The following is a 144179-nucleotide window of genomic DNA, read 5'->3' on the forward strand; positions in this document are numbered from 1 at the left end:
ATGAAGTAAGACATAAAGCAGGAATGTGTTTTAAGCAAGCAGAAATATGCCTCGTGTAAGGGAATAAATACGTTATGCAAGACAGTAGAAAACTTTAAAGTTTAACAATCAAATCTGTTATAGAGTTAGTAGAAAGATCAATGTAAGTTTCTGTAGTGTTATATGATTGGTGTCGTATGTATATATATATATATGTATGCATTTATTTATATATGTATATATATGTATGTTATATATATTAGTGTTATATGTGGTGTTATACGATTGGATGAGAAAAGATGCATTGTGGTAGAATTGTGTGAGATGAAGCAATTAATGATTGGTTTATGAAGATGCTGGTGAGCTTTGTTTGATTGGCTAAGAAATTTATAGAAGATATTGTAACTAGAATTAAGATGGCTTCTGATGTGATGGCACTGAATGTAACATCTTAAAAGTCTCACCCTTCCATGAGCCTGATTATGCAATAAAACACCTTTTATAACATCTCTCAGTTGACCCCATCTGTTCTGATCCCAGTACTTCAGTACACTCTTAAGTTCAAGTTTTTGAAGCCAGAACCTTGGAAAAGACATACCTAGTCTTTTCTCCATCATCTCTGCTGCTACACAGTCTGTGGCCCTTTTCCCACAGCTTCTTCATTTGGCAACATCATTTCTCAACACAGGCACACTTCCTGCAGAATGGAAAGCCTTTCCCCACTGCTCCACTCCTAAGGCAAGAGGCCTTAGGCTCTCCTGGAGGGCAGCATCCACCCACCAGTGCTCTGACTGGATAACAGCTCAAGTGCCACAGGGACAGGTACCCCAGCAGCTGTTGAGGGCTGCCCTGTGGTTTGCTGACACCACTGCTGAGGACACATGTGCCTTTCTAAGGCAAGCTGCTGAGCCCTGCTCTGCACAGCCTGCTCTGCAAACTGCTGCGTTTGCTGGCTGCCTCTGAGCTCTTCCTCTGTTAGCTGGTCCCTCTTACCGAAGTACCTCAACTAAAAAGCATCCTGGCAACCAGAAACTCTGTGAATTACATCCTTCATGCGCATACAAAATTTATGTCCACTGTGGACAATGCAATATGTAATGACATATTTGTAATATAACGTACAATGTAATGACACAGCATTAACAATAAAATTAAAAAGCAGTACAATTGCATTAAAAAAATTAGAAATACACAGCATTGAGAATCAGTTATAGCAGTGGCATAGAATCAACTAACAAGCAACATGTTTCAGAGTTAAAAATTAAGAAATGGCTTATGGACTAGAGTTTGGCATGAATGGGCTGTAAAATCTTCACATAGAATGAATTTCAAAGAGTAAACCTCATGATAGGTTCTCTGAACTGCCTTCCAGTAGATTTTAGTTTTCTGAGTAAAAGAGATTTAATGAACTTAATAGATTTAGTGGAATAGGGGATTGTGGCACTAAAATTGCCTAACCAAACATTTTAGCATGATTGACTTAGAGCTCTTTTTCATGTCTCCAAAAGAGCAGAAATTATTTTTCTGAAGACTATTTGGATAATAAAGACAAACTATCCTGGATAACCATAACAAAGTCTTCTTGTATCTTATGCCATTTATGGTTTTGAAGCCCCTGGGCAATACTCTACATTTTTGACCCCAAGAACACTGGGAGAAAGCACTTTTCTGCTATATTATTACTTGTTAAAGTTATTAGATTAGAATGCTCATTTATACAATGTCAGTCTTAGATCAGAGATGATTTTTTTCTTTTTGCTGACTGCTGTGATACAGGGAGAGATCACACATTAGGCAGTCAAAAATTCTGGTCACAAAACTGTTTTCATCTCTCCCCAGGGAAGTATGTGAAGACAAAACATCAAAGACATTTTTTAGTTACAGTTTACAGGAGGAAACCAGAAATTTGATGTGATTTGTGTCTTCCAGATGCCACCTGCTGGGTAGGCAGGGAAAGAGTGCGAATTCTCTGTAGCCAGTCCAATAGCTAACACCAGGAAAGAGCTGCCACTATGTACTGTTTCTCTCCAGATATGTCAGTGCACTTACTGCTTCTTCCAAAGCTTTTCTTCATTTGGCTTTCATATATCTGGCTTCTGTAGTTTCTCTTATTCTGCCTCTTTGCCCTTCTCAGAAGGGATAAAGAATCTTTGTCACCTTTTTCTCTCACTGTAGTCTTGTCTGTGGGGATTGCCATCAGTAATTAAAATCAAACAGCACTGCTATGTTGCCTTAAAATTAATGTCCTTCCACCAAGACAGTTTCCAGAATCACAATCTAAAGTGCTGCCATTTTCTCATTATTACCCCATTGTATATATTCTTTTTCTAAAAAAAACCAACATTTTACCTTCAGAAAATCAAGAAATATGTTTTAGATTAACAGATTGACCCTTTATGTTTATTAGGCAGAGATAATTGAGTTCCTTGTTTCACTTTACCTCAAAAACTGAGAACCCTTCTCTATGAAAAGCAGTCTTTGGGGGGTTTCCCTTCAGCTCTTTTAGACAGCATCTCTGGTTTTGTTTGTTACACAATGAGTGATTACTGTTGTTTGTTCCCAGAGGGCCATTGAGAAGAGCTTGAAAGTCCCTGAACTTTTCATTTGGTTAAGCTATTGACAGTAGCCAATATTTTTAAAGAATTTGGACCATTTTAGGTGCGATGCCTGCACGGTACGCTTGAAAGATTCGGCTCATGAGAAGAATCATTAGAAAAGTTAAGCAGAGAATACAGTACAACATAAAGGACAAAGGATAGCTTAAAGTGTTTTGCCTGCACCTTCTTAAAAAGTGTTTGCCTACATTTATATGCATATACCCTCAGAGATATATAAAAATGTATCTGGCTTTAAGGACACTCCTTTGGCTTTTAGTCTTTTTTTTCCCCTCTTTAATTTTTTGTATTGCCAAGTGAAAAGATGCATATTTGGACCTTCATGTTCCTTCTTCTCCTTCAACTAATAACACTATTTCTTACAAGGTAAAGTAAGTTAAATTGGCTGCAGCATTAAGCTTCAGCCATTCCAACTGATTAGTAATCATTCCTCTGATGATGCCATAAAATAATTCAGTTTTGACTATGAACCTAAGTCACCTTTCTGAAATTCTTATTTACCTACTGAGCTCTCACTAAAAGCAGGATACCAATATTCTGTCCAGACCTGACATATCACTGTATTCATCAAAAATCCTATGCAGCAGTCTTTTCAGTTATAGAGCAAATGTAATATCCTTCTCTTTTCACATGAGATAAATAAAAGATTGATAAAAGATATTTACTAAAATTTTGCTTGTCTTTCTTTCAAAATAAGTATCTTGATTTCCATGCAAAATGCAATCTGCTATAATCCAATGTGGTATTTCTACTTCTCTTACTTTAGGTCTGATAGTTGCCTATCTAATCCCTCCTTTTCAAATATATTACAGGATTCCACAGGATAAAGAATACTTATATCTTTCAAGAACATCTGCATCACAATATAGGTAAGATTGTACATACATTATATATACATTCAATTACCACTAGCAGCAATGAAAACTGACAAAGTGACCACAAAAATTTGTATTAATGGCATAAATACTCACATTATAAAACCAATGGAAGACAGATTAAAAAAAATATATTGAAAATATATTGTTGCAAACTATTAAAAAGGACCAAAAAATCCCTTACCACTCCTTACCACAAATCCACAAAAATCCCAAACACATTCTTCAGAGTTTCCATTGTATGTCTGTAAGTCATGGAGTCAGAAATCCATAACATCTTTCATATATACGTGGGTATGGTTCATGGTTCACCTTCAGCATGGAAAGGTCCTCATAGAAGTCAAAGACACAAAGACATGGGTGCTTTCAAATGTCCATAAAAAGGAATTCACTCTGCAAATGAGATCTGACATACTTGAATAGAAGGATGGTTACTAAAACCCTTCTGATTGTACAAAAGATTTGAGAAGCTGAAAAAAACTACTGATTTTTGTACAAGTAATCACCACAGATAACCACTTCTCATAAAAATAGTAATATGGATAGGTAGCCTCCTAAGCTGATTTTTGTTTTGGACAAAGCAGAACTCCTGAGAAGGATGTGTGCTCTGCATTGTATATTCAAACCATGGAAACAAAGCTAGGCAGGTTAGACTTCAATCCAAGCATCCCATGATTGTCTGTACAGCTGCTTGAGCTTCTGGTCCCAGCACTCAGTAAGGGAGACATTCCCAGTAAATTACAACTGCCTCCCTCAGTTTTTTAGGTTTCCACGGATTATCTTCAGTGTTAGAACTAACACAATTTGTTTGCTGCCATGTCAGCCAGATCTTCATGCAACCTATCAGTTTTTTCTGTTCCAAACCAGGTGTAAATTATCTGAAGAAAATAAAACTGTGGAAAAACTGTATAAAGTATATATAAGTAGCATAGTACCAAAATATCCTGAAGTCTACTAGTTCATATTCTTAAAATTAGAAATATAGCAACACACTTTTTAATATATTTATTTTTTTGTACCAAAACTTCATTCTTAAAATCCATACTTGATTTTTCCAGTGTGCTTACACCCTTATCTCAATTTTCAGTTTAGCTTTTCAGCTCATTAGAAGTTCCACCCCCATGTCTTTCAATATAGGCCACAATAGGCAATCAACTTATTCTAATTAGAACTAAATTGTTTTTCATGCCTCATTTTCTGTCAAATCACTCTCACATTGCAGCTGGAATATTTCAGTTATTGTTACCTCTTACCTCATACATATATATCCTTGCTTACTTGCATGCCAAATTAATTCTTCCTAACTGACTACCTCTACAATGAGATAGCATCTGGGACTAGGTAGAAAGAAATGCTTAAAAAGTCCTAAATTTCCACTTACAAGAAGTCAAACAAAACACAATAAAACCTTTGCTTATCAGAGAAGATAGAAACGTCTTTATGAAAGGTGTTTCTGAAACTTCTTATTACAAATAGTTAAGTGATCTGATCTTTTTAATGAAAATTATTAAGCTTAAATTTATTTTAATTCCTTAAATTCCTTTTCAGCATAACTGTTTTTTCCGAAATTCATTATTTAAAAGAAAATCGTTCAGGGCTGGAGTTTAATGTAAAACAAATGGTGTCAATGACAGATTCCTTTCCCCTTTGTTCCCTTGGAGCTGAATGATCAAAATGTTGCATGTAATTTACTCTCCCCTGGGACCTGCAAAGAGGCAAAGAGAGTAATTACTGCTCCCTGTTATTGGTATCTTACATGCATATCTGCTAACTCCTGAACTACCATGGGACCTCACTTGTCTATCCAAGAAATCTCACTGTAGGGGGAATAAACTAATTTTAACCATTACGATTAAGATGTTAACTGTGCCTTTGAAATCAGACTTTTTTAAAAAAGAGTATATATTAATGTTTTGTTACTTCTTTTGTTAGAAAGGGTTGAATGAGCTTATTGTGCAGCTCCACAAACAAGAAAGAAATGGCATATGTGTTAGAACAGTGTTGACTTATATATAAGTCAATATATACTCACAATAGTATGGCTTATAATAATAAATAAGAGTTGACAGGAAGCTGGGACATTTTCAGACAACACTGCTGCTGGAGAAGTTGCACTGTCAAATCCTTGCCATTGCTGCTACAAACACATTACTATTAACAACACCAAGGCATTAGCAACTTCCTCTGCTGAAAAAACAGATCAGCTACTTCTGTGACAAACAGATCAAACTTCCACTTATCACTTCATTTTCAGATTTTTTAGCAGGCCCCCTTAAATGTCACGAACTACAGTGATTATAGTGTTATATGTAGTTCAGGCATTCACAAGGGGAAACTTTGCTTTTTGACAGTCTGAGACCACAGCTGGACAAAACATTGTCATATTAATACAGGAAGGTGCAGTCATTTCATAATATGTGCTGAAAATAATTTTCCTGCTAAATTTAAAGGCACATGGAGGACCAGGATGTGATTTGTGACAGCCAGCACAGCTTCTCCAAGGGCATGTCCTTCCTGATCAACCTAGAGTGGCCCTTTATGATGGAGTGACCCCACCAGTGGACAAGGTTAGGATTATAGATGTCATTTATCTGAACATCTGCAAAGCCTTTGACACAGTCCCCAAAACATTCCTCTCTCTAAACAGCAGAGGGATGGATTTGATGAGTGGACTGAGAAATTGGTTGGACAATTGCATCCAGAGGGTAGCTGGTTAATGGCTTAGAGTTTTGATGAACATCAGTAATAAGTGGTGTCCCTCAGGGGTCCATACTGGGACCAGTGCTACCTAATATCTTCATTGGTGACACAGATGAAGGGGTTGAGTGCACACTCAATGAATTTGCAGATGGTACCAAGCAGAGTGATGCGGTTGACACTCCTGGAGGACAGGATGCCAACCAGAGGGATCTGGATGCTGCAACTAGATCAGCCTGATGCATTCTCTTCTCCAGGCTGAACAATCCCAACTTCCTTAGCCTTTCCTCACAGTGAGATGCTCCATGCTTCACCAGAGCAGAGCAGAGCAGAGCAGAGCAGAGCAGAGCAGAGCAGAGCAGAAGGGCAGAATCCCCTCCCTCCCCTGCTGCCCACGCTGCTCTGGATGCAGCCCAGGACACGTTTGGCTCTCTGGGCTGGGAGTGCCCATGGCTGGGTCATGTCCAGCTTCTTATCTGCCAGCACCCTCAAGTCCTTCTCAGCAGGGCTGCTCTCCATCTGCTCAGCCCCAGTCTGTGCTGATGCCCAGACACTGATGCAGCTCCCTGAATTTGGTCTTAGGAAGCCCTCATGAGATTTGCACTCACCCACTTCTCTTTAACTGGCAAATTCTCAATTTTCTTGTCTCAAAACTGTTCACTGGAAACGAGGAACACAAGCTTCATTGTTGTTTTGTTGTTTAATTTTGTGGAATCTCCGAAGTTTTCACTATGCAATAGGATATAGTGTTACACCAAAGGAACACCATCCTACAGATCAAGCCATGCTGCAGACACAGAGATAATAGTTTTATTCACATCCTTATGCTATGAAACTTAAGAAAAAAGCCTGCTTGGCCAGTAAAAAACCAACCAAACTAATCCCCCCACCCCCACCTGAACTCCCCTCCCCAAAAATCCTCAAACAAACAAACTAACAACCTCCAACAACAAAACCAAAACCAACCAAACAAAAAGTCCCCAACCAACCAACTGGGAAAAAATAAATAAATAAGTAAACAACACCAAAAAAATCAACCCCACAAAACCCACTAGGCAAGAAAACAGGATGAAAATAAGAGAAAGGGTAAATTAAGGACAGACAGGAAGAAAAAAAAAAAATGTTTTCATGGCATTTCATATAGAATTTCAAAGAGTAGCTAAGTACTTAAATCAGGTAAGTAATTTTTTAACCATCACTCTAAATCATAGATAGTCTCAAGATGACCAAATTTCCTCAGTATTTGTTATATTGTCTAGTTTAAGGTCTAAGTAAATCAAGGCAAGACATTTTACTATCCCAGAAATTTTAACTGTCTTCTATGATCTACCAATGACAAATAAATCACATTTCAAAAAGACATTTAACATTCAGGAAAGTCCAAAGTGGTTAAATTTTTAAAGGAAAATCAAAAAACATTAAAATAAATATGTAGCATTTCTTCACTGCTACAATTTAGTATTTTGCCATTAGGGTTGACAAAAGAGAAAAATTACGTGGGGTAAGAGGAATTGCCACATTTTGAGAAGCTCCTCAGTGAATATTTTTTATTAGTTCCATAAAGGCAGTTGGTGTGCACTGCCATTTCTTCTTAGATGTGTTCTTTGGGTTCCTCAAAATGTGATTTTTTTGTTTATTTTATAGCAACATGTTTTTATGGGTAGGTATTTGCTGTTTGGATTATGGAGAGAATTTACTTTGTGAGGAAAAGGATGGTTGTGTTGCATGCAGACAAAAATACTGATAATAAAAGCCAGTTTACAGCTCAGCAGAAGAGCCTGGTGTTGTTCAGTTGAACTGCCAGGGCTAAGCCTAGATGTGAATTAAATGTGGATAGGTTCTCTTTCTATCAGTGCTAGTAAGTTGCCTGAGTGGCAATAGACTACTAATACAATCTAAAATAAATTTTAATGCCAGACTATATGGGTGTGATTGAACATCACATTAGAAAAGATAATAGCAATGATTTTTAAAACTTTGTCATATAAAAAGCTACAAGGTAAAAAAATGGAACTATGAGACACCTCAGTTTTGTGCTCAGCTGTGAAACTTTAAGAACCACATTTGTTAAAAGCAAAGTCACTGTATTCCTTAATATATCATTAGAATCATAAAATATTTTAAGCCAAAAGAAATCCCCAGTATCTTGTATATCAGCCTCCTGTTCAAAGCAGGACTAATCAAATCAGCTCTCTTGTCCAGCAGGGCACTTGTCTCTACTTGTCCAGTAGAGTGTTGAGTATGTCCAAGTGTGAAAATTTAAAAATCTCTGTGAGTTAAATATTCCAGTATTTTCTTGACTCATGGGAAAAAAAAAAGAAAAAAGAAAAAAGGACAAAGCAAAAAAAACCCCAAACCCAAACAAGTTTATATCCTTAGAGTCTTCTCTAGGCAAATCAACAAACCCTGTTCTCTCAGCTTTTGTTAATATGTCAGGTGCTACAACCTCCTGACTACCTTGGTGGCTTTCCAGTGGAACTAACTCTAGGATATAAAAACCTGCAGCAGAAAGTATTACAAAATGCTGATATTCAAATAAATAATTAGGAAAATAATTACCTAAAATATATTTGTCTTTTCCAATTTGGATTCAATAATCTCTTGTGTACTTGATGTTGAGCAGAGATGTGTCTGAGCAAAGAAATTTAGATAAACTGGCACACAGCCTGCTTATCTTGTATTAGTTACAGAAAGAAAAAGAAACTAAAAGAAACTTTTAGTAACAACTATAGCATATTTCCAACTACAGGTACAGTATATCCAAAAGTATACTTGGATGCCTCCATTTTATGCTTAATTATGGAATATTGCACAGAGTTCTATGATGCAATTCAAAGCACTGGAAGATGTGAAACAGATACAAGCCCTTTATTCAATTTTCCAGTACACAGCAGCACAAACCAATGTACCCAGGCACAGTCATACCAGAGCACCTGGCATAGGATTGCAGCCGAGTGGTTCTTGAATATCTGCAATGAGGGAGCCTCTGCCCCTTCTCTGGGTCACCTGTTCCATGCACAGTCAACTGGATAGTAACCAAATTCTTCCTCAATTCAGGTGGAACTTCCTGTGCATCAGTTTCTGCCCATTGTTTCTTGCCCTGTTGCTGGACACCACTGAGAAGATGGTCTCATCCATGCTCCTAACACCCTCCCTTGAGACATTTATAGACATTGGTGAGGTTCCCCCTCAGTAATTTCTTCTCGAGGCTGAACAAGCCCAGCTCTCTCAGCCTTTCTTCTTTGGAGAGATGGTCCAGCCTCTTAATCATCTAACCTAGCAAGTACAGAAAAGTTCCCAGTAGGTGGCACCAGGTCATACTCAATCAGACCATGATAGAAAATATTCCTCAAGTGAGTCACTATCACAGTTTTGAACAAACCATTCAGACAGTTGCCCTAGATTTTTAAGTCTACAAATGAAGCAGATTCAACTGCAGATCTCTAAAGCATTATTAAATCTCTCAAAATTCAAGGGTTTCACATTTACAACTTGCTGTCCCTTCTTTGCTCTATCTTATAGTTCTGTGTTATGCACGAATCTCAAGGCACTCGGGTTTGTGTGTTTGGGAAATACGCAAACCAGACTTTCTCCTGGACTGCTGGTATTACCGACATCACTAAATAGCCTCTCATTTGAATATCTGTCAAATGTCCTGTTTGCTCTGACAGAAAGATGTCAGAGAGCTTCTTAGACATCATTACTTACAAATTAAATACATACTATCTGTTAAAGAACAAAACTTCGGCAACTTCAAATATAAAATTTTTAAATGTATGTGTAATATCTTCCTCCACAGTTGTACTGGGTTTTGCTCGATAATGTTAATTTTCTACATAGTAGCTTGTATGTTTTGGATTGGTGCTGAAAATGGAGTTGATGACTTCATGTGTTTCAGATACTTCTGAACAGTGCTTGAACAACTTAAGTCCTCTTCTGTTTCTCATGGTGCTTGGCCAGTGTGTAGGGGGCGGAGTGCACAAAAGGCTGGGAGGGGACACAGCTGGACAGCTGACCCCAGCTGACCAAAACAATATTCCATATTGTACTGCATCATGCTCAAAAAATATAGCTGAGGTAAAGAAAAGGTGCATGGGCATTTGGAGTCTGATCATTTGGAGTCTGAACATCTGCCTGCTGAAGATTTGTTTGCACACACGGTTTTTGCTTTACCTACCAAACTGTCTTTGTCTCAACCCACAAGTTTTGTCAGTTTTACCCTTCCAACTCTCTCCCCACGCCACTGCGGGGGACTGAGCAAGCGGCTGTCTGGCTCAGCTGCCTGCCAGGACAAACCCACAACAACAGTTCAAACACTCTTGCTGTCCAATTTTGCGGCAATTAAATGTCAAGTCTTCTATTTTCTCTCTTCAAACAGATGAAGTCTGTGCTGTAGATTTTTCTAATTCAGTCTAACTACAGAGAAGCTGCTCGCAGACCAGTCCAGAGAAAGAAAATGACAAAGTGAGATTTCTCTGTAAGGTCACAGATCCATGACAAATGGGTCACTGAGTTTATCTTGCTAAGGACCTCTTTCTGTGGGCAAGACGAATCAAAATAGTAAGCAGGAGGACATGCACTAGGTAGATATCTTTTGCTTGTTAATTGCCAGACATTCAGGCCTTGAGCATGTCTGACAGAGCACATGGATTTATCACCCAGACAGTCTGTGTCTGAAATGCTGTGTAACATTAAGAACCAAGATGCAGCAGCTCGATTCCATTGGGAGAATAACTGATATAAAAACCAAGAGTGATATAAATCCCAAAAAGAACAGCAGTAAAACCAAATTACCACAGATGGTACTTTTTGTTAGCACACAAGAAAGGAAGAGATTTTCTTCAAGAAAGGCAGTAGGACTGGAAGTGTCTTTCTCTCACAGGTAAAGAGGCAGAAATAGCACAGGGTCTCCTACAGCAAGGTGAAAGGTACACAACCAGCCTGAGGTTTACCTATGGTCACTGGATGGAATTCAGGGCTCCTGTGGTTTTATTTTCTGTGGAAGAGTCACGATTAAAGCACTTTGAAGGATTTGCATATGGCTAAGACTTCAAGGTATGCCTCAAAAGAACAAGAATAGTGGTCTGGCTGGAGTTCAGAGGAATTCAGAGGAATTGGCTGCCAGGACTGTATGTACACTGGCCATTAATTCCTCCAAATACACCTTAGAGAGCTTGAATATTTTGGGATAGGCTTCTCATCTTCAACACAGGTAATGACTCTAAAGGTTTTATCTCTAAGTGTACTCTACCCCACATAATTTTATCAGTCCCATTCAAGCACATATTTAAGAATGTAACACCCTATGTGAAGAGGAAGCACCTCTAGGCCCGTTCTTAAGAAAAGAGACAGCAAGCCCCAAACAGAACAAAACTACTAATCTCAAACAGATAAATGATGTTGGAAACCAAAAGACAAGAAACTTCTGCAGATACTGAAAGGTTCAGTCTGCAGCCTTAGAAAGAGCTTAGATTGATGTAGTGATGAAGATACACAGACATTGGAGTGAGAAATTATAAACTCATGTCTCTATAGTTATGAGTAAGAATATGCCTAGAGTAGGTAAGAAATTGTATTAGGTAAAATAGTTTGAGGTTTAAGCTGTAATAGTGTGACTTACAGAGTAGGTTAGAGATCTAGAAACTACAACAGAGGTGTGTATGAGTACGTGACCTGTCAGCTTATTGGCTAAGAGACAGATGCAGTGCAGCAAAATTAAGCAAAGGTGATAGGTTAATAAGTGAAAACAAGCTTTGTGTCAACTGTCTGTTGGACCAAAATGTTATATATTGCTCTGTGAAGAAGAAACTCTTGTCTTCCTTGAGCTATGGCTGACTTGTTGCTCCTCTGAATCTCACACCTTGAGACTGATATCTTATCTGGCTACTTGAGCAATAAATCATCTCAAAGCAAGGTGGTCCCATCCCTCATTCTCCATCTCGACAAAATGATGCCTGGATGAGCAGGGATCTGAACAGAGTACTCCAATCTTTCACTTCAGTGTTTTAACCACTTATGTTCTTTTGTTCAAGAGAAAACAAGATGACAAACAGAACAAGACTCAGAGCACAAAGATAGAAAACTGTGAGGATGTACTGGAGGCTTAGTAACAACTTTGCCACATCCACTTACAGTGTGCATGTTTCCACCCTGGGGTAGCACTGCTTCATACAGAGGTAAAAAAAAAAAAAAAAGGAAATTTTGAGAAGGCAGGTTAAGAGTTTCCTTTCAGATCACCATTCAGACAGGACTAGCCAGATATGAACAATAGTGAGAAGAATAAGAAGACATTACTACCACTTAGAATGAGGCAGAAATATATTTATACCGCTGACTGAAATAATTCTGAAATAGGAAGCCCATAGCTATGTACCTAGGGTAGTTTTTCTAAAGCCTTAAGCCTGCTTCCTTTTACATGATGAGTATCAGCTTCTGAAGTACATGGGCAACATCTAGTGTTAGCTGAGGCATACTGCATATTCTGGCATCTCCATGAACGGTTGAACATCTGGATTAAAGACAATCAATTACTGTGCATGAGTTTCCTTGAGAACTCTTGGTCAGGTCAAGAGCATGTATCCCAGAGATCAGAGAGGCATTACCACAAAGACATACATCATGTATTTGCTTCTGTTTTCTCAAAACTGACTGCTGTAAGTGGTCAATTCTGTTGGTGTCCATTTTAAACTTACTAACAAACAGTTTGGAACCTTGAGAAAGCAGGTTAAAGGTACACTATCAATTCAGAAGTGATGTGTTTTAGACTAACAAGTTTCTAATCCACATGGGTATCCCTGTATCTGCTCTGGGAGCATCTAGCAGCCATGCTTCCAGCAAGTTATAGATCATTCTATAACCTACAAGTAAGCTAGAAAAAGATGCTGACATTTGCTTCCACTGGGCTCAGTGCAAGGTGCTGGTGGTTACTGCTGCATTGTGAGGTCAGAAAAATGATTAGATCCAGGTGTCATGCTAGGCCTCTAAACTGCATCACCTGCAGTTTTTCCTTCCATGCTGGACTTTCAAAGACAGAAATACAGTTATGTTTCTTGGGTTACCAACATAGAGCTGGTTTCAGCAAAGGAAGCTTTAAGGCGAGTTTGATACTCTTTTTGCCCTTATCTGTACACTTCCTATGACTCAAATCCAAGTTGCTAACAATAAAAATCACTTGTCTTTTTGTCATTCTACTGGGAAAATGTCTTGTGCTCTAGGTATGTGAAGGTAGGAGCATCTGTCCAATTAATCTCAATCAAGGACTTATTCAGTGCAAAGGGGAAAACAAATGAAAGGGGAAGTGATAATCAAGAACATATAAAGACAAACCTGATAGACAACAGATAAGAGAGATGATGAAGGATTAAAAGCTTTTAGTTATTAACTGATGGATGATTGAAAGAAACTCCCAGGACCAGCTTTGGAAATGGCCACCTTCATAACTGATAAGAAAGGAGAAACATAAGAGGATTGTGAGGATTTGAAATGTTCAAGGGGAGAGGTGTAGTGAGTAAGAAAAATTTACACAAGAACTTTTAGTGAAAGGGGACTGGGGAGAAACAAGGAAAGGGAGAAGACAGGAAGTGGTATAAAAGGGACTGGTTTGCTGGTCAGTACACTTGTCTGAACACACCTTGTGCCTGATCATTGAAGTTGATCCTACTCTCTTTATTAAATCCTTCCTTCATATAGTGGGTGGTGGTCTTTGCCACCAGCCACCATGACACAAACACTGGCCATCCTGAAAAACAGTAACTGTGAGGGAGAACAAAGCAGGTGAGGGGCTCAGCTTCAGCTTGCTGGAGTGAGACCTCAAGTCTCAGGCACGTCTGCTTGGCATCATTTGCCATGGGGCAGAAGAGGGTCTGTATGTTCTGCCAACCCCTTGTGTGCAGCTGGGGGGTGTGCACTTCACTGGCAAACCTCAAGTTGTACCTGTCAGCAAGTAGAAGGTGCTGGGTCTGAGCAGAGGGACCAAGGAGGCAGAGGAGCAGTGCTGGTAACTGAGGGGACCTGTGATTGAATGGGACCTGTGAGATCACCATGTGAGTTCTGGATCTGCTGACTGTAGGAAACTTTGAGTAGGAGACTCGTGACACATGCAAAAGGATTCAGGATCCAGGTGGCAGTAGTGGATAGACAGAGGTGTGGGTCATGCCAGTAAAAGCTGATTGCATGCAGCAAGGCTACAGAGACCTCTAATGCATTAGGTTTTTCCATGCAGAGAACAGACATAAACACCTCATACAACCTCCAGTTGTACAGCACATTTAGTCTGCATTAACACAAAAACAAAACAACAACAAAAAAACCCAAAAACAAACAAAGAACTAATGCATTGAGAAATGCAGTTGCCAAACTGCAGGCATGAAGAACTTTTAAAACAAGTTTGATTGAAAAACGAATTTTAATGAAATTCAGGTGCAAGAAACTCCATGTAAAGCTTGAACACATTACTAGAGAAAACAGACTAGACAAAACAGATAAATTCTGTTTAGAATAAAGCACTGGGTATTTGAGGAATATTCAACTTCTTTTTAGCAGCTGCCATTGAAATTTTGGAAAGGGCTTTTTGTCAATTTTCAGTCTGTAAACCAATCTCTGTACGGTACTTCATCATTTACATCATAATTCCTGGGCAATTTATGGTGTATTCATTCACAGTGGTACACCTAAACACTTCATGGATCATCAGTTTCCATTCCTGTTGAGTAGGTGATGAACTGTTGATACAGTATTTGCCAGCTCTTCTGCAAACTGTTCTACTTGCCTAATTTCCTTTATAGCTATTCAGTTCTTGGGCTCAAAAAAAAAAAAAAAAAAAAAGGTGTTTTCAGAATTCTGAAACACAACTGATTTTCCTCAAATTTGAGTCTTACCATGGAAAACAACTCCAACACTACAGCTTTACCTCCCAAGCAGATAATGGACAAGTGTACCCACAATAAATAAATAAACAATGCAGTGAATTCTGCTGAGTATAGTACTTTTAGTGTGTGTAAGTTTCCATGCATCTAGGTAGTTTAGGTATCAAGCTTGAAAAAGCTTGAGCAAACTTGAAGAGGCTCTTCTGCCAGCCCATGATCCTTTGGCAAGACATGAATGCATCTTAGGCAATGTTTGGTGATCTCTGCTGCAAAGACTCCATATTTTCTTGTATTGCTGTTAATGCGAACAAACTTCACCAGAGTGACACTGGTCCCAAGCCACCTTCTAGAGAATAAGTTCCTCTGCCAAGCAGTATTTTGATTACTATATTCTAGTTCCACAGGTAGCAGTGCAAGCTAACACTGCAAAAAACTCAAGCAGCACTGTCATTTAAGAAGCTGGCACTCATGTTGCGGGGAAAGCAGGCTGTGTCCATGCACATCCCACAGGAGCGGGGGTATGGGATGCCTGCGTAGTGATGAAGTTCCCCAGCACGGCTGGGGTGTTTGCACAGCAGCAAAGTGCTTGGAAACATTAAGTCCCCAAGACAGACAGAGGGCTGCTGTACTTGTGTTACACGTTTTTGCCTTCCATTCCAGGGCAGGAAACTGATATTCAAGATTCTTTTTGCTTGTAGCATTTCTGCTCCAGTACTTTTGATGACCTTTTTCCATTTCTCTACTTAGGTGTGAGTTTATATCCTTGAAGCTATATTGGCAAATAATCTTGCTGCAAAAGTCCAGCACAAAACTTCTCATGCTTTCCACATGCAACTGAGGTCCAAACCCACCATTGGAAGGTATCAGAGAAGAGCCTTGCCTGCTACCAAGCTCCGGGAAGGGCCAAGTGCATTTACACTTATTCCACTACATTAAAATCAGACATACGAAATATATTTCTTGTGATGACCTAAAAAGCCCGGTGGAAAATCACAATAATATAAGGTGTGACTGCATGCAGCTGCATATCTACTGCAATGCAACTTGAAAAGAGGGCATCTTATTTTACACTACTGCTAATCTGAACATAATCAAAGTATCTGATTTCTACCATTTCTTTAAAAAGGCCACCTCCACAGAGAGCATGACTCCCGAGCCAACTTTTCAGAGGGGGTTAAGAGGCCACCAGGAGGAGCTATGGTTCCAAACGCCCTCTAGCAGAGAGCTGAAAACGTCAGCCAACACTTTAATCTCAGAGCTGTCTTTTGAGTAAAAAAGGCAGTAGCTCTGCTCCGTTTTTCTTGGGACTCCAGAAGCAGTTCCCACTGAGTGCCCACATGTAGAAAGCTGGTCCTCTGACCTCTTGCTGGTACTACCCAGCTGCTACTAGGTTGGGGGGAGCAGAGGGGACAATCAGCAGTGACTGATCTGGAAGGAAAAGTGAGGGATTGGAACCATTAGGTTAGTTCACAGGTATCAACCCAAGTCCGTGAGACCCTCAAAAACATCTTTATTCGATTACTTTGCAGAAAGACTCTCAGGATGCAGCCTCTGTAGGCACACAATCCATCACAGTTTAAGTACATTTCTATTTCTCTGACAGTCAGGTACTTGGAAACAGGCTACAAAATGAATTTCACCATCAGAACTGAATTATCCTCAGTGCTACTTCAAGTCTCTGCTATTTCAGAGCATTTTATAACCACTCTTTCCTCATGCCAACCTAAGAAAAACATTGATGGCTGTTTCATTCAACCCAGTTACCCCCACAGAGATGAAGCTCAGGAGCCACCATGGAGGAGAAAACAAAGAGAAAAGGCAGCCTGGCACTATTTTACACAGCAGCCTTGTAACGGAGAAAATAAATGAAAATTCTGCTTCAACCACTTTCTCCCAGTGCTTGCAGTGCTCTTTGGCCCTGTGCCACACTTCCATCATGCAGTTCTTCAGGACAGAGGACAGCGGGAAGAGAGGCAATACCAAGATTAGCATAGACTAGCAAATGCAGTACACACTCTGGTGTGACATTCATGTTGGCCAGATGTGCTGGTAAACAGGCAAATATGGATCGTGAGGATGATGAGGCACCAGAACAGGCTGCTCAGAGAAGCTGTAGATGACCCATCCCTGGAAGAGTTCAAGGAGGGGCTTTAAGCAACCTGGTCCAGCAGAAGGTGTCCCGATGTACAGCGATGAGGTTGGAATGAGATGAACTGTTAAGGTCTCTTCCAAGGTCTCTTCCAAACCAAACTGAACCAAACCAAACCAAACCAAACCAAACCAAACCAAACCATAATATTCTATCATCCTATCTGCCCAGTTTGTCAGGCCTGCAGTGCATTTTTGTAAGTAACCTACACCTCATAGAATCTGCTCCCTTCAGGTCACATTCAGGTCAAGGAAAAAAGCTCCAGCCCTGCCAGGTCTGTGACCAGTGAAAGATCAATGAGAGAGAGAGAGAGAGACAGAGGAGAAAACATAATCAGCCTGTGAAAGCCAAGGAAGCCAGAATGCATTCAGGTACTCAAAGTCTTGCAGTATTATGTGTAAGAATATACAATGAGATTGTACCGTCTTCTACTCTAGAACAGATACATTTATTTCCCCACAACGCTCCTGCTAACTGTGACACTTAGCCACTCCTTTCTCTGTTTTCCTCAGCAAACAGAGGCTGTGTTCATGTTCAGCCCTTCTGAAAGGTGGACAGAAATTTGAGATCAAGAGATGAAAAGCCTGTTAAGAAAGCTGGAACCATTTTTGTTCCTCCCCTAACGGGCTATGGGAAGCTATGAAAAACAACTACTGTTTATAGGCAATGGGAAAAGCAGTGAAGTATGTGTAAAGGCACAGGAAAGGAAACCTGAAGGTTTGTTGTCTCACTGGGGAAGGTGACTACTATATTTGCAAGTCACTAGTCAACATATTGGCTCTAAGTTCACCCATGGGTGAAATTTAAGATTATCATCCCAAGCAATGAAACCCTGCTAAGAGATGGGAAAATATTGCTCACAAATTGAATTAAGTGTGATCACAAGAGGATGTCCTGTACAAATACAGAAAATTCATCACCACTTCCAAGTTTCTTTACATTCAACAGTCAACAACACATCTACTTCACACAGACAGCAAAGGCCTTAAAAAAATTTGGAAAGTCTGAGCAATGAACTCAGTAGAAAACTTGAAAGGATTTTCTAGAATTAAGTCTTAACTGTGCAAATCACCTCTTGAGAACTGATTTTGGAAGACTCCAACATTATAATTTGTGAAGTTCCCATGGAATTAGTTTCTTCTTAAATGTACATTAATTTGTACTTTAGAGACTTGCCTGGCCACTAGAGGTTCAGGAGGGCCCATCTTAAATAGCACCAAACCAACAACAGAAACATCCTTTTCACAAGTCTTCACTGTTTTATTCTGTTGTAGGTGTTGTTGTGAACCTTTATATGTAATCTGGAGCCCTAAAGAGCAAGAATTACAAGCATTACCAGTAGAGACATAAAATACTCTCCTTCCTAGCTGTGCTTATATGATCAAAATATTCTGTTCTAATAAATAAGTCAGTGGTGTGTAAATATTTTCACAAGGCACTGAAGGTGAAAAATATGCACTTTAGTTGGGCTCAAACAGCTAAACAACAGCTATGTTATAGCGGCATTATAATCTCCCCAAAGCATTATGGGATAAAAGAAATCATTCTTCTGCAAGAGAAGGATAAATAACACTTTCATTAAAATATTTTCACCTGTACTGGGCAGGTCAAACCCGTCAACAGAATTAATGATCCGGACTCAGGAAAAGGAGGCAGTTTAAGAACACCCCAAAGAATAGGTATCCCACTCATAGTCTTCCATTTCTTTTTTTTTTTTTTCATAAGTTCCTTTTTTTTTCATTATTTTTAAGGCAAGTGTCTTGCAGCTTGGGTCCTCCTGCGTTTCAATGAATCATCATCTTATGCAAAGTCAAAGTCAGTAGTGGAAGGAAGAGAGAATGGGAAAGCTGTTGAGCACTGCTGGTGTCTGCAGGAGCGTGACTGGACCGTCCGTGGCCCCGGGGCTGGGGCTCAACCGTGATGTATCCATTAATGATGCGGATCCGGGGAGGAGGATCAGTAGCACTGCAAGGCAAGAGAAGAGCATCAGTCCTGACCCAGCCCACAACTGCCCTACAGCCACAGAGCAGGAGGAAGTCAGCCTCTGTGATCCACTGTCAGTTTTCTGGGTCCATGCAATGGCCTCTTGTACCAGTTACACACTGACCAAAAGTCTGTGCCTCCTAAATGGCAGAGTGCTGTCTTGTCCCTCCCTCACACATGTGGATATCTCCCACACCAGCCCACAAGGACAAGGTGTTACCCAACCAAACTGTGAAGTAGACTTGAGAGGGAACAGGGAAGAGACGGAGGAGGGTGATGACAGCACCAAAATACCTGCCCTGTCTCAAGCCTACCCAGCCTGCCCATTGCTCCCATACAGCCAGTCCAGTAGGTAAGATGGCCATACTCCTAGCCCCGGTCAGCTAAGCAAAAAATAGGTCAGAGCAAAACAAGTGTTGGTGCAGAGGACTGTCACTGCAAGGGTACTTGCTGAGCTGGAGTGAGGCATCTGTTTTCTGAGTGTATGTTCCTCAGCCATGCTCCATGCACCGTAGTGTGGACCCACTTTGTTTCTATACCGTATGATCTATTCCACAGGTCAGGAATTACAAAGATTTACATGACATACTTCAAGCAGAGGAACAACAGCTTCCAGAAACACATCCTAGATGACCACAGTCCAGAGTACTGGTAGAGAGTACTCTGACATCGTGATGAACAAGAACTGAATTACAGCATAAATGAGTTGAGCTCCCATAATGGCAACACATGATGCAGGAGAGAAATTGATGTGCTCCAGGCTGCTAACACCAACTGACCTGAACTGTGGAAGATCATACACCACAGCAGGCCAAAAGTCAGAAGGGTCAGATACTACACAGGATGTTGTTCTCTTTGGCAATGGACTGAAAGCAATGCCTGACACCACAGCTGTGCAACTGACATACCCTCCAGGACCACATGGTGCTGTGTAGAACCTGAAAACAAATCTGGACAAAACTAAAAGCAAGCCCACCTGGCAAATACGAAAACTAAGCAGTTTCTTCTGCACCCAATCCCCAGCTGCTGTGCACCATTCTTGTCTTATTTCAGTCCACTAAGCAAAAATGCTTTGGAAAATTGAAGGCAATTACTATCCTTTTAAAAAACACTTTACTCTTCCTTACCCAAAGGACTCCCCAGAAGATCTGAACAATAGCTGGAGAGAAGCCAGCTGGCAGCACATCAAGGAAATACAGCCAGCAGCTGATGCATACAGGGGCACGAACCAAGGCCATTCTGACAAGCCCACTACAGCACTGTTAAATCACTTGAGCTGCACCTTTCACATTTTCAAGCTCACAGGAGAAATCATAGAATTATGTAGGTTGGAAAAGACCTTTAAGGTCATCAAGCCCATCTGTAAACCTGAAAGCTGTGAATGGCCCATTTCATAGGAAACCCAGCTTTACCTGTGTCGGCACACCCTGAGGAATGTTTAGAGCGAAGGCTGAGACTGCCAGTCAGACATGCCAGGCACAGGCAAGCTGGAGCCCAGAGGCGCTGAATTTCCCTGGAAGGGATGCGCCGCGAGGTGGGGCTGTCAGCCCAGCCCAGCAGCAACAGGAGTGCTGTGGCAGAGCCCAGCAGAGAACCCGGACTTTACAGAAGCCCAGTTGGGGCTCCTGCCAGAGGGACAGCTGCTTTCCCTTGGCACTATGGGCACAGAGATCTTCCAGGCATCGTTTGTCCCTCCCAGCACCGCCATGCAACATCTCCTTCTCCAGACGTTTAAGCTCTTCTCTGCTGCTATGGAGTCACCCTGCAAAGCATGTGTCACCTAGCACTGGGGTAAGTTTCTAGCACAAAGGAGGATTTAAATAGTAGTGGAAGAAAGGAAACATCAAAAGAAGAAAAGAAGAACAGCAATTTCTGCTCCCATATTTATGCAGTAGTTTCCTAGGCTGCCATCCTTTGCTTTGCTTTGCTTTTGCCTCACTACTGCCTGGCAGTACTTGAAATGTAGTATGCAGCCCTAACGTGCCTTCAATTTCATCACAGTAGCACATCTTCCCATCTTCCCCCTTCTTCTGAAGGCTTGATACTCCAAGTGCACAAGGATCTAAGAGTCACTGCCCACTGACTTCCCCAAACTTTGTGGGAGCAACTGCATATGAAACACTGAACGTGGCACCGTGGAGGCAGGGTGGGAGATCAGATAGACATTCCTTAGCATCTCAGCTAAAGAGACTATCAACAGAAACTCCAAAAATCCATTCACTTTCAGCTAGTATCAACTACATTAGTAGAAAGTAAATGGTACACTAAGAGATGGAATCAAGCATGATCATATAGGATTTGTTACATTGGTGAATCTTGGACTGTGTGCAGATACATCAGAAAACATGTTACATGAGCATTTGTCTCCCTTTGTCTCCCAAATACTTATACTAAGGTTGAAGGAAGGAGCAAAAAAGGAAATGTGGTCTGAAAAATCTGACAATGGCTGAATGCTTCATACAGAACAGCTGCTGCAGCCACTTGTGGCCAGCCTGAGCCATGTATCACTCATAGCAGTGGTACAATCAGGATCCAGGGACCTGACAGGAAAGGAGAACTCTGCATTACTCAGTAACTTGAGGAGCAGGAATAAGCATTCTTCAGAGGGGAAAGAATCCAAATAATGTACAGACTTCTTTTCAGGAACTGTCAGACTTATCCCCATCACTTCAACCTGTCTGATTGTTTATGGTACCACAAAAATTTAATGCCTTCAGCCCAAGTATGGCAGAGATACAGACACAGAGAGTACAAAACAAAGCAGATTAGGGCATGTGTGCTATCTGACAGGAGGGAAACGTTCACCACACGCTGAAAAATTGCCTTTCTTATTTTATTTTTTTTATTAATTTTTTTTAGGTTGCTGTAGATAAGTAAGCCTTTTTGGATGAAAAGTATGGGATATGTATGATCCTCTGCCCCACAACATACTGATTTTTTTATATAAACTCTGCCATCCATTAGGCTACCATGCTTTTTCAGGCTGAAAGAGTACAGAGATTGAAAATACTGCATGAGTATTGCCCACGTGTAAGGAGAACATATGCCAGGAACGATAGTTTCTTCATATGCAACAGCTTTTGAATAACAGTCCAAGGCTTTGATCTGTATCATCTATCACTGGACCCAGCCTTCCATGAAAGAGGACTGCCATATGCTCACAATCCCTCAAACCCAAACACAGAATGATCTAGACAAGGCTTCCACTTGTTTTATGCCCAGTTTTCCACAAATCTAACTATGCAAAGAAAAAAACAAACACCAAAACAAACAAACAAACAACTTTTTTGCCACTAAAAGCACAAGAAACTTTGTGCAACTGCTTCAGAAATAATCACAGCAGTGAAGAAGGTCAGATCCTGTCCAGAGGATGTATCTATGGCTGAGGAAGTTTGAGGGTTGGTATTAAACCATCTAAGTTAAAGTCCAGTTTGCATGACAAGCCATCCTCCCTCTCCCCAGCCATTAGCTACCTTTCTTCAATGCGAACCCAGAGGTCGTTAAACTGTCGCAGTCCTTGCTTCTTCTGCTGCTTTTTCTTCTTCTTTTTGTACTTCCTGTCTACTTTCATGAGTACATCAATGCTGTCAGGGAATAGCAAGTGAGGCAGGAACTCTTCTTCCTCCTCTTCCTCCTCCTTCTGGGGGTGCAGTGGGAACTCATGGGACATGACAAAGGGACTGTGTGATGATGAAAAGGCTAACAAGGTTTTGGGAGATTTTCGGCTGGAGGAAAGAGAGAACACAGATAACATTTGAAAGAGCTTTGAGGCAAAATCCTGTAACGGATACTATCAAGGCACATACATATAAGATAGCTGTTTCTCCCTGGATGCTCATTTTTCTGCCTTGTATTCTGGCTCTCTCTTCATTACGTCAATATTGATTTTGTGATCGAAATAGTGCTCTTTAGCAAAAAAAAAATCATTGGAAAAGAGGCAGTCTGTATCAGAGCAAAGAATGCAGTCTGGATAAGGATGGAGTAACTCTTGGTAATAAGCTTGCGTATCTAGAAAGAGACAAAAATGGAATCACTTCTAAGTCAGAGTCAAACCACACTCCTCTAGTCTGATGTACTGCAGAACACAGACCAGATTATTCCTTTCAACATTCCTGCCCAGAGCAAACTAACTTGCGGGACAAGGGGAAGGGTCAAATAAAACAACTAAAGCACACCACCTGATGAAGCCAGATCTGGATCAGCAACTCTCACTGGTAGAGAAGGTAAGAAACAAACTAGCCCATGAACTGTGGTCATGGCTACAGAAACACATCTTGAAAATTGCCACCTTTGAAGGCCACCTTTGAATACCATTGACAGTAACCTGGTTGGATGCTGGACCCAGAGAAGGCTGAGGTTCTCAATGACCCCTATATCTCAGTGCTAAATGGCAAGTGTTCCAGCCAAGCTGCCTAAGTCAGGAAAGGCAAAGAGGAGTATGAAGATCCTAAGCACAATGTAGGAGAGAATTGGCTTTGAGACCATCTAAAAGGAGCCTGAATGTGCACAAGTGGGGCCTGATGAGATTCATCTGTGGGTTCTAAGGGAGTTGGCAGACAAGTTTCTAAGCCACTATTAATCATTTTTGAAAACTTGTGGCACTCAAGTAAACTTCCCAAAACCTGTAAAAAGGGAAATATAACCCTCATTTTTAAGAAGGAGAAAGTAAAAGTCCCACCTCTGTGTCAGGCAAGATCATGAAGCAGATTCTCCTGAAAACTATGAAAAACAAAGAGGTGATTGGTAGCAGCCAACATGGCTTTACCAACCAATGCCTGTTAAATTTGATTATCTTCTCTGATGGGGCTGCAGCATTGATGGACGTGGCAGAACAACTGCCACTGTCTGCCTGGACTGAGGCAAAGTGTTTGTCACTGTCCCACATGACATCCTTGTCTCCCAACAAGACAGACATAGGCTGGATGGATGGATTGCTTGGTGGATAAAGAACTGGCTGGATGGCTGCATGCAAACAATTGTGTCCAGCAGCTCCTTGTCCACATGAAAACCAGTGATGAGTGGTCTCTCTCAGGGGCCAGTACTAGCACCATCAATGCTCAAGATCTCTGTCAGTGACATCTGCCAGTGACACAGACAGTGGGATCAAAGGCACTCTCAGCAAGTTTGGCATGAACACCAAGCAGTGTGGGAAAGGATGCTGAAGGGACTTGGGGTGATGGCTAATGAAAAACACAACATGACCCAGAAATGTGCCCTCCCAGCCCAGAAAACCAATGGGATCCTGGTCTGCATCCAAAGCAGCGTGGGCAGCAGGGGAGGGAGGGGATTCTGCCCCTCTGCTCTGCTCTGGTGAGACCCCACCTGGAACCCTGCATCCAGCTCTGGGGTCCTCAGCATAAAAAGGGCATGGACTTGCTGGATTGAGTACAGAGGAGGCCACCACATTGCTAAGAGGTCTGGACCACCTCCAAATCAAGACAGAAGACAGACTGAGAAAGCTAGGTCAGTTAATTCTGGAGAAACCTGTGTAGAGAACTCATAGCAACTTCCCAGTACCTGAAGGATCCTACAGGGAAGCTGGAAAGGGACTCTTTGTGAGGAATTGTAGTGACAGAAGTAACAGATACAATCTGAAGAAGGGATGAATTTAGGCCAGGAAGAAATTCTTTTCTGTGAGGGGGGGTGAAATACTGCAACAGGTTGCCCAGGGAGGTTGTGACGCCCCAACCCTGGCAGTTTTCAAAGCCAGTTTGCATAAGACCTTGAGCAAACTGGTCTAGTGGGAGGTGTCCCTGCCCATGGCAGGGGGATTAGGATTAGATGATCTTTGAAGTCCTTTCCAATCCCTAACATTCTATGATTCCATGATTAAGGAATCCTTTGGGCCATCTAGTCTGCATCAACTGAAAGCAGACTGGTTTTGGCATCACCAAGTTCACTCTCTTCTCATTTTCTTTTTGATGAGGGCAGATGGATCAAAGCAGTGAACGCCTTTACAAAATACTGCATCAGAGGATGTCTCACACATGAGAGACCAGAGGTCAACACACTATTGTGTCACTGGTTCCCAGTGCTGATCTGCAAAAGGGTGTAATACTGTCTTGACACTCAGATAAAGCAAACCAAGGAACATGAGATGGTGGTCTTAGTGGGTTTTACAGACAAGTACGGAGGTCTATGTGAAGGGGAGGAAACTGAGAAATTGCATCTCTCTCATAAGCAGAACCAGGTTTTGCATACATTTATAGCAAGTAACAAGGAATGGAAGTCAGGCCTTAGCCTTCTAGATACACAGATCCGGTATTAGGCTGCCAGCATTATTGGGAATTTCAAAGGAGCTCCAGCAAGTGAGATATGTCACTGAGACTATGTGCATGTACAAACTGTCTTACAAGACAAATCTTGGAAACCCAAAGTTGAGCTTCCAGAAAAAAGCTCTCAGGGCTATGACTACTCAGCTTCCTGCAAAATTGAATAAAACAACAATCGGTTCCACTCTGATTACTGAAGCTCTGTTTCTTTATTCTTAGAGCAAGCAACATCTCATCTGTACTCTAAGGCAGGCAGTCTGAAGAGTCCTATTTACTCATGGCTTTGCTGGCCCACATTTCTCATTGTTTGGAGCAATTTTCCCTCTTTATTTGTTTATAAGCATCTTGGACAAAAACACAAACTCAAACCACTCTGTGTATACAGAGAACCTAGCAGGAATATCTGACTGATCTTTATGGCTACTTCATAAAAAGAAGAGATGCAACAGTCTTCTGTAATGAAAGTGCAGACTGGCTTGGGCTGAAATTCAGAAAAGTAACCAAAAACCACAGACCACCAAGCAGAAACCTGCCTTTAATCAATGTAACTTTCCCAGAACTGTGCTCCTGTTTCAGCTTCCAATGGCATGAAAAGGAGGTGGTTTGGAAGGAGACATATTTCAGCATGGGTGCAGTTTTCAAACTAGCCCATCACTGTATGCACACTTATTTGACAAGCAAATAGAGGGTAGTTCCTGGAGAAGGGGAACTGAAGTTGCGGACTAGAACATCGAGAGAGCAGATGGAAAACAAAGAAAATTTGTCTTATTTGCTGCAAGGAAAAACAGAATGATCACATGTTGAAGCTTATATGAAAGAGACTGCTGCAGAATGGACCTTGGGTTATCAACCTCATTCAAAATCATTGGTGGTTCACCAAAACCTTATTGGTACCTACAAACAGGTAGGAACATACTTCACAAGGGACTTTTTGTTTAGCCAGAGTACAGGAAGAGGCAGACTGTGCTGCTACAGTGAAACATTATGTTGCAGGGAAAGGAGATGACTGCAGACTTCCTCCTTTTTGTATTTTAGGACCTCTCAACTAATATTCCTACTATCTGACACTAGAGCAGTCATTTAAATCCTCCGTCTCAGTCCAACCACTTGCATTTTTATCCTGTCTCAATTATGAACAGTGCGATAGTCCACAGCTACTGACTGGACTGTATGCAGTCAGACTACCTATTAAGCTATCTTTCTTTAAGCTTTAAGAAGCTGCTGTAGCTGTTTTTGGGAATACCTACTGAAAGAAAAAAACAACATGAAAATTTCAGTTCAGGCTGTTTTGGGTTTGGTTTTATTTTATTCTTTTTTAATCATCCCTGTAAACACTGATACACTGGATTTTCTAGCACAACTCAAGTGTTACAGAACCATTAAGTCTTGTGCTTAAGCACAGGTGCTTATCATTGTCAGACTACCTGTCTACTGGCAGAAACAGGGTCAGGGGCTGGCATTCATATTATCATGGGCTATCAGTTTCTTCCAGTGCATGTAGAGTCAATGATACATGTCCATGTCAAGAATCACTGCAAAAACATGACATACCAGAATTTCAGTCTCATGTTTTCAGACAACAGCAAAGGTGGTATGAAGAGAAAGATGAACAATCAGAGCATGAGAAAAAGAGCTGTTACTAATTTGCACCACACTAGTAGAGCCCTTGGCACAGGCCAAGACTCAACACTGTGCTCTCTGCACAAATCCTATCAAAAGGTGGTAGTCCTGCCTGAGAGTCCAAGATCAGAAACACAGGGGAGAAGGGACAGAGATGTAAACAGGAACACTATGTCTGGTACAGAAGATAAAAGGGAAACAGTACCATAACAAGGATCAACCTCCAATTTTCTCCTTTGTGATTTTTTAGCAGTGAAGAGCAAACATATCTGACAGCTACATGTTTGGTAGGAGTCTGGAGAAGGGGAAAGCAAAGATTGCAGACCCTTCCAGACTCAGAATTCCAGGAAGAGGTAAGTCAAAGCTCAAGTAATTCTCGGTAGAGAGTGGAGGAGGAGATTATCTGGAATTCTGTAGTTACTGAAACCATGGAGGTGGATAAAAGAATCCAGCGAGAGATAAAAAGAGGCAGAAGGGGTATATCCCAACGGACAGCTGCAGGATGAACCAGGATAACAAGTACCTTAGCTTAAAAATGCAGAAGAAAGCAGGGGACATGAGAGCAATCAGTCATAGAGACAGCTTGCAAAGACTCTGGGCTATCAGATGCCAGGCTGGCAGAAAGTAAACAGAAAGAATAAAAAACTAGCAGTATGAAAGAAGGGGATTATTAAAAGGCCAGGAACTCAAACATATGAAAGAGAGGAAAGAGAAACCTGGAAGCCTGTGTGGTACAAGACAGCATCCAGAACTGATGAACCAAGTATGCATACTCTGTGTCTGTTCATTTAAGAGTTAAAAACTCTTAAGGGTGGAAATTTTACTAACAACAACAAGAACAGCAACAAAACAAAACAAAAATACCAAAAAACCCCAACCAAACAAAAACCAAACTGAAAACACCAAAAAAAACCCCAAATCCCAAAGCCACATAAAAACCACCGCAAAACCAAGAACAACAAACCAACAAACCGACCCCCCCAACCTCACAACAAAAGACAAAAAACCAAACAAAAAAAACCCAAACAGCCCCTCCAAACAAAACCAAATAAAACCCCCTTTCCAAACTAGCTCATGGAAGAGAAAAGTAAACTGCTGGGAGGCAGAGAAAAAGCCTAGCTCACTCTTAGTTACAGTTCCAGCTACCATTCCAAACTTCCCAATTGTTTAAAAATCCACCTCCCCAATGGCTGCTCAGCTAGGTAAAAGTATGCATTACTTGTTGATGGCTTGTCCAGCTGGAGTGTGTTCTACCTCGTACCCTTCTCTCCTCAAAACATCAATCACTGTGTTGTTGCCCATGAAGTGACCTGCAGTGAAAAGAAAAATGACATCAGAACTCACCAACCACATGGAAAGAGGGAGAAGAACAACCAAGGCCTTCCTCATCACAGGAGGTGTGCCACCCTCAAGGCAGGCAGGGCTTTATCCCTCCCCACCAACATGCACCAGAAACACAGGATCTCTTAACAAGTGATTGCTGAACTGTCCCATGGTCACTTCAATTACTACATCCTGCCTTTCTAAAATGCAGATGTAATTGCAATTACTCTGGCCCCACAGGTAGCTGCATAATGGGCCTGCCCAGGGAGGCGGAGGAGTCACCATCCCTGGAAGTGTTTAAGGAAAGACTGAATGTGTCACTTAGTGCCATGGTCTAGTTGGTATGGTGGTGATTGGTCAAAGGTTGCACTTATAATCTCAGAGGTCTTTTTCAACCTAACTGACTCTGTGATTATCAGGCCATTGTGGATTACTTGAGGAAATAAGAGATCAAGTTTGGACACCCCTGTTCAAGAGCAGCAGTGAGTCTACGACTGGTGGTGATGCAAAGAAGGTCAGAATCTGGTCACATTTTAACAAACTCATAATGACACGGAGCTGTTGCTCAATATCACTAACAATTTTTAAATTATTAAGACTAATCCAACTGCAAAGAAAAGAAAATCACCCTAAAAAAAAGCCAATGACTTAGACCAACCTCTTTCATTTCTTCATTATATGCCACTGGGGCAAGACTTGACTTCAGCCATGTTGATAAATGGACTTACTTTTAGACAGACTTATATAGTTCTACCCTAATTCTGTGATTTACATTTCTGTTCATTCTCAGACAGATGTGGTGGCTGGTAAGATTGTATTTTGGCATCACAGTGAATAAATGACTACTCAAAGGCTGTAGGAGCTTTCCTGACTGGATGCTCTGCTCAAAGAATGTCTTCCAACATCACTTTAACATATCATCAGACCAGGCTGCTGAGAAGCAGAAGAAAAAGAGAACAAAGAGAGAGCAAAGAGCTTGCACACTTCATCAGTTCCAGCTAGATCCAGCTTTCATAAAACATTTCTTAATTTAACAGCCCACATAAATTAAAATTGGCCTTTGGCAAATTACTCATTAGAGTGATCCCTTGCTTCTGTAGCTGTACACAGCTGTATACCATGCTAAAACTGTTAAATCCAGAAAAACAGTTTTATACTGTTCATACATGGCAATAGAACCAACAGAATAATTCTAGCAGCCAGGGAGAGCAAGAAGTTATAAAGAGAATTCTAACAGTGCTGAGAATATCAGGAGAATAAACATAAGGGATTCGTGACTTTTTATTCTAAAAGGGGCTGGATGAATTGGAGCACAAAAATTCTATTTTCTCATGCAAAGTGCTTATGATGTACCAGCTTAAGACATGAGTTGGATGGTACCATTTGAGCACATGAACTTTCCCCCAGAGCCTTAGAGCATAAACCAATCTAGGTCAAATCTTTTATCTGAATGCTGCAATACACACCCATTGGGTACCATATTTTCTCACACAGTAATTGGATTTTGCCCCACTTCCTCAGATTAAATTTTGTCTTCAGGAGTAAAGCTTATGTACCATTATGCTGACCTAACCTAATACTGTTGGTAACTGCTGCTTCGTAATGGCTCAGCTCCAGGTACAATTAACCAAGAATTCTCTCATGTCAGCAAAAAAGATCAGTTGCAACAGGGAACAGAAATTACTGCAATGAAATATTGCAATTGAGTAACATTAGCTACTGTAAAACAAACACCAGGTATATAAGATGCTAGACCTAGTTTCCACCTCTCACCTTTTAACACAGAGGAGAGAGAGGTATGTGCAAAGGGAAGGGGAGAGGGATCCATTTCTCCTTCCCCACCTCAACACAGCAGAGGAAGGGGTGCTTCCAATAGGTGATCCAATCCTTGTAAATGACAGGGAGGTAAGACAACTTGGACTTGTAGAGAAGCTCCTCTCAACTGACAAGAATAGAGGCAGTATATATTTCAAGTTCAGATGAGGCATTCACCTCATGCAGGCAATGACATGTGGGCCAAATCCCATCTTCAGAAGTGAAAACAGTGCCAAGTCTCCAAACTCGTATTTTCCTAATCTGAATCTTTCAGGAGGAAATGGACAAGGCATAAAGATAAGCAATCTATAGGGCAGTATATGGTCTTAAAATAATTTTCCTTAGGCAAGTTTAAGAGCTTACAGTTCTATGCATTTCAAGAGTGAGCTACTGAATAGCTGCTCACACCACACCATTAAACATACTACTACTCCATCAATCTTCAGTCATCCTTGCTCAGAGCAGTGATTTAGAGCAGAATGTAGGAAATCACTGTAGCACATGGATGAATCCCATTTCAGTCAGTCATCCTGCTTGAGTGATTTTCTGTAGCTGGGCTCTTTATTTTTAATTTAATTTAATGCAGTGATAAGAATATCTTTTTTATCACAGTTATCTGTACACAGTTTCATAGAGTGCCTTTGCTCATTGTTGCCAAGGCAATGAGTTATGTCTGCACATGAGAGAAAAATGATGTGCTAATACTGTGCCAAAGAGAACAGACTAAATGAATGTGTAAAACAGATGCATACAAATACAAAGAGGCACATGATATTAGATTGTTCATGAGACATGATCAATCAGGAGCCGCTCAGGCTAGGTATGTAAAGGGTGAAGTGATGCAGTATGCGCTATCCAAAAAGTGTGCCATTCACGCTCCGCAAGACAGAGCTTGTTTGTGGCCCAGAGGATCTACAGGTACAACTAAGTGAGATGCTAAATTTAAAAAGGCAGAAGGGTGAGGGTTTGAGGTACAGGATCCCACCAGGAACCTCTCTAGAGTCAGAACTTTTGACTAATTACTGGGGACAACCACAAAGAGTACTCGCTGGTACTCTTGCTGAGACATCAGATTGCCAAAAACGACGGTAAGAAACACAAGAAAGATTCACTCTCCAAGATTCACTGCTCCAAAATCAAGCAGCTATTGCTGCAAGGGGGACTTAGATGATAAGTCACGTGACAGGGTGCAGGCCTCTTTCACCTGTTTTCTGTTTCAGCCTAACACACTTGAATGCTCCCCAAAAGAAAGGCCCTGGGCCCTGTCCTATCAGAAAGCCTGCTCTTTTCTTTCTGTACATAGCCCTGCATTATCCTCACACCACTAGGTGAAGAGATGCATCCAAGAGGTCAATTTACTCTGGCAGGGGGTGGGGAGTCATGAATCTTTATTCTTCTGTGTTCAAGCTCAAAGAGAAACTAAGAAGCTGTTGTGTGGACCAGCTCAGCCATGCACTCTACTGGAGAGTAAATAAGACCCAGGCCTTTAATCTGCACTGAAAGGAGATGGCACGCAGGGACCACAACAGGCAATATGCTCAAAGAACAACGCAGTTTGACCAATGTGCACTTGCAGACTCGACCACGCATTGTGTGCTTCTGAGCTTCCCCAGCAGCCATACCCAATCCTGCAGAACACGGGCTGCTACTGCTGCCCTGAAACCTGTGTCTCCTGATTGCAGCTTTTACTGTCAGCACATGCAGAGCTGCCTCTAAAACCCCGTCAGATTAGGGAAGTTTTTATCTAGATGACTGTGGCTTTCAGAAGAGATTGCTGAACCCAAATTTGAGCCATTGTGAGTCTGAAATATTTCTGTGTCTAGCGAAAGGAACTAGGAAATATTGCAAAACAAAGGTTCTGTTTCCATTGCTAAATTTTAATTTTTCACAGAAACCAAATCTGCAAGACTCATGAAAACTATACTCCTCTCTGAATTTCAATAAAATTGACTATTCCAAGCAGATAAATAAAGTTCTTTGACCTCTTAGAGTTATGTAAAAGGAAACCCCCAAGTATACATAATTCAGTGCTTTCTTCAGTAGGAAAATGGCACTTCCCATCCACCCCAAAAACATGTCAAGACCTCACCATTTACAAACATCCCAAGACAATGAATCACTGGACATACATGTAAGGACACCAAACTGTTTGTTAGGAAACCTGATCTTGACTGCTGACTTCCAAGATGTTGTGGGAACAGCTAAAGCACGGAATTATAGCACTGCAATCACAAAACAGCACAAATTAGTCCAGCCACTGGGGACATCATAAAGCTGGATGTTTATTTGGACTGCAAGCACTCAAATGGACTTTTGGTGCCAGATACCCTATGGGTCATTAAAACAAATATTTTCAAGAAAGTTTTAGAGGTATGGATCTTACAATTATTAGAAACTTCCTGGAAATGCCTATGGCAATTATCAAATGCTTTCATTCTTCATAACTTTGCCTTTAACAGAAACACAGTTATACTTTTTAAGTACACACCAGCATGCAGAACTTGGAGTAATTTTAACCCAGCTAGTACAATTAGGGAGGAAACAAGCTAGACAAAATATTTATTATGCTCCAAAGCAAAAGAAGGAAAGCAGGTGATGTGATCAATTAAATTACAAATCAGTTTCCTTCATATATATTCTTTCTGCACACACTTTTCAAGAGTAAGACACTGTTTTCAAGCATGAGTACGATGTACCCAGGTGTAGTGAGCTCTCTCTTCACATCTCCCAGAATCAGGAGGAGGAAAATTTGCACAGTTACCTTAGATAATCCAAGCAACATATGGAAAAAAGGGATCAGTCGTAAGTGGCTGGAATTCCAAATTTGGCATTTAAGTGCATCAAATGCAAAACATGTAATACCAAATCCAGTAAATTCTTGTTTCTTACAGTATTTCCAAGTCCAGAAAAGTCCACATACCAGACAAAAAACAAAGGACAAAGAGCTTGGTACTCTCACGAATTTAATACTGCAGGAAGAGGGAAATGACAAAAATTGAAGGGAATGAGGTGCACCACTGATGCTGTAAGTCAGTCTGAAGAACCCCTGAATTCACAATAGGCGTAGGGGTATAAGGATGTTGCATTAAAATAATTCTGCAGGCTTGCAGGTCAAATCCCATACAAACAGGCCTCCCATGCCCTCCTGTATTTTTCAGACTGCAGACCTCCAAACAAAATTCTTTCTGTGATTACCTACAAGATGAAATATTAATGAAATATTACTCCATAAACTTTGAACCCAAGGTTTTATCCTACTGAGATAAGTGTTTGCACACAAAAACATAATTTTCTGGAAATCTTTTATTAGTACAAAACCTTAGTGCATCATACTTCACTACTCTCGAACCAAACAGGAGAATCTGCTGGGCACAACTGAAGAAAAGTGGTGTTCTCCATGCCCAAGAAAGTACTTTCTCTTGAAAAGACTTAAAGAGTGCCTCAAACTTGAATTCACTCCGGAGGAAAAAATATGATCTTCCATTTCTTCAAAAGTGATGTGGTTTGCTAATCAACTCACCTATGTAACTTCTCAAAGTAGCAGACCCTGGGAAAAATGGTCTAATACCGTGGAAAAGAAACATGTGGAGTTACAATCTGCATGAGCCAAAATGAAGGCTTTTTTTTTGTAAACGATAAGAAGATCGTTTACAAAACAGAATTCATCTACTGTTTCTGCTGAAAATTAGGGCTCTTAAATGTAAGATGCGAGCATTTTTTATCCCAGGGATTCCCATTTTTAGCTTTAGGCAAAGTCAAACATCCTGGCAATCTCCAAAATTGAAGCTAGAAAAAGATTTTTCACTGATTATAAGAGCAAATTTATGACTAAATCAACACAAAAGATATGTTTATATGACCATATTGCTTGTTTTGTAAAAAAATTAGTTAAGAGAAACAGCTTACATTCAGGCAGCCTTACCTACTGTGTACTGGGTATCCAAAACTCTCTTTACTGAGAGTTTTCCACTGATAAAGCCTTAGGTAATGAGACAAGAAGACCCTCACAGAGGGTCTGACTATGCTAGCAGTTGTTACGTCACAGTAAAGGAAGAAGGAATTACCAGTGTCATATCTGAGCTACAGTACTCACAGCCACCTCTGCTACTGGACCTGCTTCCGTTACAAACAATTCCTTCCTTTCCAGCAAAAAAAGTTAAGGACTTGAAATTCCCCTAGCTCAAAACACATATTACATCACAAGTTTTCCTACTTTAACTGCCCAGTAAAGGCAGTAATGGGTAAACCCAACACTGATAAGACTGTCATTACCTGAGCAGAAACAGTACAAGTTTTTGGCCTGGCTGATTTTGACAGCTGCACTAATATATTAGAACAGAGGTTACTGCCTCTAATGGAGAAAGGCGAAGCTTTTTTCATTTCAGTGTCAGAGATGTCAGGAGTAGTGCCCTTCATGTGAACCCTGGGGCGCTGGATGTGGGTCCTGCCTCCACACAACATTATCTTTCCCCTTCAGGGGTTGTTGTTCTAATAAACCCTGTCATTAGCATTCTGAAGACTCAAAGAGGCTACTAAGGAAAACAGTCTCAAAGCTGCTGGGTTGTATCTGGCATTCTCAGATTACAGAGGTACAGGCACACCTTCAGGCATTCAGCCTTTCCTCCCACCCAAGGAAGTTAAAATACTGTTGCATTCCAGAGACAGAGGCATGCAGGCAATCAGCAAAGCCTTTGAGCCCAGGGAGTAGTGACATGGCCCCACAAGACTCATTTAATCTGTTTTTTAAATCTATTTTATCACTATGTTCTTCCTGCCCCTCCCCCCAGCTTTTTTTTGACCCTTCTAGAATCCACAAATACTCACCTTCTTATAGACTTTTCATGAGTTATTCATTAAAAATTTCAGATCTTTTACATAAGGCATAGGAAGTCTACATTCCCTGTGCAGCCCATATCTCCAATTCCAAATGCACTGATGGCAGCTTCAAATTTTCCATGGTGGATTCTGAATTCCCACCACATTTCAAAGTGATATCTCATTTCCCTGAGCAACTTTCATATTCCCATGGCAGGTTTTTGTTTGGCTTTGTTTTATGGGTATAAACAGTCATACAAGCTGGACAGAGACATCCTGGGCTTGGCACTGTTGACAGGTCCTTTCTCCCATCTTTTCTTACCCCGAGACAATAAATATTGCTCCTCTTGCATAATTTCACATCTAAATTCATCTGGAATCTAAAGATTCCAGGTGAAACAGAAAATGTCAAGAAGACTGAACAGCTCTACATGAAAATAGCATCACCTAACACATCACTCAGAGTTATGATTTGATTTTTTTTTATTATTATTTTTTTAATAGCATAAGGATTGATGGAAAAGTGTTTAGACATGCCTATGGATCCAACACATGTGGCACCTAAGGCTCACACAAAACTGACTTCTCACATCACAAGGATTGCCTCAAAACCTAGAGAAGCTGAAAGAAGCCATTTGGTGGACTACAGCAGACTGGGGTAACCACTGGTGGTAACACATTCTGTCTGGGAAAAAAAAAAACCACTCATTCCCCAGAGGTTTGACTCCATACAGTCTGACTAATGCCAAATAAACACATTTGTTATTTCCTTTAGTAATTAGAAGAAATGGCAGCTGAAGAAGTTCTCACCAACATCCTTTTTTTCTTTGTGTGAATGGTGGCTTACCAACATCCAATATACTTTTAAAGCCTCAGAATGATGTTTTTTCCAGGAGCAAAAAGGAAAAATAGCTCTATGAGAAAAAGGAATTTTCCAGCGTTCTCAAGATTAAGAAGACCAGCTTTTGAGGTTGTCAAATCAGCCAGTCTCTCTCACTGAAGTCAGTAATTTCTTCCAGAGGGATATAAGGAATCTTAGATCCCTCTGTACCTCTTATTCATGAACTGACACTTTGGAGTTTCTCTACTGTTCAAAGAGGCATAAGAGACGAGAGGGAATTTTAACTTGGCTTCTAGAAACCTGGCTTCACCAGAGGTCTTGTCTGTCAAAATAAAGTCAGGATCTCAAGCCACTAAGTATGCTTCCTCCAACATAATAAATTCCCAATGCTTTTTTTCCCTCTCTTATTCTTCAGCCCTTTCAACAGAAACCATAAGCTAAAGAAATAAAACTGAATAAAATGACCATGGTCAAGCAAAACCCATTTTGAGTTGAATCTGGTTAGAAACATCAAGGGGAACATGGAATGCCTCTAACTAGCACATCAGCAGTAAAACGTAGACAAGATAAATATAATCTAAGCACTGAAAGGGGCAGAAGACCCGATGACAAAGAATGCAGAAAAGGCCAAGTATTAAATGTCTTTGTTCCCTTATTTAGTGGTAAACCAGCCTTCAGGAATCCTGAGTTCCTATGACTACGGGGAAAATCCAGGGCAAAGAAGGTTCACTACAGGTGGAGAAGGATCAGGTTAAGGAACATTCAAATAGACCAACCATGTTCAAGTCCCCACAGGATGCATCCAGAGAAACTGTGAGCTTGCTTAATGTCACTAGAAGCCACTCTCAGTTACCTTCAAAAGGTCATGGCAAGTGGGGAAGGTCCCTGAGGACTGAAAGAAAGCAAGTATAACTCTTGTCTTCAAGAAGGGCAGGAAGAAGGATCTGGGGAATTATAAACTGCTCAGCCACACCTCTGTTCCTGGGGGAGGTGATGAGGCAAATTAGCCTGTAAACTATTTCCAAGTGTGTCAGGGATAAGCAAATGGTTGGGAGTGGTCAGTATGGATTTATGATGAGGGGAAACTTGGTTCATAAAGCTTAGCAAATCAAGTTCTGCACCTGGGCAGGAATAGCTCCAGGCACCACAACAGGCTGAGCACCAACTGGCTGAAGACTAGTTTGGCAGAAAAATATGTGGCATCTTGGTGGTCATCAAGTAGGCCTTAAGCCAGCAATGTGTCCTTGTGGCAAAGGCAGCCAATGGCCTCCTGGGCTGTGTGAGGAGAAGTGTGGCTAGCAGACTGAGGGGGGTGATTCTTCCCTGCTCCTCAGCCCTGGTAATATATATCTGGGTCCATCCAGTGTCCAGCTCTGAGCTCCCCAGTTCAAAAGAGATGAGGACACACTGGAGAGAATGCTGCAAAGAGCCACAAAGATGATGAAACAATTAGAAGATACGTCATACTAGGAGAGGCTGAGACTATTTTGCCTGGACAAGAGAAGGCTTGGGGGCCATAACTTATGCATAAATACCTGATAGGAGGTTGCAAAATGGACTGAGCAGAACTTTTCCCCATGAAAGGACAAGAGGCAATGGACAAAAATTGATACATAGTAAGTACCACTTAAACATAAGAAAAAGCATCTTTAGTGATGAAACACTAGAAGAGATTACTCAAGGAGAGTCCAGTCCTAGGAAAACTGCTCTCTATATGATCCTGCTCTGAGCAGAGGGATGAATCAGACAACTTCCAGAGCCCTATGTCAGTATCAACTATCCCTTGACTCTGGGAAGGCTTAGCCAGCATGCAGCACCTGGTAGCTTAGACAAGTGGTAAAACTCTCCACAGTAAAGCAGGACAATGCAGTTCTCGCTACATCAGTGTTCCCTTCCTAGACAAACCAGAAACCTACAGCATTACCTGGCCAGCTGCAGAATCACGTGTGCCATCACTTACACTGGCTTAGCATCCAGATCCTGACTGTGCCACACAAGAATTCAGAGAAATTAAAAATGCATATGGGAGGAAGACTGCTGGTGAAAGATTATCTCTGGCTTTCTTCACAAGTTCCACCGCTGGGAACAGGGAGTAGGCCTAGCTTGTAACCCTGGTGTGCCATACGTAAAGGCCTGTCCACAATTAAGATAAATATTTACTGAACATAGAGGAATGCTGCTGGCATTGCCAGCTCTCTCTTCCCATGCTTTCCTCTAATTCCCTCAAAGAGATTTATTGTGGCTTGAAATTTTCCTTGTTTGCACTCTAGCCAAAAGCAAAGTGTTTTGGATCTTTTCAGCAAAATCTGTTATTTTTAAACAGATTTCCACTTTGGTGCAAATTACTTCCAAACAAAATTAGCTCTGACTGTGAAGCATTTTTGATCAAATATAGGGAAAGTTTGCCTGATTGATTTTTAAAAAGGCATAAAATGTGCTGAATTTAATGATCAAATTGATTATGGCCCAAATTACCATACATAATACACACATATGTAAGAAGTCAACGTCTGTAGCCATGCAGCTCTATCACAACCTAAAAAGACAGGAGACTACTTTTGCACAATGTATTATACATCTCTAAATCCCATCAATCCAGTAAGATCATAAAATAAATCAGTATTTTCTGATTTTCCTCCATTTAAAATAAAAATACCAAGAGTATTTCAAGTAACAAGAGAAGGTATATGTAATCCCACAGTCACCCACAAACCATGATCTTGTATGCATGTAACTGATGATAAAAAGTTGTTTTTTCAATGGTGTTTTATTAATGGAAAAATTGAAGTTTCCTTACAAAAAGCCTAGCTTTTTAAAAAATAAATATAGGAAAAAAATCTGGAAAGAAAACAACTGAAAATCTTCTCTCCCTTTTTCTAACTGGGAGACCCTTAAATATCCTACAACCATTTGAATACAACCTTGTCCTGCAGTTTATAAGCTACTGCTAGGAGATACTTTCTTCACTGGTGGTCAGAAAATGGCAAATCACCATACAGTCATGATTTTTTCCACTCCTATAACTTTTTTCTTCTCTTTTCCTGCTGCTCATTCTAAACTGCCTTGTATGAACACTTTCTTGGAACCTTTTCATAGTAATTAACAGCAGTACAATTCAAAGCAATGCATAAAACTGATCACAAGATATTTGTTCATCTTCACTGCTTGCTGGCATAAAAATAACTCTTCCACATAATTATCTATCACGTACAGCAATCTGCATAAGCAAAAGGCTGAATTAGCTTGCTGGAAAACAATGAAAGACTGCTTTCATAATTGTAATATGCATGCAGGAAACCTCAGAAATCTGTAGAAATTGATCTGTTTTCTGCAATATATCCTATGATGCTACTTCTCGATTAGATGCTTAATAAGAAACAAATGAAACAAACAAAACAAATATGCAAACAAACAAAAACCCACCAAAAAATCTCATGCAGTCAAACAAGGGCGTAATCAAGAATTGTGCTGGGAAATGTTGGAGGCTGGCACTATCCTTTGAACAGAACTATTTGGAAGAGCAGATGAGAACAGAAGACAGACTGGTATCAAAGCCAGAGAGTAATTAGAGACAATTTCAAAATCTGTCCAAAGTCCCCAGAGAAGACAGGGAAGCTGTCTGGGTTCAAAAGTATGATGGAAAATCATGAAAAGAGCACACCGGGTGCTTGGAGATCAAGCCATGTACACATAGGCTGAAGATCAAGGGCATTAATTTAGGCACAAGGCTGCAGCACAGAAATGTTGGCAATAAGGACACGGAAAAGGGGTAACCAGGAAAATAAAAGGAAAAAGAAATGCAAGATTACAGGAAGCCTGGGAAAGGTTTTTAGTACTGTCATGAAAGCTGAGAACAAGAATGCGGAGAAATTAAGGACAGGGATCTGTCCTGGTCCTGCTGTGCTTCTGGACTCTGGGGCAGTGCTGTGCGCACCAGTGACAATGGAGACAGTCTGGGGCAGAAGGGCAGGAACAGAAAGACATTGATGGGAGGGGAAACAGACGTCACAAAACCATCTAAAGACATGTGATTTGCAGCAGCTGGGATTTAGAATGTGTGCAAGGAGGGGAAGGAAGCTTTCTCCTGTCAAAGGATCTTGGTTCTGGGTCATGTCAGAATGACACAAATGTCTGCTTACACAGGCTGCTCATCACTCAAGCTGTGATGCAGTAACCAAAGCCCAAATATCTGCAACTGGCCTCCTGATGGAAGAGTAGCTGCCTGCAACAGACTCAGCTTGGACTTGTGGCTGGCATATGCTTTTGTGAGAAACATCAGTGCAGCAGGTTCAAACGTGGTCAGAACTTCAGCAGTGGAGTGTGGCAACACCCTGGTCTCAGCCTACAGAAAGACATGACCAGAACCTACACAATCAGGGCCCGCTTCACTGTTCTTTGTGACAGCAAGTTGCACAGAGCAGTGATACTAGGAAGACTGCAGGTTACAATCTTCACACATATCTGAACAAACATGGTCAGCCACCTTTCCTGACATTCCAGCTCTCACACACTGGGTCCTTGTTATGCTAAGCTTGTAAGCACAACTCCCTGCTGAAAGTACAGAAATTCTCACAGACTCTGAATACAAATGCTTTTAGTGTTTAAATAAATATTTTCCTTGCCTTGTCTAGATCTTTCATCCTCACTAAAGCAGCACTGAGACTGGAAAACCACACATGGATGCTGACACCAGTCCCAGTTTTCCCACTTTCCCAAAGGCCATATGGCTTATGGCGGAGGGGAAGCGATACTTCTCTGGGAATTAGCACCTGTCTTTTCTAACACTGATCCTAACTTCTTCCTTTCCCTGGAGCTAGAACAAAAGATGGGAATCATGGCAAAACAATCATGTTCATACCTTCCATCCAGCCCTACTCTGAAGTGTAGATGCTAACCTTACTGAGTTGGATGTGCTGCTGGATGTGCCTGTAGAGTCCTGCTGACAGCTAAGAGGCAGAAAATGGAGTAGGTTTTCCCCAGCTGGGCCCACTGTGCTGCTACAAAATAGCAGGAGACACAACTTCCTTGTGGAAGTGCAGTGAAGGAGGTAAGGAGCTGCAGCAAGAAATGAAAGGCAAAACTGAAAGGCTTTGCTTCTTCCCTTGCATTTACTGAGTCCCTTAGATTCACACAATTTGGCATATTCTTCTTTTGAACATGTCCTTGAAAAGCTCCTTCAAGCACTGGTGCAGCCTCAGACATGCTGCCTTACACCTCAGCTCCCTATTGCTCCTATCCTCTTGCATTTCTTGCCCAGACAATAAACACATGTGTTTGTCTATGACCTGTTCCTCCTGTGCATGCACTGTAGTATCTTTGTAGTATCTTTTCTGCATACAACAAATATGTCTGTAATTAACAGATATTGCAGTAAGTACATGCACTGTGAGCTCTTTGCACACTGAAGAAAAACAGTCTTCTACACTGAAAGGTTTTCTTACTAGGGTTCAGCTGTCAGGGAAAAGCTGAGTTTCATGTCCACCATGGTAAAAATACTGACCCCTCTTTAAACCGATGCAAGCATTTGCAAAATGTTTCTGAAGGACGAAGGATGAGTTCAGATTGAATAGCCACAATGACCACAGTCACATACCAGCTCCAAATGCAAAGAAGAAACTCTTGTCTGGGTGCTCCTCCAGCAGGTCCTTCACCCTCCTGCCCATTCGCTCATTCCGCTTGTAGATGAGCTCCTGCCGGAAGTAGCTGTCTATTTCTTGGGCAGTAATGCGTTCATGGGCTGGAAGTGTAGCATTAATGAAATTTGGGACCTAAGGTAGAAAAAAAATTGTCCTCATGAAAGGGGAATTTATTTCACAGCCAGCCATCATGCACAGGCATTTTTGCTCCACACAGAGTGTAGCAACTACTTCACCCCTCAAGGCACAAACAGTAGGACAAAACCCAAAGCAAGCTAAAAAATTACTTAACAAACTTCTAATGATGCATGGTGATTCATTTCTCTCAAAATATCATTTCATAAGCTAGCCAGATGGATTTTTCTTTTTTTATTCAAAGTCAACAAATACTATCATTTTGCCACACTGAAGATCCTAAATCCTGATTGCTCAGTTGAAGAAAATAAGTAATTGCCCCTAACTGCCTTCAACTACATACCTCTTTCTTAAACTGCCATAGGTATGACACAACTATAATGATAATTATGCTCTTCTAAGAGAATCTGACTGCTATCAGAGCCCTCAGGCTGCCAAAGAATAACTGTGCTATTTGAAGTAGTTAAAAAAAAATCCCTAAGAGGGCCAGATTTTTCCAGGAAAGAACGCGTTACCACCTCCAGTTGCCCTGTCATGACGGTATCTTTTTAAAAAGCTGGCTTCCTCCCCTGGGGCCCCCAAGGACAGCTGTGGCTGCACATTACCCTGACCTCTTGCCAGTGGAGAGTAAACATGGGTCTCCAATAGTTGCAGCAATCCTGGCTTTTTGAAAGTAGCTTTAGGCACTCAGTTATGGGAACAGTTAACTGAAAGGCTTGCAAATGATGATTTCTGGAGAGCAGAGCCACTAATAAGCCAGGAGCTTTCCCTAGCAAGGCTGCAGTAGATGAAGAGACTTTGGAGCCACTAAGAGACCATTGGAGTATTTCCAAAGGGTAGTTAGCCCACAGATGACAGTAGTCATCTACTGGGCAAGCATGGAGTCAAATACAACTTACTTAGAAGTTCTGCTTAAAACATATACTGACAGTTTTGCAAACTATCAGTATTCAGCTCTGATGCCAAGGAGAGTGCCCTGAGGTGGAGCCCCTCACATTAAGTAAAGGACAGTTGTTCTCTTGGCAACATGCATGTCTCAGAAAGAGCTACTCTCTCCAAGGACCTAGGGTCAATGTCTGCAGTCTGTAACATCTCCACAGGATAGTGATGCAGCATCTGCACCCTCTTAAAAAGCTGTTCTCCTCTGAGAAATCCTTTGAAACCTCTGCATGGAATACATAGTGTAAAAGCTAAGCAGTATTAATGACCAGAATGCCTGCACCTGCAGGAGGGTGCAGCAGAAGCAGCAGCAGATGCAAAGCTTGGCACCAGAGAAGCAAGGACTGACTGCAGCTCTGCACCATATGTATCAAAGGGTGATAGCAATATGGTTATTCAGCACAGAAAGCTCAGGTATCAACACCTGCCTTTTCAGCACTCTAAGGACAGAGCTTGTGTTTTCACAGATGTGCACAAATTGCCAGGCAATACCTCACAGACAAGAACAGAGAGGCCTGATGTCTCAGTCCGAGGTTAGTTAATCTAACAGCCCAAACAGGCCAAATTGGTCCCTGCTGGGCATTTTCTCATGGTTTAAAGATCAGTGTTGCATTCCATTGTGCTGCTTAGGAAACCATCTCCATAAACCCAAGTCTGTGAGGTCTCAGAAGGCCTCTTTTCCTTCACCATTTCTCTTCTTTGGGCCTTGTCCACAGCACATAACCATACTGACAGAGGACACAAAAAACCTTGTAACTCGTCCAGCCTTACATAGGCGTCCAAGTCACAAGTGCATTTCTCTCTTCCTATTCAGACAAGAGAGCCTGCTGTTGCTCTCTGTTGGAATTAAGTTTGCTCATACCTAAGTTAGTATAATTCCACAGGACCCTTAAGAAAGTAAATTATTAACTCATAAAGCTTTGATGCTACAGCAAACACGGCACTCATCCAAAAGGGAAAGCCAGTTGCACCTTCAGTGTTTGCATGCAAGAGAGAGCTTGAGTTGGTGCAGATTTCTGGAAAAGAAGGTTTGGGAAAGCAGATGTGCCAGGGAGCCAGCAACATGCCCCTGGCCCTCACCCAGAAAGGGCCTGCCTGAGGAGGGACAAGCACACGTGTTACAGGGATTAGCGCTACAGGGAGATGTGCATAGTAGAAGGGCTGCAGTGGCAAGACTCACTTGAGAAGTGTCATGGTTGAAGATGATGGAGGTGAGGTCCCCACAGTTGTAATGCTTGATAAGGTCTTCTGTCGTATAGGGGATCTGGAAACTGCCTGCTCGGAGGCTCTCCTGCTGCAAGAGAGTCTGATTCAAAGCAAAGACCACCTGAGGGAGGGGGAGAAGGGAGGAAAAGACAGAGTTCCTGGTAAGTTCTCTTTTCATCCCATGAGGAGGTCCCAGACACACAGCCACCTGCTGAAGGCTCTCAGCAGCTTATCCTGCTCTGAGCCTGTCGGTCTAGACATCACCAACCCATGCATCCTTTGCCTCCTACAGCTCCACAGGTACTCATATCTTGGATCCTGGCTGATCAGAGGGAATGGACTCACCACACTTAACTCAATGGGGTTTTGCCTGTGACTTGATTAATACAGATGATACGAAGGGGCAGGCTGAAGCAGGGGCAATCCTGCTCCCTTAGAAGACAGTTTGCCTGACCACCACAGAGCCCCAGGGCCTGACAGGCTCCTAGCCACACAGCTCCTCAGCCACCTATCTGAATTAAACATGGCTTTTCCTTGTTTAGGCCCTTCCTTTCTCATCTGCAAGAACAGTCACAGGCTGTTGTTTCCTGCTTTGTGTCTCCTCTAAGACACTGCATCTATTTCAGGCACAAATGGCTCTCTGGATTGGGCCAGAGAATGCAAACATTCCCATTCCATTTGCCTCAAGGAAACTGTCTGGCTGCCACAGCTCCTACCCCAGGGATCTTTCTGTTGTCAGTAAAGAGAGATCAGAGAAGATCACCCTCCAGAAGCTGCTGCCTCCCCACCTCCAGCACAGCAGGGCTCTCCCAAGGCAGTGGCCTCAGGGCCTGACACTGGCTGCTGGTCCAACTCTCCCCTGCCTCAGGCAATGCACACCCCATGAGGACCATAGCCCCTTAAAAGGGACAAGAGAGAGCACTTTGCACCAACAGGTGTCTCTGAAGCCAAACAGATGTAGAATCTCTGTACCTCTAGTCAGCTGCTCCAACCACTGCAGAAATTGGTCACCAAGCCCCAGAAAGGCAGGAAGCCAAGGAAGGACTTGTGGTGGAAATTCCCCAGGCTGAACATGGGATGCCTGTGGGCACCTTTGAATGGAGCTGTACAGTCCTGTGCAGGGAGCAGCCCTCTTTCAGCACCTGGCAAGTAAAACACTGCCATCTCTTCTGAGCACATCTCTTTGTGCTTACACTCATGCCACCACTGGTTTTCACACCAAAACTCAACTGTAACAAGCTTTCCAACTACCTACTGGTTTATTATTTTTATTTTTAAAGGAAGTAAGCTCAGATATACTGCTTTGAATTTTTTCAAAGATTACTCATGACAGTTTTATTTTCTAAGATCTGGTTACTCTGTGTGTAATTAACTCCTCCTAGACATTTGCCTCAAACACCATCAAAGGCATTCTAGAACTGAAAGTGTTTGCCAACACTATGAAACTCACACATGAGTAAGCATACTCAATGTACTGAGACTATGTAAAACAAATTTTGGGATTACAGAGCAGATGTGGAAACAAACAGGTGCAACTTTCCTCCCCCAGAGCAACCATCTGTCTTCTACAGAAAGGTGCAAATTCCACCAGACTTGAAATCATGCTGTCCCCACTACAGCTAGACTTACCTCTGGATCCAAATCACTGTGTATGTAACCCAATATGAAAGCACATAACATAGCATTAATTCTGGGAGGGTGAATACCAACATTCACTCACATCACATGTTTGGAAAAAGGGAAAGAATTCACTTTGTTGGTAAAAATTGCACTCAACTAAAATAACTCCAGGGAGACACTCTGGCAAGTTACATCAAACTAAGCCCTGGCTATCTTGAAAAGGACGTCTGTTACATTTTAAAGTAAACTGGACAAAAACAAATTGAAACTACTTTATGTCTGAACAAAGGTTTGAATGCAGGCTGGGGTTTATCATACTCGAAAGTAATCATTTTCCATTTGTTTGGCTTCAGAGAACTCCTATGGATGCTATTGACCAGACAACATTCACTGAGAGACAAGCCAAATCCATGCTGAAAATATGGGATTTCTACAGCCATGACTGCTAGGTCATGCCAGGAAAATGTCATGTGTACAATCAGCCAATCCAGTAGAATGCATTTCCATGGGAATGGCCTATTTTCAAGCTATTGGACACCATCTGCTTGATTATTTACCATTAAAGCTGTACGTCCTTTTCCAGACTTTGAAACTATAACCAGACATTCCCTGTCCAGATAGCAGTCAGGAAATGCAGCAGCCTCCTGAGCTAGTCAGGTAGCTCTGCCTCAATGTAGACTAAGCACATCAAAGAGTCTTTGCAATCTTTACTGTTTGATTTTCATCCAAACACAAACCAGCAGAGGGTAACTGGCTTCTGGGGAGAAAACACCAGCCTGCTGGGTGAGACGTGAGAAAAAATCCAATCTTCCTCCCTTTGCTATACCACTGCAGCCTGTACACTTGCTCTGCATGCTACCCTCAGGTCCATACAGATTTCTTCCCTCCTCCCTTGCCTCCAAACAGACCAGGCCTGGACTGCAGCAGCCAGGCCAAGCCATACAGGCATCTTCCTTCCTGTGAGCACACAATAAGCTGCAAAGAGCTACATAAATCTGCCCCGAAAGCACAGCATAAATTTCAATGATGACCTATAGTTACGGAGGATCACACATTTCACAAGAATAAAGGCAACTCACCTCCTCTTCCTCCATATCTCTAATCTTACTGCTGGTATGAAAAAAAACTGCCCCAGTGAGGCAGTTTTGGCAGCTCTATGGCCTTTGCTAAGACTACACCTTTCTGTTTGGAGGTGTGAGAGTTGATATGGACATACGAAGAAATTTCAGGATGGCAGCAGCTGAAGGGCTTGCCTACCCTAACGGGAAAGCACAAAAGACCCTTTACAATGAGGTTGTTCATGTTTCATCTCGAAGAACAAAGTGTCCCAGCTCACTGCTCAAGGCTCCTACATCCCATCCTAACCACAACTGCTTGGGGACAGAGCATCCAGCATCCTGCATGGGATGCCATGGCCATATTGGTGTTTTGTGTAGCAATGCATCAGCCATTTTTCTTTGTCTTGGAGGACTACAGACTGTCCCCTGACAGCTCAGACTTCACCACAAGCAACATCTTTCCCCACTCAGACCTAGACCTGCATCCTATCACTGTACATAGTACATGAGGGAGAAGCCACACAAAAACTACCTGAAGTCCCCCACCTAGAGAGTGGGCCTCCACCTTAGTGCTGTGAGGGACAGAGGTGGTCTCCACTCCTTTGAGGACAGCAGCAGCAGCAGCTCAAGTCCTTCTGTACCAGCAAGAAAAGTCAAGATACAACAAAGAGGCAGAAATCAAGGGAGCATCAATGTCCTTGACAATTAGCCCTCCCTAATGAGTTACAGTAATTCATTCATCAGGCTTTGCACAGCTGGAGTATAGGAAATTCTATCGCCAAAAATACTCTCCACATCAGCTGGTCTGAACAGAACAATGGCATCTGCTGGAGAGGAGATGATGGCACACCTACTGAATAACTACACAGGATTACAATTTACCATCAGCATGAGTGTACAGCCTTGCAAAGCAATGTGATATCTCCTCTCAATACCTCTATCACTCTACCTTCTTGGGGTAACTTAAACTCAGCAGAAAGAACAGGGGATGTGAGGGTAAAGGGGCAGGAACTGCTTTCGGTATCAGATGTTGCTTAAAGCTCTTCCCTGGTGAGAAGGTTATCTTCAGTAAATAGTAATGGATAAACATTGTCAGGGTCTCAAGAAAAGGGAAGATTCCTGAACCTACTTTTCGTAAAGGATGCAATTTACTGAGATGGGTCTTGCTCAGAAGTTGGTAATTCATTATCTGTCATTACCTCTCAAAGAAAACATCAGATTAGGTGCAAAGTGATGCTTGAAGAAGACCACAGCAATCAAACTCTGCAAATTTGGTATCAGTCTTGTTTACCAGATGTGAAAATCTGAAGAAAGTCAACAGAGCATGAAAAGCAGGGACCAGATCAGCAGCTGATTGGAAATTGCTATATTTGCTAAGCACAAATACTGCTTGCCTTCTGAAATCCCCATTCGATTCTGCAGTCCTTTCAATGCTACTAATTCCAGGCAGTTAAGAAAACAGCAAATATGAAAGGTTGAAAAGAAATTTTCAAGTTTGCTTAGAAATCAAACCCAAGAATTTGGGTAGATCTGAGTTCCTCCAGCAGGCGGTACAGAAAGTATGCCTCTGTCTTACAGGTATCTCTTTCATTACACCATTTTACTGTTTCCAAGATCCTTCCTGTGTTGGAATCCACAGAAATCACTCTACATTCATCCCCCTTGCAAAACTATTCTTCCTTATTTCACACACCCCCTCCAGCAACTCTATCCTACTCTGCTCCATTAAGTGTATTCATACTAGCATCAAAGCATCTTCTGAAAAGATGTATTCGGAGAACAAAAGTAACAAGTTTATTAGAAAGGGATTTTTTTTATCTCCCACCTCCCATTTTCACTGTGATCTCTGTTTTCCCCTAACCCTCTCCCTTTTACTGTGGAAAAAATCGATTAAGCTCTCTAGTATACATATTGCTGCAAACCTCATTCTCCTCCTGGAGATTTCTTCAGCTGTCAGGAGACACTTGTCCCCTTTGCTAGCATTGTTGGAGTAGCCTGCTAGGCTAAGGGGGTGGGGAAAAGGGAGTTAGAGCCTGGCAGATGCCTTTTTTGTCAAAGACAAAAGGCCCCCTGCCATCCTCTCCACTTTTCAGTACTTTCATCCACACTGGATCAAAGTGCTATTCTGCATATGAAAGGAACCTGGTATTATTTGCCTCAAATTAGCCTATCGCCATCCCGCTAGCCTCCAAGTCTTCCCAACAAAAGCACTCACATCTGTTCCATCATTTGCCTCATCTTCGGGTTTAGTTTTTTTTTTCTTTCTGCTCTTAGTTTTTGAGGGCCATTCAGCCCCTTGAATTATAGTCTGGGGAGCATCTTCCTTGCTCTGGGATCGCTCAGCCGGACAATTTGCTTTTAATTGTCTTAAGGAATCATGGGCAGCTTTTGAGTACTTCCCAGAGACTAACTGCATCCATTACAGCTTCCATTCAGCCTCTTCAGCCAATTCTTTCCCTTTTTCTCCTCCTTCTCAAAAGCATGTTTCTCTCCTTGCTCTTCACCTGGAGGAGACCACTGCTTCTCTGGGCCAATGAACACTATTGCCCCAAATCAAAGCAGGCTTTAAATCAAAAGCATCATGACTACCAAAGTCAATAATCCTCCTTTGTCACGGTAATGATCCAGGAGGCCAAGTGTTGAGAAGAAAGCAGGATTTCTTGCTCCACTGTGATGCAGCTCCTTAGAGGTCTGGTGAGCCTTCAGCAGAAGATTGGGACTGGCAATGGCAGAAGCTGGAAGCCTGAACACACCTACCATGAGGAGCTCCTGCACACACAGGTGGGAGAAGTCTGATTTTGGCATGGGCTGAAAATGGCAAAAACAGGTTTAACCCACCATCTGCAGTATTCAGAGCAGTATAAATCATTTTCAGAACTGTTTCTTTAGTAATGAAGAGAAAACAATGAAGCAAATTCTCAAACTTGGACCACTTCCAAGAAAGATTGGATTGAACGCATTAGCAGAGACGGGTCCCTAGACCCACCCAGCAGACATGAGACAAACAGTGAAAGTCAATGAAACAAAAGGAAATGGAAACTATTTTGCGTTACTTATGAGTTACACATTTCCCATGGGCTTAGTATTATTCATATTTGTGGGTTTTTTCTCAAAGCCAGCATTGCAAATAGAGGGAGCACCTTTTCTGCAGGATCATCCAAGTCACTTAGATGACATCCAGTTTGCCTCAAGTCAGACAAAAAAGATGCTGACACAGGTAAAGGCAGCAAAGAATATGATCTCAGTCTCTGCTGACAACAACTCACACTAACACATCTTATGCTAAATTCTTGCAGTCTTTCCAGGACCAAACAGAAGACACTGGAAGTTCTCAGTTGTTGTCTGGAATTTAAGTGGGAATAAACTAACCCATAACATAAACTAACATAAACTAACCCATTTTCAACTAAGAGCTATAAAAACACAGCTTTAGAAGCAATTAATTTTTCATTCTCTTCCTATTGCAGAAGAATGGCTGATAATATTGAATCAAAGAACACTACCTCCAGCACTGCTGGAAGAAGTGAAACCCATTTACTTGTAATAGACTGCACTAATACATAGCCTTTTGTCTGAGAAATTTACACTGATTTACAGTGTAAAATATAATTTTTATGTTTCCATTGACAGCAGCAGAAAAAAACGCCCCACTATGTGCTGGATGTGGAATAAGACCAGCAGTGTATAGACTGTTCCCATTTCTTAGGTTGGCTTGTAATTCACACCTGGGCACTGCCAAGACCTTGCTGGAACTTGCTCCCATCTTTCTATAGGATTAATTATGTGGTTATGAACCTGTGGTTGCACTTATCCTGAGAACTCTCTATCTAAGCTTATTGGGATTCCTCCACGGTCTGCAGGAATCTCCCAAGCTTTCATGAAGTGTATTCTCATAAAAAAAATCCTTGAACTGGTGATCCAAATTTGCACATTACTACAGAAAGATTAAACTTTTCTTTTTTTTTTTTTAATTCCATCTTTGTTAAAGATTTTGTAAATGTTAACGAAATTTGTTTCTAAAACCTTCACATTCAAATGTTCACCAGATATATTTTTACTTCAAGAAAGAGAACTAGGGATTAGCCCTTTATCTTATTTCAGCTTTCTACAGTCCTGAAGCAAAGTGGAAGGCAAAAAAAAAAATCCCTCCCTATTTTCTATTTTACTACACTTAGAATTCCTACCTGTCTCCTACTCAGCATTTCTTCAGTTAGCAAGGTCCAGCTTCAAAATGACTGGGAACAATGGAAAGGAAATAATAATCCTGATTTCTCTTAGAATATACTCATTTTCCAATTCACAGAACTGTCTAACCAGTATACTAATAGCAATTGTTTCCTTCTTTTGCCCAATACTTACTTAATTACTTACTAAAAGAACCATCTCAAGACTGTATTAAAAGAATAAGCAGGTTGCATAGTAAAAAACCTGAAACTAGGGTTTCCTCAATTGAGACTAGCTATACTTTCAAAATTCATCATCTGCAATGATGTTTTAGTTGGCATTTTGTTTGTTTGTTTGTTTTAAATAATCTTCTGCTAGAACAGTTGCTTTGATCCACCTCCTTCTTCTTCCTTTCCACTGGATAGTCTTAAATGCAGTTGAAGCAAAACTAAAATCCTGAGGTTAATAAAAGAGACTTATTTTTTTACAGTTTTTTACATCCATACAGGAAAATTCTCTTAGAAAGGAAACAATTTGGCTTTCCAACTGTAGAAAGATTGTACAAAATGTAGAAATTATGACACTTCACTGTGTTTGTGACTGTAGGGAGTAAGCTAGTAAAACTACTGAAGACTACCTGTCTTTCACAGCTTCAAGGACAACACTTAGAAGCACTTTTTATCTTCCTAATCCCCAATTACAGAAAATAAACAAACTTGGTATTAATGACCTGGGATTCAGCCACCATGTTTTTTCACTCAGTGCTCACAGATGCTCTTTGGAGTGCTGCTAGATGAAAGAAAAATTCTTACAAGTCCCTGCTTGCCTTCAGTATTTTTTTCATTTGTACTCTCTTCCACAGGCCATGTATAACTTAGGACTAAACAACAGTTTGGAAGATTTGTCCCAGAAGTAAACATGCCTTAGAAATTTAGAATACCGAACATATTCTCTAGGCCTTTTTTTTTTTTTTTTTTTTTTTTTTTTGTGGAATGGAATCATTCAGAACACATATTTTTAATAGGCTGGAATGCTTCCCCCTCCTTCTGCAAGAGTGAGGTACGTTACTTGGGAGATTCCTGTAAATGTGAGCAAATCAAGATTATAAGGTTACCAGAGTAAACAACTTAACCCAGCAACATCATGAACAGGCCCAGACAGTTATCATATGTATTCTGGTAACCGTGCAACAAGATCTTTGGATTTTCCTGAAGTTCTGCCAGCAAGGAAAGCATGTTCTGCATAAAACATTCAGCACTGATAGAACATTTTTCCACTCAATGGAGCAATTAGGCCAGGACTTTGGCTGCTGTTCTAAACAGAACAATTTTGAACCAATGTTTAGTTGTAGTCAACTAGAAGCATCTTTAAGAGAAGGTTTTGTCTTTCCAAAGAAGCACAGCAGAGAACCAGATGGGTACAGGAGTGAAAGGGAGAATTTACATTATATTTCTATGTTGTTATATATTCTTAGACTTGTAACAAAAAACTTCACACAAGAACTGAGGGAATGGTCCCTAGCTGGTTTCAGGAAGACCAAAGCCTGGAAGTTCTCAATGCAAAAGCCTTACAAGAGGAATAGCTGACAAAATTTTCAAATAGTGAGACACAGACCTAAATATGTGTTCTTCATACTAACTGTGAGCTCAGTCACACACAAAAAAAATAGCATGTCCCAAGGTAGGATGGCAATTTACAAGCCACCAGCTGTTCAGTGAGAATCCTCTGAGATGATATTCTTGGAATGAGTCACCTAGATCCACTGCCAGATGGCACCTCCACTCACCTCCCTGGCTGTCCACATTAGGACATGACCAGTTGTCCCAGTTCAGCCAATACACCAAGCTGCCTTTGTGAAAAAAATCTAAAATATTTTGATTTTCAGAACCAGGAAAATCCATCTGCTGCCAATGCAGTCAGGGAACTGCTGATTGTTTGGCACTTCTGAGCAAAAGGCTAGAAAGTATCTGGGCAGTTTTGTTTTTTCTCTTTGTTTTGTTCTTGAAAAGGATTGTTGCATGCCAAAAAGGACCCCTCAGAAATTTTAGGTGGCTGTCTAAATTCAGCTGATTTGCAAGATATATCAGGTGTCAAAATATGGAAGATTTTAACTTGTGGACTTCTGAGCCAGTTTCAATGCATTCAAAGCCAGAAGAAAAGATTCTTATTTTCCTATGCTAGACCTGAGACTTGTCCACTGTACTATATGCCTTAATTATTCAAATTCCCCTGCTGCCCACATTTAAAAATAAAAGTGTTGTATCATCAAAATGTAACTGCAGTCCACCAAGATATGAAGGCAGAAGGATGATAGCTCAAATTGGATAGCAGAAGCTTTATTAAAGGTATCCTCCATCACTACCAGTTGAAAAAAAAAAAAAAAAAAATGTATCGCAAGATTCACAAGAGTTTGTGGGGCAAAAAGGGCAAAAAGGCCATGAGAATATCTCTGAACTCAAACCTTTCAGAACTACTGAACAGAAATTTCTTAATCATCTCAGTGAACAAGAGAGACAACTGTTCCAACAGCTAACTTCTTTAGCACTTTTGAGCCCTAGATAGTCAAATAATTTTTTTAAAGGCCAGGGCAGTCCCACAGCAGTTCCAACACACAGTCACACACACTTACCGTCAGGGTAAGTGTCCTGGATAAACATTTGCTCAAAGATCCCTGAGAAAAACAGAGCTATCTGCCAAGAGCTCAGAATTTTTGCAAAGTCACCGTGATTACATAAGTCTGACTGTCAAGATTAAAATGGTCCAAGATAAGCAGGCAGGCTCTGGGGTATGATGAAACAAACAGCAGCAAGAACAAAGGATGTCAGGATTTATCTTATGGACATGTTAGACTTTGGCCTCAAAGTGAATTACTGGGTAGTTTTCCTGGGCTAGGCAGGGCAACGCTTTTCAGAAATTATGTAAAAAAGCAACAAGCTTTGGTGCAAAAGATTGAAAAGGTACAATGGGATGTGAATTGTCTTTCTCCAAACCCAATTTGGAAAATAACAAACAATACTGTACAGCAGTTGCTTAGGAAGTAGTTGCTAAAACTGTGACAAAAACAAAACAAGCAGATAATCAGGAAAAAAGAATTCAAGCCGCTGAAATTCACCCTGCCCAAGCTAGGTAAATTCTGACAAGCTGTACTTAGACTAGACTATGGGATCTTTCCCAGGTATTACCATGTGACTCAGTTCCATAGTTTTGAACAACAGCAAACAACAACTGTACAGCATAGGCATGAGACCTGTACTACAAAAAGCCTACTCTTAAAACTCACATTTGAATGAGAACACACCACATACAAAGTCTTGGGTTAAATTTCACTACTGTTATCCACCCCAAATTTCTGCTGACGTATGTCTCCCTCCTGCATCAATCATTACATTGTTAGGAGTGTGCACCTTCTCAGTGTCAGGCAACACCTACTGGAGCTCCTTACGCCTCGGTCTGTTCAGTTAAAATCTGAGATGCAGGTCCACAAGCCTTGTGTTTATGCACTGTTGTGACACTGGATTAAGGATAAAAGAGTTCAGAGATTACCTCACTCTGGATTGTGACACAGAATAAGTAACATAAAGCAGATACTCAGCCCTTGCAATATTCTACATATCCCGCATCATATAACTTCTACAGGGTTTTTTAAAATATTCATATGCATGAAAGGATTAAAACACTCCTCCCAAACTCATATGCAAAGAAAAAAAAGCTGGAATTGAAAAACTTGTGTCAAAATCCATCACACAGAAGAAATTCTTATAAACATGAACTACAAATTCTTAATTTGATCATTTTAGGAAAAATGCTGCCCTGATGGTATTTTTTACTCATCTGTAAACTTTCTAACTAACAACCGTTTCTGACACAAAGTTGCCTCCTAAGAATAGGACATGTGGTGGCTGAGAGCCAGCGAGGCAGGCTGGCAATCTCTCACCAGAGTCATTACCTGTGCAGGCCCCTGTGGACCAGGTTGTGTCACAGCCCTTCTCCAGCACTATACACACCAGTATGCCACAACACACAGTGCACCTCAACACTGCCGTGTTCTCACACTGCATTCTGCCAGCAGTCTCTTTCCAAAGTGGTGCTTGTTTGCCCTCCAAAGCAGCCCTAACTCAAAACTTCCCCTTCCTTTCTAGCAGACACTCTTTTCTCAGATGCATTGGCTTGCTTTTTACTCAAGTCCACACTTGGGAGTTTTTTTGCCTCCTTACACATGAGCAGGACAGGGACTCACTGACAATAGAGAAACGTCAGTATTACTTCTTGCCTAATTTTTTCAGACAGAGCAGTATTTCATCTGGGAAGATAAGCCCACAGGAGCCCTGCTAGTGTAGGAATCTTCCCAGACATTGCCTTAAGAACACTCATCCAAAACCACTCCTCAACCAAAACCAGACTTGTGTTTCTCCCAACTATGCCAGTTTTTCAGGCTCTGCACCATTCAAGATTTAATAAAACTAAACAGAAACCTAATAGGACAAAGAGATTTCCTGTTCAGAACATGTCGTATTTATTGTGTTGTTCAATGCACTTGATGCTGAAAAGTAAATTCACATCAAACACCTTGTTTGGAAACCTTATATAGAATAACATCTGTGACAGATCAAATGTGGAAAGAAATCACCATCCCTCAGAACTGCATTTCAAGCTCTTATATAAATCCCAAAAAAACTCCCAAACGTGGTCACACTTCCAGAACCTGCTGAGAAGTCTGAAATTAATGTAAATAGGAAATTTAAGTTTTTTAAGGGATTTTAGAAGCCATTGGATACTTCGCACATCAGCCCCACTGTAATCTGTATGAGCCCAAACTACAGTGAGTGCACATGTGAAATTCAAGCATAAGAGGACAGTAAAGCCTTTTGTCATGTGCATGCACACCACAATCCAAAAATTCAGCCCTAATCAGCTACATACTTCCAGCTGAACAATGCTGAACATTAGACACTTGCTTGTGTCTCACTTTGCTGCTTCTACTTGCTTTCTTGCACTCAAAAATAGGACTTCACGCTATACGAGCACATTGAGCTAGTCATGATACAGTGGCTGAAACCTTTCTTCTTGTTGCACAAACCAGAGCTCCTTATAAATTCTCTTCCATTCCAAGCCTCCTTTTCCAGGCTTAGTCTTCTTCTGCTTGCTTGTGACCTGCTGGCATCCACTTTGACTGTGTGACTATCCAAATAAGCCACTGAATCAATGAAAGTGCCATTGGTGGGCTGGAGACCTGACAAGTCTAGTCAAGAGCTCACTCAATTCAATGTTCCCAGTTTTCTGCTGCTCCAGAGGTGGGAAGAAGGGTAGGATCCTTTCCTGATGGTCACATGCTAAGTGCTGTCACATTTGCTTTTTAGAATGAGGCTCTCCATACCTCCCGGACGCAACAGCAAAAGGTGTCAATATTTCAGTATGAAATTCAAGTTGCAAGGTGATGCATCAGATTCTCCTGACATGACAATATTGATTCTCTGCCTGCTGATAAGAAGCACTGTGGAAGGAAGTGCTTGCACAACCATCCATAAATGGTGAGAATGAGATCACAGGGAAACAACTCACTCCTTTGGTATGTCCTCTGATCAGGATCAAAGCTTAGTTAGTACCAAACCTAGAACCCCAATCCTCCGCAGCCTGTACTACAATCCCCCTGTACAATTCCTTCCAGGACACCTTTCAGATGAAGTGGACAGAACAGATACCTCAGAAGAGTCCTGCTTGTCTTGTTTACACCAGAGCAGTGCAAGCTCACAAACACAAAAACAGCAGTGCTGCTGCTCAAAAGGCACAAACCTGAGTCCTACAGCAGACTCTCAGTTAGCATGTCCAACTGCATGCACAATCCTGAACGGCTCAAATCAAGTAAAACAAAGCTTGAAGGCTGTACACCCTGGCAAGTAACTACCTCATCCTCTATCCTTGGCTAGGGAAACAAGACATTTCAGCAATGGAACATGGCATTTCCCTGAAGTTTTCTTTTTGCAAGGACAGTCAGATAAATGTCAATCAAAATCATAAATGTGTTCCCAGCCTGTCTGCTAGAGATACACACCCTCTGCTGGGAATGTATCACCCCTCTGCAGAGGCCCTTAGGAAATATTTTAGCACATTTATCTTTCATCCAGGATGAAACACAGATACAATTTTACTTATGTTTCAATTCATCCAGGCCCGTGTTTTCAGTTTACTCAGCAATAACACAGCTCTGCTCTAGAGGCCCTCAAATTTTTGTCAGCACAACCTTTTATCTTGAATGGCTCCATGAAATTCAAAAGCCACCAGGCCAACCCTCAGTACATCGTGTCAAAGATGTATTTGGTGCAGCACAGTGTTGATTTAAATTTTGGTCAGACAGAGGAGTCATCCAGGGATACCAAGTGATTGTACATTAAATGGCTGCACATTTTGAAAACCACCATCAAAAATCAAACCCAAGCAATCATGGAATAAAATTAATTCATACTTTAAGCCTATCATAATTTTTTTCTGTGCTGATGGAGATGTTGCAACAGCACTGCACAGAATGGTCTGCAATTCTCTACCAGCAGAAAGGCCTAATTCAATTTTAGTTCAAAACAGCTGAAAAACTGTTTTTGATGTAAGTGCTGACATGTTTGACCTTCGTAACATTTGAAAATTGTTTTAATTCAACTTTCTGCTTAACAATTTCCAGGGACATGGCTTTTATCTTGTTAAAGACTGTTACTATATTTGCCTAGTTCAGTTTCTTTGGATCTCATTTGTTTTCCATGGAAGTTTAAACTGGCTGCCTAGCAGTTTGTATTATCCTGTGCTAGTTCCTTCAGAAGCCTTGGCTGTGTGTGCCTGTTTCTGCTGGTTTTGAAATTATTAGTTTTACCAGGCATCCTCTCACCCTCCCTTCATCAGTAAGTTTCTGACTAAATCAGTACGAGTTCTATTCTTATCCTGATCATCCATAACAGCACTGTTTTTAAACAAAAATATTTGCTTACTTCAGCCTTTCTGCCATGCTCAGATAGTCCAAGGCTGTTCTTTCAAGTCCTTCTCTCATCTTCCTCTCCTATCTCCACAGCTTCTGCTCCCCTGCTGCAAAATGGTGCAATGAATATTCATGCGTAATGAGGGATTCTGCGCCAGGACAGACCTCCTGGTGGGCAGTCCTCCAAAAACCTGGCCACCAGAAAAAAATATTTAATATATTTCTTGCTTATGTCCATTCTATTTTCTTATCACACTGATTAGACATCATAGCTTTATCTATCCTAGAAGCAAATTCCTATTTTTAATAAGTCAAAGAAAATAAGTGTTAAATAAGCACCAATCTGTACAGTTAATTTCCTTCATTTGGAAGGGAACGTAAGTAACAAAGCTTCATCTGCATCAGTAACTGTTTTGCCTAAACCCAGAGAGTCCTCTGAAACTTTTATCCTAGTTTTGAGTGCCAACTAGACATTTTACAGGTTACTAGAGGGGGCAGGAGAGGCAGTAGAAAGGGAGTCCCATGCTCGTCTTCTGTAAAGAGTTTTTGATAGTCTTTTAAATCCTTAACTGCTGACACAAAAAAATATCTGCTTCTGTCATGAGGGCCTTAATCCTCAGCCCCGTTCTCTTTAAAAACCAAGCATGGGGTGTTTTTCAAAAGTGCTGGCAAGCACTACAGCTAACACACAAATGAAGCCTTGCAGAAAGCACACACTCTCTGCAAGTGAGAGGGGAAAAACCCCATAGTTAACAAACAGCCCAAGTACTACCACCAGGTTCCCTTTCCACAGAGTGCCCAGATGGATGCACCAAGCCTGTTGAAATAGCTTACTGGGAGCTACCAGAGACTTGGACCATGGGCTCACTGCTGGTACTAAAGCTTCTAACTGCAAAAGTCCTCCTCTGCAGATGTGAAATATCACAATCTGAGACACACTGCTAGAGCTCCCAAAACACTTTCTGCTTCTCTTTCCAAGCAATGTGCACGAAACATGGACTTCATCTACAGCTCACATACCGCCCTGTGCTACTGGGCAGAGCTGTACCACTGCTTAGGAGTCTGCAGTCACACATGGCTTGGGACTTGTGTAGCACCACAAAACACACTGCATCCAGGATCACTGCACAGACTGGCACAGCTGAATGAACTAGAACACCATAAACCTTCCACATTTCATTTTACTCTTCGTATGTTCTGACAATATTTATTAAGTATTTCATATCTGGCAAGTGCTTATGGGATTTACTACATTTAAGGAATAAATGCACAGTTGCAATAAATTTGTAACATTTCTGACAAATTTAGGTTTCAAGCCTGTCATATCTCTTGAGCTTCCAAACCAGAAGGGCACAGAAATCAAAGGACTTTTCAGACTTAGAAATAGGCAGTATGTTTAGGCAAGTTAATTTATGAGGTCTTCCCAGGACAGGGGCTCTCGCTGCAAACTGAATGTGCCTTTCTGTAATAGGCTAAGGAGCTAAAAATAACAAAATTGATTGTGAACTCCTGGGTCTCTATCTCAGTATATGAAGATTTATTATGACAGGTTTTGGTGGGGTTTTGTTTTGTTTTCCTTTTTGGCCAGAGTTTTTCTTAATTCCAAGGTCAAAAAAGTCACCAGAATGTCCTCTTTGGAGATGGAGCAGAATTTCACAACAGCTATGGTAAAATGAAATTATAATCTCAGGTGCAAAATGTGGGAAGCAAAAATCAGGATCAGTACAAAGATAAACATGAGGAATTATTGGGAAGGTAGCCATACCATCACAGGATCTGTAGGTGGCAGGGCATTAGAAAACTTGTGAATCAACATGATGTTTTTTGCCGAAGCAGTTTCCAATAGTGTAATACATAACAACGGGGAAGTAATTAAGCAGTCCTGTCAAGGCCTCTGCTGGTCTCTTGCATCCTGTTTTGGATGCTACTGAGACAGAAACAAATGCAGAGTCCAGAGGAGAAAAGAAGGACTGTTCAGAGGTTTGGAAACATAAGCTACAGGAAAGGATGAAGATATTGGCTTAATCAATTCAGAACAAGAGAAGCCTGAGGAAAGAGACAGGCATCACCACAGTTCACTCTGACTAAACCAGTATGAGTTCTATTCTTTTCCTGATCATCCACAACAGCACTGATTTTAACAAAAATATTTCCTTTCTTCAGCCTTTCTGCCATGCTCAGATAGTCCAAGGCTGTTCTTTCAAATCCTTCTCTCATCTTCCTCTGGCCACCAGAAAAAATTATTTTATATATTTCTTGCTTATGTCCATTCCATTTTCTTATTGCACTCATTAGATTTCACAGCTTTATCTACCATAGAAGCAAATTCCTATTTTAACAAGTCAAAGAAAAAAAGTGTTAAATGAGCACCAATCTGTAGTCAATTTTCCCCATTTGGAAGAGAACGTAAGATAGTTAGCAAACAAAAACATCAGCAGTTATGGTCCACAAGGAGAAGACGTCAGTTTGCAACAGCAAGTGTGCTGGGTATGAGGTGAAGCAAAGACAGGAAGGAAAAAAGAGGAGTGGATTTCTCTGAGCTACTGTACAGTCTCCAGCACTGTATTTAAGACACCATTAGCTTCATTTCCCTGCATCATTTTGGTTTGCCTCTACCTTGGGATAAGAAAACAAAATTTAATTTCCACTGACTCAGCAAGTCTTTTTAGCTGTCATACCCAAATGCTCTCACACTATAAAGTATCTGCTTCTTCAGGTGTGAAGACAGCAACTCTAGACAGAGTTAAACTAGATAAACTAGACAGACTGCGAGGAAAGGCTGAATTGCAACACAGATGTGATAGCTTTTCAGTCTTTGATGCCTAACTGTTCATGTGCTTACCACTCTTGTCAAGCTATATTCTTAAGGAAAGGATGCTCAAAAAAAATAGCTCATTTCAGAAAGTAAATAGGATACTACCTATGACCTGTATTCAGACCAAAAATAAAAAAGGCAAAAATGAAACAAGTTCTGTTTTTACAAGCCATACAAGAACACACAGGCAAAAGCAAGCAAGGTGCCTCAAACTGTCATTTCCTACAGTAGTAGGATCAATTGAATTGCTCAGGTCCATCTCCATTTTGAATTGACTTGGGGATTTCTGCCTTCTAAAAGGTTTCTAAAAGATTTGTTGCATTATTTTCCCAGTTATTTCTGAAACATTCCCCATCTCCTAGGTCAGGCTACTTTGCCCAGAACTTTCCTGTACCATGTGATACCAGAATACCAGGTCTTACCAGCCCTGCAAAAGTGCTTGCTGAAATGAAAGCAAGAGTTCTACTGACTGATAGGTTGAGCTTCTAGTCTTTTTTGCACATTTGTGTCTCCCTATTAAAAAGGTTTCAGCTGCAGCCTGTAACACTGTGCTGGTTTTGGCTGGGGTAGAGCTAACTTTCTTTACAATGTCAAGTATGGGGCTGTGTTTTGGATTTCTGCTGCACACAGGGCAGATAACATAGAGATGTTTTTGTTATTGCTGAGCAGGGGTTTTACAGAGCCAAGGTCTTTTCTGCTTTTCATATTGCCAAGATGGAGAGGAAACTGGGGACACAGAGAGGGTAGGTGACCCAAACTGACCAAAGGGATACTCCAGATCATGTGACATCCTGCTCAGTATTTAAGGCTGGGGAGAAGAAGGAGGAAGGAGGGGATGTTTTGAGTGATGGCATTTGTATTTTGAAGTCACTGCAAAGTGTGAGAGGGCCCTTCTGTCCTGGAGATGTGAAACACCTGCCTGCTGACAGGAAATGGTGAATGTATGTGTGGCATTTGCTTTTCCTTTTACACTATCTTTATCACAACCCGTGAGTTTTCTGTCTCTTACCCTTCCAGTTCTCTCCCCGATCCCATTCATGTGGGAATAAGCAAGCTGCTGCCTGGGACTTGGTTGCTGAGTTGCTGGCTGGGATTAAGCCACAACAAATACAAACCTGAAATTGGGTAAAAACCAAATACTGTACACACAATTATTAAGAGCCATCTAGAGCAGTGAAAATAAATGTATTCAGAGAGAAATTAATCTTCCCAAAGATTAATTTCTGAGAAGACAGACTATAGAAAATCATATGCTCCCACATAATTTTATTAAACTCAGCAAACCCACAAGATCTGAAATGTTTCTGTTTGTTACATGACACAATAATTCATCTTGGAGATTATTTACATAGTGGTGGTTATAATTTTCTTGGAATCTTGAGACCGGTGCTAATAAAATCATCCACACATATGAGCTTAGTAGCTGTCTGCAAAACAGCTGAGTCAGGAACTTTAATAACTGCCTACTGCCAACTGCAAGCACTTAACTGGTCCTTCAATTTCAATTTTATTAAATTAAATCTGTCAGTTTATCTTATAAACCTATTTAATACACCAAGTGTTATTGTTGAATTAGCTGTTAATTTTGTTACTTAACATAAATAATTTATGGATACCCACAAGCTCAGAGGCCACTCAACTTGTTCCTGTAGCAGACATACTCTCAAGGTATTTCTAGTAACCAGAAAAGGCTGCTGAAAGTGAAGACTGTAGAGAAGGGACTGCACTAATCTCTGCCACAGATGAGTCCCATCAACGAGTCCTTATTTCTTTGCCAGAGGGCAAAAAAACCCAAAAATCCCACTGAAATAATGTCTCACAAAGAGGGTTCTGATTTCCCAGTACTCCAATCCTTCTTGACAAATCATGTCTCTGCCAAACCCTATCTCTCAACTCCATGTCTTTCTCAGATCCCCTTCAAATGTGTCACCTCCCATCACACTGCTGCTTCAGCTTAACACACTTGAACAGGAATGTGTATCACAGAATCACAGAAATCACAGAATCAGCTAGGTTGGAAAACCTTTATGATCATAAATCCAACCTATGATCAAACACCACCTTGTCAACCAGACCAAAGCACCAACTGCCATGTCCCATCTTTCCTTAAACACCTCCAAGGACGGTGTCTCCACCACCTTCCTGGGTAGCCACTGTTCAGCCTTTCTGTGAAGAAAACTTCTAATTCCAGCCTCATGGAATTCACAGGTAGAGAGTTCTAGTCTTTCCCTACTGCCTTACACTGCCAAAAACTTGAAAGCATGAGAAATCTGTGTAGAACAGCTGGATCTTTTAATGACTGCCAAGACAGCAAGCAAACAGACGCTCTTGAAAACACTGGGCAGAAGGAAATCAAAGCTATCAGAATTTCAGAAAGATCCCAGGAAGCTTTCTGAAAATCAGAGTAATGTTTTTCAAAACTGGTGGTCCAAAGAGAATCAAGCTATGATTGAGTTCCTGTATATACGATTTTGCATTTCAAAAGTCCTGTGCCTCTTTCAGCCCAATTCAAAAAATCATTGGGAGTCAGTAGCTCTAAAACAAAATTTAACTTTTACATACAAATATAATGAGATTTAAAATTAAAAAATTTGAAGGCACAAAAAGGTCACAGTCCTTCTAGGTTTCCTGTTGTCACAAAATTAAAGTCACACTGCAATTCAAAACAAGTCAGATCTTCCCGAAACCTAGAAAAATCTAGTGGAAAAAAATCTTTTCCCACACACTTTTAGTTGTTCCTTTGAAAGCCAAACCTGAGAAAACATGATTCCTTGGCCTGTGGTTGTGAAAAATCCAGTGGGAAGAGAGAACAAGCAACAGCTACCAGGGCTGTGCTGAAAGACCCTTTAAGCTACAGAACTCAAGGACATGGCTTGTCTTCCTCAAGCGAGTCTTCCTCCCATTTTATTTCCTGTGATAACAATGCTATATCATGATAGAAAATATGAGTTGTATGTGCAAAAAGGTTCAAATCTCCTTTGACCTGAGTTACACCATGCACGTGTTTTAAAAAAGACAAAAAAGCCGCCGCCTGAGATCACTAGAAGATGATTGTTTGCACCTGACTTGGTCTATCCCACCATCTTTGCTGTAAGCATTAATCCATGGAAAAGATACTCTGCAAAGCACTTGGAAAGTAAGCCACAACCTCCACTCTGCTCTAGGCCAGAAAGCGTGGTGATGCTTTTCCTTGGCATCTCTGTTACATAGCAACACAGCTGAGAGCACAGCCAAACCAGCAAGAAGCAATCTTCTCACCTCCAGCACTCTGTTACATTGCACTAACAGCTGGAAAAATTACTTGTTCACACTCCTTCTGCAGTGACATCGATGATGGGGCTGTCACAACGCACGCAAAGTAGCAGTGAGGAGATTCAGACCTAGCATCTTCTAACAAACACTCTCACTGAAAAGAAATGGGACCCTTGAAGTAACTCTTTCAAAAATCCAGAATTATACAGATTTTGGGTTATCCCAGCAAAGACTTTTAGATGCAGACTGGAATGGAATATAAGAGTCCAAGCAATATTGACACTAAGAAGACTTGTAACCCACCTGACACTTTTCAAAATCTGCTTCAGCCAATACATACTTACTTATTTGGCAAACATCACATCCAGGAGCGAAGAAATGCTCTTCACGCTGCAAGAAGCCTACAGGAAATTGTGCATCACCTCCTGCACTATACACAAACCCATCAACATGACACATAGGCTTGAACTGAAACTTGCCATGATGCAGCATAATTCATTTAACCATGAGACAAAGCACTCATGAGACAAAACTCTCGAGAACATTATCTTCAGGCCACATAGCAGCATCTGCCAACACATCCTCTCCCTCAGTCTAAAGTCACTTACCCTCCTGCTGTTTTTTTAACAGGCCCATTGGTGGCAGAAGTGTGAAACACTCCTCCTGTCTCCAAAATAATTCAATTTACACTCACTAGAGCCTGAAAATAAGGAAATCCGGAGACAACACCTATCCTCCCCTCCACAAAAGTATGTAAAGTCACTAGTGCAGCACTCTCCTCTGAAGCACTTGTCTTTTAGAATATAATCTTCTCAAACATGAAAATCTAATTCCTGCTGCAGAAACAGAGGCCTATTAAGAAGCAAAACACAAAGCACCCACCTACTGCTGGGTCTCTGCAATACTAGGCCACTGTCAACCTTAATGAAATAGTCGCTAAAATTAAAACAACATAAATTAACAAAATCCATGTTCACTATATCCTTTAACAGGAAACATCATAAACAAAAGCAGCATCACTTGAGATTAAAAAAGACACATTAACAGATCAGTAGAGAGTAAGCAAAATAATCCTATTCTGGTATTTGCATTTCTCCTAGATAATTATTTGGCTTCTGCTTAAAGGACAGATTTTGTTCACACCCAGGAAAATGTATGCATTGTAATCTTGAGGCGTGCTTTCTGCTCTTTTACCAAAAAGACATTCTTACCTCTTGAAAGAAAATATTTCAAATCTAGTTTATTAACACAGCTTCACTGCATGTGAAAAACCTAGACTTCCTGGGGAACTAAATCCACCTTCACTCAAAGCAGATGGACGACCTCACATGTTGTCTCAGCTTGCTTTGCTGTAACAACCCAGTTCTACCTCCCTAAAAGCCTACTGAAATGGCTTGTTACTAATAAGGGAACCAGATTCTCAGGCTAGGAAAGGATCAAAAAACAATGAACCTAGAGTGTGACTACAGCATGTGCCCAGGACGTATTTGTTTAGAAAAGCCAACAACAGAAGCAGCATGCTACCATCCTCTGTTCCTGTGAACTCTTCTGCTACTGGTATTTCCAAGTACTGGCAGAGCATATGCATTGCAACCATTTCGTGACAGCTCCACACAGCCCTGTAATCCTGTTGCTATACAAGGGACAGAAGGCACAGTAGAGGCAGAAAGACAATGGCAGATCTCAGAAATAGGGTCAGGTCTTCTTACTATAATTCCTCAGCCTGGAGACACCAGGTTCTTTTTCCATCACGTATTATCCCAAGCATCCTTCAATGGAAAAGAATGCTTTTGCCAAAAACAACCCCAAACAAAACCCAAACCCACATAAGAGTCACAATATACTCTTTTTCAAACCATCAAGAAGATTACATCAGCATGTTCATGATTTTCTTCCAAACTCAGGCCTCTCTGGCCTTTTTGCAAAAGTTTTGGTAGAAAAGAGTTCACCTCAGATTCTTCGAGCAGCTCTTGTCAAAGCCCACTGCAGAACTGGCAATCAGGAATTGCAGTGCTGCCATAGAGCCCAGGACACAGGTCATAGCTGAGACATGGAAGACACTACCACCTGATCACCCTGTACAAGGTATATGGAAGTCTGCAGGAGCACAACAGCAACAGCACCCACTTCCCCTGTAGCACACAGGCCCTGTTTGCAGAAACTCGCCTCCAGCCACCACTTCCATCTCCTTCTCCTGAACACCAAAGTCTGCTCCTACTCTACATCTTGTCTTGCAAGCTTTGCCTGGCATCCTGGAACACATCCTTTGGGCTCAGGCTTCTTTCATTTTCACTGGATGTCAAGTCTCTGGTATGTGTCAGAACTAACCACTGGAGACAAACATGGAGCAGAGGTAAGGGAGAAGAGACTATGCAGCCAGGTTTTCTGACACCAAGAGCATGTCTTTGCAGCCTCTGATCTCTGGTCTCCCACTGCACACACCCCAGTCCTACAACATCAGTGCTCAATGCTGACCTCTTTTCAAGGGGAGATTATTGTGCATAGGTGGGGCACTTGCAAAACATGCTACACTACATGGTCCAGGCCAGCCTAAGATTATGTCATGTGAACAGCTGACATGGATATGTCAGCATGCTGTTCCTCTGAACCTATTACAGTGAGCTAATTATCCAACAGCATTTGTTGCATTCTGATTCAGTCCTTTATGGGACTGCATCTTGTTCAACTCTCCCTCCTGGCCACAGCTGGAAAGAAGCTAGCCAGGCCTCGGAGGATGCACCAGCTGTAGTATCTGCCAGTAGGTGCACTGCATCCCAGCTACCTAGTGAAATACTACACTGCTTGCCTCTAGCAGACAAAATAAAAGCTAGGAAACAGTGACCTCAGAGGATAGAAAACCTGGAAAACATTTGAGGCCAACACTTACTAATTCATCTGACCTGATTAACATGCTTTGACCTGTTGGAATAGGTAACACTATTTATCAGATGGTCATTTTTTATTTTATCATATTTTATCAGCAGATACAAAAATCACCTTACAAGGAAGACGGCTGAATGGATACTTTTCTTGTAGATCCAATCCCAAACCAGTCCCTCTTCCTGTGCTCCCTTCCCATTTCTAGGGAATCTACTTCCACTTTGAAAGATCATTGGAGACAACAGGTAAGTCTGTTAAGGTGTCTCATTCTCCTGTAGAAAATAAAATGAATTTTCACAGCATACCACTGCTAAGACTATATCTGGCTCCTCCTATCATCCTTTCTAATTTCCTTGCTCCTAACTGCAGTTTCCTCCATGTATTTTCCACTATGTTGTGCCTTTCACCACTGGACTCTTCTCTGGTTTGTAAGGCCTTGAAGTATATGTCTTCTATGTTTTCTGCATAATCCAATCCCTAGGTTTTGGAATGACAAGCTTGATTCACTGTTCCTAGTTTTTACAGATAAGCAGTGAATGCAAAATTGACATTATTGTGTCAGACTGCACTGCGACAGTGGGAACTGCTATGTTGTCATGGAGTTACTTTACCTTTAAGAAAGTTTAAGTTGCTGGGAACTGCCTGGCGTCTTTTCTCCTGACCAATTATCGGTCATTGCTGAGAATTGACAGCAGTTTAGGCCATTGAAAAGTGGGATCAACTTGTGAACCCTACCTTAAAGTGTAAAACCAGAGCTTTCTTGGTTCTCTTTGTTTCCTGGCTGGGAAGGGTGGCAGAGCTCCAGGCCTCCCGTTCCCTGCCCAGGCCATGAGGCCGGGCGGGGACTGGGCTGGGCCCAGCGTCTCCCGGCCGGGAGATGCGGGTCCTGTGGAGGGGGTTTTCTCCGGGCTCCGGCCGGGCCGGGCCGAGCCGATCTCTGGCTCGGCTGCAGGTTTTTTGCTGTGGCTGGATTCACTGGAGACTGCTGAGTGAAGAAGGAGAGAGGCTCTGGACCTGCAGCGGGCTGGGCGCGGCGACTGCACTCTCCAGAGCAGCCATGAGGAACTTTCCATCACAGACGGCTCCAGCTCCTGCACCGGCCGGGGCCACAGAACTACCTACAACAGCCTGGGCAAGATTTTAACTCTTTCATTTCCCAGATGAGACTTGCGGATTAATCTTTTTATCCAGACAGAGAAAAGAGAGTGATCAACATGAAAAGAGACTTTATAAACTACCAGTGACAGGAAAGAAAAGAAAAGGTAGAGAATTAAGAAGATGCTTTAATTAAGCTGAAATATCTTTCTGTTAAACTATGGAAATGGACAATAAGGTCTTGAAAACACTCCTTTAATTCATGACAGTATATAGGGAGGAATAGAGTGTTCAAAGTGTAAATTTTGAGTAAAAAGTAGAGTAATTATGGCACAGTGAAGTGCTGGAAGATTTGAAGCCTTGAGAGGCAATGAGAAAACTGTTTTCTGGTGAAGCTCACGGAAACAGATGAAGAAGACTTTTTGCCTTTGAATAACTTATCCTTAAAAATCCCATCCCTAGACTCATGGCCCATACACACTTGAGAGTGATGTGAAAATGGGAGGAGTGGGCTCTAATAACAGCAGCTCTGGGCAGCTAACATTAGAGCAATGGAAAACTATAACAAAAATAGTTTTTCTTGTGAGAAACTCCATAAATTAACAGGAGGAAACTTCTGTTTCTCTATAAAGACTGGTGAAAAGACTGTAGTAAGAATTGGGACTGTTTTAACCATCAAAGTTCCAAAGGTTTTGTCTCTTTTGTCATGTGAACAAGGGAATAGTGGGTAGACAGGGGATGAAAAGGTTTTTCTGGAAGTTTATTCTGGTGTTCTTATTGTAGTTTGTCAATAAACTTTCTTTTTTTTCCCTTTTAAGTTTTATGCCTGTTTTGCTCTTGTTCTAATCCATATCTCACAGCAAGAAATAAGTAATTTTCTTAGTTATTGGTTTAAAACCACGACATATGTTCAATCTCTGTCCAGGAATTTCTTGTTTCACTGCTCACTGGAAAGAATCTAAGTGTATAAAAATTATCTTGTTGTGCAATTTTCAGCTGCAAACTGCTAGCTCAGGAGAGATTAACTGACATACAAAACATAACTGAAGAGCCCCTCGTAATGTCTGATTAGATGGAGCACAGAACTGCAAAGTAAATTCAGTAGAGTCTACGACATAGCAGGCTGCACATCAGGGACAGATTTACTACTTGTTTCAGTATATATTAAAAAAAAAAAAAAAAAAAAAGGTAAGAAATACTTTTGTCAATCCCACAGGAAGAGGGCTCTCTGCTATCACGGGCTAACCACTGATGCAGTAGTAGGCAAAATCTGGTACATTTTTCCAGACAACTTGCTGTACAGCATTACAAGATTGCCATCAAAGAGAAACCATAATGGGCTACCATCAAATGGGTCCCATACCCATCTTTTAACATCCCAACCTGTCTGCTTCTTCCCAACACAAGCCTTTCTTGTGAGTCTACAAAGCCCTGCATAACCATAAATCAGCAAAGGGATTCATGGCTGACAAGTCCATGTGGTGTCCTCACTGTTTCACCGGGACAAGTTGTGAAACTCTCCACAGGGGACCTCAAATGACCTGGACATCTAAAGCCTGCAGTGATATATGAAAAGTGATGGAGAACATCAAGCATCTCTCTCACAAGCTGTACCCTGTGTCATTAACTCTGCAGTTAAGCATTGCTTTATGTAGCTACTGCTGCATTTTCCACATGAAGCGACACACAACAAGTGACTCACCCCTGCATCTCAGTGGCAGAGCCTGGCGTAAGAATAACCACCTTGAAAAACCTTAGAGCCAAATTCTGCAAGGTTACATGTTGCTTGAACATCAGATAAAAAGAGTAGGACCAGATATGTGTGAAATGTAAACACTTAAGAGCAACCAGACCTCTACAGGACATGCTAGGTGCCTGCCACTGACATAGCTTGGACAACCAGAGGGGAAAGCAGTGATGCCAACACTAGGAACACAACATAGTGTTCCGTTGTGCCACTTATCATGTGCTGTCATTTAATGTTTGTAACATCCCTCAGACTTACAGTCTGTCCTTGAGAAATTTGACTTCAGCCTTCTGCACTCCTGCACCAACCATTTCACAACCCATTTTCCCACAGCTGCTCATGCTGTGCAGTTTTGAAGTCTAAACTAGCAATCCCTTTGCTGTTTGACTCATGCTGGGACCGAGTTGTTTCCTGCCACAGTTTTGCCACTGCTAAGATGGCATGTGACTGACGATAAGATCATCTTCCTGACTGGAGCTGAAGATGAGAAATGGATTGGCTTCAGTCACCACTCTCTGAGACCTAGACACTTCATCAGATTTTCATTCCTGTGAGTCTTAGCAATAAGATAGCACCTTAATTTTCTCCTGCCACTCTTATTAGAGGTCATAGCAGAGATAAGGGATGACTGCTTCTACTCAAATCAGTCTGAGGCAAGTACAGCTTCTGCCTTCATTAAAACTAAATGCAGTACAGCTTTCAGAAAAGTGCTTTCCCAACCATATTAACTCTCAGCTATGAAAGCCCATCAATAAAATCCTCTGCTGGAATTGTCTGTGGGCAGGATAAAGTTCTTGCTACCAGCTAACTAATCTGCAATCACTAGCCTCTAGGGACTGAAGGGATGGAAGAAAGCATCTTGGCCAGGACAAATGTTATTAGAAGCAGAGTAAGCTATCTACAGGATGTTTGAAAACCTCATGTAATACTTACAATTCCTGATGTGAATACTCATACATTGGTGAATCTCCAGGTTTCCATTTATGACATACAGCTAGACCTTGGGTGATAAATTGACTGGTTTCTAGGAGTGCCAGGCTGGATTAAAACACAATGTGAACAGAGAGCAAACAGAAATTCAAACAAACCAGCAATGCTAATGCAAACACTTGAGTTCCGACAGTGTAGAGGCAGGCATTTGCAAGCAGAGATGCTGCGACTGAAGAAGATCATGGCCAATTTCATATGAGATCCCAGCTTCAAAGCAGAAGTTCCTCCTTATTCAGCAGTACTGCACCTCTGCCTGGCATGGGTGACCGGGAAAAAAAAGATGGGACAAAGAAGTGGAAGAAAAGGCTCTGAACTGAAGCACTGCATTGTGCCCTGGGACAGTGTGACAACATGGAGAACCTTTGGGTCACTGAAAGTCCTGGAGAAAGGCAGGTGAGCATAGAAAAACAGGATCCCTCAGCTAGGGAGAAAATAATTGAGAAATGCAGAAGCACTACAGCAAATGCCTTGCTGCCAGCCTTGAAACAAGTCACATTTTTGATCCCTCTGCCAGGTAGAAGATGACAAATGTCTGCACAGCTCTCAACACCAGACCCTGGGAAACTCTTCAACCTTCAGTGAAATGGCACTATGTACAGCATGTACCCTGGTGAACCCACATCACCAGTCTGTGTTCTGGTCTCTGTTTCCCATCTGGAGGGAAGATCATTCCTTTTTGCTTCACAAGGGGCTGTCAGCAAATGGAAACCTAAGCCTTATCCCACCCCTCCCTGCACCTCTGGCTGTGCAACCTGCAGAGCATGCAGATGTACAAATCCAGCCAGGAATGCAGTCCTGCCTGGAGGGTATTTTCAATGCAGGGTGTAGCAAAGTCATGGCAGTCAGACTGGCAGGAATCTGGGCTTCCTTCTTGGTCATCTCCTGGCAGGCTGGACCACCACCTGGTGCATTCACACTGCGGCCAGGAGCAGAGTGGGGAGACCTGCTGCCCTGAGCCCTGCACCCATCTGTGAGGACATCACACATACTGCATGTGATTCTGGAAGAAGAAACCTTCAGTAGACACCAGCATCCAGGAGGCTTGCTACCACCACAGCAAGGAGTTGAAGCAGCAATACTTTTGCAGGGATGAAGCCTGTCATCCAATAGTCAGGGAAGGTTGCCTAATGGCTGCCTTTGTTTTTAAACATGAAGCAAAAGTGCTCACTTGATTACAATCAGAGCTCAGGCACTCCACTGGTTTGCATTAGACCTATCCAACTGTGAATAACAGTGTGCATTCCAGGAAAAATACAGGAAAGGGCAAAAAAACCAAACCAAGCCAACAAAGTTCTGGCCAAGTGTTGATGTTAAACTGTAAAAAGAAGCCAGGCAGGAATGCAGTTAAAACTCAGTTCTACCTCTGCCCCTTTGTGCTTACTCCAGAAAATAGCATGAGCCCAGAATTTGGCAGAAGGGAAGAAAAAAGAATTCTGCTCATCCTGAAGAGGAACAGGACTGAATTTCTGATGCCTGTGGAGTTCAGAGGCAGTGGAGAAAGTGACAGCAGCAGGATTATATGGACCATCATAGTACCAGGAAAACCAGACCTGACTTGAGAGTTTCTATAAAACTAGGCCCTGAATGTGGGACAAAAGGAAGAATGACCATCTGAAGCAGAAAATGGGAGTAAGTCAAATCCCTATGCTTTTATCTCTCCCCTTGTCGAGCTACACACACACACACCTTGGGGTTTGTTGTTGCTGTGAATACGACCACGTGAACACAAAGTAGCATTTCACTGAATTCCTGCTATCAGCAGTGACATCTGCCCTAAACCACGCTGCTGTTTAGACAGGGAGAGAAGAAAACAGAGCTCAAGAGAAAGTAGTACTGAACATGAGTGTTTCCTCTAACAGTGTCCAAAGCTCTTGACCACTCTGTCTCTACATCACATGGCAAATGCCCTGACTTGGTGAGGTCTAGCACCATGCAGCAGTTCTATAGACTTGCTTGAACCGACAGGCTCTCAAGTGATCCCTAGCATCTCTATTAAGAGCAAGAACAGAACAGCATGCAGCACATGGCCTCAGAGTGTAAACTAGGCAGATACTACTGAGTCACCACCACCATCACTCCACTGCATTGCCTGAGAACTTGCTTTATGCCAGCATCCAGTCCTGCACTCCCTGACAAACCACAGCCACAACTCTGAGTTCAGCTAAAAGCCTGCAGGGTGGTTCCTTCCAGAGAGGTATTGCTGGTAGGATACATAGAAGCAATAATTATGGATGACCATACATCTCCTAAAGACAATGGTATGTGGAAACACCTGCTTCTCCTTTCTCATAGTCACCCAGAATCACAGAATGAACTAGGTTGGAAAAGACCTTTGAGATCATTAAGTCCAACCTATGGCCTAGCACCACTTTATAAACTAAACCCAGCTCTAATTCATTTATGTTCCTGAGCTAAGGACATAATTAATCTAAATTTTAGATGTCTGCCAAGCTGCATGTGCACAATCATACATGGTAAATGGAACATGAAAGCAGTGCCATGGACTTTCTGCAGCAAGCCCATGATCTCTGGAAGTTACAAAAACGTTATGCTCCAGCAATACAGGCAACCCATCTTCCTTAATCCACCACAGCAAAGAGTAGATATGTTCAAGACAGGTCTTCAAACCACCACAGTAGCCTTGAGACACTACCTGTTAGGAAATTACCTAAGCAAAGCAATGTCTTTGGAGGTCTCCAGTCCTCACTGAGCATGACAGAAGAGATACCTCCACCTAACTATAATGCTATCTGTAACAGTGACAACACAATGACATTTTGGAAGCAGATTTGCAACAGTAGTAATCTGCTCCAACTATTCCTTTGGTCAGATGGAAATTTTAACTTTTACTGTCAAACTGGACAAGCCTAAAATAATAGCCAAATTTTGGGCAAAAGAAACTAGATTACTCCCAGAGAATTAATTACAGTGCCACCGTGTAGACATGCTGCAGTTTCCTCAGACAGTATGAACCTCAGCTGGGGAGGAAATACTGAGAGTACGAACAAGAGGAGTAAGTGAATTCAGCTACCTACCATCACCACTGCTGCCAGAGTTTCCCACCTCTATGCATCACAGGGTTCCTGGCACTGTTGCTGTCCCAGTAACCTTCACAAAGCACCACTCTGGGAACCAACACAAGCCATCTTAACAACAGCACACAGGAAAGTGTCTAGTATTCCACGACAGCCTTAAATTAAGGGGACCTGGAAATACAGGTGCTTTTTAGATCATTCTTCATCTGTCTGGTGCTCCCTGTACTCAGTGCCACACATCAATGACAAGCTGAGGCTGTTACCACCTACCAAATTCCCAGCCCCACACTTGACAGCACAGGGTATGGCAAGGGCTTCTGTGGATATGAGGGGACCAGTGTCACACCACATGCTCACAGGGCACTCTGTCCACCTGTCATGCATCCCTGCATCTACCACACTGGTGGCCATCCCCTACCCTGTGCCAGACAGAAACAGGCCCCTTAGAGAGTCCTGGAACAGATGTAAACCATTAAAGTTAAGCCAGGGCCTTAGTGAGATGAAAGTGCTGTTGAACCCCAGTGGATCATTCCTGACTAACCTGAGACAGGAATGGGGCTTCCAGGCAGTATTACGGTTTTAAGGTCCCACTTCATTCCTTGATAAGCAGGTAAACAGAGTCCAGAAGAGGTGGTGCCTGCTCCTTAACAATCTTTCTCTGCAGGCATTGCAGCATTGCATGCAGATCTACAAGACTTTTGGTTCCTGTCACATGCACACACACACACAGAGCGCACACACACACACAGAGCGCACACACACACACAGAGCGCACACACACACACACAGAGCGCACACACACACACACACACACACACACACACACACACACACACACACGGAGCAGATGCCTGAGGGCATTTCCAGCAAGCTAGCAAGGGCCTCCAGTACCTCAGGACCCCTGCTTCTCAACGTTCATTTAAATATTCCTAAAAGCTCAGCCCATTTGCAGATGATGTGCAGCAAAGAGCACACAACTTTGACCTGCAGCTGCCACCCCATTCTTGCCTGCTGAAGTCACAGTACCTCTGTTTTAGAAAATCTTATTTTCCTATCCCTCATTGTAAGAAAAAAATCTGGTTTCACATTAGCGTAAAGACAGTCACTGGCCAGTTAGATCAAAATGTACATGCACAAATCAGTAGCTACTTAGTCACAGTTTCTGTTTCAGAGAGGTATCTGGTGGCAACTTAAAGTCTAAATAATGGCAGCTCCACTAGGTCCTGAGGAAATTTGTTAAACTGGCTAATTGCCTGCACTAGAGACCAATTACATTGAATCTGATAGCGTGTTTCCTCACATCTAGGCCACCAGACATACATCATTTGTTATATTGTCCTGCTACCTCAAATACCCAACCAAACTCAAGGAATGATTTCTCTGGACACAACTTTTCAGATCAGGTTTGCTTACTTTCCTGTTATAAAAGCATGGTCTTCAGGTTCCAGAAAAATGATGTAGCTCTTTCCTCACCTATATCCAGCTCTTCAATGATCTCTGAAGTGCTGACACTTCAGGACTAGGCAGCATTCCCACACTAGGGTCCTCAGAACATTTCTCCCTTACTCCTATTGTTCATCTAAGGACTGCATGTCCCCTCTCAGCTGAGCTACTGAGCTTGGCAGTCATGTTAAGTGATAGCTTCCAAGCCTGTTGCACCACCACGATATTCCAGACAAGGCCCCAGTCTTGCTAGCTTGACATTTGTGCTTTGCTCTAGATGTACAGCCTTGCACAGAACAGCACCAGACCCACCCTGCTTTTCAGGTGACTCAGCTCTGCTCCCACAGCTGACCTGTTGTTTACATCCCCTCCAACCACAGCATCTCCATGCTTGTGCCAACACTTAATGCAGTATTTGTATCACTGACAAAGCCACTGAGTAATGCAGGGCCCGGAGCAGAGACCTTTAGTACAGCTTGACAAGATTTTTTAGCTTCCCTACTCACTGGTGGAGGATGACTCCTCATATGCAGCTGTTTCATAAGAACACACAAATACTCTGGGCTACCTAAAATAAGCTATTTTGATTTTACCTGGTGTGTACTCCTATATCAGAGTATCACCAGGAACAAAGTCAAGCTTTTGACAAAGCTATGTGTAATTATGTCACCAATTATTACCAAAAATCATACTCATATGAAGAAGTTGTCTGACAAAGAATACTAAATACTGTCTTCCATCAATTCTTCACCAGCTGCAGAGCTTATCAGACTTTCTGTGCTCTGACCAAAATGAACTTTGGGTAGATTGGCAGGCTACTCCCTCATTGTCCTAGAAAAATGCTCTTACAGTAGTTTTTTTTTTACACTCCCCTGAATTTTTTCAAGTGCAATTAATGATTCAAAGAGCTCCTTGGCTTAGTCTCTAAAAATTATGGACTGCAAATTAACCATTGTTTTGAACATTTAAAAACAATGACGTTTAACATTTTTCCTAAATACTGGAAGCAATTTGTCAGCAGAGCAGAAAACATTCTCTTACGAACAAGCTACAAATACAGAGTCTTCCCCTTTCAAAACATCATAAAATAAATAGTGATTATTTCTGCCACTGCTTTTTCAGCATGCTTTTTCATTCCTGGTCAGTATGAAGCCTACACCACTCCTAGGAATTCAGGAATCCCTGATACATTTAAAGAATCCCTTTTTATTACTCAAATCTGCTGCCCAAAAGCTCTTCACTGGTACCCTTCAGTTCCCCCATTGCCTGTCTTTGCTTGCAGATTACTTGTTTGTGTTGCTTGCTTTATTTTTCTATTCATTGCATTTTGAGTTTTTTTTGTGCTTTAATCTCCTTTGTTAACCAAACCAGCTTTCTTCAAAATTAAAAAAATTTGTCTTTGCAAATGCTGAATTGTGGTTTCTCAGCAACCTAATCAGGATTCTTGAACAACTCCCAGTTATCATTCCTATTTTATACTTAAGTTCTTCCTTCTACTTTATCTGGCCTATAATTCTTTTCCATTTCAAAAAACTGATCCCGCTCCTTAGAGTACCAATCATTCATATTATTGGTTGGGACTATATATTCTCTTTTCACATAAAAATAAAGTTCAGTCACTATTATTTGTACCTAAGCAAGCATCCTTTTCAGTTCAGTGATTCATTTTTTATTAACCTGGGTGAGGTCGGTCTGAAATTGCATTACTCCAAGACAGCATCAATACTTTCTAGACAGTGTTATTCATGTATGTGTTTTCGGTAAATAGCCTTCTCAGAGTGCTGAAGTACCTGAAGTACCTAAATAGGATTTTTCTCTTGTTCTTCTCTGGTAGAGTTTCAAGGAATGCTCACCCATGCACTGTGCAGTACTGGTAACATCACTGCTGATCAGCTAAAACCTTGAGCTTTCCATGTCTTCTTTTCAATTACCAACAGCTTCAAAGCAAGTAAAAATACATGTGGTTCATATTCTTGTCCGTCTCTATTTCATCCTTCCTAGAAAACATGGCTGTAGCTACTTTGTTTTTTAGCATTACAAAAATGCAGTGTATCCCAAGGGACTCCATCTATGACAATAGCCCATTTATCTTTATAAACAAGCCTCATAAATTCACACAGGAGCAAAACTTGTGATCAAATTACCCTAGCATAACAAGTTACTGTGCACTGGCTGAGCAGCAGAGACTGTACAGGAGCTGAGAGGCTGTACCATGTGATTTCTTTCATCAGAAATGCCTCTGTTTGAAGCTTCCAACCACTCCTCTCATGCCTGCATTTTACACAGTCAAGCCATATACACAGGCTGCTGTGAAACTGGAAATGCAGTGGCCAACACAAGACTGAAAGGTACATTACCTGTCTATATTACCCACTCTGGTCTCAAGGAGAGTATAGATACACCTCATCTCAGGATATCTGCAACTACTTCAGTACAGACATTTCAGCCTTAAAAACTTCCAGAGACCATTTTGCCAAATATACCAACAGTTGACAGGATTTTATTTCCTCTCTCAAAGAGCTACCGAGGTATGTTTGATCTGTTTGCACTTTGGTAGATACCCTGAAACTCCAGGGACAGGAATTTCCTCAGGCATACGTGGACGTCAGGGGAGCTTGTGTAAGATTATAGGCATTGGCTATCACAGGCAACCCTACAGGTAGCTCATTTTGTTAGAGCACTGTGCTGATAACACCAAGGTTATGGTTCAACCCTGAATGGACCATTCACTTTAGAGCTGGACTTGATAATCCTTGTAGGTTGCTTCCAACTCTGAATATTCTGCAATCTGGAAACTGTGGTTCTGATCAGGTGATCAAACTGCTGCACATTCCCAACAGTATGGGCTGTTTTAGCCAAGATAAGGCAGGAGCTTGAAATCTGAGCTCAGAACAGCAGCAAATTTGTCTAGCAGGGACTAAGGGCGTGTCTTTCCTGCTGAGACAGCTCTAGTCTAGTCTATCAACCACAGAGGTCCCAAAGCTGTATAACCCTGAGTGAGATGTCTAGTGAAACAATGGGGAGTTAGCTTTGTGTTGATCCTGTGTAACCATGGAAAGCTAAGCTGCTTTCGTTTTCTTTACCAATGGATTCTGACATAACTTACCTGCCTTTCAGAAGGCAGAGAGGTAAAAATGTGGGAAGAAACCAGTGGATTTTCAGCATCTGAGTGATTTAGCCAGCTCTTCTTGGCAAAACAAGTCCAAACCAGTACCAAAACCTGCTTTTTGACCTGGTTCTTTAGGTTGTGCAGGAGCCAGGACTCAAAGATTTGCAGTTGGAGAGGAAGAAGTTTAGGACAATACCTAGATGAAATTTTGTCAGTGATTGAAATATCTAAGCAGTTAGTCCAGTACCCCAAACAAAGGTAAAGCTTTTACCTGACAAAAGTGAAAATTTGGCCTACACTGAATTAGGGGAACTGTAGTGTCAGTACCAGAGTTCTCAACACTTTGTGCTGGCATACCTCTAGCAGCACACCAGAGCAGGGCTGCAGCTCTCCTGCTAGTTTAGAGCATCTGGTGTTATTTATACAATATGTTCCCGTGAGAAACAAAACACTTCCCCTGAGCTTGGAGGGAGCTCTTCAAAATGCCAAAAGATGATGGAAGACCAAAGACAAGGAACTGTATGATGCCATTCTGTGTTGACTTCTCTCAAGGAGTGAAAAAAGGCTTGTGCCCTCAGCCAAGCAAAGCACACCATGAAAGTCACATCCTTGGTGGCGGCAGGATGGCTCATCCTGTGTGATATCCCAGTGAGCCAGCTGAAAGGCAGAGGGGCTAACTTTGCCTGGGGTACTCTCAAGACAGCAACAAGGCCCAATATTCTCCCCACAAACCATGTCTCACTGGGGTCGCTCCCTACATTATTACAAGTGGCTAGTCTGACCATACCTATCCACCAGACATACTCAGCAAATGCAGCCAGAATCTCAGCTTTTACCTTGGAGAAAATGGGATGAGGCTTGCTGCCTGCATCAAGTAGCACCTGGAAGCACTGATTTATTTGCAGCTAATTCAGCTAGATTTGATGCACAGTTGCAAACCCAGTTAATTTGAAGTTTGACAGCCTGATGGTCCTAAAATACATATAGATATTTGTCTCACATGGTGCTGGGGAATTATCAGTGTATCCTTGGTATCAGGGTATTCTGGAGGTACTGGGATACACTGATAATCCTTACAGAAATGAAGTGTTTGAGTAAGTTAAGATGCAAACCAGTCTCTAACACTATGTGTTGCTAACAAACACACTCAAAAGGCAAAACAGGTCACACAAAACCACATAAAACCTGCCATTAACAAAATAAAATTTTATTTGCTGGAACAATCTTGTAATGCATTTACCAGACTTGACTTCACAGAGGTCAATGGAATATAACTATTTTTGTCAAAGATTAATCTGAGTCCTGGCTGAAGCTAGCAATCCTGCTAAAACGGTTTTAAAAAAAGAGACTAAGATATGAAAAAGGTTAGTTACCTAAATCTTCCCTCAAACAGTAATAGGACAGGATTGACATCACAGTTAATTGCACACTAAACACTGTTACATATTTAGTCTTAATTGACAGGACTTTTCTCAAGATCCATGGAAAAACCCTTCTAAACTTCTCCCTGGTTTAAGACTGCACAGCAAACTGTTCCCCACATACTCGTCTGTTCACATGTGACCTCTGCATGCTCAAGAAAGGTAAGTTTTGTGAAAAGAGAGAACATATGGCCATCTGAATGAATGCTCCAGCAGGGAGGGACACTGCCAAGCTTACTTCAGCTGACCCATTATATATCAAATTCCAAGTCCATCTCAGTTTCATTTTGGGAACAAGCTTTCCACATCTGCCCAGTGGAACAGAAGCCTACAACCTACGGAACAACTCCTCCACTCACACCTGCCCTCAACTCAAGCCGCCAGGGGCTAAAAGATTTCTTGAGCCAGAGATGGTACCTGGGACATGTATGAGATTCCCTGGTGTGACTATCCTTCATCCGTCTGTCTAATCCCTTTGCAACTGTTCACACACCTTGGTGTCTGAGCATCTTTCATCCAGGCATGCTAGAAATGGATGATGTCTGGTGTGGATGTGCATATGGCTGCTAAACTTGTTGGATTATAATAATTTTATTGAGGAACCCAATCTTTTCTCCATTATCAACAAAAATAAAGAATTATTCCTATTCTTTGTTTTTTGCCTTAGGTCAGAGTTATCTTAAAGTCTTAAGTTATCTTAAAACTGTCTTCAGCCTTATCCTACTTGCAATCAATCCTTCAAATTATCTAATAAAAGCCTTAATGAAGATTATTGTAAATAATTATACAATATAGTAATTTTAAGTCAACAAGTATAATGGAAACCATACCCTTTCCAAAAACTTTGATAACGTTTTCTGCAATAAGACAACAGCATCAATGAACAGTTTTCTCAAGGGAGTGTATTGCAGTGGGAATTTACAGAAATACAAAACCAACACTTCACATACTGAAAACATGGGGAACAGAAACAGTACTTAGAAGACCCAAAACTGCAAATGCAGATGAGAAAGAACATGTAAGTTGGCTTGCAAGTTCACCTTAACCAGGGAGCAAACAGGGACTGGACCAACAACAATAGCAACACTTTTTCTTTCCTGGGAAGCTCTGTGAGTAAAAAGTTCTTTGACAGCCTCTGGCATGAGCGCTCAGAAAACCAGTGTGCCTGAAAGAACCACAGCCAAACACAGATGCAGAAACAAGGAATGATGAGGACAGTGACAATACCACTGCACCAAACACACACAGGACTGCCATGTCACAAGACAGATGCTGCTAGGCCTGGGAAGAGCTCAGTCAACAGCACACAGAAAATGTGCACTTCTGGGACAGGCTCAACAAACAGAACATTAAAGGACAAACTGGTTACAGCTGTAATGCACACGCAAGTACTGCAGAGGCTCTTCAGTAAAATACAAACCCTCAAAATCAAAAAGATGAAAACTAAAGCTGGACTTTATTTTTCATCTGAATTTTTTGATGAAAACTAGAACTCAGTCTTCAGAACAGGAACGTGGGTGACAGGAGTGCAGTCCAGTTCTAATGTGTGAAAGGAAGCTGTCTTCCCAGCTTCTGCAGGCATATGCCTTTAAGGTGTCCAGACCAGTTACAAGTTTTTTGTCCAAGGGAAAAGCTGGCAGCTACAGTCCCACGCTTTGGGTTCTGTAATGGCAGTAAGTACTAAGCTCTTGGGATCAGGCATCTGACAGAGCCACAGCATCAGACCACCATGATCCATCACTGTAACTCTGTCAAAACTTGAGAATGTGCAGAACAAAGTTTTGCACAAGGGCACCCAACTCCTCAACAGCTGATTACACCAAGGCCATTATCACTGCCCTGCTACACACTCCTTACTTTTGGCTGAGCTTTTCCAAAAAGCCTTCAGCTCAGAGCTTCTGTGTGTTACCTTGAGTGGCCACTGATGCCTGGCACCCCTCAGCCTGCTGACAGGGCTATGCTCCTCTGCAGCAACAGTGCCCTCACCCAGAGCTGGAGGATCTCAAGTGACATGCAGTGCACCTGCCAACCAGCCCACGGGCTCAGCACTACCTGCCAGCAGACAGCAGGATAACCCAGTCTAGTGCACTTGCTAGAAGTTAGCAGGATAACCCAGTCACAGGAGAGCTCAGAGCAGTGCATACATTTCATCGCCCAGCCTTTGCTCACTGAGTGAAAAGGGAAGTGCACAGGCATGCTCACACCGTAAAACTGACACTTGCAAGGAACCTCCTTGGAAGCAGCAAGGACAAGAAGAAGCCACATTTGCCACCTGACATCTTCTGTTTCTGCTGTGTAATATGCTGAGCTAAGGACATATTTGATGGCAAAATCCAGCTAGCTGACAGGCATACAGAGTGCAAGTGCAAGGGATTTCAAAGCCCTGCCACAAAGCCCAGACTGTTTGAAACAAACTCCCCACCCTTCTGAAGGCAGAAACAGCCTATCATCACTGTATGCCACTTTCACTGAGGAAAGAACCCTACAATTCCCAGACAGGTAAAAAGGTCTTAATTAAACTATAATTATTTCAATGGATATGCAAAGCCTTAGTTATTTTCATTCCCATCAGCCAGCCCATTCCCCATCCTTGACAGCTAGAAGTGGAGTCTGCAGGTTTGTCTACATATAAACCAAAACCAAAAACAAATCTAGGTCACAGACTACAGCAGCCAAAGATGCAAATAGGATCACTTGAGTTGTTCCAGCTCCAGTTCATGCGCACCAAACCCTGATGTTCCCATCCCCTGAGGAAAGAAGGCTGGTCCTAACAAGCCTGGAAGTTACACCTGTGGGGCAGCAGATTACTGCAAGCAGTGTCCCATCCAACTTGTTTAGCAATAAAATGGTCTGCTCCTCTGTCAGCTCCTTCATCAAGTAATGGCTCTTTGCCTTTCTGTGCTCCAAATTTGGACCTAAACTACAGAATTTAATCTCTTTTCAGATTTTGTGCCTTTCCTTGCTTTTTTCCTCTTTTAGAATCTCAATTACTGTCATTGTCAAAGATGAGCCTAAACCAAGATCTTGTGAATGGAAACACTGCCAAATCTGGCCTCATCATCCCAGAAATTAAAGACAACTATTGTAACTGACCAACCAAGTACAGCAAAAACCTCCTTTACTTGAAATCAGAAGACTAGCACAAATCTCACCAATTTCATATTGTACCTTTTGCACCTCAAAGGTTTCAAGACATCACTTCTAACTCCCTGAGAACAGGAAAAAATCCAAACCAACTAATAAACCATGTAACGAAGCAATGGTGTCTTTGCTTCCTACTTTCCCCACAAATACAGGCTTTTCCTAAATAATAACTTTTTACAAGGGGTAATCAAGGGTGGTCCTTTCACCCAAGTGGGTACAGGGTTTAAGCAGCAAAAATTATGCTGCTATTATGTCAGAAGGGCTGTATTTGCAAAGCAGGAGTCTACAGCTCTCACATAGTTGAGACATTTAAGTTAGTGATCCAGAACCTGGAAGTGCTGGGAAAAGCAAGAATCTCTCAGCACTTTCCTGCTTGCAAAGGTTATTCTTTGAGTAGAAAAATAAACACATAATGTCCTAATTAATACAAAATGATCAATGTAGAAAACTTTGCTCCATTTCCTATCTGTAATGAGCTACATGAGGGACTGGCTGAAAGATGGAAATGACAAGACTTTCAAGTGTTCAGTGCCAGATTTGGAGACAGGATTTCATGAGCAGTCAGCCCCTTTTGGGTACTGGCTTCCTATTGTGTCCCAAGTCTTTAAAGACTATGTCTGAATATGCAGCAATGTATTCAGACGCTCAGTTAGGAAGAATGCTGTGACAAGGCATGACCACAAGAAAGTCATGTGGGAAAACAATTCTTAAATCAAGAACAGGTAATAGAATCTTTCACCAAGTGTCCCAGTACTGGAGAAGCCAAACTGGCCAGGGTCATGGCTAGGAAGTAGTGATGGCTGGACAGTGTTTACACACTTAGCCATGGGTCCATACAAAGGGACCTAAGTCTAAACTTCTTGTGTTCAAGCTGAGACCAGTTTGCGAGGAATACCATCTTGGACACCACCTTAATGCACCAAAGCAAGTGCCTGGAACAGTACAAGAAACAACACTTGCTTGTCTTCTGAGCCAGTCTTAAACTGATGTTCTTGACACTACTGAAGCCAGCAGCAAAACTGTTTTGGGCTGGAGCGGTAATGCCCCCAATAAAGCAAACATGTAAGCATATGCATAACTGGAAAGGAACAGCTGGGAAAGACTGACTCCATGCTGGAAGTCAGCAGTGGCAGATCGTACACAGTTAAAAAGCCCAGACACAGATAGGAATGGGACCTATGCAGGGTATTGCAACAAGAGAGGCACTACCCACTAAGAAGGTGGAGTGGCAGAACAAGTCTGTAAAACAGACTAGGATGGAAACAGCATGAAAGAAGAAAAATAAATGCCATGGCATGGAGACAAAGTAGTCTTTACATATTCCTGAAGTTGCACAGAACTTGGAACAAGAGGGATTGAGAAGGCAGTAAAGTATTTCACAGATTGTGTACACATCATTGTATACTGAACAGAAATGATACTTTTATGATTTGGCAATGTGGGCAGCAGCCTGAACTGAGCAAGAACAGAGAGACTTGGCAGGTAAAATAAGAGAGTCATAAACCAAAAGCCTTTGGTACAAAAAGCCAAGGAAAATGAGCCACTTGACAGGCACTGTTGGCTGTTGTGTGCATTTTTGGTGTTTTTTTTGGTTTGTTTTTTTTTCACTGTTCCCTCTTCATAAGGAGAAGGAAGTTACTAATACGGGTTTGCCTGTACTTTGCAGTTACAGAGCACTGTGCCCAGGTAGACAATAATAAATTGTTCCAGACCTTCACCTGCAATAACATATACCAACAAGGCCTTGTTCAATGGAATGGATCAGAACAGAGACCTAGCTATTAACAGTGTATGGTTTGGAAGTGGCTTGGGAGTCTGCCTTACCAGCCAGAAGAATAATTTGTGATGTGAAAGAAAGAGCAAACCCTTGCAGAAACAAACTGAAAACACTGACCTTGTTTCTCTGCTAAGTAAATAAGCTCTCTGTAGTTCTGCTGTAAGAAAAAAAACATCTCCCTAGATGACATCCAGAGGGACCTTGGTAAGCCTGACAAATGGGTCCACAGGAATCTCATGCAGTTTAACAAGACTTAATGACTCGTGCTGCACCTGCGTCAACCCCCAGCATCAGCACAGGCTGGGGATGAACAGGTCAAAAGCAGCCCTGTGAGAAGGCCGTGGGAGTGCTGCTGGGTGAGAGGCTGGACATGATCCAGCCATGGGCACTCCCAGCCCAGAGAGCCAAACGTGTCCTGGGCTGCATCCAAAGCAGCGTGGGCAGCAGGGGAGGGAGGGGATTCTGCCCCTCTGCTCTGCTCTGGTGAGACCCCACCTGGAACCCTGCATCCAGCTCTGGGGGCCCAGCACCACAGATGTTAGAATAGGTTCAAAGGAGACCACCAAGATGGATTAAAAGAAAGGAGCACATCTCCTATAGGAAAAGGCTGAGACAATTGTTCATCCTGAAAAAGAGAAGGCTTCGGGGTGACCTATAATGCACCTTCCAGGATAGGAAGGAAGCCCACAAAAAAGACTTTTTACAAGGGACAAAGGGGAATGGCTTCAGAGTGAAAGACAGTGGGTTTAGACCAAATATTAGGAAGAAATTCTTTACTGTGAGAGTGGTAAGGCAGTGGCATAGGTTGTCCAGAGAAGCTGTGGATGCCCCATCCCTGGAAGTGTTCAAGGCCAGGTTGGATGGGGTTCTGAGAAACCTGGTCTTAGTGAAAGGTGTCCATGCCCATCGCAGAAGGGATGGAACTAAGTGATCTTTGAGGTCCCTTCCAACTCAGGCCATTCTGTGATTCTATTATATTTCTTGTACAGTGTTAGACTATTCCTTATGGGTTTTGTTCCACTTTTCCCAACATAAATTTCTAAGTCATGCCTGTGTGTTTGCTTGTTTGAAAAGCAGTCACAGAAGCAGCCCAGTACTGGGAGTTTGCAAAGAACATCACACCAAAGAAAATAATTTTCAAAGAGCCTATTTCAAACTCTTTGTCTGGTTTCTATTAAACACCTAATTAACTCTATTGCCTGAACAAACAGACAAGAAAGCTCCGAAGTCAAAGACTTAAATGATTGCCAACCACAAGAGTTCACAAGTCAGTTTCTGAAATAGCCATGAAATTGGCTCAGAAGCACAGAAATCATCTACCTCTGGTTCTCCTTCTCCTTGAGCTGGCTGCATTGGAAATCTAGTAGTGGGCAGCAGTGGAGGTGTGAATTTGCAGTGCTGTAGCTGCTCCAGTCAAGGAACAGTACATACACTCCCTCCCCGGGAAGTGAGCAGGCATGGGAGGAGCTGCAGCCTTCGTGATGCAAATGCACACCTCCACTCCCCGCGGGGCAACCACGGGGTATGATTTTCCCAACTAGAGGTAAGTTGCTCCTGCAGTTTTTGTCTCTCTGGCCTTGTCAGAAGGTTGGGCAATTCTGGATGTTGCAGCTCTGTGTCCCTTGCCCATGCAGCTTCATGGATTACTTGGTATTTATCCCATCTGCAGAACAGCACAAAACCAGCTGCTTTTTGAGGAAAGCTGTGAAGGCCTAAGAGACAACACTTACATGAGCTTAGCAGGGGCATGATTTGCAATCAAAATTTCTCAGTCTCTCTACCACTTTCTTACAAGGCAGTGGAGAAAAATGCCCATGCCTCCACTTCTATCATGATAAACTTTAGGGGCAATGCCAGCAAAAGAAAAACATGGGCGATAATATCTATAAATCCTCAACCAGGTAAGTGGTGGAAAAGAAGGGACTTCCCAGACTATTCCCAGGTTAGCTGGGAGCAAAGAGCAACAGCATAAGGATTCAAACCACGCTGTTAAGCAAAAGATTGGAGATGCAAATGAGGTTGCCAGCTCCAAACAATGGAAAAGAGAACTGCCTGCAGTTAAAGACTGCTCAAGTGATGAGCTGTTGTGCATTCCCTGCACCATGGTCCCCCCACCATCGCAGTCTGGGGTAGCAGCATTCAGACACTTCAGGCATTTGTTCTGAGCTGCTGTCCCTGCCCTCCCTTCTCCTCCTTCCCTTCCAAACTGTGCATCAGTGACAGGACAGGCTTCAGGATGCAGGGGTGAGAGCAGGGCATCAATCAAAACTCCCCAGCCCTATGACTAAAGGTCCTCCCGTCTTATGCTACTAAGGCATACTGCAAAATGCAGGTCTTGATTATTCCTAAGCAAATGCCACTTCCACTCCCCAAACTAGCACTGCCCTGCAGTGAAGGTACCACACATCAGAGAGCAACATTATGCCTGTGATCCCACTGGGCAGAGACAACAACAGACATTACTGCCTGGTGTATTTTATTCAGAGAGGAGCATCTCATCCAACACATGGACAACATAGAGGTCATTCTGCTGCATGAACCACAGTGCTGAACTCCAACAGGTTTGCAAATACAACAGCATTTGCACAAGGGCCTGTACTAGTCTGTGAAGCTCCCTGAAGAAAGCTGTGCTGTGCTGACCCTTCCCTGGTAACAAAGGAAGGGAAAAAAATCAAAACCAACAAACACAAAAAAAACAACTTTTCCCTTTTACCAGTGTGGATGTTGGGCCCCTATTTCTGAGGGCATCAAGATATTCACTGTGTTGCTTTCCAACCAGCAATTACTTCTCAGCACTACTCACAGCACCCCTGCTTTCCCCAAGTAATCACACCTTTCTTTTTAACTTGCTATTACGAAAACAAGTTTGGACATTGAGGCCCAGCCTGTCCTGAGCTCCTGCAGGGCAGCCCAGACAGGGTCAGAAAGCACATCCAAAAGGTCCAGTGTCTCTGAGGGTTTAACATACCCAAGGAAGAAATCAGGGGGTCTTCCCAGGCCGAGCTTGGATGAATTCATTTCTGGCCTGATCTCCTGTGCTAGCAAATTCTCCTGAAGATGCCGGCAAAGGCAGGGGCTGCAGGGAGCAGACACAAGTCTCTGGGTAGAAAGCACTTACCCCATGCCCCAGCCCATGCTGTTGCTGCTGCGATATCCAGCTCAGCAGCTAGCCTGGCACCCAGCACACCACTCCGCCTCACCTGGGAGAAGTTCAGCCCATTGAGCGGGTGGCACTGCTCTTCTACTTTCTCCACAGCGCCCGTTTGCTTCCTCAGCCGCTCCGCTTCCTGGGCCAGGAACAGATCCAGGACGGGCACACCTCGTGACTTGATGTCTACCTCTGTCAGGGAGTTCACCATCAGCATCACCCAGACCGGCCTCTTCCGCTCCCAGTTGCCAGCAATGGCATTGAAGAGGTAGTCAGCGTACAGCCCTTTGCCCCGCTGATCTGGGGTCATCCAGGATGGCATCATGAGCTTGACATACTCCAGGTGCCGCTTCAGCCGGCGGTAGATGTCATGGGGCAGCACATCTTGGAGGTTCTTCCCCTGTGGCAGGAGTTGGCAGCTGGTGAGAGCCGAGATAGTGTAGGGATCAGTGAGATCCAGCTCAAAGTACACGATGTGGCTCTGCTGGAAGGCTTTCTTGGAGTTCTCTGGGATGAAATCCCAGACACGCGTGTATGGGACATGGATGGTGCCAAAGAAATAAGATGGGGGATCTCTCTTGATTGTCCACAGGAAGGAGTTCAGCTCATTTTGCTGGGAGAGAGGGAGACACAGCTGAGTAAGTACACACACATTTACGCCAGGCCACTGCAGCAGAGGGCTTAAGGAAAACATGGTGCCAAGCCAGTGGGTCACCTGGCTCAGCAGCTTGCCAGCATGGACTTTTCCTAAAGTGACTTTGCTCACATAAAGTCCTCTTTGACCATTGTTTTTCTCAGGTCCTGCAGTAAAAATTCCACTTTCATTAAATAAAAACATAAGGATATTGGCATTGGCTTTCTCCTCCTGAAAGGTAACATTACATCCTCTCAACAGTAGCATCACCTGATACATTATCTGGGTATCTGCCAAAAGCAGCAGCAGAGCACAGGCCTAGCACACTATGATTCAAGCACAACACTTACCCAACTTCTGCCATTCATCAAGTCAAAAACTGGCATCACTTGGCTGAAGCAAAGCAGGACAGCAAGATTTCTATCACTTTTATCTCTCATTTCAGCACAGCAATGCACGTTTCATCAAAGAAACTGCTGTGACAGTCAGAAGGTGGCACAGCATCACGGGTGAACTTCCCACTTTGAGCATGCTGGTTTTGGTTGGGGTGGAGTTCATTTTCTTCACAGCAGCTGGTATGAGTTTTGAATTTGTGCTGAAAATGGTGCTGATAATATAGAGACGTTTTTGTTACTGCTGAGCAGTGCTTGCACAGAGTCAAGGCCTTTTCTCCCTGCTGTATGACTGCGAGCATGCATGCTGAGGGTGCACAAGGTACTGGGAGGGGATAGAGCCAGGAGAGCAGACCCTAGCAATATTCCATACCATATGGCATTATGCTCAGCACAAAAAAAACAGGGAGGGTGGGGAGGGGAGAGGAGAAGGGACATTCAGAATGATGGGATTTGTCTTCACAAGACACTGCTATGCATGATGGAGCCTGCTTTCCTGGGAATGGCTGAACACCTGCCTGCCCCAGGAAGTGGTGAATGAATTCCTTGTTTTGCTTTGCTTGTGTGCATGACTTTTGCTTTAGCTACTAAGCTGTCATTATCTGAATCCAACACTTTTACCCTTCCAGTGCTCTCTCACAACCTCTCCTGCATGGAATGGGAATTTAATGAGTGCGGTGCTTGGTGGACAGCTGGGGTAATACCACAACAAGACACCAAGAAAATGAGTAACACAAAACACAGCTGGCAGGCAGAGTTGCTGGAGCAGGCAGAAATAAAGTTTTGCACGTGGCAGACAGACACCCAGAAAAGACCCCTCACAGTCCAGTACTCATTTTTGAGTATCAGAGAAGAGCATGCAATACCTTGGAAAATAAGTGAAAACATTTTTCTGCAGGTCAAACTTGGCCTGTGGTATCAGGGTATACACTTGTAAACACAGAGGAATGAAAAAAAAACATGTTTGTTTTTAAATTAGCTTTTATAATGTCCCAAAACCCACAGCCATCAGGAAGTCAGAATCAGATTTAAATTTGTTCTGTTGGAAAATACACCTCACAGCATCACCTGAGATACCTCGATGCAGGGTTGTGGTGTTCCCATGGGACAGAAGAGCAGATGGGACAACATGGATCCTGCTTGAATCCTTCCAACTCACTTTACACCAGCAGCAGGCACAGCTTTCATCACCCACATCACCCCACTGTGCAGCAGTACTTACTGGAGCAATGGGCACAAGCGGTGTCTGTCTGCACAGACAGGAAGAGGTAGCCTTTGCATGTCTAAGTAAGAGAACAGGCTTCCAGATGCACTCGAACATCTGGTCAGTCATGAGCCAGCAGATAACTCTAACCTCAGCACTGGGGCTAACTGTGCATGTGGGCTGATCTAAGAAGCTTGCCTGACTGCCAAAAGCAGAACAGGCTGCTGGGAGGAATCTACTGGAAGCACGTTGCCTATAAATTTCTGACCCTAAAGACTCAGGGTCAGAAAGGTTAATCTTAAAGACTGCTCTGCAACAGCTCATCCCAGACAACCTTCTCCACCAGCTCTGTACATCAAAACCAGGCCACAGATCAGGCAGCACTTCAGCAAAGTGCTACCACTTTCTGTAGTCCACTTCACCTGCATGGATGATAGAATACAGAATAGCCTGAGCTGAAAGGGATACAAGGGATCATTGAAGTCCAATTCCTGGAGCTGCACAGGAGAGCCCCAAGAGCATTGTACAAGCCAAATATATTCCAAAGGGCTCTTCAGACTGTTCTGCAGCATATCAAGAGTCTGAAGAATACTTCAGACCCTGGCAACACCATTCTACAACTCCAAATCCTACAGGACATGGAATGCACACTTAAATTACGTAGCACAAAAACTCTCCTGAAGACCATAGGAAGAAGGGAGAACAAACATGAAGAGCACCAGGGGGTATAAAAAGATACAGGGCAACAGGTGAGTAAAAATTAACATAGACCTGGGAAGAATTTGGGAAAATTAATATGTAAAACAAGAGGGAAGATGACACAGGGCTCTCCCCCGACATTAGTCAGAAGGGGAAAATGGAAGGGCATGCTACTGTGGTGAGAAATTAACTGGAAGTAGTGGTCAGGCAGCATGGAGGAAGGATCAGAACTGCTGCTTTCTATCTCCTGCAAGTATAAAGACAGAGGAGGCACCTGGGACAGGCATGAGGTTAAGAGGTCAATTCTCCTTCTCTTCACACAAGTCTGATCATGTATGTGGGAGTGCACAAAACCAGCTATGACTCCAAGGAATTGTACAGAACACATGGTCACCAGCCAGCTTTTCAGCTCCTCAATAAATCCAGCAAGAAGGCTCAAGCCCAGATGACTGGTATCAGATTTTAACATGATCATTAGCACTGCTCTGGACTGTGCACAGCCTAGCTAGAAAGACTTGGCATTATACTCTTTTTTTTTCTCTGCTTATCCCCACGACTTTCCTAATCAGATACTGAAAGCAGAGTAATACTGCCAGCTACCAGTGGTACTTCTGAAGAAATAAAACAGGCCATCAGGCACAGAGTACATGAAGTCTTCCTTTAAAGAGCCTGTAGCACAGGCAGAAGGACAGCAGGCTGAGACATAACAGAAATTTTCACACAGTTCTCCAGACCCCGACATTACAAAGCAGAGCAGCTGAGCACTCTTGCTGGCACTTGCATGTCAAAAGGAGTAGTCATGAACTTAAGAAATCACCCTAAGCACCACTCAGACCTTCCTTCAGAGAAAGCTTGGAGCAAGCACGAGGGGACAGAGAAACCTCAGTTTCCCACCACTGATGGGAAACTCCCCAGACCCCAGAATCAGTTTCTGGGCACCAGCAAATGATGGTACAGGAGGAACTCACAAAGATCACTCTCCCTCCAACAGGGGCCACTACAGCTGCTCCGGACATGCTAGTGCCTCACACCCCTTTGGCATTTCCATTTCCTTCCGAAGTGGAGACTGGAATCCCACCACTGCTCTGCCTCTGTGCCAGACCCCTGCAAACAGCCTCCTGTTACTGCTCTGTGTGAGTGGGGAAAGGGCAAAGCCCTTGGTGTGCCTGAGCAAGTCTGTTTCCCCACTGTACCTTCAGGCACTCCAATCTCCCTGCCCACCTCCTGGAGCTCTCTCTCACATGTCTCAATGCAGCTTCACAGAGAGAAAAGCAAGGATATAATCTCAACCCAATACCATAAAAGGGAAGCTGTTAAACAGTGCTCTTAGCTATGAAATAGCACAGGAGCAGTGCCGAAGCTTGTTCAGCATCACACCATACACCATCACTGCAGCACCTCTCTTCCCTGAGAGCACACAGTAGATGAAAGTGCTACAGCGCAATTTTCCTTTGCAGTAAGATCCTTTAACACAGCTGCTGCAACAAAAAAAAGTTGCTTTAAAACAAACAATTTACAGTCCTAGTGTTGTCCTGGAGGCTTACGGCAGCTGGGCTGTACAGCTCGAGGAATTTCAGTTCCAGCAGCATGTAGCAACGAAAAGGTTCATAAATAGATGAAGACACATAGATATGTATTTCTGTCTCCACTACGATTTTCAGGTGGTACTCAATGCATTACTCATCACGGGAAAAGCCCTGAGCAAGGGGAAAGAGCAGCACTCTCACAAGAGAAACAGGTCTCCCAACTTGCTGCCACACAAAGGTCCAAGGAATCATGAGATCAAGGTATTTCTGAATGCTCAGCACTACGGCAGGGTGCCTCCTCCTCCTCCTCTGCCTTACCTCCCCAGGTGAAAAAGCTGACACTGCACAGAGAATGCACTGGGACTTGTGGGGTCCACTCCCAACCACAAGACTTGGAAAGCCTCCTTCTCAACCAAGGCTGCACAGGGGACAAACTCCACTATCCACTGAGGTGCAACAGGGACACATAGGGACAGACAACACTTCCCCAACATGACAGAACAATGGTGTCAGCCACTGCAAAAATCTGGAAAAGCATGGTGCACATCAAGGGCATTTATTTCCTTGGGAGATGAGGTTCCTGTTTTTTGATTAAAAAGCCCCAAGCCTCAGATTTTGCTCATTTTAACTAGCACTAACAGCCTGCTTTTGCAGCACTATTTATAGATCCATTAGAGGATGCAACCTGTGGTCTTCAAATACACAAATACTACTGTGTTTGTCAGATATCATACATCAATCGAGGCAGCAATGATTCTTCTGGAAGAGAAGTGCCAAAGAAAATCAGAGAAAGTGTCTTTTTTTTTTTTTCAGAGAAACTAGCTCAAATTGGGCTGAATGATGTACTAACGAAAGCAAAATTGGCAAACCTCCAGAAAACAATTCAGAAAAACACCAGGAGGAACAAAGAATTCATCTAGTGACAGCATTCCCAACATCTAGAAGAACATGGGAGATAAAAAACTAAACAGAAAAGACAGAAAGGCTGTAGTGATGCAGGGAATGAAGACTCAGAGGGAAAGGAAATCTGCTGTCTAGAGACTGAAGAACTGGATGGGAACTCCAGACAAGGACAATCTACACTTGGTCTGCTCCCTTCTACATGAGTTCTGCTTCCTTCCATCTTCTTTCTCACCTATGTAAACTACACGTTTCAAAGCACAACCTGTATACCTCGCTGTGCAGGTATGTGCCCTCCGTAGCTTCACTGTCTTTCAGGACCCCTAACATTCACCACTTGACCTCACCACCACACCTTTCAAACCTCAGCCCAGAACTGCACTGTTTCTCAGTCCACAATATTCTCATGCCTTATTTTTCTTGCTTGCTACAGAAGCCAAAGCACATGGCATGCAATATATCACCCAAGCAGGCAGCCCTATAACCCTCCCTATATGGCTTCCTCCCTCTCTCTTATCTATCCTGGCGTCCTATCTTGTCATGTTCCTTTATACCTAATTGAAGCAAAGATTTTACTCACCTATTACATGCCCATGCAACTGTGATAATGCACACAAAAATACTAGCCCCATTTTTAATATTACTTATCTTGAGCTTTTGCCCAGCTGCATTACTGACACTCTCAAACTAAGATTAAGATTTAAAGCAGAATTCACTTGGGGATAAACACTGCACTGGCTACAGCAACTAAAAGAACACATCCAAAGTGCCAGAAATTAAAAATAAAGTTTTTAACTAAAAAGCTACAGGTTAAGAACAGACAAATTACTTGCTCTGCTGAAGAGCATATATGGGGAAAAGTAGCCATATAAATTAACTGGCCCTCTATCAGAAAAAATACATCATAAATTACTAACCAACTACAACTCCAAGCAGTCACAATTAATCCCTGATTTCTGGCTTTGATTTTTCCAATACACTCCAATGTTAAGCAAAAAGAAAGAAGTACCAGACCATATTACCTAGTATCTGGAATACAACCCAAAAAGATTCCAGCATACTTTATTTTAAATTAACTGTTTTCAACGTCTTTTTTTCGAGAATGATAAGGCACATTATTGATTGTAGCTTAACTATAATTTGGATTCATAATGAGAAAGCCCTCTGAAGTACCGCAGGTTCATTCCTGCACACATACTTTTTTTCATGGCAGAGACTGAGGCAACCTGACAAAAAGAAGAAAGACCTGTCTGAGAGAGGTAAGAAAAGGAATCCTATAAAGAACTTAAGTAAATTAAAAAGCCATCCGTGGTGATGCAGGAACAAGACAGTATATTTTTCCTAAGGAGTTCATGTAAATATTCATAAGGATAAACTCAAGAGATTTGTAAATAAGGCAGACACTGCCATTCCTAGACAGTGTGGTTATTACCACTGTCCTAATGACCCTCGGAAACGGCCTGCCTCTTCCAGAACTACAGGTGGTCTCACATTTTAATGACAGAGTAATCAGCAGATAATTACCTACCATTAACACATTGCACCTCCAGTCTTGCTAGCAACTGGCAGAAGTCCATTCAATTCAATTCCTGAGAAGAACTTCCTGCATGTCCCACCCAACCTGTGAAGTTATCCATTTCCACAAATACGACTTCTGCTCAGAGGAGCTGTCCTCTTTGTCCTCGTTCTCAACTAGCTCCTTGCAGTAGTCTCGTACCAGCCCACAGGCTTTTGCACCTTATGCCTTCAAGGAAAAGGGGGCACCCACTCCAAAGGCTTGACCTGGCTTTATGGCAGTGTCACAGCTGGCCACCTACAAATCCAGCCGACAAACTGGTTCCAAGGAAATTGTAAAGACACCATCCCACAAGGCAGTGCTAGGCTCTGTTTAACTCAAGCTCAGGCAGACACCTCCAGTGAAGCACATGCAGCTTGGCATATGGCTGAGTCCATAATGTCCTAAATCCTAGGAGAAGATATTCTGGGGAACCAGCATGCTCACAGAGGCAGAAAGACCCCGAGAGCAATGGCTACATGTAGGTGCAGGAGCAGGCGAAAGAGTGGAGGAAAGTCTTAGAGCAGACCTTCCTCAGCTGCAAAACTTTCTCACACCTACCCTGCAGTGAGCCTGCTGTGGCTTTGGCACTCCCCAGTGCAGCAGGTCTACACTTACTTCTAAGGGCTTCCAGTTTCCTTAAGAGCTGTGGTGGCGGAGTTAACCCTGCCTGGGAGGGAAGGTGAGGTGGCGGTACACATATCCCAGAAGTACGTCAGGTCCAAGTAGATGCCAACAGACAGCACAGATGGCCTGTTAACACAAAGTAAGTTCAAGAAGGCTTTTCCTACATGATTTTTGGTACTTTTATCTTAGAAGCTTCAACGAGAACGACTTTTTCTGATTTTTCAGAGAAAGGACAGACACATCTACACAAGCTTCACACTGGCCATAATATCACCCCTAATCTGCAGCAGGGATCCTCTGCCGTGCTAACCACCCACCGGAACTAAGTCAGTGTACACTGCTCCTGGCTACTGCACTCAAGCTGCTGAGTTTAGGAGACGACCAAAACCTCACATAACGTGTCACCGTGTTTTCACGCCAAATGGCCATTTGCAAGTCCGAATCTGTTCCAGCACGCTCGGCATTCCTAAGTGGGACTAGGCGGTACCCCTGCATGGGATGATGGCAGCAAATCACTCCCGGCCAGTCCGTCTCCTGGCGAGCAGCGCAGCTCGTCCTACTCAGCATAGGCAAAAGATCCTGCTGGGGTTCATCCCGGAGTCCTCCTCCCCCGTCACGCTCTTCCGTCAGCACCCAGGGATGGCTGCACAGTCCCGGGCAGCCGCGGCGCCGCTGCCGAGCGCTTGCCGCCCGAGCTCGGCGCACCGCGCCCGCCTGACAGAGGGGACCGAGCCGCAGCGGCCGGGGCGGCCCCGGCACGCCGCCCCCTCCCGTCACCGCACCCCGAGGGGACTGAGCCCGCGTCCCCCGCTGCCGACGCGGGGAGGGGCGGCCGGCAGCGCACCCCGGGCAGGAGCGCACCCCGGGCAGGAGCGCACCCCGGGCAGGAGCGCACCCCGGGCAGGAGCGCACCCCGGGCAGGAGCGCACCCCGGGCAGGAGCGCACCCCGGGCAGGAGCGCACCCCGGGCAGGAGCGCACCCCGGGCAGGAGCGCACCCCGGGCGGCGCTTACCTTTCTGCGGAGCGGGCAGGCGGCGGCGCGGCCGTGCCGGGCTGTGGCCAGCAGGAGGAGGGAGCCCTGCAGCAGCAGCAGCAGCAGCAGGCGGCACAGCCCGCCGGGGCGCACCATCCCCGCTCTGAGCGCAGCCTGCAGACCGCGTCCCCTGTGGTTTCTGGTTTGTCCCCCCACCTTTCCCTGCTTCCGCACCTCCCGTTTTACTATTTTTTTTTTTTTTTTACTTCTTTTGCCTCTTTATTTTTTTTTTTTTTTCTTTTCTTCCTCCTCCCTGTTAGTTTTTGGTTTTGGCCGTCCGACTCGACCCCAGAGCTCTCGCAGGAGCAGCCCCGTCCCCCGGCCAAGCCCTCCCGTCTCTGCCCCCTCCTCTTAAAAGGTCCCCAGCGGGGCGGGGGAGGAAGGGGAGGGCGCGGGGCCCGTGGCAGCGGGGCGGGCAGTGAGGGGGCAGCGGGGGGGTCCCGCAGTGCCACGCAGGGACTTCTCCTGGCCCCGAGGGGCTGGGGCGGCCGCGCCCCCGTCCCGCAGCCCTCGGTGAGCGGGGAGCGCAGCACCGCTCCCTGTCCGCCCTGGGCCTGCCCGCTTGTGTCCCTGCCCTTCATACGGCTCTCCTCAAGTGAATGTAAAATGGAATATTGTGGTTCTTCACAAGCTTTTTTATTGTCCGTCGGCTTGAATTATTTTGACTTCTTGTTTAATGGGCGGCCGTTCCAAAGTTGTGCGTCCAGTGTGCTTTGCACAAGCAGTGTTCACAGCATCACCGAATAGTCTGAATTGGAAGGACCCGCAAGGGCAAGAGTTGAGTCCAACTCTTCAGTGAGTGGCATACACAGGGATCGAACCTGTGACCTTGGCGCTATCAGTACCATGGTCAAGTGTGATCCTTATACGACCAAAAATATGCTGAAGAATGTATCAGTCTGTAATACATTTCAGCCTGCCTGTAATGTAATACAATACAGTTCCTGCCGAAGAGGCTAGTGTTTAAATCTTCACAAAAGTACACCTTGCTGTTAAGCACAGTCTTTAAAATATCGAGAAAATCCAGAAATGTACCAGGTTTTAAGCCAGTGCAAATTAAAAGAATAAGCCTTCATAGCTCTCAAAATATTCAATAGTCTCCTCATGATAATTTTATTATGGCATATGTAACTAATTCATATATAGCAAAACTGTTGGCACTTTTAAGGCTTAAACTGGGTAAACCTTTAAAGTTAAACTGCTAACGATCTCTGACTAAAGTGTATGGTGTTATTGTATGGAAAAATCCTTCCTGAATCATTACTACTTGTTTTAATTATTTCCCAACAACAAAGCCAGAATCTATTGAAGGCTTGAATAAAAAGACAGTAGAGGTCAAATGAAAGGTAAAAGGCATGCCATTCTACAAAGCAGTATCTTTTTGTTTAAGTAGAAGAATAAGGTGTTCCTTTTATGCCGCTCTTTCTCTATGATGAATTTTTCCATCTTTTCTCAGTATGATTACATATCATGTTACCTATTAATATAGTATATACTAGTAATGTATACTATTATATTAGCAATATATACTGTATTAATATATTAGTCATATACAGTATATAGTAATAGTATTTTTACAATTTCTACCTTAGTAGTGATCATTGTGCTCACTGTCCTGAGGGGCTGAATGACATTTCTTCTGATTTGAGTTTGCTTTTTTTTTTTTTTTTTAATTGCTGGTGGTCCTGACCTACCCTTGGTCTTAAAATGCCACTGTAATTTCTTTATTAATGTGGACCATTCCTTCCAAAGCTGTGTATATGAAAATACAATACATAAAGCAACAAAGACAAGCATTTCTGGCTGTTTGCAGACTCAGATAGTTACTGTCTCTTTAGCTTTCCCACATTCGTACTTGTAAACACATCTTTTTCTACCCCAGAAATCCAGATATCTGTTCCAAAGTTAAATTCTGGTTGAGAGTCCATGGCAAACTTTCCTTCAGCTCAAAGAAAGAAGTTCTGCTTTTTTTTGGTGCAAATTAACCACCTCCAGAAGAAAGTAGGCAGAGCCAAAACCCTTCATTGTTTTGCCTTCTTTTATGTGCATTACTTTATATCTGAATCTTGTGGATTTTGATGAGGAGAATTATTCTGGAATAATACATCATCTTTTCTTAGGCCATGTCAACCATTTAGTGCAAAGAGCATGATATGACCAAGGATATGGCATTTATGCAATTAATAGTAGTAGTTGTCCCAAACTATTACTATTACTATTACTATTACTATTACTATTACTATTACTATTACTATTACTATTACTATTACTATTACCAGTACTATTACTATTACTATTGCTATTACTATTACTATTACCAGTACTATTACTATTAATTACTACTACTACTATTACTATTATTATTAATAATAATAATAGTAATAAATTGTTTTGTTTTATTTTATTTTATTTTATTTATACAGCAGGCAAAAACACTACTAGCATTTTGCCAGCCATTCAAGTCCTCCTTTAATAATCAGAGCAAGAAGTGCAGATAGTACCTCTTTCTTCATCTGTCCCCCAAAAAAGAACCCTGATTTAACACCGGAACTTCAAATAGTGAGTTTTCCCACCAGTCACAGATAGTCAAGCAGCTTTTCTGGACATCAGTCTTAACAGCCCAGTATAAAACATAACAACAACATTTTCTTTGCCCTGGAATGCTGTAAGCCAGACACACATTTGGTCATATGTATGTCTGGGCATGAAAGCCAGAGCTTCTTGCATTCATGAATTAGCATTCATACAGTACCCTGATCAATCCATAGAGAACAAGAATAAACGTTTCATGTCAGAGAGGTGTGCTGGCAGACTGATTAGGTACCTTCTGTGTCACTATTTGATTTGCTTTTAGTTTTAAAGTAGCAAAATACATTACAGTGCTTTCTGAAATAACGCTCACAGGCCTACAGGCAATACAGATTAACACGCTGCTTGGCCTTATTTTTGAATTGGTGGGAAATGCATTCTTTGTGGTGAACTGCTAATGAAAAATAGGGAACAAGAAAAGACAAAGGCAGTGTCTTAAAGAGACTTCCAAAGTAATTTTTACTTGTGCTACAACGTTTCAGTAGAAAGCCACACCCTAGCTCTATTAGCAGAAACCTAAGAGATAAACCCAGCATTTTTATTTAACAATTTCTGTCTGTAGCATGGCCAGGATTTGTTTATTCCAGTCCCTTGCAAAAATAATTCAATAGGACTTCAAAATGTTCTTACATCTAAGCATGTGCTTATGAACATTGTACAGAAAGGTTAAACAAGCACGCACTTAAATGCTTTTCTGGATCAGGACCTTGGACCATGGAGAGTCTGTGTCCTGAATTGTCAATTGTTGGTACTTAATTCAAGGTAATTGAAGGAGCTGTGTCTCTTACAGCAGCGTAGTTTGAGCAGTTTGTTGAAGCAGCTGTCATGCACAAGCAGTTGCTCACACTCACATCCCAAGCTTTAGGTATGCCTACAGGTGGGGTCAGGAGGTGACCTGAACTGTGTTGTGCAGAAACAGGCTGCATCTTTCTTGCTGTCTTTTTTACCTTTTTTTTTTTTTTTTTTTTTTTTGTACATCATCTGATGCTTAACTTCAGTTAGTTTCCCAGGCCGTAAAAGCGTTTATGTGGAAGTGACAGGCTGTCAGAGGCACAAGTCTCCTCAAGTGCATGTTACTGATGACAGATCTGCAAAGCATCACAGTCCAAAGCTCCTGCACGTGCTAATTGGGATGGCATGCATCCATGTGTACATGTGACACAGCACACACATGCCTGAGAGACCTCCAGATTATGCATCTGCCTTTGTTATCTAACATTAACCTGCAGTGGGAAAGAAAGCCACCTCATACAGCCCAGCACAGTGAACCTTGAGTGAAAGACCACAAAAGAGGTTTGCAGAGAGTTCAGGACAGAATTACATTCACAGTCCTTTAACAGGCAGGTCAGCTCTGATTCACCCACTGTTGAACACGAATTCAAAACTGATTTTAAAGACCATGACGTTTAAGCAAGAGTATTTCTCTTTTAACATTATTAAACACATATCATAAAGCACATAATAAAAGAGTAAAGGAGCTTTTTTCATCAAGTTGAGAAAAAGTACTGTATCTGCATTTGAAAGGAAGTTTGTTTAGAAGGATTGATGTGGATTTCAGAGATTTATGAACACAGAGTCCCAATTATGCCTCTAGATAAAAAAGGGTTAGTGAACTTTGTAGTATGTTACTGTATGAAAGTGTTAGGTCAGCTGGAAGGGAAATATGGGGAATATATTACAAAGTGAAGTGGTTACACATAATTATCAAGCATACTTAGCTAAAAGCCAAAAAATAAACAGAAAAGAGAGGAATTCTGTTCTCCAAATGCATCTTAATAATAGTTATCTCAGTTTGAATGGAGACAGAAAACTAAACAAAAATAAATCTCTCTGACATTGAAAGGAGGTGAAGAGAAAGTACATGACCGTAACAGGGAGCTCTGAATTGTGCTAAGCCCCAGCATTTTTGAAATAAAGGAGAGGATCCTTTGAAGCCAGGCTGCAAGGAGTTAAATGACAGTTCACAAACTGCTTTTCCCGATCTGAAAGTATTTTTATAAGAGTGCAATCAAACCCCAAACTATTTAAAATGTGAGAATAAAGTGCTAACAAAATAGTAAAAAGTAGTGTGAGTTAGTCAGTTAGTAGTTCATAATGTTGGAAGGAAAAAATAAAAAGTATAGAAAAAATAAATGTGATTAATGCATAATTTTATAAAATTCAGTAAATAGGGATTTAGTCCCTCTCTCTCTGTGGGAACTGGAGCTCCACTTCTAGCCTATATATGGCCCTCAGCCCTACTGGCAGAAGAAAAGCTGTTTGGGTCTTGAAAAGGAGGGATGCAACAGTCCCTATTTGCTTTGCACTCCCTTCTCAAGCCCTTTACTGGGCTGGAGGAAAGGTGCAGGAGAAATCACTCCTGAAAACTTGGATTAACCCTACTCCTGTGCACATAAGCATCCATCTGGGAAGCAGCTGGAAAGACTGGGCCCCTCAGGAAGGCTCCAAAATTTGTAAAATCTTTGTTTTACATAGGTATATTTCTGATGTCTTCCAGGAAATATCAGGATAGCTTTGCTTTGGAACAACTGAAGGAAATTTAAACCATTTAGATATGCATTAAATCCGTTTATCCATTAAATTAGCTCTTTTTTCCAGGATGTCTTTGGGGGAGAAAAGCTATCCTCATTTTTTAGCATCTGTAATTAAGGATTTTCCACAAAGCCGAGAGGAGTTTTCCAAGAGATAACACTTATTTTCTCCTGGTTTTGTAACTTGCTGTAAAAAATATGAGCAAGCATGTCAGAGTTTAAGACAATATGTATGCAACAGTAACTTGTTACAAACTGTGGCCTTAACAGTATGTAAGGTGACTTTTTTTTTTTTTTTTAAACCAGGTAAATACATCATGGACGTTGCTTGCATTTACTGAGGCAGCAACAGAGCCACAGAGTGCATCCTGGGAGCTCCAGCACAAGGGAAAACAATTTTTGGTGTTTTTCAGGATACTGACTTCAGTGGGGTGGAATTTTTCTTTGGCGTGGTGAAGGTCAGATCAGTCATTTGTGGCACCACAGAATTGCCATGTATTTTCCAACCCTTTCAGACCTGCCTTCTGAGAAGCACTTGAATGTGTCCTTGCTCAGCAGCGAGCCACTGCACATCCTGCTGAGTTATTTGCTATACAGACTTGCACAACTAATGGCCATCCCTGCCTCAAGGTGTTTAAAGCTCAGATCTTGTAACATAGACAGTTTGTTTCACTAACTGCAAAATGTCCCAAGAAAACCAAAGAAACAGCATACTGAGAAAGTTTCATGCAATTCTGGATTAGCCCTGATCTCTCTCAAGAGACCACATATGAGCCTGTCAGTGATTATCCTTTACTTGACTGTAAAGATTCTTGTTTCTTGTCAGCCCATCAAGTGTAGCAGAGCTGAAATTAAGTTTTTATTCTAGCTCTATTTTCATGGGTAATTTTCTTTTTGTCAGCACTTGCTTTGCTTTCTGTCAACTGGGATTTTTCTTTCTCCCCACTAAATACTGAAGGAAATGCCTACGCTTCTTCATCAGGATTAAAGAAGATAAATTTAAAAGAGCCAATAAATGTGCTTTCTACTTATTCCAAGACATGGCACAACTCTAGCTTGACAAGTCTAAATGCGGAATTTATTTGCTGAAACAGCATTTTTGAGTGGGGGAGGGACTAATAACTGCCTTTAGTCACAGCTATTGCACCTCACTTTGTCAGGCAGGTGATCTTGAAGAGCTGAAACACTGCCCAAACCTTATCAGGCACCATGAACATCTCTGCTGGAAATGCTATGTAACTTTCTTAGCCAGTCTGGATCTGATTTGCACTCTTTCCACTGACAGTTCTGTCCAGAATTTCAATGACCACAGGATTACTCCCTAAATCCTGTGTTAAAGATGTACTACAAAAACAGGCCAAATTACCTCCACTGCACCCACTATGATGACATAAAACAAATTTTTCTCATCACTGTGGTGTCTTTCAAGTGAGTGAGTTACCAGGGACATAAACCAACTTGTTCCTCCAAGCCAGGAGGGTTCTTGGAAGCATGCTTAACTTGGAGCAGATGGACAGTACCACAGCTGAACCAGATCTCTGCTTGAGGCTGAAATTCAGTCAAACACTGTGTTGTGCAGAAAACAAACCCAAACCAGAACAATCAAAGGAAATGGAACCCTCCATTGGTCTGTGGGTTTAATACTGAATACATGTAAAAACATTTAGGAGGGAAGTTCCTGGGGAGAAAGTTCTTTCCTAAGGATATCTCTTCACCATGTGAAGATTAAAGACCGGGTTCTGAGCCATATGTGCCAAACCATTGGCAAGACAACCCATTCATCCCCTGACCCTAGCACATGCACTGAAGCTACTTCACCCTGTTTATTTGCCTTCCGGTGGTGGTCAGCACTCCTACTTAATTACCGTGACTATCTGCAACTATTTTAAACCAAAGCCTCATTTTTTAAGCTTCAGAGGCATTTGCTAGAATTAGCTTTGACATTTCATGAGGCCTGTAGCCTTCCTATAGACAGACAGGGACACTTAAGCCATCACTAAAAAATGCAAGATCCAAAGCAGGACTTGTATGAATCTCCCAGGCCACTTCCCCTCCACACCTGAGAAGCAGTCAAGCTAGCTGCTACACCCTTGCTCTCCCCAGGCCATGGGGTCAGCTTTCATCAGTGACAGAAGCTCATAGGCTCATCTCATCTGCTTCCTTGAATCTGCAGACAAAGGGCCAGGGCTACTTTCCCAGCCCAGACTGCACAGGATTGCAGCCCGAGTGCACACCCATGCACACATGGGATCTGCACAAGATACTCTGCAGACAGGGTTTTGAACAGCACTCAACATTGACTCCAGTCTTCTTCTTCTGCAGATGAAGAGATTTGGGGTGTATTGTTGTTTGCTTCTCCTCTTCTTTTGATCCATAAAGATATTCTGACCAGAACATGGCATTATGATGTCTGTGGAGCCATCCTAAAACATAGCACTGTACTTTTCCTAGGATGGTTTCTTTCCCCTTATCAATCTTCATGAGATGATAAGGCCTCAGTATCTCTTAGACATTATGAACCATCTGCCTTTGGGTTCTTCTGCTCAATAGCTGCCAATATCACAGCCCAATAGCAGTGCAACATCTAGACTCCACACAAAGAGTTCAGACTCATACCAAACATCCAGTGCCATTACAAACCAGCTCTCACAGCTCTGCACAGAAGTCAAGAGGACCATATGCTCAAATAAAATTCATCTAGGTTTCAAACAGGAAATAATTTTGACTGGTTCCACTACAAGAAATAAGGATGGCACTATTTTTTTTTTTTTACTCTAACTTCCTGGTCCTATTTAACATTTTAAAATCCAGTTAAAAAATGTTTCTTTCCTCTGCTGTCTTCTTGATTGTGCCTCCTTCTATTATTAAGCAATAGGACAATAAAGCAAGAATAATGAGTATCTAGATGTGTCAGTCTGTCTCTGCACAGATACAACAATGAGATGGGGTGGCAGTCATACAACTGAAGAGACAGAAAGTGTTTTAACATCAACAATACAGAGACTGTGTCCTAAAGATATGAAAATTTGGGGGAGAAGCAGTATCAAAGACAATAGCATTTCCTATCTAAAAGTTTATTAAATCTTTTTGGATGAATATCAAGTCTTGTAGGATATATCCTGGTCATTGTCAAGTCAGAAGAATGGATAGATGAGGAAGTTAAGGCAGAAAGAGGTAGTGTTGTTTCTCCAAATGCTTGACAGTGAATTAGTTGCTAAAACTGAACAAAAACTTTTATTACTGCTAGGCTGGGCCTCTAAAAGCTAGATACAGGCTGGAGTAGGAAACCAGCTTGGATGGTTCCTTACTCCAGCCTGTATAAAGATTTTGCCTGGATGAGAATTCAGACAAATGCATTCTGACAGAATCTCTGTTTCCTCAGGTGAGGAAAGACGAAAGAGCCAAACATATTAATTTTGTATTTTCGGACTAGGGCGCAAGAATTTTTCTGCATGTCACAAAACCTGTGGTGCCAGAGTTTGGCTTTGTTCACCACCTGTTGTACCCCCTGAACACTCTGCACACCAGCTTAGTAGCCTTGCTGCATCTGCTGCATCCTCCAGTCTTTGCATTGCATTTTTACCTTTGGCATCACCCACAAGATTGCTTTCCTGACCCTCTCTAGAAAATGAGAAGTTTTCTGCCTGTTTGCGCTTAACACATTCTCAAGGTGCTCTGCTGGGAGGGATTTCTTTTTCCCAACCTCTTGCTCCTCCATTCTTCTTGGCATTGCTGCCAGAATGACACTTCAGACTGGGAAGGGCTTGTGATTTTGGGCTGTGTGCCTTGCACACACAGGAAAATCCCTAGTCCCAGGCATGGGGCTTCCTGAAGTGACTATGGGCTGACTAAATGGGTGTGGATTCCAGTTATATATGTATGAAGGGGATTTTCCTTACAGTAAGCTTTAATCAAGTCAGCCTTTCCACCTAAGACAATCCCAAAAACCAAAAAACCATCATCACTTAAAGAGTAGACCTCTGTGGTAACAATTCTGTGGGTGTGCAGAATGTCATCCTGCAAGAAAACTCCCTCCAATTGCTCATCAGGACCAGCTAACATGCCTACAGTGGAGTCAATGATGAGATGCAGTGTTTCAGGACACGTTCTTCCTGTGCTGGCACAGGACACATCCCTGTCAGTTCAAAAAATGGCCTTCAGACTGTAACCCTAAACGAAAGGAGGAGATTGCACTTCCTCAAGAGGTATGTTTCCAGGCATCCATAAATTACAGAGACACCCTCAGTAAAGTCTGGAGGACTGACTATTTTTTTCCTGGGGAGCCTGGGCCAGTGCTGATTCATGACACTTGTTCAGGAGGGCTCTTTTAGCACATTTGCATGAGACAGCAGCAGTGTGGAGGCCCTTACAGACACTAAAAGCACTGCAGGACCTCTCCTAAACAAACAAACAAAAATTCTTGGCTAGACCCCAGTGGAGGAAACCGGATAATTTACACCCCACTTCCTGGGATTCTCCCCATCACTCCTGGGGACACAAAGAAACCTTGTCACTCCTTGCCTGGAATTCAAATCCTTCTGGCTTTAATACACCCTTTTTGCTCACTAGCACCTACCAAGAGGTCAGTTTATTGACAGACTCCAGCAGATTTCTATGGGATTGTTCTCTCTGATTCCCATCAAGAAAATTTGCAATGGAGGGATGGAGACCTAGTGTGGGTTTGACCCTTGTTGTCTAGTTTTAAGGCACTGCTTGTCACTCCAGAACAGGGTCTGGCCTCCAGAAACATTTTCACAACAATTTCTCCTGCCTGTCTGTTCTCACACACCTCCATAGGCAGATCTTGTTGCACATAGTGAAAAGCTGGGAAAATTAATATTTGCAAACTGCCTGCTGTGTCAGAAGAGTCTAACCAGCCTTTGGGACTGGTCACCTCACTAACCAATAGAAGACACCCTGTGAAGGAATGGATCATATTTTTACAGTTTGTGTTTTCAGAAAATTTGGCAACCAGACAGATGATCAAGTTTGCTTGGAAATATAGAGGGGTCAAAATTCCTTGGTAGACAGTGGGGTGAATGTCAAATAAACATGTAGTGTTGTGCTGAGATAACACAGCTAGCTCACAGGCTGGTAGGGCTGCACATATGGCAGCATATGCAGGGGCCAGGTTGTGTGGTGTGTTCACCTCCTGTTGTGGTGGACAGGGTCCTGGAGGCACCAATTATGCACAGTCTAGATTGATCCTGGCACCAGAATTCCCAACTAACTCTGCTTAACATCAGAAGGGTGAAACGCCCTTCATTGCAAAATGGCATTGATACCTCACATAGCTGGTGCTCTGAGACAAAATTCCCTTTTGTATCAGCTTCATGTCTTAAATGCTTAGCAATGTTTTTTCCAGTGCCTGTGTTCTTCAAGAGAAGATTATTGCTGTGGCAAAGATCCCAAAAGCTCTCAGAGTCAGGGCTCATTTCCACAGACAGCAAACTATCTCTGCAGTAATGTTTCTCTTCTGCATTTCCAGTGCTGCATGCTCAGAACCATGGTTTAGGTCTTAGACCAGGCAGTCACTGGAAAATTTTCCCTATACCTACCAGTACCTTGAGAGAATGGATCGCTCAATATTAAGGCGGGGTTTGGGTCTTGTCTCTGAAAATTGCCACAAGTGAAGCACAGTAAGAGGCATCTCTGAGGTCTGGGTTACAGCATTCCATTTGTTGTTTCCACCTCACCAGTTGCTGAACATTTTACCATTATTTTTTCTTTAGATCAGTTAGAGACATAATTTCAAAATCCATCCAGTCCATCACACTGCTGCTTGTTGCCAAGAGACTGCGAGCATCTGGAGCATATTTCCCCCACACAGTGGAAAAGAAATGTTCTTGCTGGCTTTTTATTTAATTTATACCACAGAATTACTTAGTTCTGAAACAAAACTGACCAAGTATTTTCCTGCGTTTCAAGTTTAGTAGATTGTAAAAGGTTTTTCATCTGCTGATTATTCAGAGACATTTCCAGTTCTGTTCCTCTTCTACTTTTATATGATTTATTAGATCTGAGCAGGGCAGCTTGCAGCAGTCTCACTTTTGTCAGTTACCAGTTAAATTGCCCCCAGGCATAAAGGACAGAAGCAAAAGGGAATGTCAGAGTTTTTGTAGGAGAAAAAGCTGGAACGCATTGCTTCTTTTATTCCCTAGGACAACATTGCATAACCACCTCACACGCTAAGTGGTACTGCCTAGTATGTTGGCCTCTGGAACTGTTTTACACCTGAACAACCCCATATCAACTTTCCAGGACCTCATTTTCCCATGGTTGTGAAATGTTAATGTGCTTCTCTGTCTGTGACAAAGAGAAGCTGCACAAGAGGAAGCACTGCTACTAAAAGATGATCATGGCTAAGGCATTTCACTGCCACATGCCACTGAGCTGGTGGACTCCCATTACCTGGGTGAAGACCATGCTCACATAGTCTGAAAAGATGCCCTCACTCACTGTCACAGAATCACTCTGGAGGTGATAAGCAAAGCAAGTTAGAGCCAGTTGCCAAGGACTGAGTCCAGATGACTTTCGGGTATCTCCAAGGACAGATCTACCACCTCTCTGGCCAATCTGTACCACTGATTGGTCACTCTCACAGTAAAAAAAAATGTTCCCTGGAGTTCAGAGAAAACCTCTTTCAATTTGTGCCTATTGTGTCTGGTCCTTTTATTCAGGATCACTGAAAAGAGATTATCTCAAAAATATTTGCACACTTCAGGTATTTATACACAGTTATGAGATCCATGCTTTTCTCCCCATTTGTGATTTTCTACTTGTTTCTTTTGATGCAGAAGGACCTTTCCTCCAGATGGCATGATACTAATTAAACACCTTATGCATAATACCTGAGCCACAGCCTTCAAGGAGAACATTTCCTTTCTTGTGTAGACATCTGTAATCTCACACAGGGGATGACTACATAAGAGGGGATTCATCTGCTAGGCCAGCCGGCTGCTCAGTGACTGCTCTGCTCCTACCAGGAATAAAATACAGTCTGCAAAGCACTTATCCAGACATCACAGTCATACTGAGAAGTTTGAACTACTGTACTAACAAGCTACCCTTGAATTGCAGAGGGAAGATCATTTAACAGGCTGGCTGATGGCTGTGACTTTAAACTGTGTGGCAGATCCCCTCTGTCAGCTATAATAGTCACAGAGTCCCACAAGGCTGCTAAAGCAAGCCTTCATCTCTCCCTATCTCAGAAACGGGGTTTTACCAGTACTGCCGGCGCAGAAACACTCTACACTCATTGCTTTCAGAGCGGCATAAAAAAACTAGAGCATGACATGATCTCAGCAGAGGATTTGGTTGCTGGCTATCCAGATGTGGCACATCAACAGCAGTTAGAATCAGAAAAAATGACTGTATAAAGGTGGCACTTTCTAACTTTGTTCCTGCTGCCTGTGTCATGTCTGGGTGGTCACATCTGCCTGAAAACCTATGAGCAACCTGCTGCTATCAGTTCCCATGATGATGCAATGTAGGGCTAAGTGAGACAGATTTTCATTTTCTCCTCTCAGGCACTGTTTGGAGGCCTGCTATTCAAGTCATAGTGCTGAATCCTTCACTAACTGCTGGAAGGGCAATAACAAGCCCAAGGTCTAGGCTGATTTTGTGGCACTGGGGGACACTGTAGTTGCTGCAACAGATAACACAGTCATAAGACAGGCCACATCTCCTTGCACACCATATTAAAACACTAAAAATGAGAGTTTTCCTTATCATCATCATGCATGTCTGCACCTGCAGAAGTCAATAAAGAAGCAGACAGAAAAGCAGTAACTGCATGCGCACGTGCTATAGGAAGTGGGCAGTATGAAGCAATGAGGAATGGTAGTGACCAGTGTAAATGCAATCAGGGATTAGGAAGACAGGAAATAAGATTTCAGCTTCAAATAACAATCTCTAGTGTCACAACTGCATTTGAATAAATATGATTTAAAACCTAAAAGACACAACACCCAAGAATGTTAAAATGTTAAAAAACAGAGCCTGAATGCAACCCCTCACATTCCCACTGAAATCCCACAGGCAGTTTCTGGAAGCTTTTGTGATATATTTCATTTATGGTTTTGGTGATGGCAGTCACAAATAAAGTTATTTTTGCTAAGGACAGATGTGTTCCCACATTTCTGAGATGTGGGCTTTCATTCTCCTATCCATATTCAACCCAATAATTGCACCATGTAAGAAAAATAACTGCAAAAAGATAAACAGTTTATATACAGCAGAAAAGAAGGAGGGGAATGGACGCTGTGCCATGTAGTTTCTCTTTTCTTACTGCTTGGTTATCTAGCCCTATCAAGCTCAAATCAATCAACTGACATCTGATGTGTTTTGCAGATGGATCAGCAATGATGCATATCTGATGCACAGATGTTTCAATTTGGATTTGCTAGCTATCCAGCAATCAGACAGAATTCTGATGCTGATCATTCACAGATGTTGCAAAAAAGAAAGAAATTCCTCCACCTGCTGTAAATAAGCTTATAAATTTATGCATTTTACCTTTGGTCAGCCAGAGCAGCAGTCTCTTAGGAAAACTAAAGTGGGACTCTCAGCTAGGATGGTGGGATTTTGCAGTTGGTTGCATTGTAGGTGTTGCTCCTATGAAAGGAAGATCCCTGAAGCCATTGCTTAAGCATGTGAAACTGTTTTAGCTGTTCAAAAGGCAGTTTCGACTATCAGCCAATACTGAGAGCTGTGCTTGAAATCAAAGTCACAGCTGCTTAGCTGGCGTGTTCTTTCAGTGGGGAGATTCAGCCAGAGTGTTGAGGAGCATGTCTGTGGGGCAATGTGGGCAAGTTAGAGCTACAACCAGGGCTGTGACAATCCATCAGCCTGGCAGTGCTGAAGTCTTTAGTTTAGCACTAAAAATATCTGTGCCATCAATCTGGCTCTTGAAAAATCATGGAGTAGACTTGAAAATATCAAATAGAAAATAAACATAGGTGGAATTTGCTTTCTATGTTTTTGAATACTTGATGAATCAAGTTTTCTTGGTTTCTTCAAGATCACAGCTCTTACCAGAGCCTGCTCTATGAAAACCAGTTGTCACCAAGAATTCTGGGATTTTTACCTGTTACCTATTTGCCTTTGTGGGAGCTAACAAATCCTGCACCAAAGAACTTCTAAATACAGAAAAAAACTTATCAAAACTACTTGTCTGTGGCAGGCATCCGTGACATTAGCTACAGCTGACTGCCTCAGGACTCCCAAAGAGCAAGTGTCCTACGCCACTTGCAGTATCCAGGTGGTAGGCTGATGGCCTTCTCTGCACGCACAACACTCCCACAGCAGAACCAGAAGATAGAAATTCAACTCTTGCCCTGCCTGGCTTGTAAGGATCTAAAGCAGACAGCATTGGTCTTCACTGTGATGCCAGTGTGTTACTCAGAGAAGTGATCTGTCTTGCCCTTTCTCCTTCAGACATGCAGGATACTGATTTTAGACAGATATCTAAGACAAACCTGCTCTTCCTGACACAACTAGGCATAGCCAAAGGCCACCATTGACAGAAGTTATGCTCTGGCCCTGTACAGCCTACATTTATGCTACCATGTAGGAATTAAACATTGCAAAGAACTTTCATCAAGGACCAAGTCATCTGATGTCATTTTCCTGAAATTCTTCATAGTATTTGAACACTTCCCGATCATCAGAAATCACCTGTTCATCACAGAAATGTTCCAGACAACAAGCTAAAATACTCACATTCCTTCCTTAGAAAACACAATCAATGCATGGTGATGTGCACCCAGGACCAACACTTGGTCCCTTAAATGCAATTCCTGCTTACTGATTTCTCTGTAGAGGTGCCCCAGCTGCCAGGCTGATGGCATGTCTCAGCCCTGAGTGTAGCTGCACCTTCACTACAAAGCCCCTTGGACATGCTCTCCAAGTCCTGGCTGTGACAATGTACCCACAGAGATAAAGATCACAGAAAGTACATGAGGAAGTGAAGGCACCTGGGACCAGAGTGAAACAGACAGGGAATTAAATAAGAGATTCCTGAGTTCCAGTGGTTTCCATGCATACCTAGGATGTCAGAGCAGGAGATGAAAACACCAAAGTGTGTACTGTGTGGTGCGCTCAGACAAACCTCATGACCATGCATCCCTGCAGTATTATCTCCTCCAGGTCCTTTCATCTTATGCCACTTCTGCAGACCTCTCCAGAAGTTGTATGGTAGATTTTAGTGTCTGAGGAGTGTTACCTCCACAGTAAGAGCTAAAACAGTCCCACTTCCAAGTTGCTGTACCTGGTAGCAAAAAGTTGATGGCATGAATGAATCTGCAAGCATAGCACTGTTATTCCAGAAAGGGAAATGGATGCTCTTTATCCATCACACTGAAAAGCACAGATAACAGTTTTGGCTTTATCTGGCCTTGCCCCTCATTCCCTGCACTCCTTAAATATGCAGAGTAGCCAACAAAAGTTTTCACGTGCTGAAAATCTAGACATGGGTGCTAGTGCTTTGTTGAGATAGAGCTGGTAACCTGGCCCTGTGATACTGCAGTCTCACATTACTGGGTTGCTCAGGACTCCTACAACCAACCTAGGTTGCTAAAGGCCATAGGGAGAGCAAGGGAATAAGGGCAAGCACCTGTTTTGCCATGTTTAAGACACACTGCACATAGGGAAACACTTTCCCAGAAAATGGAGGTGGTGGCAGGTGATAATAGCTGCAGGAAGGAAGCATGGGACGTGTCAGGGACCTGGGCCCTTCACAGTGCAGTCAACACATTGGCAAAGAGATGGGTGTGCAGAGACAGGCAGGCTGCTCTTACTTCCAGAGAAAGAGGACAGGAAAGGTGCTTGGAAGCCATTTCGCAATTACGAAAGGGAGTTATTTCATCCTTACAGCTGTGTCTACTCCCCCTTAGTCCCATGACCCTGGAGGGCATGGAGGATGGGGGAAGAGACATTAGTGCGTGGGGAGAGCTACTGGGACCAAGCACCCAGTGGAAGATGAGAGGCTTCACATGAAGGGGGAGTTTCATAACTGGGAATCTTCACACCTGAAGGAGACTATAAGCCACTGCATTTGAAACATGGCTTGTTTGTCACTTAAACACAATATTCACAAATGTGTCCTACAATGTTGCTAACCTGAATTCCAGTTTCCAAGGTGGCTAACTTACTGAGTCCTATCAGAAATCACATCCCATGGTCTCTAGAGTACTCTAAGCATGGCCATAAGGTGAATGGGCAGGGCTATGTGTGGCTACACCAAAATGTATCATATGAAGAAGGGGCAGGGAAGGCTTTAGGCTGGGACCTCTGCATGCTACTTTATATTATGCAAATATTTACTGTGCAAAGGTACTGGAAGTCAAAGCATAATTTTCAAGTACAGCATAGAAATGTTACCAGTCTGACCCATCTTCACGTAGGCTTGTTGAATGGTGTTTGTGACTACAGGAAAGCTTACTTGGGGAAGGAAAGCAGATACATATCACCAGCCTCCCTTCCCCTCTATTGTGCCATATCCAGTAGAGTTACTCACCCACTGAAAGTGGAACACTTCCGAGGTGTGTATTATGTTACTGCTCCTGTGATGACTCAAGTCCTGCATGCCCTTTTCTGTGTAATTCAAATATAGCATTCATGTTGTTGTTGTTGTTGTTGTACTCTCTCTTCATCACATGTTCCACAAAGTTTTGCCAGCTGTAAGCCTGTTCCAGAGAAGCCTTCTCTGTGAAAGGGGGTGCAGGTGCCACTCAGAATCATAAGCAGGAGGGATTGTGTGCAACCTGTGACATCATTTGCCATGACAAAACACACTGTTGAAATAGAGGGTAGTGCACTCACTCAGCTCTCCACTTGATAACGCTTGTGTCACCAAATGTGAAGGCTTCTGTGGCTCTTGATGACTCCCATGCATGTTGGAGTAAATCTCACCTTTTAATGAGGCCACCTTTAGCAAAAGCACTCTTGAAAGCAGCATGAAAGTCCCACCTCAGGCAGAGTAAGGAAAGGTAAGGGAAATGAATACTGTGCTCCCAGAGCAGGCAGCAGTACCCTGCAAAGGCATGTGGTCCACATGGCTGCCAGAGACACAGAGTTAACCATTCACTGGAGTCAGAGCACAAAGTCTTTGTTAGCACATACTGATAACCAGGCTGCTGCTGTAAAGCGGTGCTGCCAGCCGCACTGGCAGGCCTTCAGCACACATGCACAATTCAGCCTGAACTGGGCTGGATTATGGTCTTGGCCCAAAAGCACTTGAAAGCAGTAGAAGTCTCTTTTTTGCTTCTAATACCCCATACCATGCTTTTCAGAACAGGTCCACTTCCCCCTAGCAATTTTTAATAAAAGCCGTTCCTCGGAGGGGGCAAGGAGGAGACAACATCCTCCTTTCTTCCCAGCAAATACTCCAGGGATATCTAGGAACAAATCAGTGTCAATATTACCATTGCCTCTGTAAGGCTGCTCAGACGAGGCCAGCTCTACTTTCCTTGGATCACAAAAAGAGGAGAAAAAATATCTAAGTTGCTTATTCCATCTGGTACTGGAGGAAAGTTTGACATCCCCCCTCACAAATGACTGTGTCAAGGACTGTTTGTAAAGAAAGCTCCAAGGTTATAAATCTCCCTTGAGCCTTTCGCACGCATAGCCTTCATGTTAATGTACCATGACAATCTTTTCCCTTTCCTTTTAGCAAATGAAGGATGAAGGTGTATAAACTGAGGTCACTGGCTTACAGGGCATGGGATGTGACATATGCTTTACATTGCTTTAAGCTCCAGCTCTGAAGCTTGTGGGGACATTCTTGTTCACCTCTGGGTTTACCCTTGCTCCTCCCCTCTAAATCTTTTTACTGTTCTTTGGCTGGAATGCTGGACATGAGTGCAAATCAGGAGCAAAGTTGTTAGTGCTGGTGAAATTATTTTCATACATGTGAAAGCTGCATAAACAAGAATGGCATCGGGCATCAGAGTCTGAAAATAAATCACTTCTAATAGACAGAAAAAACCCAACTTTTTTTCTTTCTGAGATTACTTATCCTCTTGAAAGAAAGCACACATATTATTCAGACATGTTTTCACTTAAAATTCTATCTAAAGAGGATTTGTGACACACAGATTAGCATCATGGCTAAGCAGGAAATCATTTAAAGTGTCCTGTCCCCACTTGCCCTTCCCAGCCTTCTCATCCTGTTCACTTTCACTCACCCCTGTTCCCTCTCCCTCTTACATATGATTTTCAGAAGAGCACTGTATTTCCACTTCCTAGGGCTGGTAGCATTATATTTCTTTCCCAAATTAAGATTTTTTTCCCAGCTCTTCCTTTTAAGGACACACTGAAACCCTCTCAAAGTCAAGGATTAATAGATGGAGAACATTCAGGGTGTTTCTCCACATGGGACTATGCATTTGAGTGCTTCTAAGAGGCAGGCTACAAGTCTCCCATTCAGGATTTGAGGAAAACCAGTCTCAGGTATAAAAACCCTTGGAGCTCTTAGAAGAAGTCTTGCAGCACAGAAATTGGAAGAATATTGTCATTCACATCAAACAGTAGCACAAGAGATCCAAAGGCAATTTCCCTACAGATGCTTTTGGCTGCTCTTAGGAACACTAGTACTTCAGGCTGGGATTTTGAGGTTAGAGCTTTTGAAAGGGCTTTCACTCACCTACACATTAAAAAGTTACAACACTGACTTACAGATTTACACTGATTTACAGAACAGGGGGCTGCTCAGTTTTTATCTTGGTTTGTCTCAAATAGAATTAATACCTCTTCAAGTCAGTCTTGGGGTTTTGGGTTTTTTTCTACCCAAATACACAAAAGCCCCTATTCTGGGTACACATACCAAACAAAAAAACAAAACAACAACAACAACAACAACAACAACAACAACAACAAAAAAAACCCACACCAAAAAGCCCTACAAAAAACTAGCAAACCCTGCAAAATAGAGAGGAGAAGGGTGAATGATCCATCACTAAACAGGAGCCCATCAGTGAGGAAAGCCAGCTTCAAAATCCTGTTCTGGTGAAGCCTGCCCATCCTAGCTCACAGGAGAAAGCATTGGAAAGGGCTGCTTTCAAGTCCCCGCATTGAGTTTCACTTGAAGAGAAATTTGGTAGATTAGGATTTGGAGTGAACCTTCATGCATCCATGCTGTATCTGCCTTGCAGTCCAAGTCAGGATCCAAACCATATGTTAACCTGTTGCTCTGAAAATGTCTCAGGTCTGTTTCTCAGGGCATTAAAACATTGATGAATTTCTGTTACTAGGCCAACACGATGAATTTGTGACTTTTTTTTAGAAAGCAAAACAGGGCCCTGCATCTCTAATACAGCAAATAGCTAATCTAAAATAACTGCTGGAGACAGCATTTAAAATATTAGCAGTTAATTGGTTTTAGCTTGTTTGACAATATGTGTTAGCAATGAATGGAGGCAGGGAGGGAGGCTTCAAATATTACCAGGAGAGAAATTTGCAGTTCAGAAGGGATTTTTCTAAGACATTCATGATAATTTTCCCACAGAAATCAGAGATGAAACACCCACTGAATCAAATATGGACAGTCTTAGGCCAGCAGCAAGTGGCTTATTGATGGTTTCTCTCTACTTTGTGATCTGACAAAATTATAGCACACTGCAGCAAAAATCTGACTCAGTATTTGGCTATGAGCACTATAAACATGAAAGAGTTTAATTGAACAGAAAAGAGAAATTGCTGCTCCAAATGACACAGGAATTTCTTAGCAGTGTGAGCCCCATTCTATTTCATAACCAAAACTATGGCCAAATCCAATAATACAGGTGTCTAGAAAAGGGGACTGCAAAACTCTGGACCAGGCCCCAGAGTTCTCTGTTTCTTGGATACTTTAGGGACTGAGGCAAAGGTTAGTGACAAAATTATATCCTGTTTTATATGGGTGTTCTATCAATTTTTTTTTGGGAAACAACTTCGGCAAAAACAGAAGGGAGAATCTCTCCAAGACTCTTTTGAAAGCTCAATACTTTGCTCTCCTATGAGATGTCCAAAACAACTCACATCTGTCTGTTACATCTGCATTTAATCTCCACTTTACCACAGCAGCATGAACATATTCTCCTCCTAGGTCCAAAAGCCAGGAACAGTTCTTCTTGGCCCTTCCATGTGCTCTTACACTAGTATTTTGTGGAGGGAGGTGCCCCATAAAAAATTCTAAACAGGCAGATTTGGATTCTGAGTTTCAGCAGTGCCATTGGGCTCTCCATAAACATCTTGGTGCAAAAGTGTCCGGAAAGGTCTGGAGACAGTCTAACTGATTGCATCAGATCAGTCTGTGGTCTTATCTGTAAAAACCTCGATTCCCAGTAGATGGCACCACCTGTTCCACTAATGTTTTTCTTCTGGTTCGTGCAACAGATTCTGAGGCTGCAGAGCGTGAGAACACAATACGCCCCTGTCAACACAGGGACATCACTCTGTTGAAAGAATGAAGATGCAGCAGTTTTGAAATGAGCACAGCCATGAAGAGGATAACAGCATGTAGTGGCCGCTATGGTCCGTGTGCCACAGGGATCGCTGCATAGGCAGGGCTCTGTCCTGTGCCCCTCAAACCCACTGCTTTTCAGACCTGTTCCTTGCCTGGGGGCACCGTGGGCTGCATCGCCCTGCCTATCAGGGCATGAGATGACAGCCCCAGGCAGCACAAGGCACCATCTCTCCTGCAAAGTAGTAGGTAATGAGTGGTGCCAGCAAGGCACTTGCAGCCCTGTTTCTCACTTCCCTGGAATTCCACTGCCCATTCAGAGCTGACATCTCTCATTTTCCCTGAGGAGGTGTTGAGTTAATAAACACATAAAAAACTGTAATGGTTATTTTCCATAAGGATTTAGAAGTTCAGCATTGTTATAGTATGAATTTATTCAAGAGATTTATAGTTGTCTAAACACACAGCAGGTTGAGAAAGATGTTTTTCTCCCAGAGAATAAATTATTTCTTGCTAATTAATTATAGGGGAATGGGAGCATGTATTACTGCTTAAGCACAGAAAAGCCAGGCTCAGGATTGCAGGAAGGTTGGTACTGTAGGGATGTGGTGTCCCAGGGGACAAGGGCATGATTTTCTGCTCAGGCACAATTGTGACCTTGGGCAATGCACACAGCCTCTCTGAGGCTTCTGTCAGTGCCATTTTACACCACAGGGGTTAGCGGTGGGGGTACATGGCATGTCACGGCCTGTTTGTACATGAGCTGATTCCCATATACTGTGTCTATTGCCTCGCAAGCAATTTCAACAGCCTGGTCTCAGCTTTTCTTTCCCTTTTCTTTAAGCAGGCCTAAAATTGTGAATGGCTGGTGATTATCTCCTTAACAGTACTGGGTAAAGTAAGTGTACATTGTTTCTTCTCTTGACACAAAATCCAGGTCAGAGTGTCTGTCCCCCTACTGAAAATGCCCCTCATGATTATTTTTTAAGAGACCTTAAGAGAACTTCAAGCTCCCTTCATCAGCCAGTTTGATCTAGGGAAGGGGAAAGGGGAAGGGGAAAATCTAATTGTAACTGCTCAGTAGTGGAAATTTGTGACCAAAGTATGATGTGGCATAGAGGGCAAAAAGGCCCATCTGGAAGGAGGTGTTAATCTGTCTGGAAGCAGGAATGACAGAAACAAAAGGATTTCATGAGGGGTGTGAAGTTTCCCTTGGCGATGAGACAATCAACAGCTTCAGCACTAGTATGTAGCCATCGTAAAATGGGATCCAGAAGGAGCCCAAGCTCAAGGAACACCCAGCAAAACTAAGCTGGGGAACAGACTCACAGCTGGGCTGAGATGTCCCATGCATCTGCTCTTGGGATCAGTGCTGCTGTGAGCGTATGTAAAAAGTGTACTTGTGATACAGCTTTGCAGAGTCTATGTAGAACATCTTGTTGCTGTAGGACTCTGCTCAGGGTACTGTTCATTAAACTTTTATATTTAAACAAAATGTGTGTTTAAACGTACCCTAAAAATTTCCTATCATTTGCCATGCTAATTCCTTTTCCAGTGAGTTATGCAATCCTGGCTTATCAGAAACAAAAGGTAGCAAGACTGATGGCAAGTTCTGGACAAACATGCAAAACACACATTTCATGACCAAGTCACTTTTATTGACTGGAAAGAACTCGGGTCTCATTTGGTTGTTGGCAGAACTACTGACAACTTCTGTAATTACAGAAGAGTATCCTGTCAAGTCCAGCTCTTGTCGGACATCCTCTCTCAAGCTTGGAAACTTTAACACCTCTCTTAGGAAGTTTTAACAGGAGAACATGACTGTCATATGACATGAATTAGTTCCCTTTCTCACCTGTGGTGATCGCAAGACCTCCAAGCACATGATCAAGACTGGTGAATACCACACTGGGCAGCAGAGACAACATGTTTGCTCTATTTTATTGCTGTAAAAAAAACAGAAGAGTTTCATCCAGCAGTAGCATTTTCTTAGAGACTAGAATATAACTGTTTTATTTGAAGAACTGTGTAATCTCATTTTAAAGCCCATGGGAGTTGATGAGTCCCAAACCTGCTCTGCTGCAATATTCAACTACCCTCACAGCCAGATGCCTGCTGAGACTAGTGCCTGCTTCCTGTTTGCTGAGAAAGGATCCTGACTGGAGGAAGACTTCCGGCAGAAATGTAATTTCCAGGAAAAAGTCAGTAACATAAGTTTTGAAAAAATAACCTGGCATCATTGACATCACTTTGCTGAAGTCCTTGGAGCAGTGACTGGGCTCCCCTCCACACTTCATTCCTAATGGTGGAAGCTCTATTTGTATCAACAGTCCACATTTGGGTTTATGGCATGTTTTCTGATGTCTCTGTTTTACTCAGGATCTTTCTGATGGACCCAGCAGCTAATTCTCTGTTTTCACAGCTTTTGTGGAAATAGATGAACATTTGCTGGACCTAAGACTGCAATTTATGCAGTGCTGGCTTCAGAGAAAGTAAGACTGCTGTGCTTTTCCCCCTGCCTTCTCCTGGTCCAGAAACAGTGAACTCAGTCCTTGTGCTTTTAGGCTGGGATTTACCACCACTCGGGGACTGGTGTCTTTTCCATTTATAGCAGCTGGTGCCAACCCCCATGGTTACTCATACACATTTTTAAGTGTCCTTCCTTCAGACACCTGCCTGCTGTCAAGGCAGACTCCTTTGTATAGGAGACACAATTGCTTTCTAGTAGAAACCCACTAATCTCATCTAGCTACCAACTGAGCATCAAAATTTTGACTTGGATGAGCAATCATAGACCTGAGCACAGATCTCTGCTAGAGGAACATAGTTAGTCCCCAGATCCTGCTTGATCATAGGGTACATTCTGTAAACAGAATAGCTCTTACTGACACAGTACTGATGAGGATAAAATGAGAGGGAAGAGGATGGTAAGTACATTTTGGTAAAATTTGGGAATGAAATTACATTGTCCCAGCATCTTCTGTCTTTTAAGCTTGTATATCCTCTCTGCAGCAGCTAGCAGAACCAGAATTTTCCCAGGCCTGTGTGTCTCAAGAGGCAGATATAACCCCTTCCACATTATATGAGGCCTGGCATTTCCATCCTAGTGCACCTCTGCCCCTTTGTGTCACAGCTGTGCCAGATCAATCTTCGCTAGCCATGCTCCATTTTGGGATGACCTGTCCTTTTGTGTCCAGAAGGCCTGTATTGCAACACCTAACCAAGGGCTGTCTAAAGTGTGGACAGCTTTTTTTTGTTGCTGAAGTTGTTTGTTGCTGAAGTTCATTTGTTGCATGCTAGTTTCAACAGGTATTGCCATTTTTTGCTCCCCAGCTTATCCCTTTCTTATCCCACTACTCATGGTCTTCATACAAGGACTGGGTCCTTCCTTCCTCATTTACATCTTCCTACAAGACATTTCTCCTTCTGCATCAATGGTCATTTTCTCCTTGATGACAGTGAGGATATTTTCATGTTCATTTAGTCTGTACACTTACACCTTTCCTTCTGGCTGCACAATACCCACACTATCACTTCTACCCTTCCTGATTTTTAAACCGTCATGGAGTTGTGGGCTTGAGCTTGATGTAGCCCCATCACCACTAGGCAAAGCCTTACCTTCTCTGTAATTCCAACAGGTCTAAGTTGCTCTCGCTAGCAAAGGAGAAAGGAAAATTCAAGATAGCAAATGGCCTTGTAACCCCTGAAGTACAGCCACAGTGGTACAGAGGGACTGGGCTTCCTAGAACAAGGAAAACTGGTCTGGTGCTCCTTTCAGTTATACAAACTTCATAAGGGTATAACTCCCCTGGGTTGAGCTGTGAATTGTCTCAAGCAAGAGAAATAAGAGTCTTATCCATGCCCATGACTTCATCTCTCCAAAGATCAATTATGCTGTGCCACAAGCCTCCTGTCTCCTGATTCTGCTTAATGGGTATGCACCAGATGACAAGACAGAGTCATCCTTTTGATTCCTTTTGATTATGTTTGATTACCTTCTCAGAAGATGAGGAAGTTACATGTACTCTGGAGGACAGGTCAGAGTAGAGAATGTATAAGACTTGGCTTCAGAAAGAAGAGGTCACTTCTTATGTTTTAATTATTGGTTCTAGCATTTAATGGGCTTTCTGTCATGAGGATGCAGAAGGGAGGATAAATTTAATTCTTTCCAAAAATTGCAGCAGTAAAATATATAAGGGAAGGGAAAAATGAAAAAAGAAAAACTATCAAAAGAGTTCAGTTTTGGGATGGGGCAGGCAGCAGTAACATTGCAACGAAGAAAAGCAAACCCTTGGCATAAATTAAAAAAAAAAAAAGTCAAAATTGAGGCTCGCTGACTCATCATCAGTTGATACTTACTGTCAGTTGATAGCAAAGGAATACAGCCCTCTCAGCATAGTTTCTTGCAGGGGTAAGGTTCCAGCAAAAGAGAGTCGAGCGCCAACAAAAACCAAAAAGATCAAATAAATGGAAATGTGGAAAAATACTTTGTCAAGGAGACTGCTGTCTAAAAGCACAGGACCAGTACAGGATTTTTATCTGTATTTTACAGACAAGAAACTGAAGCATCAAGAACTATGTGGCTGGACCAAGATGATGAAGGATAGACATATATATAGTCATGAAATAAATAATTTAAATGTTGGCTCAAAATGCCATTTTGAGATAAGGAGAAAGTTTGAGAATTGTGGAGCTATGCCAATGGAAACCACAAGAATAACTGGAAAAATCCAGCCTACAACATGTGTCCTCACACTATTTTCAGCTAATGCAGATGTTAAGATCCCATTCTTTCTTAATGTTAAGATAGTGCAGGCTTATAGTGACACTTCCTTTCTCTGGAGGGGCTTTGAAATTACTGAGCCATCTGTCTGCTGCCATCTGTTGTTGCTTTGGAAATGAATTTGTCAGGTCAGTTGGAAACATGTTTCAAATAAACCACTGCTCTGAAAGATAATACACAATTGCTGTTGGTGATGTCACCCTTCCATCACAGTGCATCTGCCTCCCAGGAACTCCCAGCTGGTGCCTGTTTCTTCTGTGGAGAAAGCACTCTGCTTCTCCAGCAGAACCACTGCTGCTTTTGCACATCTTCCCCTTGTCCTGGGGTTGCTTGGCACGTGGGTGTGCTTTGCAGCCCACCCACCCACCCTTCCCTGTGACCTTCTCCCCACATCCGTACAGAGATAACACATGAGCACATCCGCACTCCAACCCTGTGTGCAAAGGCCAGGCCTCTCCCTCCAGCTGTCCTTTAAAGAACAGGCAAATATACTTCCACTGTCAGATTGGAGTCTCCCTAGCTGATGGAGATCAGAAAGGCAAATGGGAAAGCCAGAGATGGCACAGGACCTGCCTTTTTTCCACAGTGTGTACCACACTGTGCTTAGACCTGAGTTACAGCATCAGCTCTGCTCATGAGGGTGCTGTCAGGACAGGGATTCAGCCTGTGTGAGATAGATGCATTATACCTCTGTCTATCAATGTAAATAGGCAACAGTATATTTAGATAACCTGGTGCTCACAGAGGACTTGAAAATCTGCTTGGGAAAATGGGTAGGCTGGAACAGGTTCCCCCAAGGCTTCACTCTCTTGTTTCAGACCTCTGACAGCAGCAGTCACACTACCTCAGAGATTAAACAAATACAAGCCTGAAGCCAAGCTCTGCACACCCTTGCTGTGTAAAACTGTGCTATTAAAATTCCGTTGCTGTTGAGGGGCAGGATGTATTTGTGGTCATAACAACATAAGAAACATGGAATCATGTGTGAGCTAAGCTTTGAGATAAATGCCCCTTTCTGGTATTTGCAGGACCATACCAAATGTTTCTTCTGTATATACAGACTTTTCAAGGGTGATCTGTCCCATAGCTGTAGCAGCTCTTTTCATATGGTGGTAAGATTCACAAAAATGGGTGGCAGAAAGGGAAACTTTCTGTATTTTTTCTGGGCACAGAACAGACTACACACAAAATCTGAATTTGAAGGTAGCTTTGGGTAAATTCATAAACAGACAGCAGCTGGTAAACAGCCACTTCTTGGAAAATGGATATTTGCTGGTCTGTTCTTGTCTGTTGTATTGCTTCACTATTCTGCAGCAAAAATCCAATGCGCTTGGCCTCTGCTACTCTGACAATTCAGGAGGAGAAAGAGGAGCTGAGCCACCCTCTGTGCCAGTGCTTCATCTCTTCCTCCCCACTTGCAGCAAGGAGACAGGAATCTTCTCTATATAGACTTTGCCTGGATGTGGGACTTGAGCATAAAAGGGGCTGATCAAGGTGGGGACATACTACTGTTTTGCACAGAAATCAAGTCCTAGGTAGAATCCCACCATACCAGAAATGCAGAGGGGCTATCATTGGTGATAATTTAAAAATTATTTTTTAATAATATTAAAAAGAGTATTTTCTGCAGAGGGTAACAGAATTAAGCAGACAATTCCTAAAGAATAATGTGAGCAGAGTATTTTCTAGAAGGACACACTACCTGAGCTGCAGCCTGCTTCCCCAGCACTGGCAGGCAAGATTCCCAGGGGAGAGTCACTTTTCTACAGGAAAGTCAGGAAAGAAGACACTATCTTTAATTAAGAACTAGAACAACTTAAAAGAGCAATTCTATGCCTAAATTCTATTTATCCTTATAGATCAAAATTCTTCACTTCCCTCCCACAAGTGCACACCAAATACATAAGCTCCCTATGGGAAGAGCAGGAATAGGACTGAGCAGTAAGTAATGGACAAAGTGCTTGGCCAGGATCCCGCTCATAGTGGAAATCCAGAGCAGCAAAAAGTGCCCAGGTATCTTTCAGGTCAGATTCTAACTGTCCCCAGTGCTCTTTGCTTGCTGTTTGCATTCCCTCCTTGCTGGTTTACACCCTCTGCTCTGCAAGGCAGCCCCCAAAGTTCCCATACCTGCACACTGTGCTCTTTTCAAGAATTACATGCATGTTTGACTCCGTTCTGAAGAGCCAGAGGTCACTATGCCCCCTCATTGTGTGACCTTGAAGCTTTTTTTAAAGAAAACTTATTTTACTTTTTTTTACTACTTATTTTACTTATTTTTACTACTAAGAGGAGGTATGTTCCACTAGATAGAAGTTATGCTTATGCTGCTGTTACCCAGAAGACAGTGAGTATTTATAAAGCAGAAATTGGAATGCTATCCAGTTAAAGCCATTTCATGATACAGACAAAGAGCTCACTTGTGTATACTGGTGAAGCTTTGTGAGAGCGAGTGCAATAGCATCACTTTTACACTCACTGCCAACACAGTTGAGCACCTCTTTGCCTCAAACTTTATTAGTCATCTCATTCTTCAAAGCAAAGTAGTCTCCTCCCCCTGAAGAATATTCCTGCTCTGTTACTGAGGTGCCCTGTATCCTCTGTGACTTGCCACAGCTCCTTCTTTGAACACACATGGCTCAGTTGCTTCTCTTTCTTACTGGCTTGATTTGCTGTCAACACAACATGCCAATATTCCTTGGTGCTTTGCCACTTCCAAACCACTGCTCTGCCTTGCTAAGTATCACTGAATGCCTTTCTTTTTCCTAGGTCTTTTGTTTGTATTCTTCCCCCAAGATATGTCTTTAAAGCATCATCTTTACAAGCCATTCCGAGTGTGGAAAATCCATCTTCCAGAGAAAGGCTTCAGAAGCTCTTGTAAGTTTAGCTTACACAAGAGAAGACACAGGGACTCAGTTGCAGTCACAAGCAACATATTTAGGGACCAGACTCCTGGATCTGAGGTCTTGTTCATCTAACCTGCTCTCTACAAAGGGCACCCTCCCACCCCCAAACTCCAAACCACAAGTTCTCACAGCCTCCCTTCCCCCACCCCCCCCTCAGTAATTTTGAGCATGGATTCAGGGAAAAGACATAACTGCTGTGGCAAGGCATTGAAATGATGCCTCTCTCATATAGAAGAGACTGTTTCAATGATTTTAAGACAAAGCTGAGTTCAGAATTTCAGTGTTACACTCCAGCAGGAGATGAGAGCTTCCTATGGGATTTTCAAGATGCACTTTTGTGGCCTGAGCTGCAAAAGTCCAAGAGACAAGGCTTGATTAATGTCTTATCTACACTATTGCCTTCAATGACATTTGTTACCCTGGCTATGGATACCCAACATCACAAAGTCAATTGTCCTTGCACTTAGAGCTTTCTACTTTGAACTTTCTGCCTTGGTTCAGAGCAACAATCAACACAGGCTGGGGCTGAGCAGATGGAGAGCAGCCCTGTGAGAAGGCCTTGGGGGTGCTGGTGGGTGAGAGGCTGGACATGACCCAGCCATGGGCACTCCCAGCCCAGAGAGCCAAACGTGTCCTGGGCTGCATCCAGAGCAGCGTGGACAGCAGGGGAGGGAGGGGATTCTGCCCCTCTGCTCTGCTCTGCTCTGGTAAGACCCCACCTGGAACCCTGCATCCAGCTCTGGAAAGATTGGGAGACCACCATGTTGATTAGAGGGATGGAGCACCTCCTCTCTTAGGAAAGGCTAAGAGGATTGGGATTGTTCACCCTGGAGAAGAGAAAGCTTTGGAGTGACCTAATTGCAACCTTGCAGTACATGAAGGAGCCTACAAGAAAGATGGAGAGGGATGAAGGGGAATGTCAAAGAGATAGTAGGTTTAGATTAGATATTAGGAAGAGATTATTTCCTGTGAGAGTGGTGAGGCACAGGAACAGGTTGCCCACAGAAGTTGTGCATGTTTCATCCCTGGAAGTGTGTAAGGGCAGGTTGGATAAGGCTCTGAGCAGTGTGGTGTATTGAAAGGTGTCACTGTCCATGGCAGGGGGGTTGGAAGTAGGCAATTCTTAACGTCCCTTCCAACCTGGACCATTCTATGATTCTGTGATTTAGACAGTAAAGTAAAAAGCAAAAAGCAAGAAAGTAAAGTAAAAAGGTTTTTTTCATTGACTAGGTGGTAAGTAAAGAGTCCCTCACCCAAACATGACTGAAGCTGGCTGGCAGCATCAGTAAGGCCACCACAAGTATCCCAGCTCTCAAACAGTTATCCACCTGCACTGACACGCTTATTTCAACTGAGACACACTTTATTGTAGTTTTTTCAATTCCTCAATTTGCAATGTCAGTTGAAAGCCAGAGATGACAGAAATGTTGGTCTGAACAGCTCAGAGGTGTAATTGGATATGAGATGAGAAATTGTTTTGATGTAAAAGAATATCTCAGCCACATGCCCTCATATACTAACTGTGCTTTCACCTTCTCCCCAGATCACTTTATCATTGCTTTTTATGGAAGAGCTGAATCAGAGCTCCATTTTCTTTATTGTGTTTGGGCGCTGATTGCTTTGATCATGTTGAAGTGCAGTATTGCACTAATGATCGCTAAACCCACCTTTGATGTTGGTTGTGAATGTGCTGCTTTGCCAGTGGAGAGAATGTAAATGCTTTCGTTTTCTGATTATTGTCTGTCATGTTTAGAGACAACAACAGCAAGACAGGGGAAGAAAGTGTGAATTCTTAATGGAATGAAGAATTTGACTGCTGCCTTACTCCCTGCATCAACTGTCAGGCAGTTTCTGCAGCGGCAGGGCTGAATGCTTGGCTCCACGCTAAATTGTGTGGGAAAAGCTGAACCAAGCTACATGCAATATTGCCCCTGGGGAGCAGGGCCAGTACAGTGGTGTGGAAGACCACTGCAAAGGCAAACCACAGCAATCTCACTGGAGAGGGGTGCACTCAGCTGGCTGCACCCTACCATGTGGGACCAATAGGTGTGAAAAGAGTCAGGAGCTGTGGGTCTCCCCAGCTGCTTCCTATCACAGCTATGCAGTGGCTGACCAAGGTCCAGCCCTTTTAAATGTTCTGTTTTGCTGTAATCTGTCTTGGTATTTGCACTATGCTTAGCCCCATTGTATCCAACTGCTTTAAAGTACAAGAAAGTCCATTATGTGACAAGATCTATCAGCAGTGAAAAATGCCATTGTTACAAGAGTACACTTTGCTTCCATATACTTAATCCTGATAGATGAATCTCCAGAAGGGATAGCAGCACAGTCATCAGGTCTTGCAGAACCAGCAAAGTCTGTGCATTGTGAACGGCTGCCCACTGTGGCTTTCATTTGATTACTAGCCAACAGTTTACTGGCTGCATTTACAACAGCTGCTGTCTGGCCAGAATCTCTGCTTCTCCCATGCCCTATGGTCCTGGAGTCTTTGTAGGTTAGTCCCAAATGGCTACAAGGAGAAATGGTGGTTTGGATGGTATTTGGTGACTGACAGCTCATGTTCTGTGCATCATGGTCAAGCCATTCAAACAGCCTTAGACAGCTAAAAAGCTCAACATCTCAGCAAACCCTGAAGACACACGTTTATGAAGTAGGAGCCCAACCTCCTATTTGCACCAGGAGCCTGCTCCATCATCTTGTTGCAGTAGATGAAACCGCTCACACTGACAGAATCATTTAAACAGTTGCATCCATTTCTGACAGGTCTCTCAAGTTAACTGAGATGCAGACTATTCCTGCCACTACCCAGCTGTTTCTTGCGTTGGGGGAAGGATGTTTGTTACAGAATCCAATGCAGTCAGAACACAGCAGTCAGTCTCCTTAGAGAAAGCAGAGACTTGTCACATGAAAGTGCAATGAAGCAACAGTAACAAGAAGTGAGGGATCTAGTCAGCCTGACAGCTCCGTTACACGCTGCAGTAAACTCTTTCTATACTTTTAAATGTGCTTCACCTCATTTAGTTATTTCATTTTCCTGAGTCCTGTCATATAGATTTGCCATCTCAAATAACTTATTTCAAAGCCATCTTGATGATGGGCAGTACTGGCATTCCCATATGCCTATAAATATTTAATGCTAGAAAATTTTAACTTTTTGCTAAAGATAACTTTTGAGAGACATTGGCAATGGCTAGGGGTTCTTTTCTATCTATTTTCAGGACAGTAGTTGCTTCATTAATATATTTATAGCATGAAATCCCAGGAGTGGTTTCTGTGCTGTATCCTACTTGGTATGACATTCAGCATATACTTCAAAGCAATATATATATTCTATATGTGTTATATATATTCTATATGTGTTGTGTGCTTATAATACAGCAGCATGAACCTTTCAGGCAGAACTTTTCCATAACATAATTGTAACATAGTTATCAAAAGGTAAATATTTCCAGAAGAGAAATTTCTGATTCTGATTTCGCTTGTTTCAGTGACACTAAACCATCCAGAATCACAGTCTGGCTGAAATTGGAAAGGATCTCTGGAGACCATCTGGTCCAACACCACTGCTCTATCACGACCACCAAGAGCCAGTAGCCCAGGACAATGTCTAGACAGTTTTTGAATACCTCCAAGGAAGGAAACTCCACCATCTGTCTGAGCAACCTGTGCAGTGCTTGGTCGCCCTCACAGTAGAAAAGGGTTTCCTAGTGTTCAGGAGGAAACTCCCATTTTTCATTTCTGTCCCTTGTCCAGTCACTGGGCACCACAGCAAAGTGGCTGTATACAACTTCTGTGTGTATGTTTCTGTTTGTGTCAGCAATGCAGTGAGAGGGCCTGACAGTGCAAGATATGCAAGACCTCTGAAGTTGGGAATTAATCTGCAAAACAACCATTTTGTGCATTAAACTAGTGATAGAGAAAATATTTATCTGTGAGGGAAGCTTGTCACAAGGGCCAGGTATGGGAGGCATGGCCTTGGGAGGCAGATAAGAATAGAGCTCCAAATAACTGGAACAACTCACCACTTCTGTTGTACAGAGAGTGAATTTTCAGAGACTCATAGAATGGCTTGGTTTGGTAGGGACCTTAAAGATCATCTTGTTTCAACCTCCCCCACCATGGGCAGAGACACTGTCCACTAGACCAGGTTGCAAACAAAGCCCCATCCAGTCTGTCCTCTGACAGGGAATTCTTACAGGTATGGGACATCCACAACTTCTCTGTGACTCTCTATAACTTCAGTCATGTCAACAAAGTGGAAAGTTCATGGATGCTCTAGAAAAGTTATCTGCTGCATGGAAAAGACTGGCATGTGAAAACAATATTATCCTCAAAGCTGAGTAGTGTGCCTACAAGTTTGAGACATGTAGATTCAGCCAATGTTATTCAACAAGCAGGAGTTGTGGACTTCTGGAATTTATTCCAACTTCTCTTTTCTGTCCCAAGAGAAAGCATTGCCATTAAAGTTACAGCTACAGGCATGATTTTTGCTCAGGAGACATGACAACAAGTCAGATGTTTTCACCATCCTCAATGACAGATGCATTGTAGTTGCAGCTTAGGGAATATTACTTTTTCTGCATTTATAGGGGGCATTAAGTGCAAAAGAAATACTTGTGTATGGAGTATAATTTCTGCTGTGAAGGGAAGATTATTTCCCATATGGCAAAGGAAGAGATAAAATAAGATTTCCCAATGGTGTCACTCCCCATCCCCCCCTCTCACCCCCCTCCCCCAAAAAAAAAATAAATTAAGAGTATAGCAAGAAAAAAAAGAGATCTTGATTTCCAGAGGCAGTCTTCCCTGAGGAAACAATTATAATATTCATGTTACTTTTCCAGTCTTGTAGCCTTGTGTAAGAAGTGGAAAAGGGTACAAACGAAAAGTACAGGAACAAATTCAGGAAGCAGCATTTCCAGAAGAATGGCATTTAGCTGCAGAGACATCTAGTAAGAAATCTCAGAACAATTAGAAACTGAGAAGCATTAGCACAAGAGACTCCTTGGGCATAAAGGGAGGGAGAGATTGATCAACAGGCTCAAAACACATCCATGGGAAATTTGATCATAACAAGGTCTCTTGAGCTGGCAGCAGCATAGACATAGAAGTCTCTTGGGCAGTGCAAGCTGAATTGAGATAAATTTGAACCAGAAATGTGGTCCAGAGAACAGATATCACAGTCATTAGGAAGGCCCAGAAAAGCTTGTGCTCTTGTTTAAGGAAAGATACTTAACTGCAAGCAGGAATGAAATCAGGTAAATACTAAGGCCCGGTATGACAAACAAAATCAAGTGACCTTTTTTCATTGCTCAACAGAGAAAATATATTTGCAGCTCTTTTTCTTCCATAAGACCAGAGATGTAAAGCTGACATTCTGACCACTGTTTTGCAGTTCAAGTGTTCCCTGATAACACTGGAGTTCCTACTAATACTAGCTTTTCCCTGTGTTATCTTGAACTGGGTTTACACTGCTTATTTACTTGTGGGTGAAAGGAACAATATAACAGTTGTTGTGTTTTCATTTAAATTCTGGGAAACTAGTTTCTTTATTGCCTGTTTCTGGAAGGGCCAATCTTATACTGACATACCTCATGAACCTTGATGCATGAAAAGTCATTGTAGAGGACATGGATTTCTTATTAAAACATTTCACTAGATCACATTTTCAACATTTTTTAAAAAAATTGTTTATCTCTTTTGTCTTCCCTTTCTCTCTAATGAACTTCATTAGAATTGCTTAGGTCTCATGAAATGGAATTTTCAGCTAGAGCAGGCAGATCTGTTGAAGACCATTCACATGTAATATAAGGTAAAATCTAAGATGCAAGGGTAAGCAGGTGTCCCCAATCAGTGTTACCAGCAAGAACTCAGAACGTGTGGAAGCAGATGCCCAAGGAAATCTTCAGAAGTCAAATAACTCTCTGCAGTTTTATGAATTTGCAGGCCAGCCCTGTTCAGCTTGGGACAAATTGCCTAGAAAGGATGGATCCTCAGAAAAAGACTTCTATGAACTGATTACACCAGTGTTGTGGTAACCTACCAAAAGATCTTATCCTGGAGTCTATTAGAGATGGTTTTGTAATGCACCTGCTATCAAGACTAGGGAAAAAGAGGAAAGACAGATAGCTCTGGGCTTGCTGTTTGTCCTCAGTGGTGTCATTCTCATTTCCAGTGTATTGTCACTATGTGCTGTGTGACATACAGCCATCACCATTTAGAAAGACAAGAAATCACACCAAGTAACATGAAGAATGTTGACATTTCCATGAAAGCAGTCTGTAGACTTCTTCAGGCACATCTTGCATCTCAGTATGCCATGATAAATTGACTTAATAAATGAGGAAGAAATGGACCAAAACATCCAGAGACAGGGTAGAAACTCCAGAAGTACACAGGACAGGACTTAAATCACTATGGGTTGGCCAGACATGCATCCTTAACCTTGAGTGTGAAACTGATGTATTTGGCCTAAAAGACCTGAATCTTCTGATGTATCTGATATATACATGTACTTGCACAGGTGTGACTTGTGGTGTATTTGATAGACTGCATTAGGTCATAGGCCTACCTCTTATCTAATCAGCTGCTCTAAGTCACCTGAGCAGAGGTGGAGGGAAGGAGTGGTGTGTATGGATGCAGGACACAGCTGGAGCAGCAGTCTGATGAGCATCAGATTCTGTGGTCCTTACCAGTCTTTGCCAGCTAAGCTGAGTGATACCACCGTCTCAACAGTTTATCAGAGCTCTGGGACTGCCATCCAATTTCCACTGTAACATATCAATTTTTACAATAAACACCCCACATTTCACATTGTGCTGCTAAGCTGCTTGAGTACTGCCTGATTTTTTTTTTTTTTTGAGATATGAAATAACATTTGCATCAGGAAACTTGCACAACTGTATGGAGTGCAGAAGTGTCTTCAAGCTACTCATAGTAGACAAGTCATAGGTTCTCCTTGCTCTCAGTGCTCCAAGCACTGTTCTTGTGCACAAGAAGGACATTCCATGTGCTGAATCACTTGGTGAACACAGGAAAGGAGGTTAGCATGACATCTAGGATAGGACTCCTGCACCTTGTTTTGCAGACTAACATGTGGCATGCTTGCTTATTGAGGGATCAAGTCCCATCTCAACAGTGCAGAAACATCTCATCCTCCCACCTGCCACTATGTTCTTTCATCCGAGACCAGAAGCCTTTCTGCTGTCACCCTTTTTCTATCCTAGGATAGCATACACCTTTTTTACTGGTGGCATGTCATTTGGGTTGAGCAGCACTTTCTCCTCTGCGTATTTCCCAGAATGTTTACTGCAAAACATGCTTTCTCTGGGACTTCATTTTGTTGGGTAAGGCAAGCCAAGCATCCCTCAATAGATACTTACAAAAAACTCCTGCAGGAAAAGTCAGCCTTTCCAAATGTTGACAGTTGTATGTACTTTTCTGGGGAGTGCTTTACCTTTCAGTGTATGATAATGTGTTGTGTTCCTCCAAGATGCCTGGAAGTTACTTTATTGGTGGAAAATACACTGAGCACAATTATTGAGGGTAGTGACATGCATGACACAAAAGTCTGAGAGTTGATAAGCTTTTCTGTTTCCATGGTGTTGTCTATTGAGTCATGTCTCCTAGGAGACCTTAACCTCCAGATTTTACATCCTCAGGGCTGATATTGGGCAAGTTTTTCTGTGCTGCAGCATAACTAGACCCCTGAAGGCCACTCAGGCTACTTCTGCCCCCCACCCTACCCCTGGCCCCCTACCCCTCACACAGAGGTGCATCTGGCTTCCATGGGATTGAATCTGCCATATCTTCCCAAACCCCTGGAAGACAAAGAGTGCATGACAAGGCTGCCCAAAGATGAGGAAGAAGGAAAACTCTCAGCAAGAACACAGTCTGAATGCTGTAGGATTAGGGACTAGTGGAGATTGCTACTCATTTCAGCCCACTGAGTAGCTCAGTACTAGTAAAAATCAATTCCAGTGTCTGAAAAGCAATATACCATACTACCAGTAAAAATCTCATGAACTTGTGCAAAAAGTCTTTGTGTTTCAAAGGAGGAATGATATCATTGCACAGAGTGGGCTGCAGGAAGTGATGAACACTCAGGGGAAGGTTTATTCACTGAGCCAGGCACCAGGCAAAGCATCTTCAGCTCCCTGCTCCTTCAAAAATGTCAACAAGTCCAAATTGTGTGCAATTCCCACAGCTGAGGACAAACCAAAAAGCCTTTGATAAGAAGGACAACAAAATCATCCTCTGTACCTGTCTTTGAATATTGGCTGTAAGATACACAAGGTCTGAACCAAAATTTTCTGAGAAATTCAAAATGGTAGAGCCATGATTTCTTTTGAAGAGCAAAATAATTATGTTTCCTCCTGTATAGATGTGAAAAAACTAAATTTTGGATTTATGCTCAGTTTTACTAGTGCCACTAGGATAACACACTTCCATACCTCATGACTTATAGATGGTATTGTCCATGTCTGGTTTTAGAAATGGTCAAGACTGAGGATTTGATTCAAAAAAAAAACAACAAACCAACAAGTCTAGCCTTTGCCTGAAAATATATCCAAGCTTATAGATGCACTTAAAGTAAATAATATCAAACATTTTCCCACTGTTCAAAACTCCCAAGCTTTTAGGATGTCTGGAAATTCAGCCTTTGAGATTTAAAACACAGCAGGTCTAGTTGACCTTATAACTTTTATTTTGGCCTCCAGTTCCACTTTAATTTTATGAGTTTTACCTATTTTTAAAAACAGCTCCAGGAAGGAGTGCAGTGTGAAGTGCTGTTAGTAGTGCTAACTTGTTAGCACATTCATATGAACATCTGACTGACCTGTCATCTGTTAGACCATGTGGCCTGGTGTAGCTGTAGCAGAGATGCATATATCTGGTCCTGTGGCTGCTGCTGGTACATCATCAATAAATACACCAGTTTCCACTTTCGTTGATGGCCTCCTTGACTGTCAGAAATATTATATTCCATCTCCAGGAATAAAACTAAGTAATATGGTATAATGTCATAAGGCCACACGGGTGGTTTCAAACACAAATCAGGGCTCATGAAAAATGAAAAAGGCTGAAATAATTGTGCGGTCCCTGATGCCCAGCAAACATGTTCCAGAGAATGGTTTTTGCCACTTAGTGCTAAGATCACCACCTGCATCTATGCATGAATAGACACAAATATCCAAGCACAGATAAAGTGACTAAGGTATGGATGCAAGGGGAAAGTCAGACTGCGCACATCTGCATGGAGACTGTTCCTATTTCAGCCAAAATACTGGGTGATTCAGCATCTCAATTAGCCTTCTGACAGATGAAAGCAGATTTGGTATCACAGCTTTTCTCCAGACCTCACTAACTGGTGCAGTACTAACTGGAGAACGCTGACCAGCTGTGCCAAGGTATGTCTCATGCCAGCCTGTAGGGTTGTAAAGGGCTGGTCCAGAAGAAATTAGGGCAGCAGGCACTTCCTAGTGTTGGAGTCTGTAGCAGTTAACGCCTTGTGAAGGTGCTAAGTTTAAGGCAAAACACAAGGTGCTCCTGAAGACATCCAGAGTGCCCATAGGTCCCGAGTGTCTTTTCAAGGGCCTGTAAGATTTCAAGGCTGTCATTTCCTCATGAACATAGTCTACCTTATTATATTGTAGCCAGGGAAATGTATGACTCTTTAAATTGGTTTAAATTGTCCAAGCGTATGATAATTACTCCTAAGTGTTCTGTTCAACACAAACGTCAGTATTTTCAAAATCTCCTGTTACTCCTGCAGCAGTGATCTCCGTAGTAAAGCCTTTGTTATATGTAGATGTAGCTGCTTCAAACCTGCCAACATTTAAAGTCCTCAAAGGCATCCCACAGCGCACAGAGAAGTTTTTGTTTCTCCTGGTGCAATCACATTTACCTCCACAAGGATCAAGAGACAAAACTAAAGAGGCAGACTCGAGTAGCACAGCAATGGGACTTCCTTTCCTGGAAAAGGCGAAAAACTGCACGTCCTAGAGTAGGCTGGGCTCTTGCCCGTGGGATTCGAAGAGACGAGTTTACAACCCTGTGGGACCGCGGCTTCTGCAAAAGTAAACCAACACTGCCCTCGAGTGCTGGGAGTGAAAACCACAGCTCAGCTGAGAGTGCCGCTTGCGCCACTTGGGACTCCCTTCTCCAGACGGCAGGGCAGGGCAGGGCAGGGCAGGGCAGGGCAGGGCAGGGCAGGGCAGGGCAGGGCAGGGCAGGGAAGGGAAACTATGAAAGCAAGGGAAGGACTGAGCTCTCCTTAGCTTCACAAACTAATCTTGTGTTGGTCAAAACTTGGCTCCACATTGACCTCTTCCCAGAGGTTGAAGTGTTTGCAATACAGTGTGTGTTTAGAAACAAATGGGCACAGACTGTACTTCCAGACTATATTTATTTTACTCAGCCCAGGAGGAAGCCTTTGGGCTTCCCAGTGGCTGATATATCAGAGTTTACACATAAAGTGGATTGTCTGTCACCTTGAGGTCAGCAGAGACCTGACATTTAAAAATGTTGTTAAAATGCTTCCTTGTTTTGATGTTGGCTTGCAGTGACAGGATGGCACAGCAGAATTAAAGAGAGCTAAGTTGTACAAATCAAGAACATTGCAGGAAGTTCACTGGCAAAATTATATTTTAAAAAAGAGTCAGCAGAACTCTTCTAACAGACTGTGTAGCCTTTTCTTGTGTGATCCTTTCACATTCAGCCCCTGTTGCCACCTGCATGTCCCATTGAGATAGGGCATAGACTGGGACATCCTAGGTGAGTAACAAATTACAAGAAGGAAGAAATTGATGTAGTTTATGCAAGTTTCTACATACTTGTTGGTATTTTTTTGATTGAATCTTAACCACACTGTGCAGCTCTCATGCATTTGTATATCTGTGCAGTGGGGATTTAGTTGTTTGTCTTCAAGCAAACAGAGAGGGACAAATGACAGCTCAAGCTAAGAGTAAGATGGAACATGCAGTAAAAATTAATGAGCTGCCCTTGACCCATAATGCATTCAAAGCACAGCTGGAAGGCAAAGATGATTCACATGCTGTCTTTTAACAAATAGAGTCCAGGATCAGGCAGAGATGGACCAAGGTGAGTATTTAAGACTTGGAGTCTTGTTTCAACATTATCAGCATTAATGAACCTTTCTCCAGGGCAGCTGCTCACCTGTCTGAAAAGGAATCAGAAGTCAGGCACAGGATTTTCTTAACTCTTTCCTCTGCTCACTGGGAGTGAATACAACAGCGTAGATACCAGGAAGTTCTCAGTTACCTTCATTGAGATGGAATTTCCTTCTCTTTGCTTTTTAGCTGGAAATTAGAAAAGGTGAGCAAACAACCACTGAAGGGGTTGCACATGTGCCAGATGCACCTCCTTGGTGCATAAGTTGTGCATTACAAAACTCTGACACTCAGATCAGTCTGCAGAAGAAAGTTTGCAGTAATGAGAAGAAAGAAGATGAGGGAAGAAGGGGGAGGCCATCTGAAGAAAACTTTAATTGGCCACACTGCTGAGCAGAAGTCCACTGAGGTTGGGGGAAAAGAGCAAAATTCCAGCTCATTGTGGAGGAAGGATCCCAAAACACTGATGAACTGGTATAAACTTGAGACTTTGTATCTTTCACTCTGCAGATACTGTCAGAAAAACTTCAGGGTATAGGGACTGTATTATTCTTGACTGTCTTGAGTAATGGGTTCTCAAAGGGTGGATGCCATTCATTTTGTTCCATTTCATAACAGAAGAATAGCACATCAATTTTTCCACTTGTATAATTGCTTAGCCTATATTTCTGCAGAAATGGAGCCAAACAATTTCACCTAGACAGATGTTCTCTCAATTAGTGTATAACATGTGCTTCAATAGAGAATATTTTAAGAGGAAACATATGCTTTTTCAAAATTGTTTTCTGTTGTTATGGGAACTACGACTGCTTATTTGACCACTGTATTCACAGAGGAAAAAAAAATGGGCAATTTGTCTCAGTGCTAATCACAAAATAGGCCTATTTTTTCTCTGTTATCATGCTGCAACACAAAGTCAGATTCAGAATAGCCAGATTCTGTTACTATAGATTACCAGTTTTTCCATGGTCTCTGCTCTCTCACATTAATGTTCAGTAGATGATGCATAGTATCTCACAAGCAATTAAAAGTATCATTCACAAAGGAAAAACTATCATCTAGGGATGAAATGGCGGTCACATAGGGAATTGCAGCACCCGTCCATGCCTTTTAATTTCCATCTTCATGAAGAGGTTTTAGAACACAGCCATCAACATCCCATTTTTCTTTTCATTAAAGAATGGGGTTTCAGAAGAGCTCAGTATGGGCCTAATTCTCCTCCTACTGATCCCAAGGGTAAAACACTCAGTGATTTCAGTGGCAAGAGGGTAAAACAATTTCCTGTGCTTTTGAAATCCCACTTGCTGGTACTGTCTCAAGGGAAGAATTGCAGACTCAAGGGATAAAAGTCTTTATTCCTTAGGAGTGAAACATCACAGGCTCTAGCAAAGCAAGGATCTCAGGCTGCTTCCCCAAGGATACAGCCCAACCCAGACCTGGAACATCCATGAGTCAGAGCAGAGCTTCTCCTCTGTCCTGTTAAAGTTGTCTAAGGCTGACTCTGGTGACCTCTGCTGAGAATTTCCACAGAGTGAAGATCAGAGTTTTCCATGACCAAACAGATACAGGAATACAAATACCATTTAAATCTGTAGTGAGATTTAAAATACATCTGTAGCATATTTGCAGTACTAAGGTAACTAACTTTTCAGGGTGACAGTGCTATTACATAGTGAAGAAAAATCTAGAAGTAAAGAGGTAGAAATCTTCGTAATGGCCTGTGTGGTTGTCTGGAAACATAAACTACCCTGCTTTTAGCACAAACACAAAATTCATCTACAGCTTTGCTAATGCAGAGGCACTTGTATCTCAGCTGGCTAGGAGATATAATGTGCATGGAAGCGCTGCACTGTTCTCTGCTGGACAGGGCAAAGGCCTATGGATAAACACAGACATGTAAAGGAAGTTCAGGGTAGGAGGAAGGAGAAGCTGAGATTGCTGAATAGGTCAGAGGTACCTGAGAAACTCCACAAAGCACAGCAGTGAACATGAGCATAACCTGGCCATAGAACATAGAGGAGGGACCATAGTGTCAGCCACGGAGATGGGAATGTGAGACAGTCAATAGAACTCTCACACTGTGTAGCTGAAGGCACTGATGTTTGGAATGCTCTTGCAAGAGGAAGAACAGGTTGCAGATGAGTTCAGACCTTTGCAACCCATAGTCAATCCAGACCAACACTGGATCAGCCACAGCAGTCAGCACTTTTCACAGAAAAGTCCATGCAGGGTAGCCATCCCATCAGAAAACTTCTGGCCTACGGCAGCAAGGCTAGGCCTAAACTGCTCTAGATGCAGGTCTGCTGATACAGAGCAGTAAAGACAGGAGTTACCCAATATGTTCTTCACCCGCATGGAAGTTTTATTCTGCCATAGGCTGTAGAACACAGGAGATCTTTAAAAGAACGTGGAAAACCAGCAGAAACAGGAAGCTGGACTTTGTAACAAAATCCAGACTACAGGATATCCTGTATCCCATATCCATATGTTTACTGATCAAAGTACATAGAAGTCCTCACACCTATTTTAATGGAAGTCCTTTTAGTCTGACACTAAAGAGTCCCATGGCACTTCATAGTCCTGAATATCTCTGTTATTCAAAGTACTCCCTCATGAAGGAAAAAGTGGTCAAATGGTAGCAATTATAGTGAGTGCCAGTACCATTAAGGTAGGTACATCTTCTTCCGCTCCTTTGGTTGTCTTTCTACTTTGTCTAACAGCAGCACTTCCTCTGCCTTTGCAGGTATAAAAAGGTTCAGAAACAGACTTGGGCATTCAAAGCCATCCAAGACTTTTTTGGCCACCACCACTGACAGTCTGGCAGCTGATACCACATTAATTCTGCAGTGCTGTTGTGCTGGCCTCCTCATTTTCTAAAGTAATCCCAGTCACATCCACCCTTTCTCAAAACAAATTTGTCTTTAAATTACTTTTTCTCCCTGTGCTCCTAGTGTTTACAATCTAGTGCAAGGATTTCTAAAAGAAGGAGCACGATGCCAAGATTTGTGACTGTGAAGTGTTTCAGGTTCAGTTGATTATGAGGTTTAGCAATCTCAAAATAGGTCAGAAAAATTACTTGAACTTCCTGTTAGCAGCACCATGTGTCAACAGAATGCCCTGGGGTCCATGAAACACAAATTCAAAGGAAAGCACAGAGGCACAGCACATGTGGCATGCAGAAGAGTTTGCTGAGACCAGTCACCAGTCATCTCATCCTGTGTTTTGTTAGAAAGACATAACCAGCGAATCAGTGAAACCAGACAATCTTTCCTGCCATCCCAAATCAAACAACTCTCACTTCAAAGACTAAATTTTGAAGTTTGCTATGTAAATCACAACTGTGAAAGTCACCCATTTATTTATTGCTGTGAATGCTAACCCACATCTTTCAGCATAATCAACTGAATTACTAAGGCTGCAGAACCTCCACCAACTGCTGAAATTTTTTTTGCTTCCTGCAATAAGAATCACAGCAGTAACACTAAGAAACAAAAAAATAGTCACAAAACTTGACCTAATACATGCTTTGGAATTGAAAAAAATTGTAGAAGGTATTTGTCGTGGTTTTAAACCAATAACTAAGAAAATTACTTATTTCTTGCTGTGAGATATGGATTAGAACAAGAGCAAAACAGGCATAAAACTTAAAAGGAAAAAAAAAAAGAAAGTTTATTGACAAACTACAATAAGAACACCAGAATAAACTTCCAGAAAAACCTTTTCGTCCCCAGTCTACCCACTATTCCCTTGTTCACATGACAAAAGAGACAAAAACTTTGGAACTTTGATGGTTAAAACAGTCCCAATTCTTGCTACAGTCTTTTCACCAGTCTTTATAGAGAAACAGAAGTTTCTCCCTGTTAATTTATGGAGTTTCTCACAAGAAAAACTATTTTTGTTATAGTTTTCCATTGCTCTAATGTTAGCTGCCCAGAGCTGCTGTTATTAGAGCCCACTCCTCCCATTTTCACATCACTCCCAAGTGTGTATGGGCTATGAGTCTAGGGATGGGATTTTTAAGGATAAGTTATTCAAAGGCAAAAAGTCTTCTTCATCTGTTTCTGTGAGCTTCACTAGAAAACAGTTTTCTCATTGCCTCTCAAGGCTTCAAATCTTCCAGCACTTCACTGTACCATAATTACTCTACTTTTTTACTCAAAATTTACACTTTGAACACTCTATTCCTCCCTATTTACTGTCATGAATTAAAGGAGTGTTTTCAAGACCTTATTGTCCATTTCCATAGTTTTAACAGAAAGATATTTCAGCTTAATTAAAGCATCTTCTTAATTCTCTACCTTTTCTGAAGCTTCTTTTCTTTCCTGTCACTGGTAGTTTATAAAGTCTCTTTTCATGTTGATCACTCTCTTTTCTCTGTCTGGATAAAAAGATTAATCCACAAGTCTCATCTGGGAAATGAAAGAGTTAAAATCTTGCCCAGGCTGTTGTAGGTAGTTCTGTGGCCTCGGCCGGTGCAGGAGCTGGAGCCGTCTGCGATGGAAAGTTCCTCATGGCTGCTCTGGAGAGTGCAGTCGCCACGCCCAGCCCGCTGCAGGTCCAGAGCCTCTCTCTTTCTTCACTCAGCAGTTTCTAGTGAATTTAGCTACAGCAAAAAACCTGCAGCCGAGCCAGAGATCGGCTCGGCCCGGCCCGGCCGGAGCCCGGAGAAAACACCCTCCACAGGACCCGCATCTCCCGGCCGGGAGACGCTGGGCCCAGCCCAGTCCCCGCCCGGCCGCATGGCCTGGGCAGGGAACGGGAGGCCTGGAGCTCTGCCACCCTTCCCAGCCAGGAAACAAAGAGAGCCAAGAGAGCTCTGGTTTTACACTTTAAGGTAGGGTTCACAAGTTGATCCCACTTTTCAATGGCCTAAACTGCTGTCAATTCTCAGCAATGACCGATAATTGGTCAGGAGAAAAGACTCCAGGCAGTTCCCAGCAACTTAAACTTTCTTAAAGGTAAAGTAACTCCATGACAGTATTCAAATTGTATATTCAATGCATTGCTTCCTTCAGGAAGGTAATACAAATGAGTTCAGGATTTGCACAGCTAGTGTAACTGGGAAAAATGTAGTAGACAAAAGAGCTTTGGAGGCTCATCAGGAAAAGAATTAGAAAAGGCTTCAATATGTTTGTTCTACTCATATGCATAAATGATTACAGCTTGCTATTTAGACAGTGCTTTGTAAATTAATGACTTTATTAAAGCACACCAAGTGTAGACATATATGTATTCTTCATTTGACAATTAAAAATGGAGCAACCAAGTGAGTTCATTCCTACTGAGGAGCAGGGAAATCACCTTTTTTCTTAACTACCATCACAATGCTTTTGAGCAGAGTGGTTTGGTTTATCTTGGTTTTGTTTTCTCAGACACTCTAAAAACTGTGTGTCACCTGGAAATGCAGGTGCAAAACTATTTTCTTTCCCTAGGTTTACCATGCCGTACATAATGGTCTGAAATGAGCATAACAACTTCCAGCAAACATGTCAAAACTGAGGCTTTCCTCAACGCCCTCCAAGTCTGTTTCTGAGGTAATAAAAAAATCTGGACACACCGGAAACTCAGGACCAGTTAATGGCTGAAAATGAGCTGTCAGATCCTGAGGATTGAACAAGGAAAATAAAGGGATGCTTGTCAGAACTCAAATGTCACCTTCACAAGCCCTTTCCTGAAATAAGCAACAGGAATGGCTACCTATGAAAACCATTAGTGGAGATGACAATTCAGGTTCCAAACTGACAGCTGAGCAATTGTTTCAGTGATCCGGTGATGGGGGATTCAATCTTAAATTCATAATTCACACATGCTTCTCTGAATGTTAACTTTCAGCCACAGTATCTCAATGGACAGTCCAGTACTGGATCCTAAAAACAACCTGTGGCTGCAACTTTCTGTAAGGCAACTCAGGGAATTTCAGAAGAGCAATCTCAGCCTTTTTTTTGGAAGTGACAAACCAGATCCCAAAATACCAGACATTTTAAATTCAGAATAATTACTCGGAATTTGTATCATCAAGAGATTGAAGTTAGCTGCAAATTGGTTGAAATACATGAAATTTCAAAAAATGCTAACTTTCACCAAAGAGTGAGAGCTCCATGAAACAAAAGGGAAAAAAAGAAAAGTGACTTAAAGGATCTTGGCATTTCAGTCCAACAGAAATGAATGCATACTAATGCATACTAAGGAGTAAACTGATAAACGAGTTCTCCAACAGAATAAAATGGGTGGCTGATAAGCCTGAAACAAGTGAAGAGAGGTATCTTTGCAAGAAGGGAGACAAGTAGAAGATGATGCCAAAACTACGGAGGGTAGAAACTAAGAGGTTTACTGTTGACAAAGGTGACAAGGGAGTTTGTGTTTACATCTTCTCTGTTTGTCCCATGCCTTTGAAATGTTTCTATCACATATTTCACAATTTTCTCCCCTTTCTTCATGGGCATATTTCATGGAGCAAGGGAGAAGGAAAGGCCTGTCTCCCACCTCTTTTCTCTGTTTGCAGTGCACTGAGAAGAAGTCCACATTGGCAACATGAGAAAGCTGAGACAAAACTTTGAAGGCAACTGATCGTTGTAGTTTAGGAATGGTATTCTCCAATTTAGTATTACCACTAAAGGCCATGTTGAGATAGGAACTATTTACTGAAAATAGTAATGAGATAAGAAAACAAACAGTAACAGCAACAATATCAATAACAAAAGGCATAAGACACAAAGAAACCCTTATAAAACAAAGCCATACAACTCCCTTCACCACATTTTCTCCTCCAGACAGAACCAGAACTTCTCCCCAGAAGAGAGTCCTTTTGCCCCAGTGATGATGTGAGGTTGTACAGAATAATCTCAATGTTCCAGCCATGCCTCCTCTCAGCTACTGCAAAAAATTAGCCCCGTTCTAGCCAGAGCCAGGACACCGGTGTGGTCTGCAGGTCTCTCGACAGTACTTTTCTCCAGTAGCCCCGTGTCCTGTCATCACCATTATCATTGCCTACATCCCTATTTGTGCTGCTTGGAAAGCAGTGACACTCTCTCAACTTTAGATCTTTCTCAATGTCCCAGAATAATTTTTCCTAAACCTTTTCTCTCCAGTCAGGTTTTGCATTCCCCTTTCCTTGTTATTTTCTGAGTTCCACCAATTTGTGCTTCTTGAGCCTTCAGCTCAGCCTGTTACAAAAGAGACAGTCAATGGAGCAAGTAATTTAGCTGGTGGAAATCAGTCTGCCTTCTGATTTGTACCTTCTGCAGACCAAAATACCTTATCCATTATCCCATATTGCCAATATAATTTTTTCTGTATTAAATAAATAAAATTTATACATTCCAGAACTTACAAAGAATTACATGGGGATTAGCTGCATAGTTAAATCATTACATTGATTCAAAAATGCTTTTAAAACCCTACAGGAAGATTAACCAAACTCTTTTAAGCTATTTCAAAATAAACTATTCATCTCCCCTTAGCTCATTTCATCCAGATGTAAGCCATGGAAAAACACTTAGCAGGTGGAAGTCCCTGAAATCCCAGTATGCAAATAACCTGTGTACGATGGAGTGAAAGTGTACACTTTTACAAGCACACATGTTTATGAAGACATATTTGCAGAGCACAACTGAAGAAACTGTCTATAGCAAGGGCCAAAGAAGTCAAAAGAAGTGGGTGAGGGGAAAAAGGTTCACCTTTCACTTGTGTTACTTAGAAGAGAAAAAAAGTGAGCCAGCACCATCTTTAGGCAGCAGGATACTCTGCCAGAGCAGAAAGCAGACACATGACACATGGAAAGCAGCAGGCCACATGGAAATGTACAAACTATGACAGACTACCCTCTTTTCACTGTATTGTGCTGTTCTTATAAATAATGATCATCGTGCAGCAACCCAGATGATTAGCTCAACATGCAGATAGCTGCCTGGCTTGTGTCAAACATACGTTTCTACCCACTGCTCCCCTCACCTGGGAAGCACCTTCACTTCATCAGACTCTATCTGTGATTGACATAAACTGAAGCTGGTGTTTTTGTTCAGCCAGTTCTCACCGTTGTGTATTCATTGTCTGTGCTTTGCTGCAAGAAAAAACAGCCCATCTCACTGAGGTGCAGAGAGGAGGATTATGAAGAGAGAGCAGGAGCTTTTCAAAACATTCAAGGGAGGAAGAGTGGAAAACAGGAAAGCATGCTTTGAAAAATGCCCTTTGCAAAATATTTTGACCAAGAGTAACAGATAGCAACACTGGTAGCAAAGCCAGATCTGCAGTGCAGAGTATAATAAGGAGAAAAATTAAATATTGATCATGTCTTGTGTTAAAGAGAGAAACAAAGACACAGAAGAAAGAAATCAAGTGAAGAGGGAACATTTTCTACATGGCTAAAATCTTCCAGTACCTGCAATGTGATGCTCAAAATCAGCTTTACAGTCGGAGCAGGGATGCAGGTCAGATTGTCTGTCAGTCTTACAGGGTTTGGAGCCAGGGGCACAAGAGCTCTGCAAGACTGGATTAGACCAGGCACTCCTTTTTTCAACTCCAGATATGTTTGCTATTCTATTGTGAGAGTATGGAGACCTTGAACAAATCATGCCACCAGCTTGCAAGCAGCACTCACTTCCTGACCCCCTAAACAGTGTGTGGTGTGTGGTGAGGTTACTCTCTCACTGTCTGCATACAGTGGAGGTACCACCTCAGCAGATGCACTTCTGTGCACAGAGACAGTCTGCCAGCTTCAGCGGGAGCACAATTAGGGAGATGACAGGTAAAAAAAAAATCCAGCAAATTCTGTGTGTTTCCCAGAATCAGAAACATTTTTGGAAACTCCCTTGC

General features: G+C 42.4%; 1 protein-coding gene across 2 annotated transcripts; it reads right to left on the bottom strand.

The window, feature by feature from the left end:
- Positions 1-17071: 17071 nt before the first annotated feature.
- On the bottom strand, positions 17072-96087 carry LOC102112642 (metalloprotease TIKI1-like). 2 transcript variants are annotated; one of them, XM_088054198.1, is made up of 7 exons: positions 95971-96087; positions 87473-88033; positions 43739-43885; positions 41442-41616; positions 28274-28364; positions 22636-22887; positions 17072-19144 (listed from the first exon to the last, which is right to left on the bottom strand). In XM_088054198.1, exons 1-7 carry the CDS (start codon positions 96085-96087, stop codon positions 18964-18966), a joined length of 1524 nt encoding a protein of 507 aa, XP_087910324.1. In that variant the 3' UTR covers positions 17072-18963. The 2 variants fall into 2 exon arrangements, with proteins under 2 accessions (XP_087910324.1, XP_014115115.1); XM_014259640.2 differs by lacking the exon at positions 95971-96087 and adding an exon at positions 88405-88474.
- Positions 96088-144179: the final 48092 nt, after the last annotated feature.

This window comes from Pseudopodoces humilis, chromosome 4, assembly GCF_049639895.1.
Source record: "Pseudopodoces humilis isolate 2021_Gansu_Grassland_sample_001 chromosome 4, ASM4963989v1, whole genome shotgun sequence".
Taxonomy (NCBI): Eukaryota; Metazoa; Chordata; class Aves; order Passeriformes; family Paridae; genus Pseudopodoces; species Pseudopodoces humilis.

What these genes read in the sequence shown, in the direction of transcription:
- LOC102112642 (XM_088054198.1), bottom strand. Translation starts at nt 96,087, where the DNA reads ATGGTGCGCCCCGGCGGGCTGTGCCGCCTGCTGCTGCTGCTGCTGCTG. An exon ending in ATGGGCTGAACTTCTCCCAG is followed by an intron (nt 43,886 to 87,472) that starts GTGAGGCGGAGT and finishes CCCCTCCCTCAG; the next exon opens with GTGGTCTTTGCTTTGAATCA. An exon ending in CTTCTTTGCATTTGGAGCTG is followed by an intron (nt 28,365 to 41,441) that starts GTATGTGACTGT and finishes TTTTCACTGCAG; the next exon opens with GTCACTTCATGGGCAACAAC.